This window comes from Neolamprologus brichardi, chromosome 13, assembly GCF_056152115.1.
Source record: "Neolamprologus brichardi isolate AB-2024 chromosome 13, ASM5615211v1, whole genome shotgun sequence".
NCBI lineage: Eukaryota > Metazoa > Chordata > Actinopteri > Cichliformes > Cichlidae > Neolamprologus > Neolamprologus brichardi.
In genome coordinates this window covers 9938715-10050009 of record NC_142116.1, presented here as the reverse complement: position 1 = coordinate 10050009, position 111295 = coordinate 9938715, and the positions used below count along the sequence as shown (strand labels likewise).

The following is a 111295-nucleotide window of genomic DNA, read 5'->3' as shown; positions in this document are numbered from 1 at the left end:
TAAATAGAGGACAGAGCAACCATTAATCACTCCCACCTAAGAGAGGGAGAGAAAGCAGAGCAAAAGAGAGAGAGAGGAACAACACACAAGGAGTAGACATGTAACACATGAAAGTACTCAACTTTCATTGGCTTAATAACTGTTTAAGTATAATTTATTCTGCTCCTTTAAGTATGTCTGTATGTAAAGACATATTTCTGATTATGATTATCAGATAAGAACAAGAGTAGTAGAGAAGTGAAGCGCCCAAACAATAAAGAGTGCAGGCAGGATTCCACAAAAATGTTGAGGAAATAGATATAATTTCCTTCAAGATCCCTATCTCACACTCTACAAATGGGAAGCAATGTTGTTAATGAAGGTAGCATTGGTGAACCAATGAGACCTAGTCATGTTAACAACAGAAAAATAGAATAAGACGATAATGCTGTGGCTATGAAGGCCAGGTTAAAGCAGCAGCTCTGAATGTGTCACATGTAGCTCTCATCACATTTCCTGACTCTTTGTATAACATTACAAAAAGAAACTATGCATGGACTCTAAAACAGTTTTTTTTAAATTAAGCTGTAAACATGTTTTTTTAAATTATGTGAAGTTGGGCATCTATTGGAACTAAGTCTAAAAAGAGACCCACAACCATCTCCTTTGGCTCTTCTGATGGGACACTGAGGCATTCCCAAGCCAGTCTAGATGCTTAATCTCTCCAGTGTGCCTTGGGTCTAACCATGGCCTCCTCCCATGTCCAAAGAGGACATGCCTCAAAACTCCTTTGGGTTGTCCAACTATCTTAACTGGCTCCTTTTCAATAACGAGGAGTAGCAACTCTCTGAATTCCTCATGAATGACCCAGTTCCTAAAGCTATCTGAAAAGGAAAAGCCCAGACACCTTCAGGAGGAAGCTTATTTCCCTCACATGTATCTACCATCTCATTCTTTCAGTCCTCTACCTTGGCTGTGATTTCCACTGTTTGTCCTTCTGTGGTATCTTGCAGGATCCTGGTAGGTGAGGTTTATTAGTGCAATTTGAGTACCTGGTCAGTCTCCCTGGAGTATTTAAGAGCTGACTGTTTCAACTTTTGCTCTTTCTTTATTGACCCAGCAGCAATTTTGGAATGGCCTGTCTACCAGCAGAGTTCTCTGTTGTATGATGGAGGCAATGTACAAAGCATCTGGTACAACTGGTCTGTTGGCCATTCTTGCTCATGCTGTTGCTGAGAAGAGCAAAATAATAATATACAAAGAGCTGAAAGAGTAACAAGTGTTAAAAGCAGGGGAAAGTGTCCATTGCAGACCAGTACAGCATCCACACTGATGCTAATGATGCACCAGACAACAGCAAGACCATACAGTATTTGAACTCCAGTTGAACAGCAGCAACTAATTCCAAATCTAGAGTTCACCATTTTATAAGTGAGTCATGGCCTCTAACTTGGAGGTGCTAATCCCCCACAGAGGTCCTGATATCTTCAATAAATAAAGAATAACTATACTTTTTAAATTATATTTTTGTAGGAAACAAACCCTAGATGCCAATAGAAGTGCTTTCAATGCCCACCAGGGGGCTGCAGCTCCCACTTTGGGAATCACTGCAACAGGGGGTTGAGAGAACTCATTGGTACGCCCCTGAAATCAGACTTTATGCTGGTGTCAGGGGGACGAAATTTAAACTTTGAATTGGTGCAATGATTAGTTGAACGTGTGCTGTAAACTAATTAAAGAAATACTTGTTTTGCCTCTGGGATATCTGTAAATAGTTTGCATTGCTGCGGCAGCAGCCACGGGGCGGGATAAAACTTCAGCAGAGTGCGCCAGAAGAAAAAAAAAGCTCCTTTGACGTCAGCAACGGTAGGTTTCAGTAGTCCAAGATGGCGGCGGAGAGCGGGTTGGTTAACAGAACTCACTTGGAGAACAACTACAGCCACGGACTCGATGGCAAAGGTAAAGTATTTTTATTTGTGCGAAAAGACGTGTGACAGCGAGCTGATGGGGAGAGTGAAGCCGGGACCGCGTTTACAAGTTAAAGTGTTTATGTTTTGGTGGTCTTTGTCCCAGTCAGGGGGCTTTACCGTTAGCCAGACGTTTCTGTTTTCAGTTGGAGAGACCTGTGGTGTCCTGCCAAATGCCCCGGCCAGAATGTGTCTAGTGTAGCTCGCAAACAGAGCCAACTTGGTTTAAATTTCGAATTTTACTTGAGTTGAAATGAGTCTTATCGGGTTTTGAGTCCTCGCTGTTAAAGTGTGGGTTTTTTCTTAAGTAACTTGGGGAGAAAAAGCAGCTGTAGAAAATTGATTCCGACCCGGATACAAAATTTAAACGCGACACCTGTCTGCTCGTTTGTCCGGCCGTCACTTTCACCTGGTTTCAGGAAGGACCCACGGCTTGTCCGCGCTTTTTTTTTTGTTTTGTTTTTTTTAAACTTTCCACATCCTGCATGCTCACTTTGAACTGTCTTAAAGTGCTTTCATTCTTAAGTTTGAAACCAATGTCCTTAAACCGGATTGTAGGCAATACAAATCGAGTAACGTCGTGCTAATCTCATCCCACTAATGACTGGGATATTTTTACATACCCTATAAGTAGTCTGCTCACTTTGTTAGCAGACCTAAACAAGGTAATTGCCAATCAGATCTGCATTTGCTTGTGTTTTTTTTTTTTTTTAGCAGAAAATAAAAATATCATAGCCGTGAGCCTGTGAAGATAATGTAGATCATTTGTCTCCTTTTTCATTTAGTTTTTTTGTATTGAATTTTATGTATTTTGTATATTCCTTGGCAGAGTTACATTAGCCTATTGCCATTGAGTGTAGTTGTGATGTAATACAAAGCTCTGACTTATTAACTAATTTTAACACAAACGCGAGAATTTAACGTTTCTTTGTGATAAAGCTTCTTAAGCCTCCTTTTCATCCCAGTGGGCAACTTCTATACCGTGCTGAGGAAAGTGGTTTTGCCATTTGTGTTTTTATTTTCCCTCCCCACACATTTGTTACACAGACAACCTGAGTAAATACAATATTCAGTTTTTAAATGAGGATGTAATTTATTAATGGAAAAAGGGTTAGCTACCTGGCCCTGTGTGGAAAAAGTAAGTAGCCTCCCTTATAAAATATGACTAAACACATTTTTTGTGACCTTTCACTAGTCACACCCAGCCCTGATTACTGCCAGACCTGTTGAATAAATAAATTATGCAAACTGAACCTGTCTGACAAAGTGAAGTCGGCTAAAACGTCTTAAAAAGTAACACATCAAGGCAAACTCTACTGAAACTCATCATCATCATTGACATCTATCAGTCTGGAAAGGATTACAAGGCTTTGAAACTCCAGTAAATCACTGTAAGAGCCATTATCAACAAATGGAGTAAACTTGGAGCAGTGGCGAGCTTTCCCAGGAGTGGCCTTTGGGAAAGTATTCTGTGTTCTGATGAGACAAAAATTTAAACTTTTTGGAAGTCAGGATCTGGCCAACTTGCTCTAATTGATGGAACCATAAATTCTACTCTCTACCACGAAATCCTGAAGGAGACTATGTGACTAGCAAGTTCAACCGCACTCACATTATGCAGCAGTACAATGATCTGAAACACACCAGAATAGTCCAATTCTGAATAGTTTAAAAATAATTGTTTTGGAGTGGCCTAGTCAAGTCCAGTCTTAAATCCAATTGAAAGGCTTTGGCATGACCTTAAACAGGTTGTTCAATCTCAAACCCTCCTGTGTGGCAGAATTAAAGCACTTGTGAAAAAAGAGTGGGCAAAAATTCCTCCACAGTGAAGTAAGACTCATTGTTATAAGCCCTGTGTGTGGCACAACCAGGTGTTAGGTTAGGGACCAGTTACTTGTTCACACAGGGTCAGGTGTTTTGGGGCTAATTTTCCCTTAATAAATTAAATCATTTAAAATTAATATCTTTGTCTAATATTAAAATTTGTTTGTTTTTAGTTATAAATCAGAAAGGGGCAAATACTTTTTCACAGTACAGTATATTTGTCTGCTAAAACTACATAGCCTACTACCTCAATCTCTTATAGCATAACTTTTTAGTAGATTTCATTTTAGGATATGAAAGCTTTTGTCACCCAGGAAAGGGATTGTGACCTTCCCATAAAAGGAAAAATCCACAGGACTATGATAAAAATACTTTTTTAATCAGTTTAAAAGTTGGGTTTAGATTACTTAACCTTAAAATACACGTTTGGTTATCAAATAACCATAAATAACATGAAAAAACATTTTGTTAAGTAAGATAACTGTATACATCAATAGATAACCCCTGAGAGAGCTAGATGTCATATAAATAGTCTAAACCTGCAAAAATAAATAAGGCAACTAAAGCTATATTCCTTTACAGGTAGAAAGAGAGGTGTGGAAGGATTGATTTCAACATGCAGCAAATTTTACAGGAAATCTGCCTTTTTTTCTTTTTTTCTTTTTTTTTTAAAGATCATGCCAGGCTAAACCAGCAGTTTGCATAGAGACAATTTTCATTTTACCTCATTAAGACTGTGGTCAGGCAACAAGATATCCTTTTCATGTTTAACCCTGTTAAACAGACGGTTTGATAAAAGATTGTAATGGCTTTTACCTGCAACAGTTCCTTCAGTAATACAGTGAACAGATGTGGTGTGCTATATCTTTGCTACCAGCTGTGTGTAACAGAAAGGAGAGGCTGCAGCTTCACCATAAACCATCATATAATAGCTATTGGTCTAAATTAGACTGTTAACTTGCCCATGATACTTTTCACTAGGGCTGGGCGATATATCGAGTTTTTAAAAAATAAAATAAAATAAACAAATATCGATATATTTTTATACGCGATATAAGATGTGACAATATCTTTTATATCGATATGGTCTATGTTACGTTATAATTATAGTTGTGGAGCCGCAAGTTTGCCTCTCTTTCGTCCACTTTTGTCTTTACGCAACGTTACTCGGCCTCGCCTCTCTTTCACTGAACACAACTCCCCCTCCTCCCCCATCGCTTCACCTGCAGGCAGCGACAAGATGGACACTGCAAATCTCCGTTAACAAGTTACTGCGCATCACCCCGTGCGTGGGGCTGGACGGCGTCAACGTGTTAACGAGCTAACCACGCTAACCCCATGCACGGCCTGAAATCCTTTCATTCTCTCAAAAATCGACAGCGCGCCTTATGCATGAATTCTGGTTGTGCTTGATGACCGCGAACCGATTTTATGTGGAACACGGCGCTCAGCAATCTGTCAAAAAATGTTTTAGTACGACTTTGGTAAGCTACGGAGCTGCACCGGCTTGATGGATTGTCGGAGCATTACGGCTACCGAGGAGCCTCGCGGAGTGATACGTACTGTACGGTATTGTGCGTGTATAAGGACCATAAATGGCACCTGTTAAGAGACACGGTTACGAAGCAGATTTCAAACTCCAGGCTGTCAGTCACGAACTTGGGAACAGAGCAGCTGTGAAATCTGCCCTTGTTATTATGCTCAGTGTCTTTTAGTTTACATTTTGACTGCACAATTGTGAGCTCTTTGTTATGCACAAAAACAACATAGTTTTCTTTTATTTATGGAGCATTATTATTTAATAAATGCTCATAATTTATTTTTGAGTAGTTTTTTTCATGTACATCTACGCTGTATGTTAATAAAAGTGCCTGTGTGACATCTGGGACACAGCTTTGACTAAGAACTCTCTTTTTGTTCTTACCTCATGGCTTTAAAAAAATATCGAGATATATATCTTATATCGCCATCCAGCTAAAAATATCGAGATATGAATTTTGGGTCAGCCCTACTTCTCACTGTTTTACTGAGCTGTGGTCATAATGGTTATGTTGAAACCTACAGTTAATGTTAAATGTTAAAAGCCTGTCACATCTTTCCCGTCTATGTTGTGATAACTTCAACTTGTTTTACAAATGTAGAAAATGGTCTGTTGTCAGCAGTTTAATGCAGCGTACATTTGTTAAACCAAGTCAAAATATTTGACTGAATACTAAAGGGTTGCTGCTGTGACAGTCAGGAATCCTTATCGTGATAACCCTTATGTCTAGTTTGGAACACACCAGCTGACTCTGTGGCAACAACAACATTCACTCCGGCTGCTCTTAATCTGCACTTTGTCCTCGCAGACTCCACATTGGTCTGCTTGCTGCAACTCAACATTTCCCCTTGTTGACTCGTGTCCAGAGAGGCCAAGTCAGGTTGTCTTTTAGTGTTGGAGTGCAGGGAATTTAGCATAGCTGCATCTTAATAGCCTACAGTGAACTACTCCTCCTTTATGCATTGAATAAAAAACTATCACCTGTATATTCTGGATGTGCTACGGCTGGAAGGAGGAGTTTTAACCGGGCTTGTGACTAGCTGGTGTTACTAATCTGTGGTTACAGCAATAGATTTTTGCTTGAAATTTTCTCCTTTTCCCCCCCAACACTTTAAATGCCAGTTTTCTCTCTTGTGACTCAACTAGAAATGTTATTTGTTAATTGTTTAATCATGCTTGAATAACTGGATATGATGTTTTCTTTTTATAATACAGTTTTACTCCCAAAGGCCATTTTCTTTGTAATTTCTGCACTCCTACACAGACATTGCCTGTTTAAAGTAGGAAACATTCCATATTTAGACAGCTGCTTAAGTTACTGGACTGTAGCTTTATCAAAGTCTGCCTCAGATGTAGTGCAGGAGTCGAGGGGAGGGGGTGAGGGCAGGGAAGCTCATTTGGGATATGCTGCTGAGATGTAGGCTACCTTGCATACTATTCTTGCACTTGATAGTTAAAGATAACTGTGTAATGCTTCGGAAACCTTACTGCAGTAACCTGATGTTCACCTCTACAAATGACAACATCTTGTACTATACTATTGTTTCCTTTACATTTCTTGTTAATCCTACAGCCATTATTCAGATTTTGACAGCATAACTACAGATCACTGCAGGCACACAATGCACAAGTATTAGTTCTAGCAGCAGTATTGGTCAGTTGCAGACTTGCATTGTGTACATAGATTGAGCACAGAGGAATAAATTGCCCTCTAGCATCCTGATTGTGTTTACATATTGCTCCAGTGCCGATTAGAGCTGACTACACCACAAGCAGCACTGGTTTGCATGGTTGTTTTACACTTTGCTTGTTTACATCTTTCTGTTACAGAAATCGAGATGTTTCAATCCATCCCGAGTAGCATTGGAGCATTTCAAACAATAGTTAACTGATGTGGATTGTTTCACATTAACACTTACACTTATTAAGAAAATAAGAAGAATTTTTCTTCTAACGTCATCTAACAAGGGATCTAGTGTTTAAATGGCTTTTCAACTAGTCATGCATATGTCTAGGATTTGTGTGCTGCTTTATGCTTGTGTGATGCAAATTCCTCATCATCAATTGCGTGTCAGGGAATTGTGTAGGCCAGTTAACATCTGCTCTGTGCCATCATAAGATAACAAGTTAAGGAGGCTAATTTTAGGCCTGTCCTCGTTTTCTGGAAGCGGAGGAGCAGGGCAGTGCATTTGCTAATATATCATGAAGTGTTGTAGTGAGTGCACATATCAGCAGAGCTAATGGGCTTTTACTGTCTGTTATGCTTTCTTGCATACTCGGCCTGTATTGTTTTTGTTTTGCAACATAGGCCCCTCACAGTCTTAGCAGAATAGTGTCTTTGTGTAGGTCTCTGCAGTCTGTGCCACTTCATTCTGCTAAGTGTTGCTTTGGTCTTGATGGAAACCTGCAGTGCCACGGACTAAGGAAATGCTCAGGGCTAATTTGTGTGCAGAGGAGATTACTGTAACTGCCCTGTGCTTACAACACCGCTGTGGGCCGTTTGCATCTCCAAGAGGGTCTTTGGGTGTCCTATTTACAGTTGTTCTCTTAAGAAATATCACCTGATGTTCTCAAAAGCTTAAACTGTTAGACAGCTGTAATTAATCTTCTGGTTATTTAAAAAAAAAAATTGATGGTTTGCTTCTCCTTTGTGAGAAAACATCGAAAAACAGTGTTGTTGAACCCTGAAAACCTAGCGTGAGGTTTCAAAATATTAGACTAATGGTAAAGTCCAAAGATCCACATTATTAGTAGAAGTAGAATATTACAGAAAGAAAAGAAGCAAGACATCATAGATGAGGAGCTTAGAAGTCCAAGTATCACACCATTAGAAAAGTTTGACCCATCACCACAGAACTTTCTACAACCTTATATATTTCAGAAATTTTTCCTTTTCTTTCCTTTGGTACATATAGAAATTTATTATAGAAGTAAAGAATTAAGTAGACAAATGTAACAGGAAAAAGGTTCAGTTAAGTAAGGCAGGACACATTCTTTGCTTCAACGATATTTAGTCAATCACGCTTGCATGCAAAGCCACTCCCAAATCCAATTTTGAGCTAGGAAAAACTTGGTTATAAAACTTATTTTGAACATTTAAAATGTATATGAAGTTAAGCTTAAACCCTAAGTCCACACTTAATGGGTGTCTCTCACAGGAAATACTGCTCCTTAGTTGCTTTAAAAGTTCTGCAAGAAGTTGAGGCGTTATTTCTATTATTTGTGTATTTCACAATCTAACATAACCGCCCAAATGGCTGCCGATCTGAGCTAGTTTTTAGTACGCTCTTAAACAAAGAATAATCACCTTTGTTGCTTTCCACCATTGCTTTCCTTGCTGCAGCTGCTTATATTCTCTAGAGCACGCCAACTGTTCTGTGCTGGCTGTATTCACTGCTGTGCTGCCAGCAGTGAACACAACTGTCGCAACTGAAGCCCTCTGTTAGCTGATGTTCTGGTCATATGCTCTGAATATTTCCTGATTGGCTTTGTTTCCCTGAGAAAAGACCTGTAACCAAAGTCATTTTCAAAAATATGAATTTCCTTTTTTTAATTTTTTTTTTTTATATGTATATTTTCACATTTGAAGAACAGCAAATAATTCAATTTTGTCATTTTTCTTGATTTAAAAAAAAATAAAAATCTTTTGTGTACATTAGGGCTGCCACAAACGATTATTTTGATAGTCGACTAGTCACCGATTATTTTTGCGATTAGTCGACTAATCAGATCATGCATCCATTGGACGTAAAACGTACAGCTTATTGCACCAGCATTCATCTGCTTTTATATAGCTATCATTAGCTTACAGCTTTAAGTGTTTAAGGTATGTGCTAACTAAAAATAAAGACAAGATGATAGTTTATTAAATATGAAATTTGCAGATTGTTTCGGTGAAGTTTAATAAACTCCTTGCTATCTAAAATATAACAGGACACCGGAGTATATTCTCGAGCATCTCACACTTCTGATAATCAGTTGTCTGCTTGACGTTTATTCAGCTGTGTAAAAACTATAACTTTAATCTCAGCCAAACCGATCTACTCAGGAACAAATAAAATACTAAAAAAAAGCCAAACAATAACATTTTTAAGTTATCTAAGTGACTTACATATGTTTAACCTGAGTAGCGAAAGATGGCGGTGGGTTTGAAAATGATTTGTCCGGAGTCCGGTGTTCTCACGGGCTCTAGCGAGTCTTGCCCCCAGCTAGCTATCGAGCTAGTGGGTAACACACGTCTCCGAAAACGTCGGAACGCTTTTGAAAATATGTGGTGTTTTGATAAACTGAGCAGATATTTGAGGTTTACACAGCTACATTCTCGCCTGAAAATATGTTAAACGTTTATTTTGTGACCCAGAGAGAGTAATATTAAAACTAACTATGTGCCGCCATTGTTGGAAACTGAGCTGGGCTGCGCTATGAATTCTGGGACAGAGCTACTTCTTCTTCTTCGGGGTTTAACGGCAGCTGGCATCCTTGTACATGCAGTGCTGCCATCTTCTGTTTCAGTCCATTATTACACTCTTAAAATCCTACTACTTATTCCTGCGTCTTTTGTGATCTTACAAAGCTTCAAAGGACGCGTCAACTATTAAATCAGTCGTCAACGATTTTGATAGTCGACGTAATCGTGACTAGTCGACTAATCGTGGCAGCCCTAGTGTACATGCTCTACCGGTACTTGCACAACTTTTTTTTTTTTTTCTTCTTTAGGATTTCCACTTTATCTAAAAACATGCTCAGTTTCCATAAGAGGCCACGCACTCACAAAACAGACTATTAATTTCAAGACTTGACTTTCTTGTTTAGTTAAAATGTTCGACTGAAATTTGTGTTATACATAAGTGATAGCGCTTCTTTTTAAAATAACTTTCTTGTAAAATGACTAATGGCACAGCTTGTGGTCATGAATAGAAGAAGTTGTGTATAATTCCTCCATTTGTTTTTCAGTTAAACACACTAGTAATGCATAACCTTCCACTTTCATAATTGTGATGTCTTATCTTTTATTGTCAGTTTTGTTACTCCTGATAAATGCTTAGTATCTTGATGGTCTCTATGAAGCAGGAGCTCATAGTTATAAAATTTTTTTGTAAATATCAGGACTTTGATGGAGGTCATGTACTTATCAAGAATGCCAAGCAAATTAGAAGCGACTGGTCACGTTGCTTTCCTGACAGCCCATTTGAATCTTGTGACAGACGTGACTGAGACAACTTGGTATGAATGGCTTGTAACCCAACCTGTTTCATAGGCTGTCAATAATTTATATTTAAGTACACAGTGAACTGTATACTTAAATAGTGTCATTTTAGCCTTTACCTGTGAACATTCTGAATCTTTTTAAAAGAAAAAATGATACAATGTTTTTGTTTTAAAAGATGATTTTGTATGTCATTCACAGATGCAAGAAGCCATTCATCTGTAAATAATAGATTTTGGAGCTCATCAAACTCATGTTTACTGCCTTTATGCCAATGATACAGGAAGAAATCAGTTTTTAAGGAAAGGGATTTAACCCTTTAAAACCGGTGGGAGCGGCAAGCTCTGTTTTGAGTAACTATTTTTAAATCCCGGTAGCTCTGCAACCACTTAAGCTAGCGCAGTAATTTGTTTTGCATATGAAACCGGAGGAGTTGTACTTACATCTTATGCCATCAGCTTGTCCTAGGTCACAGTTTCGTTCCACATATAGCTTTGCAAAAACTGCATAAAAAGCACTTGCAGCAACAAAAACATAATATTCCAGAAACACGCTTTGCCGATCAGATCAGCTGTTCATAACACTTCCTACGTTGGAATAGACGTCAGCGCGAACTTTTGCATGTCCGCCATTACCTGCCCGAAACCGGAAGTGACGTCATTTTCGCGGAAATGTAGTTTTTTGTTTGTTTGTTTTTTACCATCAGGGCCTCATGAGCCTATACTGGTGTTTTTAAAAGTTATCTTTGACTTTATGACTTTCTGTGTCGTTTCTGGGATGCTTAGGACTCATATTGCACTGCTGGAAATAGTTTATTTTGATGCATATGCTGTTTTTTTTGCAAATTTGCAGTATAATATTTATTTTCGTTTTTCCTTCAGTATATAAAAATTGGTGTATTTCAAAAATAAAACTATGAAGACACTCAAAATAAATTTCCTGTGGTAGGAAACTTTTTTGTGCAACTTTTTTGTATTTACAGTTTTGAGGGATAAGCCTCTTAAATTTCTCTAACTAGAAATATATGTTAAAAAAGCAAAAACGATTTTCAATTTTTTTGTAGTTTATTGCACTTTTTTTGCAATTTATGTAATTACTATGCACTTAATGCATACATATTATTAAAATCTGGGCTATAATGGTTGTATTGATGTATAGCAACTTGAAATGCTCCCAAAAATGGCACTACAGCATGTAAAAATATAATATAAGCTCTGGCGGACTTGGTTCTATGGTAGGTCTTAAAGGGTTAAGAGTTAGCAGTAAATATTTACAGAAATCTTGGGGAAAAGGCTGAGAAGAACACTAAAAGCACTCTCCTGCTGACTTACTTTACTTGTCCTTTTTTTCCTGGCCCTTTGTGATTTTCAACACATAGCTATTTTAGAGCTTGACCTAGATGAAGGGAACCAGAGTGGATAGCAGTATTTAGCCCAATACACAAAGCTGGAAAGAGTCCCGTCTTTAGTTTGATCCATGTGGCATTTCTTTTTTTTCTCTCTAGCTTTACAGAACAGTAGTCTAAAGGAAGTTATTATGTTAAAAGTTTTTCCTTAGAAATAAGGAAGTAAGCTTTTCCTTAGAAAATAAGCTGGCCGCAAAAGTCCCGTTTCTCACTTTCTTTTATCATCTAGCATGGTGTTATGTAACCACTTTCATTTTAGCTTTTTATCTCCACTTGGTCTTAGGCTCTAAAGGTGTCAATGGATTCAAAGATTGCACCATTTCCCAACGCAAGGCTCCAAAACCTGAAGCGAAATCTGAAGATGACAATGATTTGTTTCCCAGAACCATGGATTTGGGCGAAAATATCAGTCCCACCCCCGAACCAAAGGAAGGGAGTCAAGAAAAAGATGTGAAGGTTTGATGTGTTTTCTACCATATTAGTCTATTAATGAGATTTAGGATATGTAAATATAACAATACTTTTATAAATGTTTGAAGTAAGCAACACTTATGAGAATAATGTGACCAACTGAATTCTTTGAGGGTCACTACAAAAATCACCTGAACCTCCCCGACAAACCTGACTGTTTGCAAACTTGTGTCTTCAGCCTGTGGAAGAGAAAAAAGTGGCCAGGCCCATCCAGATTGTCCAGGCAAATGAGCACAACTTTGAGCTGAACGCCACAGCACTGGAGGAAGTCTTGCTGCAGAAACATGTGAAGGACCTGAACGTGGTTGTTGTGTCTGTGGCTGGAGCCTTTAGGAAGGGAAAGTCCTTCCTGCTGGATTTCATGCTGCGCTACATGCACAACCGGGTGAGACGACCGCTGTATTTACACTTTCTGTAGTAGGGATTTAAAAAAACATTTTTTTTAAGGTACAAATATTAGTTGCATTACATTTTCCAAATATTTAAAGAAATGTCGACCAACATGCATTTCTGAGCTGTCTCTTTCTGTCTGAGGTTTGCATCTTTTTCTCTCGGCCCGTGTGGCTGTTCTGGCTTCCTCCCACAGTCCAGAGACATGGAAGTAATTCTAAGCTGGCCATAGAGTATGAGAACATGAATGAATGTGTCTTTCTGTATTAGTCCTGGACATACACTGGAGACCTGTTCAGGCTGTAACCCACCCCTTTCCCTATGACTTCTGGGATAAGCTCATTAAAGTACACTGTGTCACACCTGTTGTTGTTAAAGAATCATTCTTTAATCATATTGGTACAACCCGGAGCATTAAAGATATTCTTTAGATATAAATAAAGACAGTCAAATTGATGTCTCCTTATATATAAAATGTACTACTTTAATTTGTACACAGTTTCACTGAGCTGAGATATACATTAGTGCTAATAGAACCCAAGATGTGTTTACATGAGCTGTTTACATGAGCTAAGTAAACATAAGAGTTTATCCTTACTCAAAGGGTGACTATTGAGTAACATTTTCAGTCGGTAGAGATTGTGAAATTGGGTAGACATGAACAAGGACAGCAGAGGACACTTCAACTAGTATTTGCATGCACAGGTGACGAGCAAAGACAAGTGCTTCCAGTTTTGATTTTGTACTGAGATACTTGCTGAACCAGGAGAGTAAGATTTGCAGTGAGGTCCACACGGCCCACGTGAGCACAGTATCTTGTTTATTTCCTATAGAAGTGTAAACGGCGAGTCTTTGAGCCCCTCTAACAGCAGTTGGATACACAGAAGCAGTCAGGATCACCTTACACTTACACCTTACACACACGTGAACACATACCAGGAAATACAAAAGGGTGTTGCAAGTATGGTATTTCTCAAAGTTGTTGGGCATGAACATGGGCATTCATGAAGTTATTGATAATTAATTCAAGTTTATTCATGACTTAATGTTACCACTAGACTTAATAAGTGTGTGCAGCTTTTTTTTTTGTTCCTTTTTATTACAGGAAGTATTGTCTGCAGGTATTTATTATCTGTCATCGCATCACACTTGGACACAGCACAGATATGTACTAATGGGGAATCAGTACTCTGATGTACTCTGACCTCTAAATCACACATTTGCTTTGAAGCTGCATTTCCTATTTGTGGTCAGTGGGATAAACATTCATTGTCACAAAGAGTTACCATTAATTGATGTTTGTGCTCACAATCACAACAGTTGACTGGAAAAAATGTATTATACTATATTATATTATATTATGTGAAATTCTACATTAAGAAATCATTTTTTATTCATCTGTTTGTTCAACTTGTGTTGATATCTCTTTGAACAATGTTTAGTTGAAACGTGTTGCTGTAATCATCATAGATGCTATAAAACGTGTTGATGGTGATTAACCTTTGGTTGCTTTTCCTTCATTTGGCATACTGCATTAGTCTTACATGTAACGTTTCTGGAATGGTGCAACACACTGCACTGACAAAAGACCTCGGGATCGGCCCCATTGGGCAGTGTATCTGTGCAATTTTCACTTTTATCTTTCATCCTCTCCCAGTCTTAGACAGGAATTCACATGGATGTAGATGACAAACAACCTTGGTTTTCATGTCCCTCTGTTCCCTTCTGTCTCATCTTGAATCTTTCCTTTTCAGGATAAAGACTCATGGATAGGAGGTAATGATGAGCCCCTGACTGGGTTCACCTGGAGAGGGGGGTGTGAGAGGGAAACCACAGGAATTCAGGTCTGGAGTGAAGTGTTTGTGGTGGAGAAGCCTGATGGCGACAAGGTAGATACAACACCTCCACTCATTGCCAGACACATTTATCATGAACAGTTATTTTAATCTTTTGTTAATGAATTTTCAAACATTTCGACACAAACTTGTGCTGAATGTGTTTTGAACTCGTTTAATCTCATCCCGACAGGTTGCTGTGCTCCTTGTTGACACACAAGGAGCATTTGACAGTCAGTCTACCATAAAGGACAGTGCTACAGTTTTTGCCCTCAGCACAATGACCAGCTCTGTTCAGGTGATACTCAAAGCATGTCTTTTCTTTAAATATAATATATTTGCATATTTATTTTTAACATATTAAGATGCAAGCCTTGCATTACATTTAAGTTTTGTTGGGGTTTTTTTTTTCTCGTTCTTTCAGGTGTACAATCTCTCTTCAAACATACAAGAGGATGACCTGCAGCACCTCCAGGTTTGTGTCATTTTGTTTCTTCTCTCACCAAAAAGTACCATCAGAATATTCAGTTCTTTCATCGTCATTTATTTTTCCTTTCATATGAAGCTCTTCACAGAATATGGCCGTCTTGCAATGGAAGAGGTGTCTGAGAAACCTTTCCAGGTACTGGCTTTTTCTGTTCCCTGTGTGTTTGTTGCAATTCACGGTGTACATTGTTTGAGGTTTGAGTCAGTCCTTTCACTGAAAACAAATGTAGTGTGGACAAGTAAAAGTAAAAAAAAAAAAAAAGAATAAAAATAGCCTAGTTTATTTCAGTTACTGTTGTTTTGTTTATTTTTTTCATAAAATCAAAGACATTCTCTGAGTATCTGTACTGTTGGTTTTCTCTTTTAGTCTCTAATGTTCCTCATTCGGGATTGGTGTTTTCCTTACGAATTCTGTTATGGAATGAAAGGAGGCAATGAATTTCTGGATAAAAGATTGCAGGTGAGAATTACATTTCAACGCAGATTCAGAAAGTAAACGGGGAAAAAATTGTGAGAGAATACAGGCTTCTAGACAGAAGAAACCTACCATACCATACTCTGATGTTCACACATTGATTATTGCTTCCTGCAGCACAAATAATTTTAACAATGTTCCTGTTATGGATGGCGCATCACTTCTTGAAAAACACAAAAAGTCAGTAACAAGCTCACATTTTCACTGTGTGTGTTGATGCAGGTTAAACATAATCAACATGAAGAGTTGCAGAATGTGAGAAATCATATCCAGCACTGTTTCTCCAACATCAACTGCTTCCTGCTGCCACATCCTGGCCTGAAGGTGGCTACTAACCCAAAATTTGACGGCAGGCTGAGAGGTGAGAACAAGGCAACAGTAGTAATGTAGACTAATGGCTAAAGACGTGGTAGGTGCTGGTTGTACGCAAAGCCTGCTCAAAACATTGCAGATTGGTGCCTATATGTTGTAGCTGTGACCTGAGCCAGTTTCAACTCTGCTGTCACTCCCTTTCCTTCAAAAATGATAGCTGTCCTAACCCTTGCTAATACTGATAAAAAGAGAATTACAACATGTCTTCAGAGTGCCAAGTTTTACTTCTAGGATTATGTTGCCAAAGCTCTTTGGGCTGAAATTACACAACTTTCCATGTTTTAGACATCGATGAAGAGTTCAAAAAAGAGTTGGCCCAGCTCGTGCCTCTTCTTCTGGCGCCGAGTCAGCTGGTAGAGAAAGAGATCGGAGGCAACAAGGTCACCTGCAAAGATCTTCTGGAGTACTTCAAGGTGGTGCAAAATTTTAAATGAATACCAGTGTATGACCAAAATATGACCTATTGTTGTTAAGATAAGATTACATTTAAAAAAAAAGACAGAGGTCTCAGTGTATACAGGATTACAGCTGCTTGCACAACTGATTCCAGTGCTTTTCATACTGACCTCCTGCACTACAAATACAAAGCTTCAAATTGTACACCCTTCTGCCTTTTTTTGATAAATCACAAAAGCTTGAGAGTGAATAAACGACACAGCTATCCAGAGCTTTTGGTAAACTGTGGTCTCACTGACAAAAGTATTCAGTTCTTTGTCATCAGATTACATTTCTCCAACTTTCCAAAATAAGTGTGCCCAGTCATACTTGCATTAAATTTTATTTAGGGGTTTTTGCAGTATGAAATCATTTTTAAAGATAACATCAGCCTTTTACTTGGAGTACTTGTTAAGTCACCTACCTGCCAGAGTGTTAACTAAATAAACACTTTTGTGATGGTGTGCCTTATTTTTCTTTCCTGCAGGCTTACATAAAGATCTACCAGGGAGAGGAGCTGCCTCACCCAAAGACCATGCTGCAGGTCAGTAATTGGGAATCTTTTAAGTCATTTCATTTTGATTAGGGTTGTGTTCAATCTTTTTGTCTTTTCATTTTTTGATAGGCAACAGCAGAGGCCAACAACCTGACAGCTGTGGCAGGAGCCAAAGACCTGTACAGCAAGAAAATGGAGCAGGTAAGGACCGGTTTATCTCTGACATTCATCGTGAATGAACTCTAAAAGGTGCCCAAGTCCAGGGAGCAAATTAGGGAATATCACTGCCTGATTAATCGACCTGCGCTTCCTACCTGATAATCACCTGGCATTTTGGGCAATAAGTTTCAGGCTACATTTTCCAGCCTGACAATAGTCCCTGAGACACTGCCAGTGCAGTAAGAGTGTACCTGGATAGAAAAAATCCTCACAGTGAAAAATAAAGTTAACTTAAGTCCATTAGAATTGTACAAACTCTGCTTTTGCCTTATCAGTGCATTTCTATGTACGTTCGACCATGTTTCAGTAAATCACTGCAGCGTCCTTTTTTCTTTTTCTTTTCACAGTGCTGTACTTTGAGTGCTGGTAATTCTGATCGATCTAATTTTCATAGTATCGCAGTCAAGTATTTGCATGGATGCATTAAGTACATGAAAACGATCTTGCTGACTAGTTTTACATGACTGACTTAGGAAAATACAGTAAATATTTTCCTGTGTAAAAGTAATAAGGTACCAACAAACCAACAGAATGACTTAGAATTTCATACTACTTAGGAATAAAAATTTAGAAGGAAAGACTTTCTCCTGATATCATCTCCCCCTCCCTACAGGTCTGCGGTGGGGACAAGCCTTACGTCGCCCCGGCTGACCTGAAGCGCTGCCACGAGGAGATCCGCGATTACTCTGTGTCTTACTTCCGCTCTGTGAAGAAAATGGGGGGCAAGGAGTTTTGCCAGCGCTACCAGAATCAGCTGGAGTCAGAGCTGGAGGAAACCTACACCAACCTCTCCAAGCAGAACGAAGGCAAAAACATCTTCTACGCAGCACGCACCCCTGCCACGCTTTTCGCTCTCATGTTCATCACCTATGTGGTGTCTGGAGTGACGGGTTTCATCGGCCTGAGCACCTTAGCCACACTGGCTAACCTGGTCATGGGCGTGGCGCTGCTGTCGCTCTGTGCCTGGGGTTACGTGAAGTACTCAGGAGAGTTTCGGGAGGTGGGAACGATTATAGATGAGGTGGCAGAAGCACTCTGGGTGCAGGTGGGTAGACGGTGTGAGAGGAGGGGAAAAAGTGTGTGTGTCTGTCTGTGTGTGACTTCAATAGACTGGCTTGGTTTTCATCTCCTAATTTTTTATGGTGTGTGTGGTTTGTTTGTTTTTTTGTTTTGTTTTTTGATATTGTGGCATTCCTTTAAGTCCAAAAATCAGTAATAGTTCAGTGCCTTTATATACTGAAAACTAGCCAATAAGAAGAAGGAAATCACAGTGCAGAAGCACCAAAGATCAGTTTGATGCAATAGAGGTTTGTCCTTTTTACATTTAAACTGAAACGTACAATTATGAACCTTATCGATGCATGAGTGTTCATCAAGCATAATGATCAGCCAGTCGTAACTCAAGAGATAGATTGACAACCATTTGATCTATTAAACTATATCTCTGTTCACTGCGTCACACAGCAGCAGCAAAGCAACTGTTACTAATGGGAGAAATAACAAGGCTAACAGCGAAGAGTGAGTAGTTTGTTTTTCACAAAGACAACATTTTTGATTTGAGCTTCTTGTTAGACACTTGTCGAAGCGCTTTTTGCTTGTAAAGTAGCCAAAAAAAACCCTTGCAAACTCCAAGAAAGGCTTTTGTGGGGCACTACACTAAAGCAGGGACACATATATATTCTACGTCCACAAACTTCATCATCAGACGGTTAGCACGAGGGTCCGTGCTGACCTCTGCGTGCCTGCTGGTTTTTGTGACCATACGAATGGGCTCTCCCATTGAGAATTTACACATCATCACATTACATTTACATTCTGTCAACCAGGAATGACAAGTATAATCTAGGCTTAAATGTGAGAAACTAGTGAAGGGAAATGACAGTAGCTTGCAGCCTAATCTGATGCTGAGATGAAGTGAGAGTAGTTTGAATAATTCAGGTGAATAATTGGTTATGGTCCATCCTGGGCCAGTTAATTATTATCCTTCTAATAATATCCACAGAGTATAAATCTGATGGATTTGTGTATTTGTTCTTACTGTTTTGTGTATTTAGTTTAAGTTGAAGCTTAATGTAAAAGTCATTAAGTTAACAGCTTATTTTTCTCCAGGTTTATTATATCTGTGCACATCTGGTTTATTTTCTTCCTTCCATGCTTCTCTTCCTCTTTGTCTTCTAGCCTTTTTTTCTGTCCTCTTATCCTGTTATCCTTATATTCACTTCACCTTACAGAACTCCAGTGAAACCCAGCCAGCACATCCTTCACCCTCGTTTTGTTTGCCTTTTTTTTTTTTTTTTTTTTTTTTGTGAAAATGTGACTTCTGGATAAAAATCAAAGCTGTAATTTTTTTTTTTTTTTTAATGTTTTATCACTGGTTAAACAACCTTCCTGTCTCTGTTTGTGCCTCTCCTGCTGTTTAGAGGATGGTAAGAAAGGTGAGCGATGTTGATTCCAGTTTTTGTCTGCCTGCATCATATCATTTCCTTCTCTGTTCTGATTTTATTTATCATTTTATTTATTTTTCCATCACTTCTTTCCCACGGCCTCTTCCAGTATCAGTGCCTGGTTCTCCTCTGTTTAACTCCCCCGTTCCTCCCTGCTTTCCTCTCAGGTCATTTCCAAACTTTTGGAGCCCGTCAGGAGCTGCCTGGCGTGGCCTATTTCTTTCCTCCCTTCCCTCCCGTCAAAAGCAACACTGGAATTGAAAGCTCTGTCTCCTCTCAACGACAACTACAAGAAGACCAACTAACTGCTGGTCAGCTGGTGGATTTGCAGACTCGTAGACATGTATATCTTGTATCAAAACCTTCAGTTTGCTGGCCTCTTGATTTTTAATTTTCAGTCTGTTGATGCTGGATTTTTGTACTGGGTGTGAGCACGGAGCACGTCTGGGACACGGAGGCTGCACAAACGGTTTACAATTTTATTCTGTGTGGATAGAAACAAAGGTTTTCTTTTTCCTTGGCTTTGTTGTCACGCGTCTTAAGAGTTTTCAGTTGTTTCCCTGGTCAGCACTTTGAAAAATACATCCTTTTTTTGTTTTCGTTCCTTGCTTTTCTTGTGTGCTTTTTTGTTCCTTGCTTTTCTTCCCTAACCTACTTTATTTCAGTTTCTGTCTCCTTTATCGACTATTTGTAACTGATAATCAGTTTGATCATCCGTTCATGCAGATCCTTTTTTTTTTCTCCTCCTGCAGGTTCTGAAGCCAGTTACAGAGCAATACATGGGGGATAACATGAGACAGACAGTGATGAACTCGATTAGAGCCAGCTTGACAGAACAAGGCTCGCAGCAAACAAGGTTAAAGACTGATTGATGCTCTTCCTCCTCAACTCTACCTGTTATCGTCATCATCATCCTCCACTGACTTGGCGTGTTCAGTCCTAGAACTGTGAAACTAGTTCAACACCAAAGCTGACCCACTTTTTTTGTTTTTCCTGCCAAATGTCCTTCATCACATAGCTGCCCCCCTCTTTATTTGCCTGTCAAGGACTTGAGGCCCTCTGCCTGCTCTGCTCTTCATCGCCCCCCAGTGCCTCAGCTCAGATATTGCATGTTGACTGAGCAGAGTCCAGCCTTCTGCCAAAACACCTGACAAATCTTCTCCAGTGTGCCATGCTGCATTGTGATGCATACTGAAGGCTGACACACGCGTGCACACAGATTGATGGTGGTAGTGAACTGCACTCGTATCATGATTAAGCTGTAATTCAAGGAAAACTGACACAGCTGTGGGCAGCTGTTAACAGCATTGGATGCAAACTGAATTCATTTCGTCTTACAGGCCAGCTCAGTTTACTTCCTCTTCTGCCTGGTAATAGCTTGTCCTGCAAGAACAGACAACTAATAGACTTAAAAAGCTCATGAAGATGTGACGCTCAAGTTTCTCTTGATTCTACTGAAGTGAAAGTAAATTAAAATCTGAGTCGGGGGCAATTTAAAGACATTTATCTACCACTGAAAATGTGACTTCTGGATAAAAATCAAAGCTGTAATTCTTTTTTCTCTCTCTCTTCTGTCTGCCTCCTTTATTAGTTTTCTGCACTACATTTGGAAGACAAGTTAATCAGGTAACATTTGTATAATCCACATCTGGGCTCCCATCTTTGCGCTTGTTTCATATTCCATTATTATCTCTTGAGTCTCAATCCTCTTGTTCTTTACGCGTTATATCTGGACTTCTTGTAACAGACCTGATAGAATTTGGCCCACTGCATGCTGTTAAGAGGAGCCGTGTTGTATCATGAGGAGCTTTTAGAGTCCAGCTATAGTGAGGTAGTTCAGTTTAAGTCACACTAGTGCTGATTGTTTGCAGTTTTAGGACCTACAGGCTGTAAGTTTGACTGTTGCTTTGGGAGCCCCAGCTCAGATGTTTTGTACATTATTTACAGTAAATTTGATGCTTTTGTTTTTTTATAAACCTAATTAAAGGATTAAGTTTGAGGAGCTATGTTTGTCCACTTTCTTGCTGAAAGTTGGATGAGAAGATGCGCGTAAAGCAACACTCAGCTGCTGGTTAGTTTAGCACAAAGACATGATTCAAATGAAACCAGTACCAGTGAAGCTAAGCTGGTCAGCTTTTACTTTAACTGACACAAGTGAGTGCTGCAGGTCTCGTCTTCTCAGCTCGCTCCCCAAACTCCTTACCTGACACTTTACCTGCCTTTTTGTTGAGGCAGCTGTCAGAGCTTCGATCTCCAGAATGAAATGAATAAAATGTGACTGTTAAATGATCTAAATAAATCTACCCAGTCGGTTTAACTCGTCACACCTGTCTTTTTCACATCGATTCCATCCACTGCTCACCTTAAGCACCAGTCTTGTACTGTACAGTCTTTTGTTTTTTTTGGTTTTTTTATGTGTTCAAACTACAAATCGGGCATGTACGTTGGATTAAATATTTAAATAAACTTTGTGTACATTTTATAGCGAATCAGTTGAAAATGGTTATTTTTTTTTGTTTTCCTCTCTTGTTGATCAACTTACCAGTCTGTGGTTTAAGAATGATAAGTTGCTGCTGTAGGTTTAGTTTCTCCTCGTGAGGATCGACGTTAGCGGAAACGCGTGAATAGATCTGACAGGAAAAGCTTTTGATTGTGATGAGCGGGCAGGAGAAGGTGTCTGTCTCTTTTAAAGATATCTCTGGTAATTTATTTTTGAATAAGATGTTTACCTTAAGAATAAATCATCAACACAACTCTTTTGGCTCCTTTTTTGTCTTTTATTCCTTGATGGAAGCATTTAAAGGACCAGCAAGCAACACATGTATGTCGTGTATATGAAGCGTTGTCTTAACTGGGAAATGTGAAAATTTTCTGCAGACTAACCAAACCTTTAATCCAAAATCTGATCATCACACAAGTGTAACAAAAAAAGTTTCTTTGCATTCATTTAATTTGTGTTTGTGATGAATGCAATAGGTTTGGATTTATTCATTTTGCCTTAGCTTCATTCTGTTGAATGAAGCCAAAAGGATTAAAAAGATTCCACAGTGTTTATATATGTAAATATCTGTATTTACATATATAAACATACAGGGTTTAACAAATGTGTAAGATCACCTGTTCAAAAACATTTTCGGAATCTGTCAAAACCCTGTTTAACCTGAAGTCATGTTTTTATATACTCGAGCTGGCACACTGGAAATCTGAGGTCAAATTAATAAGGTGAACAGTTCAACTGTTCAGGAATGCAAGTAAACTAATTTGGCATCTTTAAAAAAAAAAAATAAAAAAAACCTTTAGCCTTTTTGTGGATGCAAATTTGAATAACAATTATATTTTAGGGATAAAAATATCAGTTTATTAATTACAGGATTCTAGTAATTAACAGTGCTGTTGATTTAGGGCAGCTGTGACATAAACCTGGTGGACTAATAAAGCACATGGTATACATGCTCTATACATAGTAATAGTAATAGTTCATGTGTTTTTGTTTTTTTTTTTGGTAACACTGCTTTTGATACTAGTGATTTAGAATTGTAAATCTCCAGAGTTTGAAAAGAATATACATTCATTTTCTCTCCTAAATAATACACTTAAAATAGTTTTTATCCTGTAGGATTATCGTATATTTCTATATATCTTGATGTGAAGCATGCTGTCTTCCTATATTTAGAGAAGGTGAAATTAAAGATGGAATAAATGTTCAGATTGACTAAACTCAGTGAAGATGGAAAAAGATCTATTGAAGAAATATATCCTTACTGAGACATCTCATGTTATATATTGAACAGTGCAAAGCAAACCATTACTGACTCCTAATTTTAGGGTTTTAAAGCAAGTAACTGTTAACTTGAAAGCATACTAGGACCAAATTTATTTTTTCAAGGGTGAAAGGTTTCAGCCTGGTTTTTTCTGGAGGTCTCTTCCAGTTGAAAGGAAGTTCTTCCTCCCCACCGTCACCGAGTGCTTGCTCACTGGAGACCTTTCCGCTTTAATTTTGCAGGGTCCTTACCGTACAATATAAATCCTGTCTGTGAATCCCCGGAAGAAAAGCTAAAACTAACAGGGATCTGACTAAAGACTGAAGAATATAAATCACCCTGAGACAGCTGCTGGTATGAACTGGCACTACATGAATAAGACTGAACTGAATGGGCTTGGCACTGCTTATATATGGAAAACAATTACACCACAGTCCCCAGGTTTGTTGTTTTTGTTTGAATTTACATAGAGTATTTTTATAGTATGGATTTCTTTTTCCTTTTTTTTTTAGTTATACCAACAGTTTCTTCAGCACTGAAATGTTCCGACGAGACGTGAAGTGCTGCATTTCCAAAACCGACCAACAAGAGGAGCCAAAGTCTTAAAAATACACAGACTTTATAGTGAAATACAACATTTTAATGGCCTGTGACAGACTCTTACCCAAATTCAACTATAGACTAACACAGACTATAGAAAGCCAGACCAGAGTGCTTATAAACAAGCAGGCTGTTAGTATTCATATGAATCCTGTGTACAATTAAAGCAGACTTCTTAGAAAATAAAGCCCTACAAGGCCACCAAAATGCAACAAATATGACCAATTTTTACCTCCTATTGAGATATGAACGGCTCCCCAAAATAAGCTAAAAACTACATTTGCTATAAAACGTACAGAACATTTAAAAGAGAAACTACGCCATTTTTAAAGTCCCAATCTCGCTCACAATGCCATGTAACGTGACTGACGGCTGCATGTTTTGCATGTTCATGATGCATTTATTCACAAAGTCTCATTTTTATCAGGTGGACACAGCAATTTAAGAAAAAAAACGTGTGACATCTGGATGAGTCAAAATGAAGTGAGAGAGACAACAATAATAATAATAATAATAATAATATGAAACTACAAACGCTCGCTAAAGAAGCGTTTAGCTAGAAGATTCAGCAGGAGAAAAAAAAAAGTTATTTATAACCTCCGCTTTAGCATTCAGTCCATCTTTACATTCTTTGAGTTTTGACGTCTTTGTTGAGTAAAAAAAACTGAGCAGAGAGGAGTGAAGCAGTTCCTTAACCGTGCGATGGGTCAAGATTTCCCTTCAGAGTTCAAGATTTTCCCATGTTGTCTTCATTTATTTGGCTTGATCCGCGTTAAAGACTGCAACGGTCTGGAGTGATTAACAGTCGCGCTTCATGTCTGATGTGTAAACGTTTTCAATTTACTGAATGAGCCACAGAGCACCATCTAAAAACCTCATTAACGACAGATTTGTTCTTTAAAAATGATTCCCCGAAGTAACTTATTTTAAAACATTTTAATCCTGTTTTTTTTTTTTTAAATAACAATTGATCAATGAGTCTGTGCTGTAAAGACTTTGTGCTCTTCTATAACAAATACACTAAAACTAAAAGTTTTGGTTTTGATTTGCACTCGAACTATTGATCTGATCAGTGGTTACCAATTAGAAAATGTCCTCAAAAACAGGAGAAACAAAGGTTTGCACACTGTGCTGCTGAAAAAAAAAAATCCCATTTCAGCTCCTGTTGAATGGATGAGTCTCAACTGTACACATGTCGAAAACTGAGGTCCTCTAGCCTGCTGTGCAGTCTCCTCTCTGTTACTGAAAGCTGCTCCCATACAGGATCATGACAGGGAAGGTGTTGGAGGAAAGAATGGTCCACCTAAATCTACTTGAGGTTCTACTGCAGGTTTTAGATCGCAGCCCGGAAACCGAAGGAGACAGCAGCTCCCAGTGCCAAGCCGAGGGACAAGAAGAAGGCCATGATGGCCCCCGCCGTCTCTGCCTCATGCTGCGACACCTTCCTGTAAGGTGACAGAGGGATAAAATCGGTTAAGAATGAGTCGTTACAGAACACAAAGTGGAGTGTCAGTTCTGCTTTGGTGCTTTTTGAGAAATGGTTCACAAGCTGGGAGTACCATCCTCATTCAGGTTTGACAGGGTTTCTAGTAGCTGATGGCTTGGGCATAAATTGAAGGTTGAATCAGGTAGCTGGGCTCTGATGAACACTGGCACTGAAGCATTCTGGGATTTTGAGGTTGGAGGTAATGACTCAACAGCTGGTGAAGTCTTAACGGTGAGTTTATCTTATAGATAGAATATGGAGAGGGGATTGTCTGGCTGGTTAGACTACCTTCAATGAAGGTAGCAATAACTTGCTACTTTCGTTTCATAAAAAACAAAAAGGTACTGTTTGAATTCGGAAGGCCTATTAGCACACAGCTTATAGTGCAGGGGCGTAATATATAGACAAAGAACAAGAAGGGGCATGTATGGAGGCACGGTCCCACTCCTGAAATTCAGATTATTATCTCCACAAACACATTTGAGAACTGAAAGTTATGTAGTGTTGGAGGGAAACAATCCACAGAGGCCAAAGGTTGTTTGTTTTCCAGTCTATTTATATCCCAAATTAACATGCGAGTCTATGGGGATGGGTTAGATTTATGAAGCCGGCCTCAAATGGTCATCAGAGGAAATGCAGATTTGGAAACTTGAGCACTGGCGTCATTTTCAGCCCTGCTCACAGCCACTGATGTCTGCAGTAGTGTGGTGCCAGATTTGTTGCTGCTTTAGATAGAAAAACATATGACCGGTTCTACGTTAGGCATCCATTTTTAATATTTTCTCTCTTCAATTACATGTTATGTTTGTTTTGGGGATATCATTAAAGTAAAAGCATGCTGCAGTTACCTCAGTGTGGACACAGAGTTAAAACAACCAGCAGCTTTCAATGGAATTCATTTGATTTTTACATTTGATCAAATTTGTATGTGGTTCGCAGTTTTAACTGAAGTTAGAAGTGGGAACTATTTAATGATTTATTCACTGACTTGGCTTCTGTAGCTCTCAAAAGCCAAGTCAGTAGATGTGTACGAATTAACAGTTTTTATATTGTTTTGATTTCATTTAGCCCTGAGAGGTCCTGTTAGGAACAAGGTTTTAGGACAGGCAGGAAATATTCCTCCCCCCGCCCCGATGGGTTTGTGATTTGTAGGTGAGCAGTCCTTACTTGGGTCCAAAGCACATGCAGAGGCTGGCCAGGTATCCGTTGGAAAAGGAGAAAAAAATCATGAAGATGATGTACCAGGCATCATGGCTGAACCACACGGTTTGGGAAATCACACGAGGCTGGACATTACAGAGCATGAAGAGGGGGATGAAGACGACCCGCAGGCCCACGAGGACAGGAAGCCAGATGCTGTCCTTGCCCGGCTGGAGAAAGAGAAACACAAAGAGTATTGATTGTTCGTCAGACTAAAAAAATATTTGAAGAGATCTGTTTGGTCTCCAGAAACAAGCATTAGATAAGACACAATGCAAAAGAAGGCGTGGATGCAATAAGTAATGAGATATAGATAAATTACAAAACAAGATTTTATAAGATAAAAACTTTAGTTGATTAAACACAGCACATAACAAAACAACTTAAATATTGTGAAATAGCTCAAAAAATAATGTGAAATATGACAAAATGTCTCTATAACATGAAAAAAAAAAAAAAAAATCACACCAACCAGAAAAAGATAAAAATAAACTAATGCCCAGTTCAGGCCTTCTCTCACAGTCCAAAGATTTTTTCTTTTGAATAAATATAAATCCAAAATAAAATAATGTGTTTATCATGTATTAACTCAATATATAGTAAAGCCCTTCAACAGAAGAGCATTTTCCCCTAAAAGATTAAATATGTAATATGTTAAATATAGAAATCTTCTAGAGCAGTGGTTCTTAAACGTTTTTGTTATGAGCCCAAAAACACAGAATCAGCATTCTAGAGAAATTAGTGTAATTTTTCCCCCCTATGTCAGCGATATAAAATAATATCATGTAACGTCAACGTGCTCTCGATTTTTTTGACTTTTCAAAAGGCTCGAGCAGCAAACACAGATGTGGAATCACAAAGAGAGGAAAACCGTCGCCAGTCTTTCATCTGACGATTTAAAAAAGAAAAGAAAAGAAAGAAACACATCACATGGTGGTGAATCAGCTGACAAGCGTTATCTGCAGCGAGAAGCTGCATTCCTGCCAGGTCAGAGGACGTCAGCAGATTGTACTGGGCTTGATGATTAAATTAGATGAGTTCCTCTGCCGCACAGGAAATCTGACCTTCTCGGTAATTTGTTTTTCTGGACGAGGTTTCAAAAGGTTTGAATAAATGTTTTTACCAGAAAGGAAGCTATGATTCTAAAAACAAACATCAGCATGACGCTGAGAAGCGGTGAACAGGACGCACTTCTTTCTTTTTTTTGTTGTTGTTTTTTTTAAATATGCAAGTGCCAGTGTGTAGGATTTTCATCATTATCAAATGACTGGATTATGTGTTTAATATCTTAATCTTTTTTTTATTTATGTTTTGCCTTCCTTAGTAAAATCATTCGTTTGGATGGCCCTGTCACACGCTTGTGATTGGTTATCAGCTGCAAACACCGCCTCCTTCAAGTCAATGCACTCGTAGCTATGCTGGGCTGACTGGGCCTAGAGACCAGTTTGCGACCCCCTGGCAACCAGCGGTCGCTTGGGAAAAACGTGTATTGTCTGACCAGTTGGCAAGAGGTTACTAGAGATTGATGACAAATGACAACAGCATAAAGAAGTGATGGAAGAAACACCCACCAACCATGGCGCATATATTGATATAGCATGGTTTGTTCACCAGAGGGCGCTCTGCAGCTTCCCCGTTTGCAACACAAAAATGCCACAAACAGGCGATCCAAGCAGAGCTGGTAACACCACATGAGGAAAACAAGATCGTTTCCAAGTATATTATCATATCATCTGCATAAGTTTTCAGAAATAACTACATAACAAATGGGAAATCACTTAATGTTTTGTGTATTTGAAAGAAAAAAAAAAGAATATCTGATTTTTAAATCACCAAATATCAGTATCGATCCTAAAAGTCTTAAAAGGCTCTGGTTGGCAGGTGAAATGGGTTGGAAAGAGGCTGCTGCACCAAAGGCCTCCTTGTAATCGCTTTGATTGCTAGCAGATTGCAGCGGCTGACAATAGTTTGCATGGAAGACACCGACTGTTAATCTCTGAGCTGCAGTGAAACTTGCAGAGAACATCTGCTTTTAGAGTAAAAGCTGTGCCTTACCACTGCAACCAACATAACTGGTCAGTGGGATATAATCAAGCTGATAAAAACCTTGTCAGACTGAACACTTAAGTTGGAGTAAGAGAAGCCAGATGAGAAAGACGGAGATCCTGGGCGTGCTTAACTTGCTTTGTAGTGCCGGCTTTAGATTAGGAGGAGACTCCCCAGTCTGGGCGAGGCACACTGGGGCCTAACAGGATCGAGGTAACCGTCTCCGGACTCAAGAACATTTTAAAAAAACAGCTCAGGATGAATCAATTGTAAAATTCTCAGCCGATACTCAGATTTTAAACTTTGAATTATGAGTTTGACGACACTAAGCTTTTTGTTTTGTTGTGAAATCTTCTGCATAAAAATGACCTATTTTAAAGCCATGTAGCTCTTTATTACATACTTTTGGAATATTTAGCAGAACTGATGTAACAAACCAGATGTCACTTAATTTTCAGTTTAATATCAGCTAAAATATTTATGCATCTCTGTTGCAAACCTAAAACAGTCTATTAAAGCTTGTAGGAGAATAAATGTTATCCAAAAATTATTTCACAATGGAAACAGACACCCGAGGGCTTTCTGCCTTTCTAATATCTACCCAGGACCCATTGTTCATCCAGATGTGAGGGAAAGATTAGCAAACCCTGAAAAACACCAGTCACTTTTTTTTGATCCCTAAAATCCCTTTACACGCACAACACATATGTGCACGCACACACAGTCACTCTTTCCTCCAATACAAACCTCTGATCTCAGCAGAAAAGCTCGTCCCTGAATGGGCAAACATTTTTTGCAGAGGCTTCTTTAATGTTGTTTGTAAATGCATTTAAATGAGTCAAGAATACTTGCTCATCTGGTTCAAGCACTGGTCACTGGCATTGCTGCATATTTGTACAAGTTAAAACACGCTTAAGTAGTGTATTATATACTTTCAATGTGTGAGTTTTTGATGGATAAAGGCTTGTTAACTTGGCCGTGCAGCTAATTTGGACCGAGCTCACAAACAAACAAACCTGAAACTCACCTGAAACCTGAAAAATTGGCTCCACAGCAAACAAGTTTCAACTCAGTGGGGCTTTTTTTTTTTTTAGCTTCATGATGTGGCCTCACTGGTAATTTTGGTAAGAAATCTCATTTGTGATTTACTGACCCACATACAGATGGCCGTCAGACTCCTGCCAGCCCAGTCCATCACGTTGAAAAGGAGGAAACACGACACGGGGATGAAGTACTTTTCTGAAAAGAGATCAAAACAAACCAACTGTAGTCAAGAGCAACAAGACTGCAGAGATGCTTTCCTCAAATAAAAATAAACAGGAATCCATTAAACCTCTGCTGGTTTAAGAGGAGGAGGTGAAGTTTGCTTTCACTTTTACGGAGGGACCAAAGTAATCCAGAGAACACCAAAGTAATTTCTAAAACTGATCTGGTGACACTTTAAACCTTATAGAAAAATGATGTTTAAATGGAAGTAATTTCTGGAATTTTACAGGCTGCTCTGGAGTTCATAAATGAAGTCTTGCCCATAATATTTTCAGATGAAACTATGCAGATGAGCACAAATGTCAGGTTTAGTGACTGTACAACACTTAAATCTGAATTCTGGAAACACTGATTTCTAAAAACACAGCTCATGTGTGAAAACAGAGAAAATGAGCAGCAATTTCATAGCACGTTGAACTAAAAGCCTTTCAAAACACAGACATTTGGAATCCACATCAACCAGCAGGCACCCCCTAGTTTTTAAAATCATAAATAGTAAAGTTGTGCCAATATTTTTAAACCCTACAACTTTCCTGCCCTTTAAAAGCAAGACGACACAACTGTGTCCTAATTATTTTACAACTAAACTTACCGAACTTCTAAACAATACTTTTCATTGAAATTAAAAAAAAAAATAGATGAGGTGGTGAGGGACACGGGGTCTTTTGGTTGGGAGATAGGACCTGATCAGTTTTTGTAATCTTCTTGTCATGATTATTTCATTTTTATAAGAACTGGAAGGCGAATGAAATTCAATAACTTGTCCAGGCCTTAAAAATTCCCCATATTATGATTGAAGGTTAATGGGTAAGCAAATGATTCCCAGTTCAATCCTGGAAGGAGACAAATCCTTCTGGGGAAGCGTGTCCAACAAAAAATCCACTGTAACGACCACTTTCAGAGAAGCAGGTGAGAGAAGTTTCCATTACTGCTGGAGTTTAGGAGTTAAAGATTCTTAGCAGTCATCAAACTCCAATATCAGATTTTCAGAATTCCTGGCTCACCGATTACTGTAACAGTAACTGTTTGTATGAAAGGGACCTGCAGACTCACCCCAGGCACTTTCACCAGCAACTGTCGACTTGACATCGACGGTTACGGCTGGAAAAACTCCAATGGTGACAGTGAAGATGAAGCACACAGACAGAGCCATCACCCAAATCTGATTAGGGAGAACAAGAAGAGCTTTATCAATATTATGTAACCAGTCTGTCACACAGGTAGAAAATGCTTGCATGGAACAGATAATGTCTGACTTGTAATGACATTGCTGGCTGCACAGCTTCAGTAGTAACTAGTTAATGTGATAGAAGCTTCTGCAACTCAATACACGATATTTATGATTTGAAAAAAAAGACTCAAAAGTTTTGCCGGTATCAAAACCGGAGTTTTTTGCCTTATGTCTTGAAGCTCTCATCTCACCTGCTTGAAGATGTTAAACACAGACGAGGTGGGTTTGGTCTCATCTTCCATGAGATTCACCACCGGCCGCTTTTCAGCTTCACTTTCTGAGGGGAAAAAAAACCCAAACTATTTATTGGTCAAGCAGCACCTGGAGTTTAGAGCATCATTACTATATTTGAGTGGGTGTACACACAAGATCCCCATTGTTACATCTTATATGACAAAAGGGTTCCCATTAGGTACTCCTACTCACTATAAAATTACACTGACTCAAGAAAATAATCTTTCATATCAAAGCAAACGCAGTAAGAACTCCCGAAACAAGATGACTTCCCATTTATTTTCTCTAAAACCTCCAGAGCTGCAGGAATCCACCTCCACCGTGGATTCCTGCAGCTCTGTTCACCCGCTTTAATGCTAATCATGCAGCCTCATCATCATACGTGCAGCTGTGCAGAAGTGAGGAGGGAGTTTATTTTCACTTCTAGCATTAAAAAGTGGGCAAAGGTAGGCACACATCAGCTGAATGTTTAAAGGTTTTAAAGGTTTTCAGCTGATAAGCATCATTTGCCTGGCTCTTTATAAAGAAGCGAAAACAGAGCAGTTTTCTAAACTGTCTTTATGTGTTTAAACAGTTAACAGGAAGTTGGGGTGGGGGGTGAGGGGGCTCTTAGGAATAGTGGCTGCCACGCCTGTAATTACACTGGCAGAAAGACTTGTATGAAGCAAGCAGATTGAAGCCTTGGATGGAGATAAAGCCCTCCAGTCTGAATCCCATTTACCAGTCACATGCAATCTTTTTAAATAATGTCTTTGTCTAATCTAACAAGAGAAACAAAAGTAGAATTTCCAAAGGGTTTCATCGTAGGAAACAGGCGAGGATGCAGCTTACTGAGTGCTGCCAACAGCACACGTGAGCTACAGATTGCACTTAATAGAAAACAGGTTTGTGGAATCTGCAGGTTTTGAGATTCTGGATCAGTTTAGATTTCAGCAGAATGTTGTTAAAACCGAGAACAAAACACAGAGTGCAGCAAAAGTCACAATGACACGGGAAAGAACTACCGTTTAGATCAGCGGTCCCCAACCCCCGGGCCTCGGACCGGTACCGGTCCGTGAGTCGTTTGGTACCAGGCCGCGAGAGTTGAGGCTCAGGTGTGAAATGTATGGTTTTTAGGGTTTTTATCGGTTTTCAGCGTTATTTTGTTATCATTTTTATCATTAACTCTGTTTTCCTGGGTCTTTTCACATGTGTTATGAATAAATCTTCTTTTTTTCGGTACCGGTACTAGTTTTATTTTGTTGTATTTATCTGCGACACCTTAAAGGCCGGTCCGTGAAAATATTGTCGGGCATAAACCGGTCCGTGGCGCAAAAAAGGTTGGAGACCGCTGGTTAAGATGGAAAAATACAAAACAGATGACAGAATTTCGAGAATCTGATCTAGGAGGGTACACATGTTGAACTTTATTGCTCTCCATGTGATGTCAGTTCTTGAGAATTTGCACAACCAGAATCAAAGTCTGAGTTACAACAGCGTTATGCTTTTTGCATCTGTAACATCCAAGAGGCAGAAATTTGTGACTGCGCAGCCTCTACGGTACAAGCGGACTATAACGTAACATAACATGAAAAGTTGTGTCCTAGCTTTAACCCCCTGACTAAAACATCTGCATTAGCTTCATTGCTGCTTCTTTTTTGCACACGTCTAAAAGTTTCACACTGTTGTCTTTTTTTATAATGAGCAGGCCGGTAAGCACCTTTTTTGAGCAAGTCCATCTTGTTCTCCTCATCGGCTGATGGTGCAGATCTACTGGTCTCCATGTAGTACTGGAAGAACTCCTGTTAACAAAAACCATAATTAAGTGATTCCACTAAACCAGCAGGACAAAGATAAGCAGCTTGTTCCCAGAGAAACTGAATTTTATTTGCCATCAATCAAAATGGCTCAAAGACATTTCACTCAAGTCTGCGAGTGTTTTCCAAAAAAGAATAAATAAATAAATGTGACACATTTGGCCTTTTCAAACAAATACCTTGTGAATAAAAAGCACTAGAAAGGAAGAAAACCAGGAAAAAAATATAAGTTCTATTTATAGATTGAGGCCTTACCATCTTGGGGAGAATGAGGTAGGACATTATAGCCAGAAGAATCACAATACAGGCTGTGATGAAGTAACCAAAAGCACTGTCCTGCAGTTCTGACCCACCTGAAGACAATCACACAGAGTCATTAGTGTGTTTTGTTATTATTGGATAATTTCATGAAAAATGAATCAGTTCCTCCCTCCCAAGTCCCTCAGAATCAGCTGATTTATTTCTCTAATAACTTAAGAACACTTAATAAAGCCATAGAAACTTTTACATTCTCGTTATGAACATTGTCAGAGTTACAGACCCCTGAAGTCCACAAGGGCTGAAATCTTGTGCCTTTAATTTCACATCATTTTTCCAGCCCTCATACCTTCTAAAGGACAGGACAGAGTCAGGGGACATTAATAGGGCTGAAGAACACATTTACTCACTCAAGCATCACAGACCGAAGCCACTGGTACCGTGGCTTCACAAGTGCTTTACTCTGTCAATCGCCACGTTGGGGGAGGAGCATGAACTGTGGGGTAAATTGACCCTTGATAGGGTACCGCAAAGCAAACTGGTTTCGGGTGAAGACAAAATGTGGTGATCCTGTATAAACTAAGTTACCTCACTTGGAGAAGGGATAAGGGGGAAACCACTCTGCAACCCTGGCCTTGTTGGCAAGTGCCTGCTCAAATAAACCACATGGGCTCACCACCTGCAAGAGGAGCTGTAGTGGTCTGGTGTTTTGTGGCAGTCTGTTTGTTTTTTGGGGGCAATTCAGTGTAGTAGACATCTTGGGGTAAGTTACAGAAGATAAAAATTTTCGTGGCTTCATTTAAAGTTGATGAACATAAAAAGTAAGCCGATTCAGAGGAGGGTCAGAACTTTTTCAGAATATAAGAAATGACCCCCGTATATTGTTTAATCCCAGAGTTGTTTTGTGTGAGACTTACTGGCCAGAGCGCAGATCATGGAGAAGGCAGCGAAGGTGCCGGCCAGGCCCTGTCCGCTCATGATGGGAGTGGTGTAAGAGGCAGGTAGAATCCCAGCCAGCCCGAACAGACTGCTCTGAAGAATCGCCCCAAACGCTGGAGAGGGGTGAAAAAAAGAGAAAAGCACATTTGAGGAATTACAGAGTGACTGTGACACAGAAACACAAAAAAATGATCCACATCTACACAGTTATAGCCAACAAGCATGTCAGAGAGAAACAACATCCTTCTATCATTTTAATTGTCTCCCCTAAAAAAGGTTTTTTGTCAGTACAGACTTTCCAGACAAATTCCTTCCGCATTACAACATGTTACAAACGAGTTAGTAGCTGCACAAATCTCGAAACGTGTGAAACTGAGAGGAATGTGCCGACGCAGATATCAAAGCCTCAAAGTCACCGTGTCCTCCCCTCTAAAGCAAACACGATGGGCTGTTCCACATGCGAATCTGGGGGTCAGGACTGGCCCACTGGGGATAAGGAGGGGGGTAAGTTTATTCCTGCTGCTCTGTGACTTATTGTAAACAAGCAAACACTGTGAGAGCGCAGCTTGTGTATCTTTCTCTGTGTGAATTTTCCCAACATGTTCAGGGGACGATTTTTATCAAAGAAAGATCCACAGAAATAATCAGTTATACGACTTCAACATGGAAATAAGGCCATGAATTAAATTCTTATTCTAATACAGATATCTTCATGAAGCTTATAATTGTTAGTTTTCTGTTTCTGGGCTCTTAAATTTATGATTTTGTTGCTAATGCAGGATAATTCTTTGCAGATGTGCAGCAAGCTGTGTATCTTCATTTGCCTTTGGCGTGTGCAGAAATCAGAAAACTCTCTCCCCACATTTTCTGTTTAACTGAACTACTTCTGTGTCATTTTTCCCCTTTTTGTACCCCTGGTGTGTGATTTTAAATGAATTTGTTGGTCACATCCTCATGTTTTGGCTGCTGTACCCCCCTTACCCCCAGATCCCCATTCTTGTTGTTGCTATTTAGATGTAGTTTGAATCAACATACAGTTTTCAAACTTCCGTCATCTGACAAAGAGGTCATCTAAATCAGCGGTCCCCAACCTTTTTTCCGCCACGGACCGGTTTATGCCCGACAATATTTTCACGGACCGGCCTTTAAGGTGTCGCGGATAAATACAACAAAATAAAACTAGTACCGGTACCGAAAAAAAGAAGATTTATTCATAACACACGTGAAAAGACCCAGGAAAACCGAGTTAACGATAAAAACTATAACAAAATAACGCTGAAAACCCTGAAAACTATACATTTCACACCCGAGCCTCAACTCTCGCGGCCCGCTACCAAAAGACTCCGGTCCGTGGCCCGGGGGTTGGGGACCGCTGATCTAAATAACTGTGGCTGTGGATAATTAATGAAATTGAATGTCCTCTGTACCAATGTTTAAATTTTAATCAGTTTGTCACCTGAAAAAGTTGATTTTCTGGCTCATTTTGATTTGAGTGACGGTGAAATGACTATTTTTTTCTTTTTAAATTCTACTTGTGGTTTTTGGTTTTTCCTTGTATTACATTATTGACAATGACGAATCTTCACCAGTAGTTCTATGGCCTCGAGCAAGCCTTAGAGCGTTGCATTGAGACCGACACAAATCAGGGATTTTGGGGGTGAACAGGGACACTAATATGAGCGGACAGACGAAATGTTTTGGGACTGAAAAGTGGTGTGATCCCAGAAGCTTGCTGAGGTAATTTGTCCTTGTTTTTGTCTTTTGAATCTAGATTGAATCAATATATGCTTTTTTTATTCCTCCATCAGCTGGCAAAGAGGTCATGTAATTGACTGGATGTGGACATTTAATGGATCCTGACTGTCCTCTGCACCACTTACAGGACACGAAGCTGAACATTTATCTAACATCCATTTCAACTCCACTGCCCCAAGCAGAGATGTAGAAAAACTTCATGCCACACTACCTGCACTCATTTTAAGCTCTCTATTGTTTCTTTTTATCTAGTATTATTTAAATTTAGATTTACTGAATTACATTTTTCACTTTATTCTTCTTCAACAAAGTCATTTAACATTTTCTCCACATTTTACAAACAAAAAGTTTACATGGCCTACAGGTGAATGCACACAATCAAAGCACCAACACTGCTCTTGTTATCAAGTAGTAGTTTAGGCTTTTTTCATTTTGATCTCCCACAGATTTCTTTTAAATACACTGAAGTTTTCTTTCTGAGTAACAGACTTTTACTGAAGAACTGTGCATTTTTTTAAGCACTAGACACTCACAGTTGATGCAGACAATTTTGACCATGGTCAGGACAAAGAAGGGAAGAGGAGCCAGTTCTACTTTAACAACCACCGCTGTCACCAGAAAAACCACCAGGATGACCGTCAAGCTGCCCGAGATTCTCAATTTCTGAGGAATCCTGAAACAAAGAAAAAACACATTTAAAAACGCCCATACTGAAAGCACACAAGCGTCACTCAGTTACTGCTCTTCAAAGAAATGCAAATGTCAAGAAAGCGGAAGCGCTTGAGTCAGTTACAGTGACTAAGCCCTTTTTTTTTCCATCTTAAGCTCATTTTTGTGTCTTTCTGAAAGAACAGCAGTACACAGAAATGACACATAAAGCAAAAACTAAGTGGTAAAAATGCTGAGAAATGAAACCGAGGAAGAGAGGGAGACAGGGAAACCAAAGTACAGCAAACCAGGAAGAGGTAAAGAAGATACATGACGTAGGGAACATAAATAACATTCCTGAGTAAGCAGTGCAGGAGAAGGGTTCATTGTGGTCAAGGGCCACCCGGGATTTTTCTCAATCCTACTCTAATTAAACCAAACACACTAAGCATAAGCTCATACAACAGGATCACGTTACTCACAGTGGCACGGGGTGACTGAAGGTTAAGGGCAGGAAAAGTTTACACTGTCTTGTGTACACAATCTTATCCAAATTAATTAAAAAAAAAACAGCTATGGTAAAATTACTTCAGATTACAGAAAAATATGGTGTATAACTGAGTTATTACACCAGGGGATTTATATTATACGGAACTTGTGTAAGTAATGAAGATGATTAGAAATTAGAGGAATTAAAAGTTTGAGCCTGATTGATCACATGTGGAGGTCTCCTAATGTACTTGCTCCATTGAGGCTAACTGTTTAGACAGCTTGCCTTGTGAGTGATTGGTTACTGTCGTTATGACGATTGTATCAGCAATCTTATGTTCCCAGAGATTAGACATAAGCGCTGTGAACCACTGAAGAAAAATGTAAATTCTGCCTCAGAAAAATGCTGTATTAAATATATTAGCTACTGGTGTACTCTCTGGAGATTGTCAATATTTATAACTATTAAAAACATTTTTTTTTAAAAAGGGTTCATCACAATTAAAGCAAAAGGGCAAAAATGTTTGAAAAACATGAAATATACTAATTAAAAATGTCTCAGTGCCATAAAATGAGACAAAAGATACTAAACTGAAACCGAAATCTAGTGCTGTTATTTCATTATAATGCAATACTGTGGCTGAGGTGGTTCAGGCATCTGACAAGGATGCCTCCTGGGTGAGGTGTTCCGGGCATGTCCCACCGGGAGGAGGCCCCGGGGCAGACCCAGGACACGCTGGAGAGATTATATCTCTCGGCTGGCCTGGGAACGCCTTGGTGTTCCCCCGGATAAGCTGGAGGAGGTGGCTGGGGAGAGGGAGGTCTGGGCCTCTCTGCTTAGGCTGCTGCCCCCGCGACCCGGCCTCGGATAAAGCGGATGAAGATGGATGGATGGATGGATGGCAATACTGTGGCCACTTAACCCCAACTCGTGTTCCCTCAGATCTTTTCTCACTTCTTGCTTCAGTAGAAATATTTACAGTTTGCCTTTTAATGAGTCGAGCTTTTTATTTAGACTGACGGTAGTTCGATACCTTTGGTGTATGAAGGAGTTGAGACAGGTGAAGATGAGCAGAGGCACCATGGCGCACAGCGTCATCACGTTGTTGAACTTGGACTCCAGCACATTGCGAGAGTCTCCGGCCGTTACGTTGGCCGTCTGATTGGAGGAGTGCACAGTGGGGACGTCCTTCAGTCTGCTGGTGAAGTACTGAAGAAAACAAAGGGAAGAACACACATTTACCACAAGTGTTCTCCTGCAATTCATCATTCACATGAATGTAATTTACAGAAAAAACTGAACTATGGGTGCACTGTTTATTGTAGGACTCCTGAAACAGACTGAAGGTAAAATTTTGAGTCAAACTAAGCTGAATAAACATGTTTTTTTACACTCAAACAGTTTCCTGATGGTGTCAAGCAGAGCTGAGCAATCTCATTTTAATTTCAACTGAAACCTTGATGTGTGACAGCCACTAACATTAAGTCTATTAAAAAAAGAAGGGTACACCAGCTTATGTTTTGCCAACCTTCCCATTAGTGAAGCCTAAGCTTTCAAAGAACTACTTGTTAACCACAAAAGGCACCACCAGGGCTCTTCCTTTTATTTGCATCTGTCCTGATCTAGAGATAAACCATATTTGCCTGCAGACGCTCTCGCAGTTACAAGATTAAAATTGTACTTTACCATTGTTGCCGTCATGAAGAAATTCCATGGCAAGAGGGTTCCCAAGCCCAGGATAAAGAAAATGAGCCATACTGAATTGTATCTGGGAAAGAAGCAAAAGGAAGTTCGCATTAAGGCACATCAATCAAGCCATTCATCTTAGTATCAACAAACAAAACGCAACAATATATACACTGGGACTCAACCAAATTTCAGTCAGAGAATATTAATGCGAAGATAAAACCCAACAAAGGCACAGCTTAAATCGTTGAAAAATTTTCCTCTTACTTGTCCCGAGGCGCATTGATGGCCGTCATGGTTCTCGATGGACAATCTTGGGGTTCGTGTTCAGTGTTGGATTAGTGCAGCACCAGGTCTGCAATGTGCAGATGACAAATGGAAGGTTACACAAGTAAAATTCTCCGACGTGTTATTATCAGCAACAATTTGTTTCTTTCTGTATTTACATATTCACATGTAATAGAGTGAGCACCGAGTCTTGTGGATGCCTCAATATCCTCCACTTTCTTTCACACGATGCATTGTTTAACCTGGTTAAAATGTATACATTTCTCACCTCTCCTCTCAACTGCGCTTGCAGCTTTGTTATACATTTTAGAAGCAATGCATAGCCTGCGATATCAAGTATTGACACGTGTTTTTTTTCCACTGGTAACTTTATTTATATACTGGTTAAACTCGTCCTGTAAATGAATTGCCTTACAAACTCGGAGTAGGATGAGCTATTTCTAAAAGAAACAATTGGAGCTTCTGCCAGGAGGAGGTCAGAACAAGCTGGCACAAGCAGGCCAACAGCTACTCACTCCCAACTAGGGCACTAACTAAAAGAGCAACTGAGCTTATTACGCTGCTGCTTCATTTTTTGGATTCTTCACCTACTCCACGTGACGACCTTTTTATAGTTCAGAAACCCCCGTTTTTAGTTTCCAAACAACCTCAGACTGAAAATCTAATTAATACACAAATTTCAATAAAAGCTTAATTTCATTTTCTAATTTATGCAACGTGAACAACCCCTCAGTCATTCCATTGTGTTTACAACACAAACTAACCGCAGCAGCAAAGAGCAGCTTAACACTTCGGCAACAATAAGCCAGAGGCATCTTCCCACAAAGTTTTAAAATTCAAAAGTTCACAGCACAACTCCTCTTAAACACAACAAGTACAGGAACAAACTGCAAATAAACTTACTCTGAGAGGCGTTCAAACACAGACGGAGGCTCTCGCTTTCCACTGATCAGATCACCAAAGGGCTGAATGAGCTCTGCATGCCTCGCTTATACTATACAGATGTTTTGTCTTGTGACCAGCCCCCTTTGCATCTAAGTGCCCATCCCTCCTTCTTCCCTTTACCTCGAACATCTTGTTCTCCTGGAGCCCTTCCTACACATTTTTACATTCGGAGCACACAATACTCTTGTCATACAGACTTCTACCTTACATAGCCGAGCAAAACCAAAAAACCCCAAAAAGAGTGATTAATTAAATCAATCCACCAAGTGTCCCCTCTGCGTGATCCTATTTTCCCAATCTATCCATCCGCATGTTCCCATTTTATCCTTCCCTTTCATCCCCATGTGTCCTACTGTCTGGTAATTTCTCATCTCATTTCATCCACTTTTCCTCCTCAGCAGTTCTTTTATTATCAAGTTCACATTTTCTTGACCTGCTCCATCTATCACTTCCCTATCCCAATCCACTTTGCTCTCACTGCCTCTTATTGACTTATCCAGAACTATTTGTGCTCCCCCAACTCCTTTCAAACCTTTCTGTCTTGAATCTGATGGAAGACATGTGCTCAGATATCTGTGTGACACGCATCCAAACAGAAAACTAGAAAACACTGACTCCTTTAAAAAAAAAAAACAAAGCAATTTGGCATCAAGTCAATCTAAACAACATAAAGCAAAGTTTAAGCTAACAAACTGCACTATTCAACTTTAATGGGCTCATTTTAAAACGGTATCCTGTGGACTTGACGTATTCACAGTGGGTGCACGTCTTTGCCTCTAACATGGAGGGGAAACCTTTTTCGGCGAGAGGAAGTGTTACCCTAATCTGTAAGGGGGGATCAGTATTTATAGTGAAATTAAACACTGATATGGTGGTATGGTTCACAGCCACACTCTCTTGCATCAAAAAGTCACTTTGTTTTGTTTGCATGAAATAGTGATTGGCTGATATGGCATTTTTATTATTAGTAGCAATCAGAAAGATTGATGAGCAATATTTGAAACAGATACAGTTTGGTAGTTTTGATTAAAAAGCCACACTTTAAAATGAAACTAAACTTTCCTTCAAATACCCGTGAAGGATCACACACACCAAAAGCGCAGTCGGATCTGCTTGCACAAGCCGTGCCTTGGTGTAGCACCGGCTGGTCGTGCACCTCTCCTATTCGACCCAGATGGATCAGCTGTGACAGCGAAAAGAAAAAAAAAAAACACTGACAGGTCTGTGGTGATACCACAATCTCGCAAAACATGACCAATGTGGCAACTACAAGGGGGCCCATAAGCTGTTGAAAATAGCGTGAGCAAGGCCACTGCAAAATGTTGCACTTTTTGAGCATTAACGTAACCGGGAGGCAAGAAATGAAGATCACATGACTGCATTTGTAACATTTGCAGAGATGTTTACTTCAGTAACATATGCTAACCTAACACTGAATCCCAGCTCTGCTAGCTCACACTGCTGCAGACCACAGTGATGAGAGGTGAGCGATAAGTCAGCCGAATGATGTGCAGACTCTGCCTTCTCTCACGAGCAACAGGTGACTGGCTGATGAGCCAAATAACACAGTACATCATGGCAAAGGCTACAAGAGAGGACACAGCCGACAAGTATTTATTGTTGAAAATTCGGCATTAAATTCAATCTGCAATGAGCGATTGGTAGCAGGAGTATTTAATGCATATTTCAGTCTCCTGCCTTTCGTCAAGATAAAGATGACATGAAATCTGCACAGACGGAAAGACGAATAAGCTTGGCGAGCGAAGGATGTCCTCCTCTCACATAAGATAATTTGTGGAACTAGACACTCCTCAGAAAATAACGCTACAGTCATAAAGGGTCACCCCATCCCTTATCACATAAGAAATTGTCTGAAGCTGACGCACAAACAAAGAGCGTCTGTTTACATGGCTAAAACTGTTCTCTCTCACAGTCAGACAAACAATATGTAACTGTTCAACGAACAATCTGAGCTGCATAAAAGGTCAAAAAAAGACAGTGAGATTTTCTGAGACACAAGTGAAAAAAGGGAAATGTTTAAAATACTTCAAATTTAACCAAAATCATCAACAGAATGTGAAGTTAATCACATCAAGGAAACATATGTACACAATTTGACTTAGCTACAGTTGAATTAACTGCCTTTCCAAAGTGTACTAGAAGCTCTGTAGTGCTGCTGAGAGAACTTATGAATCCATGACCAGCCAGATCTAACTTGCTGGTCATGAGCGAGCTATGAGTGAGGACAGAGGGTCCTCTATATGCACTCACAGGTTAGCTAATCGTAGAAACATGGGACTGAACAAGCAGAATCCAACTGTGAGAAGCCCCTGTCAGTGAGACGGGTCTATATGGATTGTTAAGAGGGGCAGAGGACCAGCAGACAAATACTGCAACAACATCCTCTCACACTAGAAAAACCTTTGTTACATTTGTTACATTTGTTACACTGTGCGCAAAGTTAAGGTTGCAATTTGCAAACTGAACGATGTGATTAAGAGTTTCAGCTTTCCACTAAACACAGACACTATTCTTTTAAAAAAATAGAGTTTGACCTTGCCCATTAAAGGTTTTCACCAACTTCTGAATATTTCCCTACTTCTTTTTTCTTCCTCCCATTTAATCAACTAGGAAATTATGTATCAAAGCACGATTCCTGTTACGAAGGTCTTTGGCAGCCAAGTTTGACCTTTCGGGAAATTATTTTCGTGTTTCTGTTCACATGTGCCCATCCTGTCTCTGTGCTGCCTTCCTCCAGGTACTCAGACTTCCTCCCACAATCGGAAGAGATGTTTGTTAGCTTAATTGATGAAAGTGAGTGTGTGTGTTTTGGTGTGTCTCAGTGTGATGGGTCTTACAATCTTTAATGGGATGAGCAGCTAAGAAAACAGATGTATGGATCCACAGGAGCACATATTGTCTGAGCTTTATTTATCCATGTTTCCCCACACCTTTGTCAAAACTGAGAGAACTGTGACTCAACATTTTGTAACTTTCCAAAACCACTAATCTGACATTGATGCTCTTTTCACACAGTGACTAACCGGCTGCAGCCGTGCAGAAGTAAGAAAGGACCAGGATTAAACTTCTTTCTCCTGAGAATCACACCACTAAATCAGTATTTTAAACATCTCTCTTCTCTAGATAGACTGACATTTATCAGTCTATCAGAGCAGCTTATTGAGGCTTGACGTTGACCATAGCCATACACTACAGTGTGCTTAAAATTCACCAGCTTTGCCTTGTCCCAGATTCCTGTAAAGTATGCCTCTCTCAACCGAACATGCCATCAAAACGAGCCAGTTGGCATAAGCTGCCTGGTGCTGAAATGGTGCCCAGCAAACACACACTCACTCACACAGGCACTTTGCAGTCTGTAGAGTGGTGCACTTTAACACTTTCAATGGCTAGCCTCTCAACGATGTCCAAGTCCAACAATCAGCACTCCAGTTAACAAAGATTTAACAGCACTGGAGGTAATTTATTGTTTCCCCCTCTAGGAGAAGTAGGGCAATTCAGACCAGCCCAAAAATTTATGTGAAAAATCTGGTCACGCCACAATGACGCTACAATAAAGTGGGCTTCTCATCCCGTATTCACCTCATTTTATACTTGATGAAATTGAAAAGCCATTTTTGTTCTTCTCACATTTGTGTCATTAATCCAACTACAAAGATTTTACACAGTGTAAAAATGATCTTCAAACTTAAATATTGCAAGACCCATGTTGTTTTTGTGTTGGAGCACAAACATAAATCCACAACCTCGTCACAACCTCAACCAAATCTGAGCCAAAGCTCATTTAGAGGAACGAATGAGAAAGCCCCTTAATTTAGATGTGACAGACAATCCCACCATCAGCAAAAGATTGATGTAACCACTGTGACGTCGCCCAGTGATTAGTGAAGCCTCAGTCTTAGCTGTCGCCATCTCAGTGTTCTGCAACCAGATGTAAGGAGCGACGGTCGGATGTGAGTTTTATGCTCTACATCAGCGGCCCCCAACCCCTGGTCGTTTGGTACCAGGCCGCGTGAGTTGAGGCTCGGGTGTGAAATTTATGGTTTTCAAGGGTTTTATCGTTAACTCGGTTTCCCTGGGTCTTTTCCCATGTTGTAGTTGTGCGTCTTATTTTGAAAGAAATATCTACGCGTTACCATAGTGACCAGAAAGCATTAAGGGGCAGAGAGGAGGATGTTACTCTCAATGTTGTTGGCGCATTTCAGGAAGACGCTGCTAATAAAGTTACACAATTACACAGTGAATTCACGTTTATTATTATATTTACAAAATACCACAGTTTTTGTCTTGGTCGTATCATTTTATTTTGTTGTATTTATCCGCAACACCTTAAAGACCGGTCTGTGAAAATATCGTCTGACATTAAACTGGTCCGTGGTGCAAAAAAGGTTGATGACCGCTGCTCTACATCTACTGGGTAACCAGTTGTGACTGGCAAATTGTTAGTCAGCGGGCTATCCTCTTTTCTGACTACAAGTTCGATGATCAAGTCAAGGACTAAACAGCCCACGGACTTCTACACAAATCAGGCTATCTAAAACCACAGGGGTCGTTCTCCTGGTGGACGTTACAAAGAATGCATGTTTCAAGCAGTGTCTTTTATTCTGATTACAATTAAATCTTGAACAGTTCACATTACTAAGGTAAAAATGGATTCAAAATTAGTAATGTATGTACTGAGAACATAAAACTTGTGACTATGTACCTATGTGTATACTGCATTAAAGCAGAGACAAAGAAACTCTATTGGCATCCTTTTTTATAGCAAGTCAAAGCTTGCTATAAAATATCTTATATTGTATAGGCTTAAAAGTTAAAGAGGTTCTGAATGCAGTTTTCTCATTAAGTTAAAACCAAGCAAAACAGCACACATGAGGAGTCATGTGCTTTGGGCATGATCTAAACTTTACCATCCACACTGAGAAGTTTAACCCTCTCAAGGCAGGCGTTGCCGATTTGCAACAGTTAAAAACTAACAACCTGATTACCTCACGTACATATTTTATGAGTTTTTTTTTACTCAGAAGTACCACTGCAGGACTTGGTTGTGCATTAGCAACAAAAAGTTTAATTTGAGCCTGAGAGGGTTAAAAAGCAGTCGTTGAACGCAACATTCTCCATACAAATGTGTGTCCTGCGGGGACTGGTGGAACAATAGAGGCTGATTCTGAGAACACAGATGGTATGACCATCCACCTCATTGTGATCTCTCAGCAGTTATTGCTGGCATGTGAAAAAGAGTGGCACGTGTTATGGAAGTAATGCATGTCTATGTGGCGTGTTGGCCTGAATTTAGAGACAAGGACAGTGACAAGGGGTTTGGTGTATGGGAAAGTGAGCTTTTCAAACTGGGGTACAGTGGAGGGTAAGAAGTTATAGTTAAAATGCCACTTACATCAGAGCTAAACATGGATGGAAAAGGTTAGAAGTTCCTCTTTCTCACCGGTATACCTCTATAACAGAGACGCCTTTATCACCAGGCTGAGTTACAGAATAGTTTGATGCTGGTCATGTGATGAGGTGTGTGAAGAATAAACTCTCTCTTCGAGGTCATGTCCCAGTGCTAATGGGAGCCAAACCTTTTTCAAGTCACAGCATTTTGACTTAGTAATATTAAACTGCAACTGGACTGGAACTGGATTGTTTTTCTAGGAATTAACCAGAGGAAATGGATATGATGGTGCTGTTTATTTTAGCACGACTGCTGAAGACTGGATAGTTTTATACTGGCGATCTTGAAGAGACATGTCATGCTCAAGTTTGTGAACCCTCCCAACCCTGTGAATTAAAGAACAGTCTGAGCAATAAGCTATCAGAACTTTTTCTGCAATTTGTACTGTTGAAATTAGACTTCTCTTTCTTAAATTGAGCTATTTTAGGGATTCAATAGTAGTTAAACTTCTTAACACTCACAGACAACGGAGCTTCATTGGTCAGGCCCACTTAAGGTCAAAGTGGGCTGTATGTGGCCCACGATGTAAGAGGATTTTGACATCAGTAGCATCAGCGTGTGCCATTAAATGATCAGTGTGTGCAACCAGGAGGACGGAGGGGTGTTGTTGGAAAACAAGCAATATGTAGCCGTGATTGGATAGCTTTTCAGGTCCGAAATTTCTCGAAGACAGAGCATGGAAACTACCACAATAGTGGTTTTGTTCTACAGCACTTATCATCAAGCTTTCCAATACATCCCCTCCAACGGCGTGGGATTCCCCATCAGTATGTATGTACAACTCTCTATTCTAGCGCCACAACTGCATGCCACCACTGCAACACAAATAAACTACCCATTATATAAAGCCCTAAAAATATTAACCTAAAAATCTGAATGTTTTTGGAATCCTCTCTAAGAAAAAAAAAAAAGGAATTTTTGCAATGTTAACCCTCTGAGTCGTCATTGTGACTCGCTCCAAACTAGCTCTGAACCCAAACCTGAACATTCCAAGAAAGTAAGTTGGAATGATTTCCACAGGAGAACTTTTCTGAACTTCAATATGAGCAATTAAGGCAACAACAATAACAGTAAAGGATAGTGTTGATTGGCATATGACGGGTTGGCAAATACAACAGTTACCTAGGCAACTGTTACCTGCAACACCCACTAGCAACTGACCGTCAGCTACAAAGGGATGTGTGCTGAGTGAATCAGTTCCTGTGTGGACACTCCTTTAACTTTAACTGGCACTTCCAGTCTCCTGTTTTTGCTACCAGCTGGCTTTTGGCCCAGGTTGCTACTTTGGCCGCCCTTTAGGCCATTCAGCACCTTCCCACAAAGAATCTCACACAGTTGGATGTACTCCAATTCAACCTCAGGGACTGCTTGCTCTGCTCTGGTAATCTGCTGTGCACTTGAGGGCCAAATTAACCACAACCTGCAGGAGGTGAAAAGCTGGTTCATGTGCCGCTACGCTGAGCTCACCGAGGCAGCAGAGCAGAACAAAGACTACAAGCCGGCTGCTCCAGAGTTGGAGTTCATAAGCACTCACAAGAGGCACATAGATATACAGCTGTTATTTTCACAATTTAGTTAGCAAATATAATGTTTGCAAAGTAAAACTTCTGTGTTTATTTGTGCTTAATTGAAATCTGCGCCTGACATCTTCATGTCTTTGACTGTAATATTTAACATAGAGAGGGAGAAAGGGCGAGAGCAGGATGAAGACAGCAAAGAGACGGAGCAAAAATAAACAGGTAAGACAGGACATGTAGTAAAATTCACTAAAAATTATAAAGCTGTGTTGTCCCGTTATCGATTGTGGATCCCCCACTTGCTCTTATAATTATTATAAGGTTATATTTTTGTCATTTTTTTAATTTCTAGTTGAGTGCGGAGGACAGAGAGAGGACAAAGGAGAAAGAATGAGGCAGCAGATGGTGAAGTTAGCTGGAAAAACAATACTTATGTTTCACAAAGTAGTTTTTCGTGTATTTCATGGATGCTTTGCGTGCTTTCCAGTAGCACTTAAAAAAAATGCCAGTGGATATGCTAAACAAAGCATATTAATATGAATGGTAGTTTATTCAGGATTCATACCACCCTAAACATGGCTCAAACAGGATGGTATTTGGTCAATAACAAAAATACAACTCAATACTTTGTAACATAACCTTTGTTGGCAATAACAGAGGTCAAACGTTTACTATAGGTCTTTACCAGGTTTGCACACACAGTAGCTGGTATTTTGGCCCATTCCTCCATGCAGATCTTCTCAAGAGCAGTGATGTTTTGGGGCTGTCGCCGAGCAACACGGACTTTCAACTCCCGCCACAGATTTTCTATGGGGTTGAGGTCTGGAGACTGGCTAGGCCACTCCAGGACTTTCAAATGCTTCTTACGGAGCCACTCCTTTGTTGCCCGGGCGGTGTGTTTTGGATCATTGTCATGTTGGAAGACCCAGCCTCGTTTCATCTTCAAAGTTCTCACTGATGGAAGGAGGTTTTGGCTCAAAATCTCACGATACTTGGCCCCATTCATTCTGTCCTTAACACGGATCAGTCGTCCTGTCCCCTTGGCAGAAAAACAGCCCCATAGAATGATGTTTCCACCCCCATGCTTCACAGTAGGTATGGTGTTCTTGGGATGCAACTCAGTTCTTCTTCCTCCAAACACGACGAGTTGAGTTTATACCAAAAAGTTCTACTTTGGTTTCATCTGACCACATGACATTCTCCCAATCCTCTGCTGTATCATCCATGTGCTCTCTGGCAAACTTCAGACGGGCCTGGACATGCACTGGCTTCAGCAGCGGAACACGTCTGGCACTGCGGGATTTGATTCCCTGCCGTTGTAGTGTGTTACTGATGGTGACCTTTGTTACTTTGGTCCCAGCTCTCTGCAGGTCATTCACCAGGTCCCCCCGTGTGGTTCTGGGATCTTTGCTCACCGTTCTCATGATCATTTTGACCCCACGGGATGAGATCTTGCGTGGAGCCCCAGATCGAGGGAGATTATCAGTGGTCTTGTATGTCTTCCATTTTCTGATGATTGCTCCCACAGTTGATTTTTTCAAACCAAGCTGCTTGCCTATTGTAGATTCACTCTTCCCAGTCTGGTGCAGGTCTACAATTCTTTTCCTGGTGTCCTTCGAAAGCTCTTTGGTCTTGGCCATGGCGGAGTTTGGAGTCTGACTGGTTGAGGCTGTGGACAGGTGTCTTTTATACAGATGATGAGGTCAAACAGGTGCCATTCATACAGGTAACGAGTGGGGGACAGAAAAGCTTCTTACAGAAGACGTTACAGGTCTGTGAGAGCCAGGGATTTTCCTTGTTTGAGGTGACCAAATACTTATTTTCCACCCTGATTTACAAATAAATTCTTTACAAATCCTACCATGTGAATTCATGGATTTTTTTTTCACATTCTGTCTCTCACAGTTGAAGTGTACCTCTGGTGCAAATTACTGACCTCTGTCATCATTTTAAGTGGGGGAACTTGCACAATCGGTGGCTGACTAAATACTTTTTTGCCCCACTGTATGTTGCTACAGTGATGTGCAAAGATCTTTAGCCACCCCTCATTTCTTTACATTGTGCTATCAAGGAGCTAGAAATTTGTCATTTATTTAGTCCAGTCCTGTACTTGACCGTTTTCAGACCAACCTGTTTTTTTGTGTGTGTATCAAAAGAATTATTCAAGCATAAAAGGCACCTAATTAGAGGTGTGTCTATGTGTCTACACATATGACAAAACCTAGTTTAAATTATGTGTCTAGTCCCTTTGTTACACATTTCAATAAATCGAATGCATCCATTTCTCACGTTCCTATTCCTAATAGGATAAAGAACTGAATAAAGATTTTGAGGGATGGCACAAGACTTTTACATGTACTTTATCTCTTAACGTATTTTAGGTTCACATGCTCATACATGTTCTTGCACACCCTCCTACCTCATTGCAAACTAAGTACAGTAAACTGTAACAATATCTTCACACTGCTTTCCAATTTTCACTGGGCCGTGCATCAGTATAGCAACCACCAGCCCTGGCAGCAAATTTATGCTGCATAAAAGTTCAGTTTTTCATCACGTCAAAGTTGCTATTTGGTGTCAACGTCAGTCAGTGGACATCACCAAACGCCGTGCCTGTACAGGCCTTTTATTCAGTCAGTGATAAAAATAGATAAATACAAACAATGACTGTGACAGCTCATATTCAAGGAATATCCTGAGACGTTGGCAAATACCTTAATCTCATCGCGTGTACAAAAAAGGGATTTGAGTTGTCACGTTCACAGCAAGCAGACCTGCACAACAATTCAATACACAATGAAAGCAGATCAATGAAGGTAATTCAACAAACCTCTAACATCACTGGAGCTGGGAGTGGAAATACAATTGAAACACAATATCTGGCTTATTACTCATAACTCCATCTATTTATAAAAAGTGAAAAACAACAGGAAGCTCTCTCTAAAGCAAACATGTAATCTTTATTTAGAAACAAACTACTACCTACTGCAATCATGCTGTCTAGATTTTCCCCTTTTTAGATTTTATCTACAAAAGCAATCCAGTGACTTACATAGATTGCTGTCTCACACTGGGAATAATTATTTGCATGGGCAAATAAGAGCAGGAATCAATGACACAGGGAGACTTCAGTGAGGTACTGAGAGTGTCAGGATTATAAATCCTTAGAATTTACAAAGAAATCCAATTCACACCAGAAGAAAGGGTGTTAAAAGGTCTCCAGATCTGTTGTCTTCACTGTGACCTGCTGTCTTTACACTCATTTTCCTTTCCCGCCACTCTAGCGGGAGCAGGAACAAAGCCTTTCTCCAGCTGCCCGTCTTTTCAGTTGGTTCAGGTGGTTTGGATGAATAGCAGACTGGCAACAGCAGCTCCATGACTGCACTACAGTCGGCACAGTTGAGTTGAAATACAAGGCGGTGAGTCAGTTTAGCCTAATCACTTCCTTCACATTAGCCAAAAATGATCTATACTATATTCTGTAACCAAGAAGACTGGTTAAAGCTCAGGAAACAGGTGAAAACTTAACTCCCACTCTTACTAGGCACCTTGTGGTGGGTCACAGCACTATCAGCTGTTCACTGGGGGGGGGGGGGGGGGGGGGGGGGGGGGGGGGAGTTGCCATTCTGGCGAACTCTTCTCCCTGTTCAGGGGTCACAGAGTCACAAATAGACACAGATTCATGTGACCTGAAGCCAGGCCAGGAACGACACTCAGTAAGGGAGAGAGCCTGCAACAGAACTATCCCCTATAAATCATCTAAGTATCACAAAACCACAAGAGAAAGAGCCCCACAGGATGCCTACTCCCCTGTTCAAACCACACTTATGGTTTCAGATTACAAGTGGCAGGCTTAAGCGGTGAATGCATTCATTTCATCTGCTCATCAATTCATTTCATTAGCTCCTGTGTGATACCATCACGCACGTTGTACCATTCAAGAGCCCATTACAGCTGCCAACACACACATACTACACACGTGCTCCTACACAACCACGTGTCCAACGACTGATCACAAGGTTATCTAAAAATGTAGCACTGCTATATTCAATTCTTTCATTCGATAAGAGTTTCATTAGATTCTTTTCTTTTTTTTTATCACAAAATTCGGGAAGAAGATGCAGCAGTGGTTTAGATGTGTCACTCTCGTGATGAGAGAAACAAAAAAGCGGCGAAATGCGAAGCGCAGGAATGAAAAAATGCGTTAAGAAACAGCGTTTTCTAGCACCAAAATGTTTCCATTAGTCAGCCCTCTTCTCTAGCTGGACCGTCTGGGTCTAATTGCCGGGATAGAGCGCGAAAACGTGGCGCTAAATTTAATTTAAATCAACAAAGGACACACGCGGTCACGGAGTAACGAAAGCCCCGGTCAGTCTGCCTCTATTTTTCTACCTCTTTAGATTATTTTAGATATAAAAACGAACCTCGGCCTCGTAACTTTAACATAACAGCACAAATCAGCATCCGATACAACAGCAACGTTATTTTTCAATAAATTTGCCTTTTTTACGCTTAATCTGAAGGCGGTTTCAAACTACTGCCGCATTTATGTGGCGATTCTTGATGGTAAAGGTAAAATAAGCGTCTGTGAGTACACACTAGCGCTCAATGACTGCAGTGTGATGTCTTACCTTACCGGAGTCGGTGGAGTTTATTGTCCCGTCCACGTCTACACAACCCAAATGAACACAGACACGCCTTCGTGGCATGATCATCACCCAATCGCATCATTCATCACAAGTTTAGAACAACAAAAGGCGCACAGGGGACGAAAATAAGCCTGTTATTGGGTGGTAGCCCGCCAGGGTATAAAAACAAATATCTAAAATTAATAAATGAGCCCAAACACAACACGAAAGGATCCTTTTGTCACAGTCTGTGAGTTTGCTCCGAGCCTTACGTTTTCTGCATTGTTTTTAATTTGTAGTTCAGGCTTATTCATTTTAGACTGTTTCATCGAGCTTTTTCGTTTCAGCACTATCCGCAGGGGCGGATCTAGAAGGGTGGCATGGGGTGGCATGTGCCACACGTGCCACCCCATGCCACGTTTTTTGTGTGATTTCAGATCCGTTTTGTTAATACAGTATGTCAGTGAAAAATAACTAAATTCAGACTCGTGAGGTTGTGCTGAAAAGAACGATACCAAGCAAGGCAAGGAAGAAAAATACAATGAAACAATTTGAACATGAAACACAAATATGTCAAAAATGTCCAGTTATATTTTAGATCATCAGAGGGTTAACCCAACAAATCATGAAAAATTAGGTTTAAATTTTGTGTTCATGACAGTGCAGATTTGTGGCATATTGTGTAAATTTAAGTATGTAACAATCTGATTTTTTTCTAACTAAAAACAGTGTGAAACTTAAGTTAGACTTGTGTTTGTAAATGAACCGCCCCCTGCTGTGTACCTTTCTGGATTTTATACATATTAATTATACAGGCTATACAGTACATAAAATCAAAATTCACACGTTTTATGTAACTGAAATGTAATTATCTGGGCTACAGAAAAAAAATTAGTTATAGACTATATTTATATGAAACGTGTATACTTACTACATTTGAATCATTTTAACCATATCTAACCACAGTGTTGGGAAGGTTACTTTTAAAATGTATTCCATTACAGAATACAGAATACATGCCCCAAAATGTATTCTGTAACGTATTCCATTACGTTACTCAATGACAGTAACGTATTCTGAATACTTTGGATTACTTAATATATTATCATGCTGTTTACAACTACATGAATGTACTATTGCGGTGATTTTTTACTGTTACTGAAGGTCCGCGGCTCTTAACCGTAGTAAAGGGACCTCTGGCTAATATGTCGGGTTCGTAGCCGAAAACTAGCTTTACTTTGTTGTCTGGGTCAACTTTGCTAGCGAGAGACAGAGAGAGGCGTTGAAAGGCTGCTCCAACGGAGCTTATTGTTTTTGGAGGAAAACACGAACACGGTGTACAGTCGAGTCTTAATAGCTTACTTACAATTGGGCTCGTCAGGCACTCTTCTTAGCTGCAGTGGTTATTATTATATTTACATGCTTCCAGCTCCTGTTTCTGCTCGATGACAGCTCGTACTTTTCCTTTTTCTCCCTCCCTCGCTTACAGACACATAACGTGTATGGCAGTCCATTCTCCCTGCAGCACGGACTACACTGCCCATGATGCTACATTCGTTAGAGCTATACCGGTAGCATTCTGCCTATTAGCTTAGCACAACAACAACAAAAAGGCCTCTCTCAACCAGGAAACACGCAGAGAGAGAGCGTCGCCCTGTAACCATGGCAACCGTAACGCTGCCGCCTGGAACAACAGAACGTAGCTGTCAAACTAAACCCAAACAGTCCTGACCTGCCACAATATGAAACAGGGAAGTACCGCCGTGTAATCCATTTATTTCAACAAAGTAACTGTATTCTAAATACCACCTTTTTAAACGGTAACTGTAACGGAATACAGTTACTCATATTTTGTATTTTAAATACGTAACGGCGGTACATGTATTCCGTTACTCCCCAACACTGTCTAACCATCTGCATATGTGTTTGGGGAAAAAAGGCTTTCTTCCCTGTTTACCTCTTGTGGATTTGAAGCCCTTCCTGTGTTCTTCGTCAGTGTGTCTAGTTTAGTTGAGTGGATCTTGCTTTATTTTGGCTTACTGCATAATAAAAGGTCATTTCTTTCCTATTTTTTTGTTAAACACTTCCCGTTTACACTTACTACAATGATTTGACATGCTCATCTACAACTAGATACAACCTTGCAGCTCAAGATTATTAATATATAACATAATAAACAAACAACAAACTGCTGTGTAGTAGATGGCCGTTATATTAGCTTTTACTCAATACGCATATTTTGACACTAGTCAGCTGTATTTTTTTCATAAACAATGAATAAAAAAAATTACTCATAACAAAGTGTTTCTACACTGTAATTCTATTTAAAAGGAAAAAACTGAAAGAATACAATTTATGGAAACACACTATAAAATGTTATGGCTCGGCAAGTCAACTGCACTTTCAAAATCGTCCCTGAATGGCATGCCATGAAGCCTAACCAGTGACAAGGCGGAGGAAGCTTGAGTATTCGATGTGGGACGACAATAAAATGTCATCAGCCACCCAAGACTTTCTGGATGTGTAATGCCACTGTCTGTGACTGTTTTTGAAACATCTCTGATGAGTAATCATATCACTACTGATGTGACCAGCACAACCAGAAATGTGGCAATAATATTACTTTAAAGAAGCAGCTTGTGGTACAAATGAAACCAAGTAATGCAAAAGTACTTGCCACAGCACAGCATGGTTTTTCTTTGTTTTTGCTACAAGAATTCAGAACTTCAAAATAACAACGAAAAAAACTAAGTAAGCAAAAATACCACCAACTAAATATATTCTATAACAAAGCAACCACCTTTTGCTTTGATAACACCTTTGCACAGGCAGCGTCATAAGCAAGTCTTGAGGGAGTTTCCACATTTGCTGAGCAATAAGCACGAAGCAAAGTTTCTGCAAGGCACCATTACATAGATTGGAAGTGATGCAAACAGAGATGAATCCATGTTTCAGTGATGTTTCAACTTTGGTCATGAAAACCCATCAGCTGTGATTCTCCCATAGAGGAAGAAAAGGAATTTAATGTGTCTTCTACTTGAAGCCTGAGAAGCAATGATTCAGAATTCAATCACAAAGTTCGGCAATCCTAATGAATGTATTCTTTGATCCTATTCTCTGATGTAGATGGAAATCAGTACATAAGGCAAAAACAGAGTTTGTACAGTTATGATTTTTGAAAGAGTTTGAAAGTCAATATTTGGTATGAGCACCTTTACTCTTCAGCACTGCCATTCTCTTAGACAAGCTTTCTAGTAATTTCTTAAAGTAGTCTTCGGGAATACTTCTCCAGGCTTCTTGAAGGACAATTAAAGCTTTTCTTTGAATGCTGGCTGCTTTTTGCTCCGTTTTCTATCAAGATGATCCCACACTGCTTCAGTAATGTCGAGTTTTGGGCTCTGCCAATCCATGACATGACATGCAGAAAAATACACCTTCTGCCAAAAAGACACTTTTCAGATGGTATCAGTGGTTTAAAAGCTAACCCTTCTTTCTGCTTTCCCAGCTCCATCAGTTTTGACAAGATCCCCAACACAACAGGCTGAAATGCAGCCCCACACCATGACAGAGCCTCCACCATATTTTACAGATGCTATAAACACTCATTGTTGCACCTCTCCTCACCTCCTCCATTCATACTGACAATGATTCCAACCAGAATTTTTCAATTTGGATTCATCACTCCAAAAGACCTGTTTTCAGTCACTGTCGCTGATTTTCAGTCCAGCCATTGAGTAATTTGGCATTCCTCAGTCTTTTCTCCCTGTTTCCCTTCCTCATTAATGGCTTCTTGACAGCCAATGAGACCATTTCCGATAAGGCAAACAGTAAATGGATCAACTGAAGGGCCAGAAGCATCTCTCAGGTCATGCGTCAGGTCTCTCCTAGACTGTTACCTATAACAGACGTTCCCAAAGTGTGGGGCCCGCCCCCTAGGGGGGGCGCAGAGCCATTGCAGGGGGGGCGCGGCATGAAAAGGGAAAAAAAACCCAACAACAACGTTTGGACACTGCTAGCACGGGCGCCCACACAAACGCAAAGCAGGAGATGAAGCATAGCTGAATATGTTTCCAAACCAACTTCATTCTAAGCCAAAGACTAGAAAATATGGTGAAGCATATCTTCCCTTTGGTTTCACCTGCACAAGTGCCAAGGTAGGTCTCCCTGCAGGATTGGTTTTCCCTTTGTTGGGAGCAGCGCTGGGCTGTTTAAATCATGGACAAACAGTATCCCACATTCTTGATTTGTAGTTCACAAACACTTGTTGTAATGACTGACTACTCCTGACATTTTGGAGATGTGAGCTCTTTATACAGTAAAGTTACAGCGGGATACAAATAACATCAGGCTGATCCTGCCACAATTTGTTCCCCCGGTTCAAATCATGGACAAACAGCATCCTACAGTTATTTATGTTTTTGAACCCATTTTGCAGAGTGATTCGAAACGCTGTTTACGTGTGGATGAAACAGCTGCGTTTTCAAAAATACCCGTGTAGGTGTGGACGTAGCGTAAAAGACTTAGTAGTTTATTTTCTTACTACCTGTAATTTATTGCAGATTACTTGTATTTGCTTAATTGTTTACTAAATGTTTGAGGTGTGAAATAAACCGCAATGGAGCAAAATATGGGTGTGTGTGGTTGGAGGATGTGTTCGTGAGTGCGTGCGTGCGTGCGCGCGCGCGAGGGGGGGCGCGAACATTTTTCTTGTAAAACAAGGGGGGAATGAATGCATGAAATTCAGCAACTTAATTTGTTCTTGTTGAGATGACATCATACAATCTAGTAAGAGCGGTTAGTTGCCTGGATCCAGCCACTCTTACTGGATTGTATCATGTCATCTCAACAAGAACAAATTAAGTTGCTGAATTTCATGCAGATGCTACATGATTTAATTACGTTCACCATAGACACATGGAATTATTTAGTTCAAATTACAAGTTTGGATCTTATGCATGTAACAACCACCCAATTTCATTTTTGTGAGTCGACTCACGAAATTCACAAGATCACATTAGATGTCAAACCACAGGAAAATCAGTGGGGTTACAAGAGGCAGACAACCACACCACGTATATTTCTTAACCACGCGGTTACTATTTCTTATGGTTTAACTTGTCAAGGACAACAACATAAAGCATCATCAAGCATAGCTTTCCTACTTTTGTTACGTCTGCATTGACAGATTAATGCCATGGTGGTTCGTGCTGTTGCCTCAGAGCAAGAAGATCCTGGGTTCAAATCCACAATGTGGCGAAGTTTGCAGTGGGTTCTCTCTGCGTACTCTGGTTTCCTCCACAGCTAAAAGTCATGCAGTTGTAAGGGTAACTGGTTATTCTAAATTGCCCAAAGGTGTTAAAGTGCAAATGATTGTTTGTCTCTGTATGATAGACTGGCAACCTGTCCAGGATGTACCCTGTCCCTCTTGCCCTATCACTTCCACAGCCCAGATAAAGATAAGAAGATGGGTGGATTGGAAGTTGCTGTAAATCCATTGATTTTTTTTGTTTGTTGAACATTACTTAATATGAATACAACATGTACTACAGACATAAGTTACATTTCATTCATTCAACAAGATTATCATTGGTGTAACAAACAAATATTTCACTAGTTCATGTAACAAGACTGATTTTTGATGTGCCAAAGTGTTTAAACAATATAAGATGGATTTAAATAAATTTAATTAGACTAACTTGTACAAACATGTTGATTGAACAAAAGTCAAATTAATTGAATGTTAATGTTAATATTATGTTAAACCTACACACATATATCGTGTTGGCACAACACAATCAAGATGGATTAATATAACATGATTTGTTTAGATGGAATATAAGTGGCAAGATAAAATTACGTTCATCCAATGAATTATTTTTTTGAGTGTGTATTTCCAAAGCAGCACAATACAAATAGTTACCAGTAATTAATTTGGTGTTAAATATGGAGGGAGTTGTTTTAATTAAAAATGTACAATCAATTATTTACCACGCATTACTAATATTCACACAAACCTACAGTTTTTTCGAATGCAAAGACATTAGGCACAGGAATTTGCCCTGAAGGCCAAAGCTGACTAAGTTTAACAGTCTGAGGCATATAGAGAAGGGCAAATCACCCACAGACAAGATTAGAAAGCCTATTTAGTATTCCTAAAGAGCTGTATTTGTGTAAAACAAAAAAACTGCTGAAAACATTTTTTTTCCTTGTACCAGAAGAACTGAGTCCAGTTTTTGTCGTAATCAAAAGCTGGAAACAGATGGAATCGGTTATTGTTGTTGTGCAACACTTTGGCCTTCTGTATCTCCAAATAAAATACAAACATCTTACAGAATCTTTTAGAGTACAGCTTGTCTCAAGAGTGTGCAAAAAGAGACACCAGCATATAATTTCATCATAAAACGTGGGCCGTTGTTTGTGGACATTTTTGTGTCGAGTCTGGATACACTTAACCCTGTTTACTCATATAGTTGTGGTAGGTACACAGTCATCCACACCCTGTCTCCCCTCCGTCTAAAAAAAGCTTGCGGCGGTTTCGGACAGAAACCATCTGTGACGGAGAACAAGTCTGTCTGCTTCCCTGCAAACCCAAACCCAGTGAACGACGAGCTGAGCAAAGAGGACTGAGGGTCCACTGTCTCTCTCTCTCTGCTGGTGTGAAGACACAAAACTGCACAGCATTTCCATCACTGGCCTTTCAAATGTATTTTTGTAACTATATATGTCTGTGGCTTGTTTATTGGCTTGTGTAGCCAAAGAGGAAAGTCGGTTAGCAGCTTGTCAGTGCTGTAAGGCACAAACTTAACTGGGTTTTTCCATGAAGAGGACTGAGACTGCCAGGGAGAAGGAAAATAAAAGAAAGGAAAAAAAGAGAATGTGGCTTCTATGAGAGACTTCTTTCATGAGGCAATGTTGAGCATGTATGAGAGATATCTGACGGGTAATGTGGGAAAGATAAATGCAGGTGACGACCAGAAAACTGGGGCAGAAAAAGCAGCAACTGTAACCCAACGGGTGTGCGTGTTTGTGGTCTTTGGCGAAAACTGACTCCTTTGGAGCGCCTGTGTGACATCTGGCAGAGGCGGTTTTAGCCTGCACAAGCTGAACATGCAGCCAAAGCAACCTTTCATATTGTCAATGAGAGCCTGAAAAAACAATCAATGGCCTTCTTCTTTTTGTTGTGTCGCTGTCAGATGAAATGCTTAACCCCTTCACTTCCCGCTGACCCACAAACAGCTTCCTTGTTTTGCCATTTTTAGAACAAAAGTTAAGCAAATAAACATCACACGTCTAATTCGAGAACATCTTGTGAAGTTTGTGGCATAAGAGGTGCACACAGAGAGAGGAGGAGGGCATGACATGAATAGGCTGGAAGTGGCTTTCTGACCACATACTGAGATTTAAGAAGACAGTGGTAAAGAAAGGAATTCCAATGGATGGCCTCTAAACCCCCGAATGGCTTGGGAAGCAGGGTGAAGTAAGCTCTCTACCGGAGGATGAGGATTTTAAGACCTGGCTCCATTTTTAGGGTTTAAAACTTGGGCTGAAGCGATAAAGACAAACAAACAAAGAAAAACTCCTCACAAAGGTATGTGAGAGTGGAATCCCTGTTTTCATTACCTCAGAAGACCCTTCAAACTCCCAACTGAGTGTGAGTCATTGCAAGGGTCACGCGCTACTATGAAATCCCTGTCACAATGGACCATCAGCAAATCTGCTACTGCACAGACAAGGAATTCCCCTCAATCCGGAGGTGCGTTGAGGGACAGGATTTTAAAACAGTCCATTATGGGATTTACATCCAAATCCAGAAAATTTTAAACTGGCATTAGTCCCAAATTGTGCAACTTGAAGAGTTGCTGCTCACATTCTTCTGTGTGACCATGAAATAAAACAGAACCCATCAGACTTTAATTTGCTGAATTCCCTTAAATCACTTCTTCATATATCACTAACTTGGTATGTATAAGTGTTGATAAAAGCTTATCTAAGCGTATCATAAAAATGATCTTTTCCATCAATCACTGAGCTCATTTTTCATTTCAGGATGGACAAACAGGTGTGCACATTTATACGAAACTGAAGACAGAAAACAGAAGTTATCTATGTCAGTTCGAGCAGGTCTTAACCTTCCACTGAATGCTGTTAAAATGTATGAATTACATGATGTTAAAACAAAGAAATGCTTCATTTTACAAGGTGTGTTTGTTCTGTACACAGAAATTTTGAGTCCATCCATGTGCAATGAACACACACGGAGAAGGCAGCGGGGAGAAGTCGGGGGGTTAGGTGCCTTACTTAAGAGCACTTGACACGTAGATTTAGATTTACTGAGATAGCGGGCACCCACCCACAAATTTCTCACACCACTCTCAGTCACAGTTGCCCTCAAAAAACAGTTGCGAACAGTTGCGAGTCTGTTCTGCACACGCGGAGGCGGAGGCTGTGTGAGTGTGCATTCTTGTCATTTCTACATTTCTGTTATCCTTAAAATTAATTTGTGTTGTAGCAGATTTGTTCTGACGACAGGACAGAGACCAGTTCTCTGGTAAGAGCTGCTGTTATCCCAGGAAATAAAGTGGTACTAAAAAAAGCCCAGAAATATGGAAACTGGAACCAACAAACAATTAATTGCTTTATTCCACAGTTCATAACAAATGGCAAGTGCTTCTCAGGCATAAAAGGTCAACATTTAATACATTGAAATGTTTGCAGTGCATTTCAATCTAGGGTTTTAATCCCAATGTGGTGTAAGGAAGGTGTCAGCAACCTGCAGCTCTGAACCCAGATTCTTAACGTGGCTTTGACAGAAAAATATGAACAAAAGTTTTTTGTTTGTTTTTTTAAAGATTTGTCTGATTTCATCCTTAAGACTGAGAATTCTAAATTAACTGAAGAAATGCTTCATTTTACAAGGGGGTGGGGGTCTAGGTGCCTTACTTGAGAGAAATTGGCCCCTTTTTTTAGACTCTTAACCAGTCTGTTGTAGGGCTAACACACCATTGAGTCTCACACCTACATCCAATTTGGAATCACCACGTAACCTAACATCTAACATCCATGTCACTGGACTTCTGCAGGAAGCCAGAGTAAGATGCAAACTCTGCATGGTCCAGGACCTTCTTGCAATGAAGCAGCAGGGCTAACCAGTGCACCACCATGCAGCCCCTAAGCACAAACCAACATTCAAGAATATTAAACAGGAAATCAAATCTCAAAGCATCACGAGTCCCAGGTACCTCTTCAAGCCACGAGTTGCATTCACGTATTATCATCATCGTTCAGATGAGAATTGCAGAAAGACAGAAAGGTGTAATCGGTGACCAACCAAACACAAGGCAAGAACTGCGTGACACACAAACCAACCTATTAAAAACATCCACATTTTCCCTCACTCATTCTAGAACTGAATCCACACAAGCACTATCATAAAAAGCCTTCCCACAAAGCTCTATATTGGCTAATAAGAAGCACTAAAAACATGCTCTGTGCATCCCTGATTAAAGCTCCTCCAGCAAGTCTTCTCTGTCCTTCTGATGCAATCTAGGAATGGATTTCATTCAACATGACACACTGAAATTGCTTTACATGTCACAGGCAAGAAGACAGAGGGAACAAGGAGGCACAAATTAGAGATGACGAAAGCGCTCTGCCTCTATGTCAAAACTATGTCTGAATATCTATCTATCTATCTATCTATCTATCTAAAAGGTCAGTCAATTGTAAGTGAGCTAAAAGTGTGTTTTCATGTAGAGAAAAGGAGAAACTGCACAGAAAAACCCCCCACTTAAAAACATAAAATCCCTGTTTTTATGTGGGCACTAGCTAACTCAATCTGTGATGTCACAACATGTGTTTTTCATAACTGCTTAACAAGGTTAGTGTCTTTGAAATTGTTGAATCCAAAGTCTCCATGCCCAGTTTTACTATGAACTAACTGCACAGACATTCACCGCGACACACACAACAAATATTAAACTGCAGTAAATTTGAGCAATCTCACGATTCTGCACATGAGCTGAACTGCAGCTGAAGTCCATGACTGCATGCTTGTAAACGTATATGTGTTTGCATGCAGCCGCCTGTGTTTTCTTTGAGTATCTACTTACATAACATCATCTGTGAAAACAGCTCAGGAAATCTGAATTCCCCACTGACAGACAGCTGTTACAAGACTTTAGGTCCGGAGTACATTTGGCTATCAGATCATGACCATCTATAGATCTACTCTTCTCCTTGATGTTGTTTGCCACTCTTCTTAATGTCATCAGTTTTCGCCCAGGCACTGCTTTACATCTTATCAGGAGCTTACAGCCATCCTGTTGGTCTGTCCCCATAAGGGAAAATAATCAAGCAGAGGTAACCTGACGCAAAGGCTTTATTTTTTTAACATTTTGGAGGTCTGTTTTCTGTGGTGTGGTTGCCCATTTGAAACCCAGTACTCAATTGTTCTTGATTTCCCAGTCTTATTTAACCTTGACTGTTTTCATCTCCCTCCACTTCACACACAGGCCATCTGTTGAAACCATAATGGACACAAAGGCACACTCAAGGCTGTAATTGCTTAAGAAATGTGTTTAGTGAAATTATATTTTCACAGTGACACAGCACATAATTTCAGACTGTCAGAGTCAGGTGATGAGGCTCTCTACAGTCACTTTTTTAAAAAAATTGCAGTTCTTCAGTTTCACCCTGGATTTCAAAGGATTAGTAATGGAGTCAGATATTTATTTAAACTATGGAAATTTTCTGCATAGTTTATCCAGAACATTAACAATGAATTGCAGTTCATGTTCTGCATGAAAATACAGAGGTTTTTCTGTGCTCGGTCTTAGGAATTCATATAAAAATGTTGTTTTCACTCACTGGGCCCACGTCCTCATTTTTGGTTTGTCAGCGTCTTAGTAGGTAAAGTTGAATGGCTTGGACATGAATTGAGCTGCGCTTTGGGGAAAGCCTCCAAGGGGAATGGCTCCCGGGCCTGGCAGAGCCCCATGTACTAAAGAGAAGTGAAGAAGTTAAAGAATTGAAAAGAGGAGGGAGGGTGGGGCACGTAAACGAGAATGAACAGCTTGTAGAGCTTGGGGAACTTATATAGATGAGAACTGGAAGGAGGGTGTTGGAGGCAGCTGCTAAAGGTCATTTTTAATTGTCAAAAAAGTAAAATTAAAATTGCTGGTTAAAATAAGCCTGTGTGTGTACGCAATGACTGCAGAGCTCCAGTTAGCTAAAAAACTGGATGCACTTCCAAAAGTATGAGTATTTTCCTTAGTCTCCTGACTAGTCGTGGTGTTGTAGAGCTTTATATTCTACTTCCATCTGAGAATAGTTTGTTTGAGGTGAAGCATCTACAAAGATGTCCAAACAGAGTGGAAGTGTGTAGGATGTGTGGGCAGGATTGGTAGAAAAGTAAAGGGACACCTTTGTGGTCAGGCTTTATTCTACGTGGCCATCCTTCCACCTTTCCCAACCTCTCAGTCCTTACCAACTACACTGTAAAATGTAATATTGTGTTTAATTAAAAATATTAAATAGGCTGAACTCAGTTTTTATCAATTTGTTATTAGAACTCAATTTAAATAAGTTACAAGTACTTTTTATGCAAAAACGCTGATAAACTCAGTTTATTTGAGTTGTCTTAACTTAGAAAAACTAAGTAAGCTGGAAGTTTTGCTTCTCAGTGCGGAAGGATGAAAGATGTGTTTTGAAAATGCCACGTCACTACCGTCCTCCTCCCTCTCGGATTAGTCCGCATGTTCATGGTGCCAGCATTTGTTATGGAATATGTTGAGCAAACCTGGAAAAGCGTCAGCTCAAAAGGTTATTGTTGTCATTGCTGTGAATCTTTACCTGATACACTGACTTGGTGAGTAAATGTTTACTCTTATTCAAACTGATTTTGTGGCTTGTCTTAGTTTAGCACCAGGTTTATAATCTTGCTAGCTAGTTAGTGTTAGCCTAGCGTTGCTGCTGCCGCTGGGCTCATGTTGCTTAAAAATTAACACCACAGCCTTAAAAACCTTACATAACACTATGTCAGTGAAATTTTCTGTTGATTGTTTGAAATAAAAAAGTGAGATAAGAGCCCAGACAAAATTCTTCGGGAGGTGCAGCCGTTAGGGGTGGGGTGTGGGGGGTATTTTCAATCCATAGCCATAACTAACTACCTAACTAACTAATTATATAGATCATGTTTAACCTGAGTAGCACAAGACTTCAGGGGGGGTTGAAAACAATATGCCAGGAGTTAGCTGTGCTCGGGGACTCTATCGAGCCTTGACCTCCCGGTCAGCTATCGCTGGTGGATAACAGAGCTCTCTGAATACGTGGAAGCATTTTTGCAAATATGTGATATTTTGATAAATTAAGTAGATATTTGAGCATTACATAGCTACATTCTCGGCTGAAAATATCTTAAAAGGTTATTTTGTGACCCAGAAAGGGTAGTCTGGGGAAAAGGAAGGCCTCGGTTGTCAGAGCCTGTGTACTTGTAAGCACGGCAATGGCGGAGGAGCGCGGCTAAAAAACGTATTACTTTTTCTGGGTCACAAAATAAACTTTTAAGATATTTTCAGGCGAGAATATAGCTGTGTAAAGTTCAAATATCTGTTCGATTTATCAAGACATCACATATTTGCAAAAATGCTCCAACGTTTTCAGAGACGTCCATTTTTTCATGCTTTGCGGCAGCTTTTGAACATCTGTGGCATCTATTAATGTCAAATTTAGACTTTATTTAACAACATAAGCAAACTCTATGTTACAATAATTGCACAGCCATTAAGGATCAAATCGGTTTCTGAAAAATGTTCTGCTTTTTCTCCCTCTGCTTGCTTCTTACTGTCTTTGAGGTTCGGGACCAGCACTCCTGTTGTTGGACAGAAATACATCAACTCAGCGGCAAGTATTTTGGTTTTCCAATATATTAACAATTAGTCAGTTATATTTATATTAATCAGGCTGAACTTTAATCATACTTTAGATCAGCCTGCTTTACTTATTGTTTTATTTGTGCTTTGGTTTGGGGAAGTTGTTTCTGTACTGATCTTTTCCTGTCTTCTGTTATTAGACTTGAGATATGTCTGCACTATGCTGTTGCTGGTGACTCCAGTTAATTCTACAAGACATGCTGTGTAAGTAAACAAACAACAACAGTTTGTCTGCATTTCTTGAAAGATCACATCCCCCAAACTTAGTTTAGAGGGTCTACACTGTAAATAGTGAAGTCTGCAAGTTTTCTAACAGCAAAATTTGTTTTGTTCCCAAATCATTTTGCACATCATTAGAATGAAAGTTATTGGCCATGTTTGCATAGCCCTTTTTAAAATGATGCTTTCATGACATTATTGTGTGTTGGGTGGTGGTCAGGGCTATCCAGACTGACAGTGGGACATTGAATGTCACCTCTCCGGTGGGGAGGGAGCCTGAAATTGTCTAAATTGGAGTCTGTTTTATACCAAATGCAGAAAAAAATGTTTTAAGAAAGCAATTAAGTTCATGTTCCAAAAAATATGATTGTTTGCTTGCAGGACACCAGGAGAGATGAGTCCTCCGTCACAGATGGTGTGGTCAGTGAAGATGGTTGCCTGCAGGTTCAAGCTCATTGCATCTTCAACCCACATCCACGGCCACTGTACTTAAGGGAAGTTAAAGACTTTCTTCTGCACCTACATTTGGATCACCTCGATCCATGATAGTCATTCAGGCAGTAATGCCTGGACTGGAAACAAGCCATCCTTAAAATAATACAACATTCCAGCTCATGTGTTGGAATGCAAAACAAATGTGTTGTTTAAATCAGAGACTGCACTTGTGACAGAACAACAAATATTTTATTTTGATTATATAAGTAATGTAAGTACAAAACAAACTTGTGGTAGGCCTAAACTTATTTTCAGAATAATTACATCTGAGACTTTGTTTCATTGTAAGATTATAACAGTGATGGCAATATAATTGTTTGTTGTTCAGCAGAACAGTGTCCAGTATGTTGGCTGTTATACTTTGTTGTGTTTGAAAATAAAAGTTGGGCTCATTTTAACATCATTACAAAAAGTGTTGTTAATTATTTTTAATCATATTCAGGTTACCACAAATTGTTTTTTCATTTAGTTGAACTTGAAATGTTTGTCAGTAAGTAAACAATTAGTATTGTACAGTCAGAAATATCAAGTTATTCTTAATACTGCAGACTTGCAATGTATAAGTTGTCCTAACAGTCACCTTAAGTAAGCTTTACTTAGTTTTTTTGAGGCAACGAGTTTCCTTAATTTTTTTGGGTTCTGGGAACTAACAAGGCTGTACAGTGTACTCAAAATGAGTAAGTTGCCCTAACTTGGTCATCTTAAGTAAACTTGATCCAATTTTTTTGAGTTCTGGGAACAAATGAGCTTGTACAGAGCACTCAAAATAAATAAGTTGTCCTAATTTAGTCATTTTTAGCTGAGCTTTACTCAATTTTTTTGAGGCAACGAGTTTCCTCAATTTTTTTGAGTTCTGGGAACTAATTCGATTTTACACTGTATCCAGCATAGAGACAGTTACAACCGTGGGCCTAAAGAACCATATCTCTGGTTGCTTTCTTTCAAAGTTTTATGTCATAATCACTGATCACATGAGTGCTCCTTGATGGCAAGAAGAGTCTGGATGGTCAGAGGAGTCATCAAAAAAGCAAAGCTATACAACAGCGCTGTATAAAATGATAAAAAACTGATTTATTCTGTTTTATGGAAAAAAAAAACAAGACTTTGGTGATATTGTTCACTGACCCTTTTTGAAATAAGTTTAAACTTGAAATTTTATTTATGATAAAATAAATGATAAATGATTATAATAAGAATTACAGGGTTTTGGGCACGCGCTTTTCAACTTTTGAACAGGGGCATTTAAGAAAGACAGCCACTAGCTTAAAGAGAGGCAGAAGGACACTGTAACAGCTTGTTTCACACTGAGGATGAACTATAGGCTGGCCTTTATTTGCTCGTTAAGCTTACTGCTGACACCAGATCCCTCAGCTGCGTGTGGACCACATAGCAGTGTGACACTTGATGATTAAGTGTGAGGCATCTGCCACATGCATGACCAAACAGTGACTGTGAGATGTGTCATGGGCACCATCATCAATGCATCTCACACACAGATGTGGGAAAGGTTTAATTCTACAGTTTTTATTATACACAATACACAATTACACAATATTATATTGTGTTTGTTTACATGACACCTCTACTCTCCTTTAGCTTTAAGTTGCACTGCTGAGACTTGGACCACAAGTGGCATGACATCATCACACAGATGATCATGCAACAGACCCCGACATCTGTCAACAATATCATTATTTGGAGGCGGAGATAGCATTTTGCAAAAGCATTGTTTGATAAAGGTGTGATATGCTTTTAAATGTTTAAGGAGGATTTAAGATCTCAGTAAATCAGAGATAAAAGACTAAATGATGCCTCAAGGATTTTAATTTTTTTCAAAAGGTTTTTTAAAAAACTGAATATGAAACAAAAACAAACAAACAACGTAACAGTATCTAGAATCTAACAACATTCATTTTTGTAAAGAAAATAAAGATAAACATATTCTCTTATTATACTGACCTTGGATTTATCTATTGTTTAGGATGTTTTAATAGACGGACTTATAGACATTACCCAAAGGAGGTGAAAGTCTTTTACCTGCCAGCTCCCAGCTAAAAAACTATGTCATGTCTGATTGCACTGACATGAGAACACTCCGAGTAATGGGGCACAGAATTCCTACCTTGCAGATATGCTGCCTCCAGCATGCTCACTCTAAACCAGGGAATACACGCAAGAGTGAGAATACTACTGATGCAGCTAGTTTCCTGCTGCGTGCTACATATGAGGAAGGACGAAAAAGGACACTGACTCTTCAAACATAAATAAACAGCTACAGACTGGAGAACACTCTTTATATAATGTAAAGATACCAAAACACAGGAAAGCCTGCTTTGCCCTCTTATGCTTGCAACCTTGTCGCACTGGTGTGCAATGAGCTTGTGGTTGTCTTGCAGTCTAGCCTGGTTGCAAAATGTTTTCAGAATTAAGGAAACCATAAACCTCAAAAGACGCATACTGTGTGCTGTATGCGTGTATCACAAAATGACATGCATATATCAGTCTGCAGATTTAGATATGTTGGGCAACAACATTATTCACATGACTTGAATGTTTTTTGAGTAGACCCAAGTCGTCTAGTAAGTCATACATTTTTATCAATAGCCTCAGAAGTGTTTCTCTTTCTTCTAAATCTTAAACTTTGTATTTCCCTTATCTTTGGGTAAAGCTTTGTAGTCCAGATCAAAGAAACTGGGCTTAATTTCAGTGCAAGTGAGAAGAGAAATTACAGTCAGCCTTGTGCTGTAATCTATTTAGTTTTCGCTCTTGGCTCACTCTTTGTGTGTGGTCTTGACTCTTGCTCATTCTCCACAAATGTCCCAATTATACCACAGTATCAAAATCAGCCCTGTCCTTTTCTTTCGTCTTTTCTTTTGAGGAAAAGCAGCAGCAGAAAGCTGTGATCCTGGTGTAACGGAAACCAGATACACAGGACTCTGTGCAGTCCAGCGAACACTCAACATGGCATATCAGAATAAATACCTCGTACCAACTGTCAACCTTGGTGGTGAAGAGGTGATGATTTAGGCTTGTTTTGCAGCCACAGTCACTGAATCAATCGTGAACTCCTCTGTAAACCGAAGTAATGTAGAGTCAAAAAGCGAAAACATAAAGCTTGGTCGAAACTGCGTCGTGTAACAAAACAATGATCCTAAGCACACTAGCAGATACTTAACTATGCTACTATAGCTCAAGGCAAATATATCCTCGGTCGCATAGGAATCACATGTATGACTCGCGGTGCAGTTATATGTCACTTCTACTTAACATTAAATTTGATTCACAGGTTTGTTTGTTTTTTACCCGGGTGCAGAGCATCCAGTGGAAACTTTCTTTTCACGTGCCAGCATGTTTAAACGTTGAGAGTGGCTAATATGTGTCATAAAAATGCACGAGGCTGCTGGCTGCATGCCTCCTACAAAATAAAATACATGCAGGCAGAATCAGGATATCTCTTCACATTTTTTGTAAAATTGTTCTTCACGAATCTGATATAAGATCGGATTAGGAATGTCTGATAATTATCTGAATTTCTGTTAGTGTTTTCTCAAAGTGTGTAAAAAGCCTTTTGCTCTGTTGCTTACAGGCAGTTTACTTCGTGGACACTGAAAACAACAAATTTGAAGCTGCCTGTTAGCTGAAAGATTTAAATGGCAAACATATGTTTCTGATTATTTCGAGGAGTTTCCCTGAACTCTCATCATGGGTATGTTATGTAATCATAATGTCTATCTTCACATGAAAAAACATGAAGCAACTACCTCATTCTTATGAAATCTACTTTGCTTGACCAGCAACGAAGACAAATAGGCGTGAACCTTATCTGACAAAAACCAAACTGACCTCAGTTTGCTCAGCTAAACTCAACAAACTTCTGTGTTTATGTAAAATATGCCTTATTCAACTTGTGAAAACAAACCTGAGATTATTTACTGATGGAACTTAATCAGACCACATTCCTGGGTATTTTCTGCAAAAATACGCTCAGGTTATTTGTAATCTCAGACTTCTTTATTTTTAGTGACTGTAGAAGCCCTCTCAGTTTAGTTCAGACACCCTTTTGTTTCTGTAGTAAGTTAATCATAATATCCATCATGGAAGTCTGTATACATACTAACAGCTTTGTGAAGTTGTAGTTACATGTTAACCAGTGCTTAACTAGTGATACACTGTTATCAATGCAGATGTTTAAAATAACCAGCTGACTGCAGTTTCACTTTTTCTGTTTCTTGCTTTTGTTTTTGTTGGTATTCACTTTGTGCTAATGAACTAAATAAACCTTCGTTAGATGAGCACAACTAATTGTTTAAAGTCTTTCAGCACTTAATCATGCTTATTTTGAACATTTCACAAAGACAAAACTGCCCTAAAACATTTCAACAAACAACTGCTCTTGCTAATGGTAAAACAACACTGCAGAAAGCAGTGTCACCTGAGTATGTTAGCACACAAACTAGCACTACTTACAGTAGACTGTATGTGAGATGCACAAGGTCAGCAACAATACTGCGGTTTCGGGTGTTTAAATGATCCATGGGTTCAAAGTGCGCAAAGAAAATATGCCCCACACCCTTACACTACCAGCACTAGCCTGAACCTTTGTAACATGCCAAGATGGATCCATGCTTTCATGTTGCTTACACTAAATTCTGACTCAGCCGAATGTCGCAGCAGAAACTGGGACTCGTTAGATCAACATCCTATTGTCTAATTTGTCTAATCTGTTTCAGAGATGCTCTTCTGCAGATCAGCAGCTTCTAAAATACTCAGACCAACAACCATGCTACATTCACAGTCACTTAAATCCCCATTCTTGCTCATTCAGCAGATCTTGACCATGTCTACATGCCTAAATGCATTAAGTTGAACAAGTCTCCCTAACAAAATGACCATAAAGTGTACATTAAACAATAAGTAGACATCTGAAGCGGTTTGTGCCACCAAAGATGAAGAAAGGTTTGGAGGTAACCAAAGACACGGGGATCCTCCTCTGGGCCATGTCAAAGCAAGACAGGATTTCCTTTCCTTTGCATTTATTTAAACTGTTGTTTTCATGAAACTGTGAAGGACATTTCCTTCTATTTCACCAGTTAAATACATAAACAGATTGGTTTGTCTCTACAAAAGAAAGTCAGTTGTGTTTAAGACCTTGATTCAGTTTTGGTTAGTCCACTGCATCATGTTACCCTGCTGCATACTCACACTATGTGCTGTTCCACCCCCGTCTGACTTTCTAATTATAGCTGCATAATTGTCTCAGGGCATAACGTCCTGGTAGGAGATTAAAAAAATGAGAGCTGCAGAAAAGGACAGTAAACTGGGCTCAGTTAATAAGGTGCTGAAGGCTGGTTACAGAGCTAGTAGGGAGTTCAGCATCTTGCTCAAACTCACAATGATCCTCGGCTTCTGCAGTCTGTAATCTAATCACTTCTATCTATGTGCCTCTGTTACAAGAACAAGAGAAAACAATCAGGATGTCACATAGTTTTATTGTTTTCCTAATGAATAGGGAACTTAATAGATTTTGCAAACAAAGGCCCATTAACTAGTAAAGTTCTACTCACTGGGGTGTTGCTAAAGTGGGGACGTGGGGGTGGTTTCATTTTCCCCTGAAATTAGATTGACATCCCCTCCCAGTTTCCCCCAGAATTGTTTTAAATCAGTGCAAGTGGGAAAAACTACAGGAGGGACGAGGAGGTCTGGATCCAGTGATCGGGTTTCCTGCTTAAAGTACCACTCCCTAAACTCCATTACATTTCAAATATCAGCCTAAAACTCTGTTCTTTATTTCTACAACAAAACATGCTTACAGTTGCAACCAGACTGCACTTTGTTGAATCTTGGCCGCTATATTCTTATAGGTCAGCTGTATCTCCGAATGCATGGCTACATTATGGAAACCGGTAATGTTTTTAAACCTCCGAAGGAGGAGGAACAGGAATAGCTGACACCCGATGATGTTTTAGTGACGTTTATGGTTTTGTATGGTTTGGGGTTTTTAATAATCAGCATATAGGAAATGTAGTTCTCCTTTAATTGGCAAGTCTATAAAATAACTGAACATTAGGAGCAGCATGAGTTCACAAAGCTCTGCGGTCATCTTGCCTTTATCTTTTGTCAAGTTCAAATCCAAATATTTTCAGTTTCAGTGAGATAAGACTGAGAACAAATCAATTCTTCTAATGATCAACTACATTTTTGATGACTGTTTTCGAACTGAGAACATCAGCTCCAGTGAGGATGTAACCTGCTCCTCTTTACATGCACAGCTGTGTTCACTGCAGGAGAAAACCAACAGACCATCTTATCACTGAGAGAATAGCAGCTTTCTCAAGGCCACAGGAGCGCTGATATGCAAGCAGCTTTAAAGGTGCAACGCACTCCACCAACATTATAGCAAGCACACAGAGGACAGTCTGAAATGGTGTGTGAGCACTGAAAACACAGTGCCAAATGTTCACATGATGCAGTAGTGTTTTTAGATCAGTGGGGTCTATTCTCGGAGCTCTTTCATGTTATCTCCTGCTGCATAGAGTGTGTGTGTGAGTATTTGAAAGGAGGGATCTCCATTCTCACACTGCCGCCTGCTGTGGCGCCTCAACTCAAACCGTGCACAAGTCTCAACCTCTGGCCTGCAGCAACGTTGAGTCCAAACGAGTCATCTTTCAACTTCCTCTGCAGCTATTGCAACAAGAACGCGAGGTTCGTGTGGACTTTTCCACAGCTCTTCCTGAGTCTCACGTCAAAATTCGAGTACAGCTCTCTGCCCTCAATCACGCGTCATCTGGCGCACTCTCAGCACCATGCGCAGCATTTGACCTTGTCACCGGTTCTGCTGGAGTTTCACCAGCTCGTCCCAAACAGACAGGAACACAGACTTACCTGATGCAACCAGCCTGCGATAACCTCACATTCGAGCAGCACGGAGCTTTGTGGGGAACAGCGGCGACGCGTTCATTCGTCTGTTTTCTCTCGTCTCATTCAGCCGCGAAATTAGACCCTCGGTGTTCGTGCAGCTGGCACACATAGATGGGCTACTGACTGCAGGGTGGGGGTGGCAGGCGAAAGGGATTTCTGTGACTGGTCTAGATTTCGTCAAATAGCAGGCCAGCTGGTTACTTTGGGTTTTTACAAATAAGCCACCAGATTATAATCCTTTTAAAACTACAACCAGAGCTTAATACTGGGTCAGAGAGAGAGAGGACACAGTTACCTATATCTAAGTATTCGTCCGTGCATTTTGGCACCACAGTCTGTCTCGCACTGTTGTGGACCAGCAGCCACCTACTCTTCTTCAGAACTATAAAAAACATAACAGTCGCATAAGAGTGTTTATGCACTATTAATTTATTTTCCCCAAATAAAACTGCATGGAAATGACAGTGCTAGCTGGGAGAAAAAAACATTTTTAAGGGAAGTCATGGGGAAGTGGTCAGATTGGATAGTGTGTGCACAAAGCTCAGCGTTTAAATGCATCCTCCCAGGTCCCATCTTCTACATATACTGCAGCTGTCTGTGTTTAAAACTAAACATGGCTCAAATCGTTGTAAAGACTTGGAAACTAATTAGATACACTATCAGTGAATATTTCTCAGGCATGTTCTGGATGAACATTTCGTGACTTGGTGGATTTTTCATCGGGGAGTGCTGATAAGAAAATGCAACCCATATGGCATTATTTTCATTAAAAACACGGAGAGGTATTTATTGTTACAGAGTAGATCGGTTCGTTGCGAATCTGTAAGAAGTGAGACATTTTTTAATTAAATATTTTTTCAAAAAATAGCTTAAACCCGGTATTTATGAGCGAATTCCGGTGCAGAGATAAGATTTCCCTTTCGGGGATTAACTTGGTGATCGAGAAAGGAGGGTGTAATTTGAGAAATGTTTGCTTGAATTAGTGATGGTATATTCTGAATCTCACCAATAAATTAGAAGGAAATCATATTTATGGTTGGGGTTTTTTTCTCACTTAATGTTGGATAAGAAATGTACGTGCCTTCTGTGGATGCTTTACAGCACAGATGGTTTATTTTGTAACCCCGAATTCCATTTTTTATTCATGTTGCTGGTTTGTTATAAATAAGGTAACAGATGACAAACGAGGCTTTGCTTGATCCAGCTCTGTGCAGAGAGCTGGGGCATGTGAGGAAACAGCTTCTACCCCCAGCTGCAGCATCATCATCAGTTATTCTTTCTTCTTTGGAGCTCCTTTCATCTCAAAGGGTCCAGCATCTGATTTATATATTGCGGGATTAGCAAAAGAAGGTAAAAAAAAAAGAAAAAAAAAAAGGGTAAATGTGTCATGTGGCCTGCTTCAAGGTTTTTCCACCAACTGTGTTTGAGTTTATGCCATTTAAAACATCAGAGACCCGCAAAACAAAAACAGAAAGGTCCACCAGTATTCAGATATTTACTCAGTGAACTCACAGAAATATCTGGTGTGCTATTCACGGTGCATTTTCACAAATATGTGAACATGATGCAACTTATTTCTATTTGCCAACACTCTACTTATTAGTGTGACTATGCATGCATGTTTTATTTGACACGTTTGCTGTCCTCCTCCACACCAAACCCAACCTAACAGTGGGCGATCGTGTGTGAGGGAGAGCACATCTCTCCTCATCCACAACTGCATTCCCCTCAAATGTTCGTCCTGTGTGTTTCCTTCATTGGACGGGATGGAGAGTAACTCACTGACCCTGTTATGCGACCCTGGGTTTGTAAAATTCCTGATCATGGCTGAATCTCAGCTCAATTCAAAGTCTTATTACTATACTCAGTGCACAATATTACTTCTCAGACACCCTGCAGACACACACACAAACACACACACTGAGAAAAGCATAACCCTTCTTCTCATGAGCTCAACTGTGAGACACGTCCTGACCCACATAAGGAAAATTCCTCCAATTCCCTTGCGTAAGTTTCACATAATTTAAATCGCAGGAGATTAACCACTTGACTGTTTTTTTTTCTCAGCAAGGTATGGGAGGATTTGATCAAATAACCTTAGTTAGGATCAAACACTGCTGCTTTATAGAGACTATACACTCTTACTTGCTGTAGCTCAGACTGTCTATAATGAAGTAGTGATTGAAGCACATCAAGCCACATAAGGGAACTGTAAACAAATTATCTGGTGAGGTTTGAGCCACTGAGTCCCCATTTGGGCTGGACATGAACAGACATGTGGGAAATAGGTTCCAAGGATCCAGTGGTGTCTGCTGATGATCCCGTGTCTTTGTGGGTGGTTGCATAACCAGATTAGGGCAGTTAGTTTTAGGCTCTGGGGTCACTGAGGCCTGATTATGCTCTTTAGCTTTTTCAATCTGAATCGCCTGAAGCAGCTTCCCAAACACTGAGATTCCTGAATGTGCTGCTGTTCTGTGTGAAACTTTTAGGCCACATGGAAGAGATTCTTGGGAAAGGCCTAAAAAAAAGGCTTAACAAGTTCCTTAATAAGTCATAGATGATGGCGAATGTAGCTTTCCAGCTGCTGTTCTCAAGAGTGAGTGATTAAAATTGAAAAATGAAAGCTCTAGAAAAAATATAAACCATGACAGAAAAAACATTTGAGGAGTAAATACCAAGTTTAATAAAGGTTTTTGAAATCAATGCATGAACAGAGTTCGTTTAGTTGACTAAGATGTGCTACATGTCATGATTAAGCAGGATTGTGAGGCAAGCTTAAATACAACAATTAAAATGTTCAAAAATCAACTACTGGAGGTGGGAAAATATATTTTCTTACACCGGCTGAGAAGTTGGACAGATAAATAAAGGTTCTTGCAGTACCACCTAGTGGTAAATTATTTTCTTCTCAGGCTGAAGTGAAGTGGGCAAACGTTTCAGGGTAAGCTCCATTATTAACCAATCAAAACACACATACACACACTGCACAGCACACTCTCTGTGTTTTAAACTGGGGGTCATATATATCACTCAGTTTAAAAAATAAAGGACTTTTTCTTTGTAACTGAACTGAATTATTTTGTCAGTTTGCACTATGCATGTGCACATCCTGAATTAATCAGTGATAACTTCTCTTGTAAATGTAAAACTAGTTAGCCTAGAAAAATGAGAGCACATGAGTACTAGCTACACTCATGGCTCACTGGATACTTTTTGCGTTTTGTGGTTGTGTGGGAAAATCACAGTAGATCAGCAGTTTCAGCCAGTCTGGCGCCTTGGTCACTTAAACCATCTTTGTTCCTCAGCTTTAACTTCAGCAGGTTGTTTTGATTATATCTTCATGTATAAATGCATTGAGTTGCTGCCATGTGGCTGATTAGATATATGTGTTAATGAGCAGCTGAACAGGTACCTAATGCACAATGATATAATTCACTCCCAAATTTCCCAACCTGCGCTCAGTGTACAAATATTCACTCGCGTGCAGACTGTTTTGATGGTTTTGGATCTATTCCCTGGGTCCTTGTGTTTATCTTCTGATTTCTGTTTACTTTGTTCTGGACTTTGTTATTTTATTGGACTTATTTCAGCATTAATGCTTGTTTTTTTCATCAATCATTCTATCTCTGGTGTCCTGCTTTTGGCTTCTCTTGTCCACATAATTGATGATAATTGCAGCTCTTCTTTTACTTTTTTAAATCTGTTTTTAAAACTGTGTTGTTTTGTCACGTTGACCTCTGTGCTGCATATTTGAATGAATGGTGCTGTAAAAATGACAATGCAGTTTGCCACCGTAAGCAAACACACTTCTAGAGAGAAGCAATCATCTTGAAAATAAACACTCTTATTCATTAGACTGTAGTAGCCCATGATAATTCACCACTACAGCACACTGTGGAGGTTCCATTTCCAAACTGACATCTGAAGATTGTTTACTTTCAGAGTTACATTCAGATACTCTTGAACTCATCTACAGCATGAAGGCAAAACATGTCTCTTGTTTTGACTTTTAAAGCCCTGGATGGAGAAACAACCAGTGAACTTTTACATCCAGAGATTCTCTGCAGGCACATGAGGTCATGTGACCAGAGCCTGCTGGCTGTGCATCACACAGACTCCCCAAGAGCTCTCGCCCAGTATGAAGTTAGTGACAAACTTGTGATGAATGTAAAACATCTAGCTGGTAAAGAAAAGTGTCCCTTTGAGACCAAAAAAAGAAGAACTGAAAAAGAAACAGAGGAACAGAAACAAAAAAAATGAAAAGCTTTGCTATATAGATGCTTTTTAAACTTTTAAGCTGATTCTGAATTTCTTCCGTTAGTAGAAAAAAAAAAACAATTCAGCACTCGTTGTCCATCTTTACATAGAAATATAGCTCAGCGTACGCACTAATGCACTAATCAAGTATAACCAAACCCTTATTATTATTATTATTTTTAGTGATGGGAATAACAGCTGAACACAGAAAAATATGACTCTGCATGTATGCAAATCTTCATTTCTAAAAAAAAAATAAATCAATAGTGATGAATGAATGCTTGAAACTGAGCTACTTTCATCTGTAATAAGAACCTACTGCTTTGAATTAGTTGAAATGTGACCAACTGTGGTCTTTGCAGACCACAGAAGAACATTGTTTATCATACAGACACAAATAATTTTCATTCCATCATTTCTATCTATTTGTTCCTAATGATGTGACAATGCAGCTTTGTTGTGTGTTATTGCTTTTTAAAAATATAAATGTTTTGGGGTTGCAGGTGAATCGTGTCTGCAGCGGTGAAGAGAGAGCTCACTATGAAGCTGTCCATTTATAGGCTCATATATATTCTGACCCTCAGCCTTTGCGATGAGCTCTGGGTTGTGACTGAAAAATTAAATTGTTGATGTATGCAGACATGAGCTCATTGTCAAGAATGTCTAGGCTCTCCCTTACAGATAGAGATGTCTTCACATTGTTTGGGTATCCAACCAGAATGCCTCCTGGACAGCCCTTAAATATGGGCAAGTCCTAGGAGGACTGAACCTGATAGGTTATCACACAAACATGTCATATATGTTTACTGGAGTTTGCATGTTCTCCCAGTGTTTGTGCTGGGATAGGCTCCCGCCTCCCCACGACCCCGAATTGGATAAGTGGAAGAGAACGGACGAATGGATATTGTTTGGCTATTATAATTGCTCTTAACAGTAAATTATTCTTGGTGTACCCAAAGATTACAGGAAGTACGTATGTGAAAAAATGTCAGTGGGATGATTAGTAGGAAAATTACTTTTAATAATAAAGGTTATAATTAATGAATCAAAGAGCAGAAGAGATTTGGTTGATGAAGAGGTCAGCACACGACTCTGAAAGTGTGACAGTGTTTTAAGTTTGCATGACCAGGCGAGCTGCAGCTGTACCAGAGAGCACATCTGCTGAACATCTGCTTACTTGAAAAATAAGAGTGGAAAAGTGCACCGTGTCCCAGTTTGTTCTTTCTGAGCAAAATAAACTGATGATTTAACACCATTCAGATTCTGTTGTATAAAAGCAATTATTACAAACTGGACGTTATCGGCAATGTTATTGCTCAAAGTGGGGATCAGAGGTCATGTCAACAGTAAAGAGAAACATAGTGTGAAGCTCAGAGCCTGCGCTCATCAAACTGTTAAAATACTTTTCCTTCACTTTACTTTTTAGCTGTTTACACTGTTTAAATTTAAAAGAGGTTTGCAGCTTTCTTTTCATGCATCTTGTCACAATGTTATAAACAAACGCTTTTATTTAAAACCCAAGTTAAGAATTCATTTTCTGCTCCACTTTTGTTTTCTATAACACATCTTTCAGTGACATGTGACTTTTATTAAAGAAAATGAATCAGATACATCAGAACATACAGACGATTAATCACAGTGTCACCTGATAGCAGCTATTAAAGAGAAACTACAAAACAACAAAGAGTTAACTTGTATTTTAGGGGAAGTCATCGGACATTTTAAAGTGCTTTATTTAGTTTTGAGATTTAACTGGTGATTCTATACATGCAGCATTAAAATTCAAGTTAATTTAGTTCATGCTTCAATCGATTTCTCAAAATAATAACCTGCTGCTGAGTGCAGAGACTTGTTTTTACAAGGGTGTTGCTCAGAGGAATTAAAAAAATAGGTTTTCAGGCAGTAGATGAACTGGAGGGCTGCACCGAGGACCAGAATAGGATAAATAAAGATTATTTTGAACTGTGAATCATGCAATGCCCAAGAACAAAAACATGGAGCTAAAAATAATTAAATTAGACCCACTTTAAACGTAACTGACACCTTTATAATGGGTCTTCTTGCTCTTTACAGCAAAGTTTGGCGTCTCTTTTGAACATTTTTCAATATTAAATATGAGCCCAGGGGGATGAATGAGTCAATATTTCTGAGTGTGAGTCCCCAGGTGATATTTCAAGTGTGCACTCTGTAGAAACCCTCTGCCACAGATACCACAGCGGTGAGGCCTCTCGCCTGTGTGGCTTCTCATGTGCTTCCTCAGGTGTCCGCTGTGGGTGAAACTTTTGCAACAAAAGGAGCAGCAGAAAGGCTTCTCGCCCGTGTGAATCCTCATATGTATCTTTAAATCCCCTTTGCGGCTGCACTCTTTCCCACACACGTGGCAACGATGCAGTTTCACCCCAGCGTGGCTCGCCATGTGCTCGGTCAGTGCGGTCGTGCTGTTGCACTGCTTGCCGCACATGTGGCAACATTTTGAGCCCTTGTGCGATTTGAGGTGCATGTTAAGGCTTTCGGTGGATTCAAACATCTTTCCACACACGGCACAGATGGCACCTGCGTCTGCTGAATGCACGTGGAAAGCATGATTTATCAGGTGATGGCTGGAGGAAAACGATTTATTGCACAAATGGCAATGATAGTCAGGTGCAGCAGTGTTAAAATGAGGTAACTCAGTGGATTCTCTGAAAGTGCTAAAGGGTGCCTGGGTTTGTTCTGATGAAAAACTAGCAGCAGGTCTTTCGCTTGCCCTTCCGTCCTGGACGCTTTCACTTTGGGCTAGTGTTTGTGAAGAAGATGTCAATGTGAGAGGCAAAATGAACTGAGCAGTTCTGGTTTCCTGCTCCTCCAGAAACTCCTCATCACGTTCACAGTTTTGCACTTCAGGTTGCAGAGACGGTTTCGTGTCCTCTAGCTCATTTTCCTCCCAAACAGAAGAGTGAGGTGGATATGAGGCATCAGCATCATGAAACTCTTCGGCCTGTTTTTCATCTTGCTCCTGACCAGCCCAGAGTTCACTGTCTTCCTCTTTAATATGTCGAGGCTCTGCATTGCCCTTATGGACGCTGATGCTCCGTGTGCGCTCACATGGCTCCTGCTCAGGCGGCGACTCCTCTTTACAAACAGACAACTGAAGAACATCTGAAAAAGAAAATGTAATCTTTCTTTAACTACTTTATTACTATAAACAAGGATTAACAATCATGTTTGTTACTCTCAAAAGGTCCTTTAAAAGCTTTCAGATGATCAAATACAAATGAACTAAAAGCTTATCATTTACTGATAAAAAGCAGATATCAGCAGTTTGCTGGTCTGGAGCATTCAGGTGTGTGTTAACACAATACTACAATCTTCCCAGGAGTGGACGTTCACCCCAACTCACCCCCTGAAGCTGAAAGAAACCCAAGAGCTACATCTCAGGCTCTATAGGACTCTGTTGTTAAAATTGGTAATGTTAAAGTTCATGGCAGTACAATTAGAAAAGTACTGAACAAGTATGGCTGTTTGGAAGGGATGCCAGGAGAAAGCCTCTTCTCTCTAAAAAGAAACAGGGCAGCAGAGCTTAGAGCAAACCCCACGACTTCTGACACAATGTCATGCCGACTGTTGGTGGTGGAGGGGTAATGATTTAAAGCAGCCACAGGTCCTGGGCACCTTGCAAACAAACACTTCTTTGTACTAAAGTATTCTAGAGACAAATGTGTGGCCATCTGTTTGACAGCTGAAGCTTGGCTGAAAATGGGTTATGTAACAGAACGCATTGCCAAGCATAGCAGCAAATCTCCACCAGAATAGCTGAAAAAGAAAAGATTCAAGATGTTGCAGTGGCGCAATCAAAGTCCAGACTTCATCTGACTGAAATGCTGTGGTGGAACCTTAAGAGAGCTGTGTGTAAACAAATGCCCAGAAATCTCAAGATGTAACCCCAGAGATGTATAGTTGTACAGAAAGCGATTATTTCAAGTCACTGCAGCTAAAAATGGTTCCATAACCTACTGAATGATGTGGGTGCAGTGAATCAACTTTTTCACATGAGAGTATGAGGTCTTGAATAATCAGGCCCCAACACAGTGACCACAACACCTCATAGTACCTTATTATTCAAACAGTGCACGTTATTCTCAGACTGCAGGCTTACTTGCACTTCCTAGAGTTTTTAAAAGTAGAATGGGAGGCTGGGCCTTCAACTATCAGGACCATCTGCTGTGGACCCAGCTCCCACTTTGGCTTCAGGAGACCGATACCCTCTTTACTTTTAAGATCACAATAGAAACTTGACATTTTGATAAAAGTTTATAGTTAGTGCTGGATCAGGTGGCCCCAAACCATACCTTAGTTACTACTAAGTAAATATTTAATGCGTAACTATTATTTTTTCACAACATTTCAAAATTCCTCATTCAGGAAAATCAGAAATAATATGAGTTTTAGACTGTCTTCCAGTCAGTTGCTGGAGCACAAATTAAAGTGTTAAATAGAATTAAACACACTTCACAAATTACGTTGCAGAAAATAAACTTCCTCTGCAAGGTTACATTTTAGGTTAATAATTCCAGTCTAGTCGAACACCCACAGATAAGTAAAAAATAAGACCCCACAGACCTCTTTTCTGGTTTGTCATGAACTCCAGCAGCAGACCTCTGAGTCGCTCGATCTCCTGCTGGGAGCTGCTCGCTTCTTCCTCGTATTTTGCTATCGTCCTCTCAAACACCTGAAATATTTCCTCCGCGGCGGCTGTCAGGCGCTCGGTCACGAAGGCCCTGAGAAGAAGCGGTGAAGACATTTTAGGATACGTGTTACTCTAGAAGCACGGGAAGAGGTTTTAAAGACAGCGGGGGTTGCGCTAGCTAGAAGCTACGGAAGCAGAAGTAAACAAAGTACCGAGAGGAAGAGCGCTGACAGCACCCACAAATCAGACAGGTGCTGCCCTCTGGTGGACACCAGCGAAACTGCTCGGAAACCTTTAACTGTGCATGTTCTATGCAAGGTGATTCGACTTGATGATTTTATAAAAATTATAGTTAACTCAATTAACTACCCTCTGCACCATAAAATAAATATTTAGCTTTCAGTTGCAGGAAGTCTTCATTCTCCTGTTGCTGCTTAACTGCTCACCTCAGCATCCAGTGCTTGGCCCGTCTCCTCCAGCACATTTTAGTGCATCATTTGTATTTGTATTCTGCTATTTTATATTATTTTATTATTATTATTATCATTTTGTTGTTTTATTTTACTTCACAAATGTGTTTGATTTGTTGTGTATTTTTTACTTGTGAGCTCCTTTATTTACTTTATTTATTATAAACATAGCTCTTTCATAGTGAGTATTTGTTTTTTTCTTTTTAAGCTATTTTGATTGACTATACTGTATTTAACTGTGGCACTTAATTGGCACTAACACGGACATCTCACATTTTTTAATAAATAAAGTATATCTTTATAAAACTAAAAGAATCAAATAAAAATGTAAGCACTGTCTTTAATATTATTTTTTGTTATTTTTCACATAGAACACAAACCCTCATTCTCATTTACTCAGAAAATAGTTGAAAACTCCTGCTAAAACCAGGCAAAGATCCTGTTTATCCCTCAAGCTGTCGTCCAATATCCCTTATAAATGTAAACCTTGGGTTAACTGGAAATTTTTATTTGCAACTTTACACAAATTTGGTAATCAGTCTTTATGCGGATGATGTGTTACTTTTTCTGGGGTAATTGCATTGATAAACTCTTTTGCAAGAGTATCAGATTATTCAATTAACTGGTCAAAATCTTCAGTCCTTCCGATTAATTGCTCCTTCCATAATTCTTCTTCTACACAACTGCAATCGGGAAAAATAAAATATTTAGGTATTAATGTTTCTCCCAAGCTTGCAGATTTAACTAAATTAAAACATATCCCACTTTTAAAGAAAAGTAAAAGACGATCTGGCTGGATGGAAATGTCTACCCATATCACTCAAGGGAAGGGTTGCTGCTATAAAAATGATGGTCTTACCAAAAATAAATTATTTATTCTCAATGATCCCAACTAAACCACCACAAGATTGGTTCAGATCTCTAGATATATGTCTAAATTCCTTTGGAAAGATAAACCACCACGTATAAGCTTAAAAACACTACAAAAGACCAAGGATAAAGGAGGATTAGATCTACCTAACTTTCAGGCTTCAATTTATCTCAGGATTGCTAAAACATACCTTCTTAGACGAACCTTGGCTAGATGTAGAACAACCACTTTGTAATAATCTAGAGATTTCAGACCTACCATTTATCATCTGACAGCATGGTGGGAGTTTCTAAAATTGACAGAGTCTTTATTAATCCCATACAAACGTACACCTATCTAGAACAACCCTGACATATTACAAAACAATCAATCAAATACTTAGAACATATAGTAGAAGGAACAGAATTTATTCCATTTGACAGACTAGTTACACAATATGGGATCAACAAGGAAAGATTTTTAGAATATCAACAAATTAAATCCATAGTAAAAAAGAAATTTAAACCTGGTCAAGTTGAACTACAAACACCATCAAGTGTGGTACAATTTCTTACTCTTAAAACCCCAAAATTACTTTCCAAAATATACAGATTGCTTTCTGTAACACTTTGTATTCAGTTAATTCAATACAAAATATTACATAGAGTACACTATACAGGTCATCGGATGTTCAAGATGGGCTTTATGTCCTCCAACAGCTGCTCACACTGTCAAACCAATTCACCGGACAATTATATCCACGCTCTTTGGTTCTGTCCACCAGTTCAGAAGTTTTGGCGCGAGATATGTGAAGACGTATCGAAGTGTCTGAAATGTAACATTCCGACTTCCCCTTTAGTGTGTTCGTTGGGCAGCTTAGATTATGTCACTACAGAAAAGAATATAGCCCGTATGGTTTTCACTGCCCTATGGTTTTCACTGCCAAGAAAACAGTCCTCATGACCTGGAAAAATAAAAATAATCTTAATTCTAACCAATATAGAAATTATCTAATAGATTACATTAGTCTTGATACAGCCTCTGTCACCACATCAGATCAATCGCTCTGGGCTCCTTTGATCAGCTCCATCACCTAGTGGAGGTGGGGTGCCATAGTTTGGTCCGACCTTCACTGTTGTGATTGGTGTTGAGGTAGGGACAGGCTTGGGGCGTCGGGGGATTCCCTAGGAGCGTCTTCCTTGGAGGGCTCAACCCAGGGTTGTGGTCATGACCTGTTACGGGTTCTGGTGGCTCTTAGATGATGGTTTCCTCGTGGCTGCATGCAGCGGGGCTGGGGGAGGGTCTGTGCTGATGGATGTGGGTTACTGACCTGGTAGCCTGGCTGCCCCAGAGTGGGTCCGGGGCGGGCGTGGAGTTCTGGGGGTGCTCCGTCTCCAGGCTGGGGCTCTGGCTGGGCCTTGGGGGCTTGGGTCCTGGTTAGTGTGTCGCTGAGGCTGTGTGCGGGTGGGTGCATGGGGGCTCAGCCCTGGTGCGGGGTGCCTCTGGTGCATCAAAGTTGAAAAGCATGAAGCAATAAAATGAAAGTGTATAAAATCAAATGTTTAGTTAGGGAAATGTGCTAAAATATAAATCAAATGCATGTAAGTCAAGTAAATTTCATGTCCCCAGATTCTATTAATTTAGATTTATTGTATCACTTCTTTGTATTTTTGACTGCCACATCATTCTCCTATTTGTTGCTGGTATTTGTCAGCAGGTAGGAACTTGAAAGATTTATGCCAGCCTGACTAGAGGACTCATCCAGTGAGTCTCGATTAATAAATTAATAAATCCACATTGTTGTTTCATTCCATAAACCAAGGTCAGAGTGAAAAACCTTTGTAGCATTAATTTATAACTGACTCCACAGAGTCTGAGTCGTGACCTGGGCCCACTGCTCCCACACTGTGCTCTCCTGTCTACCCACTTGACCATCTGTCCCACACTGAGCTCAAAGGAAACAAAAGGGACATGATGTAAGCTGTACCTGGCACCGCTGATGTCCATCTGCAGCAGGTAAACTGTTAGACTTGTCTAAAAATACTAGGCAAATTGCAGACATACTTTTATATTGTTTTATTTTAGGTTTCTTTTCATTGCTGAGCCTTTGTCAAGGAAACAGTTTCAACCAAATGTAAATAGCTGACTTCATATAAAGGTTTTTATATCTAGTTTACCTTACATGAAACATGGCTCCAGTAATGCTCCAGGGATATTGGCCTTGCATGCATTATGATCACCAGCAGAGGGAGCTGAATAATCAGAAAAACATCTCATATGCAGTACAACAAGACTGCGCGTAAGTGTGTTTTAATTTAGTTTTAATGAAAAGCTTGCTAGTGTTTCTATTTATTTCACTCCTTGACTAGCAGGACTGAAGTCTGCAGAATATTTGCTTACAGTCAGATTCTGAAAACTTTAAAAGCTCAATACTGCACGTGTTTTTATTTGACTTATTCCACTGTGGTTTGAAGCTGCAGCTGCAGAGGTCCTTGTGGGTTTTCAATCCAAACTTCTGTATCTTAATTGCGATTTCAGACTCATGCACAGAGTGTACCGCTAGCTCAAACAGCCTTCATGTCTAATATGTAAGTTCATGTATTCGATCACAGATTAAAGACGAGAGATTATCAGCTCAATGACTTGCACTCTCTGGTGAAATGTGATCGGTCATGATTTATTTTATGGCCACTGTGGCATAATGTGGGATAATCTGCAAATAAAGTTGTTATGTTATTACAATTAAACACCAACAATGATAATAATAAGTTTAATAAAGTGCTTCCCATTAAACTCATAATTATTTAGACACGTACTTTATGCACCCAGCGCAAGTATTTCTCCAGCTTTTATTGAGAAAATGAAATTAGTCTTTACCAAAATAGTAATAAGTGTGTTATTAACTGTTAAACTTCCTCATATATTAGCCTCCAGGCAATCAAAACATGCATATATTTATTAAGAGGAAAAATGTAATCTTTTCTAAATCTAAGAATCTACTGGAATTTTTGGAAATTACTTAAAGAACATATTTCTTTCTTTCTTTCTTTCTTTCTTTCTTTCTTTCTTTCTGTTTAAACTTCCATCACGCAAACAAACAAATATAGGAATATTAACATTGTGCGAGCTCAGAAAGTTTGCTATAGGAAAGAATAATAAAGTACTAAATTTAACCATCTCACCATTTTATTGTGAAAGGACTGGGAAGAAGAATTTTTCGCACATGCGTAGAATAAGCCATGTTTCCGGTTCGGGTCAGTTGCTGGTAGTTCCTCCAGTCTAGGTCGGTGAGGAGTGGAGACAGCCAGGGACCGAGCTGAAATGTCGGACAGCGGGAGTCAGGAAGCCCCGAAGACACGGATACCCAAGCCGACGCTTGGCAACAAAGTGACCGTGGTACTCGGCGCTCAGTGGGGCGATGAGGGGAAGGGGAAAGTTGTGGATCTGCTGGCACAGGACGCGGACATGGTGTGCAGATGCCAGGTACGTTAGGTGAGCTCTGTCGTCAGGAGAGAGTCCGCAGGTAACCGCTGCTCGTTAGCTGAAACACCCGCCTCTCTGATGTTCTGCCGCATTCTTTATGAAAACCTACTGTCAGCTTCCGACTTCCAGCCACTCAGTGGGAGCTGTCACGCCACGGAAATATTGCGCGAATCATGCAAATACAAATCTGTACGAACTCGACAGCAATACGTTCAGCTCCTTTTATACAGCACCTCTGTTTCGTGCCGGGCTTCACCCGTACTGTCCCGAACTACAAATACACAACATAACAGGTGCGATTTCACCAATTTCACACCTCGTGAAAGTGGTTAGCACCGGAAAAAGCGGGGTCTTCCTCCCCGTTTTTTCTGTCATCCTCACAAGACCGTGTGAATTGAATCCAACAAGCCAGCGACTATTTCCTGGCTGACGAACACCCCAGACAGGCAGGCTGGCTCTCTGTGTTTTTGCTAAAGTCACCTTGAATTCCTGCTAGCTGCCTAGCTCCCCAAACACCTGTAAAGCTGTGGTGACTTCATGTGCACACGTAAAACAGATACCTAGAGCTGGTTATTTGAAGAGAGAAGGCGCAAGACAGCGGCTATCCTCGGTTTGTGTTTATTCTAGCCGAGCTCTTCATTAATTCTTGTGTCTTGGCGGTATTGGCACAATTAAAGTTATCTTAAGGCATTTTCTTCTTCTTTCTTTTCTTCTTTTAAGCCTTAATTGCTGTTGGCCTCAAAATTGACCGGTGTTGACATTTGACAGCGTTTCAAACGTCACCAAAAATACACAAAAATATAAACTTTAAAAATGTGCAGGTACTACAAACTCTAACACACTGATGCTGTTGCAGTCAAACTAGAGAATCTTGAAACTCTGAAGTTGTATATGCCATGTCTCTGTGTATGTTTTTATGGGACAGTGGTGACATGCGATGTATCTGTGCATCTGCTGGTCTCTAAAGTGTCATGGGGAGGAATTGCTAAACAGTGCAATAGTAAAACAGCGCAGGAGTGATCGTGTGTGGGGGCACAAAAGGAATAGAGGTCATACAGAGGTCAAAGGTTTCCTTGAGAGAGGGTACCTCAGTGCCATGGTGGAAAAGTGGGTAATGGTGTTGCTTCACATAAAGAAGGTTCCTGGTACCAAGCCTGTCTGCGTGCAGTTTGCCTATATGAGTACTCCTTTTCCTTGTACAATCCTATGACACACATTCGTGAATTGATCATAGATGTGAGTTGCAAAAAGTGCTTGAAGTTTACAGTACTGTATGAATATGTGGTTACAGTGTAACTTGCAATTAAACGCACTTTGAGTGGTCAGTAAGGTTATTTTTCTCCAAAAACAAGCGTTGTAAAACCTAAAGAATGCCCCCTTCCTGCTTTCTGAAGCATTAATTAAGGATTACTAATTGATTACTAATAATCAGCATTTGTTGTAGACACTCACTTTACCTCCTAATAAGTGACGCACTTCAATTCTTTTTATATGAAGACTTTATATATACTCCAAAATGCTTTTGTATGTTTTATACAAAAGCATTTTAGAGCCATGTTTATACAAAAGTAGATGGAGAGACTGGTATAAGGACTGTTTTCAATACTTGGATAAAAATCCTTTGCGGTCAATGACTGCCTGAAGTGTAGAACCCATGGGCGTCACCAAATGCTGCGTGTCCTCCCCTGAGATACTCTGCCAGACCTTAACTGCAGCCAGCTTCAGCTGCTGCTTGTTTGTTTGCTCTCTTGGGTTGAGATCAAGTGACTAACTATGCCATTGAAGAATATCCCCTTCTTTTGCCTTGTATGGTTTCTTTTAGAGCATGCTTTATTTACATTGTTCATTTGCTCTGTGAAGCGTTGCCTGGTCAGTTTTGCAACAGGGAGATTTGGGTGAATCTCCATGTTATAAGGAATATTGACGTGACACTTATGGTCCTCTGTAAGCATTACCACGATGGTCACAGAGTGGCACAGCTTGCTTTTAGAGAGATTTTAGTGTTTTAGCTTTTTTAAAATCTGTTAACTGCATAGACAATGGCTAGAGCCACTCATTGGTTCTTTTGACCATCTTTTGAAGCCCGACATGACAATTGAGGCCTGACTGTGACACAGAGGACACTACACACTCATTGGCTAACAACTTGTAGTTGACAAAATCATGAGCCAGTGAGCATACCCTAAGTAGTCCTCCAGACTCTAATAATGACCACAATTTACAAAATGAATTTCACCTTTCATTTAGCAAGACTAAAGACCGAGCCCAGAATCTCAGATAGAATAAAATTAAGCTTGCTAGTGAAATGGTGACAGTACAAAGACTGCAAGGACTTTTGATTTGCATCCACTGTGGTTTCCTCATGCAAAATGAGTGGATTCGACTTTAAAATACCCGGATATGTTATCCCTGGGCTTTTAATATGCCTCTCCTCTTTTTGTCCAGCCTGTATCTGCCCTTAATCTGCTTAAATAAAAAGGTTTCAAACCCTCAGTTAAAAAGAAATGCTTCAAACACTGCTGTTATTGTGGAAAGCAACAGAAAGAAGACTGCTGACGTCTGGCAAGGCTGCATCAGACTGCTTATATTAGGGCTGTGATGTATGTTGTTACGCATCATACAGTGTCTGGATTTGAAATGCAGCAACCTTATGTTTTGGACTGGTTTAGGTATTGCCTTAGCAACTAAACATGCAAACTAGTCAGCTGAGTGTGTTGTGTTTGCAGAACAATGCGCAGTACTTCCTATTTTGGAAGAAAAGGCATCAAACCTTTGCAGATGGCAAACAGGCAGTTTGTCAGCCTGAATCTGTGCATGTAATGCAGTGAGGAGTGGGGAGTGGGGAAGCAAACTAATCACAGTATGTTTTACAAGCCTGCCAGGCTTATGCACCAGGTTTTTTTTTTTTTTTTTCTAGGCAAAAGCTTCAACGGTTAAGTCTGTCTTTGTTAACTGTTTTTGTATGCATTTAAACAAAAAGCAGGTGAAATTAAATACTTTATCGCTCTGTCACAATGAGGTAAAATGTGATTTTGGTACTTCCTCTTCATGCTGTAAGAGGGAAACAAATAAAAACCCCAGTGCCTCCCTCCTCTTTCCAGTAATCCGGCTGTGCCTACGCACAATTAATAACAGCGTCAGGATAGTCCACATCAATTCACTGCAATGTTAATTTATCAGATTGGCTCAGAAACACATTGGTTTAAATTCTTCTTGGCAAGGTGTGAAAATCTGATTCAGAGGTTTGAAACTTGCTTGAGAGAAGTGCTTTAAAAAAAGAAAAGCATCTCACCGTTTTCACCTTGAAGATCTGATGACTAACATATGGTGAATGCATTTATGATGTGTTGTTCTGGCCTCCAGCACTGTAACTTTTTTTTTGAAAATTGGACTCAAGATAGTCCTTTCAGCTCACCCCCTAACTCATGGGTGTCAAATATAAGGCCTGGAGGCCAGGATCGGCCCATTAAAGACCCCAATCTGGCCAGCTGGATGGCTATGGAAAATGTGAAGGAGGGCATAGCAAAGCAGTAATTCTTTACCATGTAGACAAAGTGAGGCAAAATGTTGAAATATCTCTTCTTTGTCTTATATTAAAGTATCTAATTGATTAAATATGCAGTTAAACTTTTTTTTACACTGTCAGAAATTGGAGTTTCACCAGTCCATCCCACATAAGATCAAAGTAAGCTGTTTGTGGCCCTCGATATAAAATAAGTTTGACATCTCTGCTCTAACTCAAGCTCAAACCTGCACTCTTCCAATAAGTAGACTCACAAAGCTCCTACCAAGTGAACTGGCAAAATATTAACCATATCCTCTAATCAGGCAGTGATACCAAAGCAGTTAAAATGCATAATAAACATCTCAAAATTATGATTTAAATCTGTTTGACAGCAGATGGGGTGGATTTCCTGTTAAACTGATAAGCGCTATAAGCAAACCTTGGTCCTAATAAAAAAGCAAAGCTTAATAACACCTTGTGATGTGCACTTGGTTCAGTTTTAATTAAAATTCTAATGTTGGCTTCCAAAATTATAAAACAAGATACTGAGATAAAACAATTACTGCGCCACATTTATTGCTCTCCACTCAAAAAAGTCCAAATTAACCCACAACAGTCTGTGGCTTCTTTCTTTTTTTCAGCTGAAATATAATTAATGTTTACAGAAGTCGATGTAATTATACAGAATTGCTCGATAAGCCTAGAATTACTTTTGGAAAGTGCGTGTATAAACCTGTCAAATAATTTCAACAGGAGCTAAAATAATTGTGGTTTATAATTCTGCTGTAATCAAACAGCCCAGCCTCTTTCACTAATGCAGACGTTCCAGTGAATCTGCCGAGTGCTCGCGAAAACTGGTTGTTCAGGAAACTCCCTTTTCCGTCCAGTTGTCTGTCAGGCGACCTGCACAGACGTGCTTCCCCTCACTGCATTATGATGTTATGACATGTGTGCTTGATGTGTAAGTGAGCGGTGAAGTGCTGCAGCAGGCACCCTTAGTCTTTTTATAAAATCAGCTTTGCCAAGCAGTCCTGCTCGGTGTCCCTTACAGCCCAGACCTAAGATGCTGTTGGTGACAGTTGGGTGTGTGAGTCAGAGGTGTGTAGCAGACAGGGCGTGATACCAGCAAAACAAATTTACAGTAATATATTTCTGTACAAGCTGCTCACACCTTTTAAACGTTTAAACATTTGTTGATGTGGGATTGAAATGACTCAACACGTACTTTAATAGCTGATTATTTAAGTAGCTTTCTAAACAACAGCTCCAGATTGTCATATTTTTATTTATCATTTTGGACGAAGTGTTTTTCACTATTCAGACATTTTACAGTTAAAAGTTTAGAGTGGCTCAATCACCTGATCGGAGATGGGAAACGTACCTGACGCAGAACAAAGGCTGTGAAGCAAGGTCATCAGGTGAAACTGATAATACTTCCTCTCAAGTTTTAAAGCCAATTTTGTCCAGTTTTGTTTACAGTGTAGGTTTAGCTTACAATGGTTTGTATTATAATGATGTACGAGTTCAGCTGGAGACGCGGTTGCCGCACGCCGACTCAGTTTCTATAGAGATGTTTGCAAAAAGAAAAGAAAACAGAGACTGTTGCCCCGTTAGCCCTTCGACTTTGATGCATTTGGTCTTTCAAGACTTAAAAGGATCCGATAAAAATCATCTGTAATGAACTGAAGTCAGACCTTCCTACCAGAAAAAGAGGGGAAATATCAAACCACGGCAGGATTTTTCCTGGCTCAAAACAGGGATTCACATAAGGAGAACTAATCATTAGTTTTTATATGCAGGAAAGCTTCTGCACAGTGACCAGTTAGAGGCAGATGCTGGCGGTCAGTTTGAAGTTAAAGACCCCTGGGCACAACTATGTGGTGGGACCTCAGCAACTTGGTTTGATTCAGCTAATCTCATCGATAACACAGTCAGATCTAGTGCTCACGGATTAATGTTGAAATATTAATAAAGTATAGAGCTCAGAGAGCTTCTTGGGTAAAATACTCTTGCCCAATTAGAAAAGGAACTTTCTTTGTTGAACAAAAAATAAATAATAATGCAGGTAAAATATTCTCTCGATATTCATTGCTTTGGTCGAGAGGTGCAGCAACCCCTGCACTGGTCAGGGCAGCCTGGCTCCTTCATTTAGATCTGACCAAAGTTTCACGTCATAAATTCACAGCATTGCTAGTTTTTCCATTTTCCTCCATCACTTCTGTTTCATTCGTGTTTGCAGTACTGTATCCTTTAGCCAGCTGACTCTGAGAGTTACTACTAGCCTCATCAGTGTGTATGATGAACTACTGTGTTCTACCAATTATATCATTTAAATAGATCTGCGTTTTGGAAATATATAGATTGAGGAAACATTTAAACAAATACAGTTACATTGTTTTTTTTTCATTTGCCCGTTGGATGGGCTCCTAACTGTACATGAGCACGAACCCAGAATGGAGTGGAACAAAGCCTAGGTTTAGCTCATCTGGCCAAAGGATATCTCAGTCTCCTTCTGTGCTTCTTTTTTGTGCCTTTATTTATTAATTTATTAATTTATTTTTGAGTGGAAGGCCAAAACTTTTTAGAGGGGGTTTCTAAATCTTTTTGAAAAACCCTGATCTGTTAAGGTTGCTCGGGGTGTGATCACATCCAGCCTTAGCTTAAACTACCTTCCTGTTTTATGTTTTTTTGTTTGCATCACAAAGAAGAAAAGTAACTGTGAGCATCCCCAACGGCTAGTTAATATCTTATAAACATACATACATGCCCCAAATTCTGGAGTATGGTATTTGATTTGATTTAATGATTGATTCATAAGATGTAGTTAATCTTTTGCAGCATTGTAAGGTAGTACAGAACATGACCTGCAGTTTAGTGTCAGAGTACACTTGAGTAAGGCAAATGGTTGCCAACAAAACATGAGCCTGTTTAGGAGGAAGATCCTGTCCTCACCATGACTCCCTGTTTCTCAGAGACAAAGTGTTAGGTACAACTGATCTGTTTGGCAAAGTTGTTATCTGGCATTAACTGACTGAACAGAACGGAGTTGGTGCTGAACTGTTTTAACTGTTTTGCACGTTACTTGATTCACATGAAAAGTGGCAGCGCTAATAAAAAGTCCCTGTTTTTGTGCTAACACATGGGATTCAGTGTGGTAACGTGAACACAGTTTGGTGAGGCGTCAAAGTTTTTAAAAGAAGTCAAATGTAATAACTATATTTAGTATTTTTTTGAAAAGCAGGATTTGTGGTTGAAGTAGTCCAGTGTTCTCCCAAACTCTCAAAACCTCTATGAAAAGTGTTTTTCTCCAACTGCAGGTACTGTGTCCCATCAAGCATCACTTTTCCTGCTGTGGTATATCACAGTATCTTCTGTGAAAAAAAACAAAATTTATCTGACGGCGATCTGAGATATAAATACTGAGTTGTACCCAGCCTCTGAAAATGTAAATGTCTTTGAATCTACCGAATCCACTGCTGTCTCTGTGTAAAACTCTGTGGGTGACATTTGTAAAAATCAGGTTTATCTTGCAGGTAGGATCTAATAATGAGTTTGATGAAAAGCATCATGTTTATCATCAAGTCTGAGTGTTATTCATAGCAACCTAAATTATCATGATCATACTCAAAAAGTCATTCAGACTCTAAGTTTTTATTGAGTTTTTGGCCACCTGCTGAATGTAAGTTGAATACTTTCTATCAGTTCTAGCGATGTCTGCCTGCTGTTCGGCGTTTGGTATGCCCAGTGGGTTTGAGCAGTTTGGGTTTTTTTTTCCAGTGCTATTAGTTGTAAAAGTAAAAAAAGAAGAGAAAATACAAGTGTGAACATCAAAACCGCTGAACTGAGATCTTTTTGGAAATCGATGCTACCTAAAAGATCAGATGCGCCAGCAGGACATCGACTTACCCAACTTACCATTCTGACATAGCAGTAAAAACAGAGACGTTGAGACATTAAAATCTTATACAATGAGTAGAAGTTTCTGCTTGCTCATTTCTAAGATGCTTATTTTTGCAAAATAAATCTGAGACCAACGAGTGCTTTTCAAAAGTATTTGCATCGCAACATTAATGAGAGGATGGGGCAAAAAATGCATTTTAAACACATTAACCAAATAAAGATCCAAAGATTGGATCTGCTTAAGATCTCTTAAAGCTGAAGACAAATAATCTGTAAATTAATCTTATGTAATTATGTCTTTCAGAAGAAACTAGCAGTAGCGCCTGATGACGTAGGGATTGACTAATTTTTCAGTTAATTCCAATGGCTAAGAGATGCATAGTTGCAAGATTAACCCATGTTTTTCCTTTCACATCAAAGCATTTATCCCAGGTCAGAGTCGCATGATTCATTATTGCCAACAGCAAGGTCAGATTTTTCCTCCGGTCCTTTATCTATTGTCAAAAAGCTACTACAGCTTTAGTTTTGTCTCTTTTTATAATAATAATAATAATAATAATTTCTGTTATTGTTGAAGTATGTTTGCATAGCAGAGACCTTCTATTGTACCCTTAGAGCAGTAATCACACTGCCCCTGCAGTTCCCAAACTAAAGGGCAGTAGGTGACCATCGTAAAAATTTGTGTCTTGTGATGGGTACGAGAAGCCGGTCATGGGACTGCTGGAAGACCGGAGTTCTTCGGGTCTTTGGGGGATGGGGTGAATCGTAAAAGTCATATCTAAAAAGGAGAGGCATCTGCCCCCCATCTGTTTCCCCTCTCCACCTTCAGGGTGCTGCTGTAGCCAGGAATAACTCCATGTGGCCAAAGCACATGCTGAGCCTGATTTATGTCCACAGGCTTCAGCACGATAGCCTAAGTTGAATAGGCACTGTGGGTTGTGAGTAGTGACGCAAGCTGCAGCAGAAAAAATGGATCAGGAGTTTAATTTTTCATCACAGCAAAAGAAAAAGAAATTTAAAAAAAAATGAAGTACTTGCTTAAGTATGTGTTTGTTTCTCCCCTTCTTTTCTGTGTACCTTGTGTTCTTTTGTACCTTAACATCTGACTGATAAACATGAAGAAGAGAGGAGTAAAGCAGGTCAGATTGTGATGTTCTAGTCCAAGAACTCACTGTTCCTTTTCTGGGTTCCCCCATTTTTATCTCTAAAGTCAGATGTGCTAAATCATCTGCAGGCGTCTGTGCTACATCCTATCAGATTAACTCACAGAAGCGTGATTAAATACAACAAGATTAAATGGTCTCTGCTTGTCTGAAATTGTAGTTTCCTTTAGCCAGTGGATGTCTTGTGCTGCAAACAAATTGGTGTACATATATAGTTCAGTACTGAGCGTCTACACACCGATGGCGATACTGCTTTCGCTTCTCAGAACCTGCACTTCCAAGAGTCCACAGCCTGAATGATTAGCTGATTTTGTTCTTGTCATAAATCTGTCATCACTATTGTGATTTATCATCACTATGGGGGTGGAGCAGGTCATCTACTGATCGGAAGGTTGGTGGTTCGATTCCTGGCTTCCCGTGGTCTGCATGCCAAATATCCTTGGGCAAGATATTAACCCCAAATTGCTCTCCGATGCATCCATCGGAGTATGAATGTGTGTGAATGTTACTTAGAAAGCACTTAGAACAATGTGCTTGTGTGAATGGGTGAATGCACAAGTTGTGTAAAGCGCTTTGAGTGCTCAGAAGAGTAGAAAAGTGCTATTTAAGAACCAGTCCATTTACCATTTACTATTATCATAAAAAAACTGATGAGGTTCTGTTTTCTCACCGACTTAGCTGTCAGGTAGATAGCATCGTCTTGTTAAGCGTGAGGAGTTGGCCTTTTATACATGTCAAAGTCAGTTTAAGTGTTGGCGAACGTTGCTGCAAATGTGAACAGTGTTTGTATAAAGATGCACAAAGTCTGATGAGCTATTCTAAGTGTTGTTGCTTTGCCTCACTGGTTAAAGACTTAAAAATTAAAAAATCTGAGTGTGGAGTTGGAAAGAAGTAGCATTAGCATATCCTTTTTTCTTGCTTGTAATCTCTGCTCAACTGTAGAAGATTATTGGGGCCATATGAACTGCTAATAAGGCTCAATAAACAAAAAAGACAGATTATGGTTAATATAGGCACCAATTTTGACAAGAAAAGGACTGAAGAGCTTGTAAAGCCCTATATAAATATAAATAGTATTAGAACCTGTAGACAAATTGCATATTGTTACGCAAATATTATAAACTTCAGTCTAGCTTTTACTTTTGTAATCACAGCTTGTTGTAAGGAGGGGTGCAAGAACTCGTTATTCCTCCAGCTTAGTACCATGTCCTTCAGGCGTAACTACGAATATTCCTTTTGTTTATATTTTTAAAGTGTGTGTTTGTAGTTGTAGAGTCTTGACAGAACATGTCACTGTGTTTGGGTGTGCAGACTAGAGGATTATGAACGCGTTCTTACCACACATTACCAACAGTTCGTTTGACATGCCCTTCCATGCATCTGTCAGTAGGTTTATACTGGGTTGATACCTCTGCTTTCTGACCTCAAAGTAAGCAGAGGTTTCTAAGCAACAGCGCAGAGCAACACATACCCTAACAGGCAGCGCTTCGGGGTTTGTGTATGATGCTTGTTGCTTCTCGCCAAACTATTTGGCTTTTCAAAACAAAGTTGGAGAGCCTCCTCTAGTTGCTGTTTGGCTTTAGTCATCAGTTTCTGTTTTTTTCCCCCTCTCTCCCTGCAGGGCGGCAACAACGCAGGACACACAGTGGTGGTCGACTCAGTCGAGTACGACTTTCACCTCCTACCCAGCGGCATCATCAACCCCAAGGTCACCGCTTTCATTGGTGTGTATCGCATGCAGAAATACACTTACATCGCTGCACGATACACACACAGTTCCTCGCTATTTTCTTCTTGAACTGAGCGCGATCCCTTTTAGTTGGCTGCTCGTCATCGCTCATATAGCCTCCATCCTGACGACTCTTACAGCGAGTGCGATCGGCTTGACTCAGAGCCAGACTGCAGGCTACATCGTATCCACCCATCTGCAGTAATTTCATTAGCTAATGGATCCAACTTCTCCTTTAAGGCTCCCAGTCCCTGTACACATCTGCAGTTGACCACGTACAGTCTATCAATACTTAATACTGTTTCTGCTTTGTTTTTGCTTACGACTGTGGCACTCATGTGTAGAGGCATATTTCTGTTTGTTGTGACATAATTTTGTGAGCACATTCATTCTGACAGTGTCATTAAAAGAGCTTTTTTAATGCTTTTATAGCTAATTTCCTTGTTTCATATATTTAATTTGGTTAAAGTAATTACCTCATTGCCCCCACTTAATGAAGCTCCAGTTAAAAGCTAATTAGAGCCAGCTGTTTGAATATTCCAGTGAGTAAAGAAAGCTCTCCTCTGTCCCTTGGCATTACATTCAGGCACACCTAAGACTGCTTTCACAATGACGGGCGCTGACTTTGGTTTAGATGCAACTTACACACAGTCAAATGAAGCGACTCTGCCCACAAATGGGAACGATAAGCTTGTCTTCCAACTAAGTTAAAACATTTTCAGATGCAGGCTATCCTGTTTGGCCAGTTTTGCATTCAGGTTTGCTTCCACTGTGGTCTGAACAGCAGACAGTATAGAATACAACAGACAAAGCAAATTTGGCGTCACCTATTTGTATTTTGAACCATGATGCGATGAGTAATGGGTAGATCTGACTGAAACAAACACTGGTTGGTGCTCATGCAACAACTGTAACTGTACAAAAGTCTTGATTTGCCAGGACGAGTGTGTTCAAGGTCACAGAAACCTTCGATGCGACTATTCGCTGGAAACAAAAACACTTATCTGTGAAAGTAACTGTCAGCTCTGGCCAGAAATGAGTGACTGGTATCTAAACGCTTTGTGCCCTGGTCAGAGGAGAGATTTAAGAATCAGTAACACATCTGTTAGTGTCTGGGTTTCAGAGGTCACACTCTCTCCCCTCATTTGCCCTTAATTTTCACTCTCTCGGAGCACAAAGCTGCTTGATAGAGGCTGACTGCACAGTAACACCAGCAGGCTGAAGTTAATACAGTGGAGTGCTATAAAGACAGGGTTTAAATTTGATCAGGTTTATTTTAGTTCATCCAGAGTAATAAGCCTGGATTGGCCTCGATATCGCCCCATAGAGCTACTCAGGACATCTCCGATCGACAGCATCACAAATGACAACAGTGTGAAACATAACATGTCAGAAAGTTTGACTTGTCTTTGTAGTAAGTTTTGTTTCTAATATCATTAACGAAGCCTCCGTTCTGTTCAAATGTCCAAAGGCGTGACATTGTGGTGATGATAGAATTTTATACTACCTGTAATTTCTCTATTGTAGGAGAATCCGAACCTTCACTGTGGCATTGAAACCTTTTACTTTCGTATCAAAAGTCACTCTTCTTTCTTTAAACATAATTTTGGGTATTTTTTAAGGGATCGTAAACCAAAATAGGGCGCATGCTGATCGTTTACAGAGAAATAAACTCAGCTTTGACTCTTTTGATTTGAAACCAAGAACTGTAATGTCACATAGCTTTGTTTTTACATCAGGCAATGGTGTGGTGATCCATCTTCCAGGCCTGTTCGAAGAAGCAGAAAAAAATGAACGCAAAGGAAAAAGTGAGTGCTGTACTTCCTTTTTTTTTTCTTTTTCTGAGCAAAACATGGTGTTAGTTATCTGTGTGGAACTCACAGCATATATGCGTGTGTAGGTCTAAAAGGCTGGGAGAAACGGTTGATCATCTCGGACAGAGCACACATTGGTAAGTCCTCACAGATCTGCCCCTGGACTCGTTTACTTTAGAGAGTGTGCGACAGTTTGAATGCATGCAAGAAGAAGTGTGTGTGTGTGGGCGTGTATGTGTGTGTGAATGCGGGAGCTCTGCTTTCTTTGAGGTGTGTGAGTGTGTGTGTGTCCTCTCTCCCTCCTTCGCAGTGTTTGACTTCCACCAAGCGGTTGATGGCGTTCAGGAACAGCAGAGACAAGAGCAAGCAGGCCAGAAGTAAGAAACCTGTTGCTTACAAACGGCTGCAATGTACACACAGCGTGCACACACTTTAAGTTTCAGGTACTCCGTATATTAGCAAACACAGCTTCAAACACTAAAGTTAGTCATTGATTGAATAAATGCCACTCCTTGTGTTCCTTATCTTGGATTGCGTTCTGTTTTCGGTATTCTTCTTTGCACTGAGTCATGCTTTTCTTTCTTTTTGTCATGTGAATCTTAGTTAGGCCTCTGGATAGTTTTGCAGTTTGCTGTCACAGGGTCAGGGTACTATTCCACATGTTTCACGCTAACATCTGCCAGCTGTAGCTGCTGGTGGTGTAACGGATCACGGTTGATCCGAAATCCGAACCGATCCCACTCCACGGTTCGGTACGCACGTGATCCGAAGATTCGAAAAAGAAAAAAAAGTATGTGTATGGTGCGCGTGGTGGGTATGTGGGCCAGCGCTAGCGGTCCAAGTGGCGGAGTAGAGGAGTTTGCGGCATTTGAGCAGCCCTTTGCTGCCCAACCCAACTGGGCTAAAGCTATTACTAAAGCTACTGGGGTGTTTAGCTGCAGACGGGAAGCCGTATTCCGTTGTGCAAAACGAGGGTTTTAAACTATGATAAATGTGCTTGAGCCACGCTATGATATCTCGTTGCGCGTCCACTTCAGTGACAAGATCGTTCCAAGCATGTATGCGCAGGAGAAGTTTAAAGTTATGGCTGAACTGTCCCAGGCATCTTCTGTTGCCCTAACTACAAATGGGTCGACCTCCAGGTCAATGTAAAGCCACGTGACCGTGACCGCTCGTTATATCACAGCGGAGTGGTAGATACAAAGCCCTGTACTGCCCTATAGATTACATTAGATTAGATGAAACTTTATTTATCCCTTGGGTGGGTTCCTTCGGAAAATTCAGTTTCCAGTAGCACAGCACTGACAGAAGTTGCAGAATGTGAGCAGAAATATACCATATATACACATATATAAATACAGAGTATACAAAAGGGATAAATACAATAAATAGGAATAAGAATACACCGTTGGATATTAACAAAAACTATTGCACAGTGAAAAGGCACTACAGCTTACTTGTTCCCCCCTCCTTTGTCCCCGTTTCCCCTCCCTCTCCCCTCCAGCGAGGAGTTAAACAGTTTGATGGCGTGTGGGACAAAGGACTTTTTAAGTCTGCTGGTCCTTGACTTTGGGAGAAGCAACCTGTCACTGAACAGACTCATCTGGTTGTTTATGGCCGTGCTCAGAGGATGCAGAGGATGCCCAGCATGGTCCATAATGTCCATATTGCACCTTAATTTGTTTTTATATAAGTGCGTGGAATGAATCTTCAGTTGAATGGTTTTTAATAGGCAAAAAATACTTAAATAAGTAAATGGCGAGTTGAATTTTTGTCTTTTTTTTTCTATTTTTGCTGATCCGAAAATTGATCCGATCCGTGACTTAAAACCGTGATCCGATCCGAACCGTGAGATTTTTGATCCGTTGCACCACTAGTAGCTGCTGAATGCGGTTGACAATAGTATGACTGTAAATCCAGGTAGAAGAATGTAACGGCAGCTTTGAACATGTTGGATTTCTTCTATAAACATCTTAGTCTCCTTTCTTGTTTGGAAATACACATACACAATCCTCACATACAAACTTGAAGCACTGACATTTTTTGTAATAACACCTAAAACTGCTCCCACCCTCGGCTTTGCAGAGCATCGTGGTGACTCTCGGCTCCATGCACACCTTTCATTTTCTGTGTTCTCATAGTGTAATTTTACACAAGGATCTCTGAACATCCACTCTGTGCGCTCATCACTAAACAGCTGAAAGGCAAAGAGACTAGATGGTGAACATCGTGGAGGATTTAGCAGCCAAAATGCCAGATATTTCCACGAGGAGTTAAAAGCGGATTATTGGACTTAATGTCATCCTGTTGCTGCTCGATGTGTAAATATTCAGCTGTTAAACAAAACAGCTTAAAACATAATATGTTAATGTTGTTTGTAGTCCGCCGGGAGGTTTAAACTGGGTAATTGCTGCCAAAGAGTGTTATAGTACTTTGGAAGATAAACCTCATTCACACAGACCTAGAGACCGGTCGACAACGTCCTCTGGCAAATTCCAGCCGCTAGGGAAAATGTTTCATCGACAACTCGGTTGATCACATCTGCTTTTGTGTGATTTGGTTGCAGAGAAGGAACACACAAAAATCGTCTTGTGATTGCTTTATTCTCCCTGCAGATGCAGTTTTCAGTTTCAGTTTTCTTGCTAATCACAGAATACACATTTTCCTTTAGACCAGTAGTTACCAGGAGGTCACTAACTGGTCTCTAGGCCTGCATGAATGGGGTTTAGCAGTCGATTTCACAGCAGCTGCCAGCAGCCTGTTGGGGAATGCATGATTTTCATTTGTGACCAAAGACCACCAGATGATTTCCCACAGGTCTCTAGGCTTGTGCAGGTGAGGCCTTAATGAAAGCATTTTTAATATTTCTTGCTGATGGTTTCAATAATAGGTTTGAGGGCATTTGCAGTCTACTATTAATTTAATCCTCACAACAAACGGGAGTTTGTCTCGTCTAGTGTGGTTAGTTTGTGTCATTGTGTGACTTTGGCCATTTCATGGGTCAGTACAGACTGAAAGTAGTTTGTTAAATTGTAAAAGTCTCCGAAAATAAACCAGGATTTATTTGCATGAACAAATCTACAGACTCTTCTGTGTGCTCCCTCACCTGCACAGTTAATTTATTTTGTATGAATACCTTTAAACTTTGAGTTATTTTCCAATTTTGGAATTGTCAGAATTAGCTAGAGAAATCCTGTAAAATGTAACAGAACATTAAACTATATTCATATATACAATGCTGTTTTATTCTGTATCTGAAACCATATGGATACATATCACAGAGCCCATTATATTATATATAGTAACTTAAAAAGATAGATATAGCATTTTCTCCTTTACTTATTCACACATAGGCTTATCTTTACTTTGCATGTGTGCACGAACATCTCTCCACAGTGACACTGTGCGTGTAACCTCAGCTTTCCTCTGCCTGGAGGCGTCCTCAGAGAAGTCGGAGGGCAGGCAGAGAGGAGCAGCCCTGCAGCAGGTGTCGTTTCTGTAGCGCGAGACAGAGTAGCACAGCTTCAACAAGTGACTAAGTAAAGCAGCAGGCTCCTGCTGACAGTCTGACTTCTAAACTCTCCACAAGGACACAAGCAATAAAATAGGTAGTAAAACGAGATATTCAATCATCTAATTCAGTACTCGCCCGGGCACTGTGTCATACTGATATGTGTGAGGAATATTATTCTAAGCCTGAGGAACATTCAGAATGCTAATCTAAATTCAGACCCAGCATACTCCTGTTAAAAGCAGCCACGGTCCCAAACTCACAGCCGGCTCACGTGTTTCTGAGAGCGACAGAGTGCATGTGCTTTAATGGCCGAGTCATTATGAGCTTTCAGCAGATTGCGATGTCAGGCTGGTGGATTTCCAGCATCTGCAGGCACGCTGTAGTGTAAGGTCTGCTGAAAGTCAGAGCAGAATACGATCACAGAACCAGGCAACACAATTCAGAGTGCTGGAATATCACAGCAGCCGGTGTTATACTGCTGATCTAACCTCACACATTTAAGTTAGTAACTCTCAATTCCATGTTATAATCAAGATTTGTAATCAAGATTATTCTACCATAAAATTAAAAGTGTCTGTAAAACAGTTCAAGGCTGGGATGTCTGTGCGACTGTGTGTCATAAATTTCATCTCTGACAAATTTAGCAACATTGCAAGTAAAAAAGAAACAAAAACTTTAAGATTTAAATTAATATTTAAAGTTTTCTACAAATATTTGAAAAAAGATGATGCGTCACTCATTCCCAGCTTTGCACTGCTGTAAGATCATTCATGAAATGGACATTAAGTTGCACGCATTTAATTTTCCACTTGTCTAATATTTCTTTTCAAATTTTGTTGCCTCACTTTAAATGTAAAGTCTACTATTCTGCACTGTATTCAAACTTTGGGGGTAAAGCTCAAATTAAATCCAATTTAATTCCACTAAAATATCATGCTTTATATTGCAGTTTTTTTTTATCACAGCTTTTGTAGATTGGGCTCCCTTTGCCATCAGAAGTGACTTAATTGTTGTGGCACAGATTCCACAAGGAACTAGAAACACTCCTGCTGCTCTGTTTGAACTTCAGCAGTGTTGGGAAGGTTACTTTTAAAATGTATTCCATTACAGAATACAGAATACATGCCCCAAAATGTATTCTGTAACGTATTCCGTTACGTTACTCAATGAGAGTAACGTAACGGAATACTTTGGATTACTTAATATATTATCATGCTGTTTACAACTATGTGAATGTACTATTGCTGTGATTTATTACTGTTACTGAAGGTCCACGGCTCCGAACCGTAGTAAAGGGACCTCTGGCTAATACGGTGGGTTCTGTGTCGGGCCCGTAGCCGAAAAATAGCTTTACTTTGTTGTCTGGGTCAACTTTGCTTGCGAGAGACAGAGAGAGGCGTTGAAAGGCTGCTCCAATGGAATTTATTGTTTTTGGAGGAAAACACGAACACGGTGTACTGTCGAGTCTTAATAGCTTACTTACAACTGGGCTCGTCAGGCACTGTTCTTGGCTGCAGTGGTTATTATTCTATTTACATGCTTCCAGCTCCCGTTTCTGCTCGATGACAGCTCGTACTTTTCCTTTTTCTCCCTCCCTCGCTCACAGACACATAACGGGTATGGCAGTCCATTCCCCCTGCAGCACGGACTACACTGCCTATGATGCTACATTCTTTAGAGCTATACCTGTAGCATTCTGCCTATTAGCTTAGCACAAAAACAACAAAAAGGCCTCTCTCACCCAGGAAACACGCAGAGAGAGAGCGTCACCCTGTAACCAGGGCAACCGTAATGGAACAACAGAACGTAGCTGTCAAACAAAACCCAAACAGGCCTGACCGGCCACAATATGAAACAGGGAAGTACCGCCGTGTAATCCATTTATTTCAACAAAGTAACTGTATTCTAAATACCACCTTTTTAAACGGTAACTGTAACGGAATACAGTTACTCATATTTTGTATTTTAAATACGTGACGGCGGTACATGTATTCTGTTACTTCCCAACACTGAACTTCAGCAGGACATCTTGACCATGTCTGCTTGCTGAAATGCACAGAGTTGCTGCCATATAATTGGCTGATTAGATATTTGCATCAGTGAGCGGTTGAACAGAAGTACATAACAGAATAACCAGTGAGTGTAGTGTGTCCGAGTTTGTTCCCAGTTGTACTTAAGAGTTCATCCCTTTTCAAACATCTCTGACAGTTGTATTTAAATAAGTGTTATTAAGATGTCAAATGATGCAATATTTCAGATAAAGCAAAAATGTGTTTAAAAATAAATCAAAAGTTTGTACGACTGGACTTTCCTTCTTACTTTCTTACATCTCTGGCAGAAACAGCTGACTTTTCACTCATGCACATTGGCACATATGGTTACTGGATACTACATGAGTTATATTGGCTGCACTGATGATGAAACGCAATAACTGTAGGGCATATTTATCTATTTCTGTTCTGTAGTTGCATGTAGGGTGTAAATATTCTGCTGTGCCAAGACTTCCTTTTAATAGGGCGTCTCATTAGAGGTACATGATGACATGGTAAGCTTTTGTATGTAGATGTGTATTTAGGTGGGCATGCTGTCTCTGTAGTAATTCTATGGTGATAGCACGTCAGACTATAATACTCTAGTGTGAGAAGATGCTTTCTGTCTGAGTTTATAATATTTTGGAGTCTGTAGAGAAGAAGCAAATGGCTCAGTGACAGTTAAACATCTGCATTTTGTCATTTTTCAGAGAATAAAAGTTTCCACATCACGAGTTCGGACTTGCTAGTCTGTGACTATAACTTGAAACCGTTTTAGTGATATTAAATGAGAGGTGGCAGGTCAAATGTTTTTTATGTTGTGTTGTTTTAGAAACAGCGTAATAAACTTTTGTTCTTGTGAGAACCACTGAGCTGCTCCTTTTTCATTTGTGTGCAACTGTGCATGGCATGAAATGATTTTACAGTTTCAGAGTTCATGTTGTGGAGTAAGACTGCATGTAAATGCTGTTTTTTCTTTTTTCTGTGTTTCCTTCCCTCCTCTCTTGGCCTTGTCCAGCCTCGGGACGACAAAGAAGGGGATTGGTCCGGTGTACTCGGCTAAGGCGGCACGCTCCGGGCTCAGGATATGTGACTTGCTGGCAGACTTCACACAGTTCTCTGAAAGGTCAGTCTCACCAACAACATTATATATGTCACATCTACCTTTCAGAATAGAGTTTTGGAGACTGGAAAGGCCCACAGTCTATAAAGACTCAACATGCAGTGCTCGTTCACCCTGATCACTTTTGCATATCAGCAGCAGGTGTCTGGTTGTCTGGTAACTGTTGCTGTTGTGCCAGTATCACAAAAGAAGCTTTAGACCATAGTTTAGACCATAAATGATATAAAACCTGGATGCAACCACAGTGTTACCCATTGGTTAGTAAAATAGACTGTTTCCACCATCGCCATCTAGTGTTTTGAAACGGCATGTGACCAACCAGTGGGTGAATCTGGCTGTGAAAGCGCAAGCCTGTGAAAGTTGCTACCCTGGAGGATCCTCCTGACTTCTACTTTCCAAAATGAACTCCAGGTTTTATTCAGTGTAATCTTAAACTAGTGATCGAGTCCGTAAAGTTATCAGGAAAGCATTCACAGAGCTCACAGAGGAAGGCAGCTGAGGGTCACTTTCCCACAGACATCCACCAGTGGATTTGCCCCATTAATAAGTAAATGTAAATGAGACATTGAGTCTCAACGGGACTGTCTCTGTAAGTAAGGGTTAAATAAAATATCTTATCTTTACTTTTCAGAAGCTGAAGTTGGTGTGAAGCTGGTTGTTTAGTTTAGTTTCAGGTGGACTGGTTTGCAATTTAAATATGTTGCATTAATAAACAACTGTAGAAGCGAAACAAAGATAAAGTTGAACTGTTTAAACACATTTCATTTCTGCAGTCACCGCTCAGCCTACCCTGACAGCGACGCTGTCACTATGCAAAGGTTTAAGATTACTAATTAATTAAAGGCTGAGTAGTATTTTATATCTTTTGAACCACCGAGCTCAGAAATTTTAACTGGCCGACGAGCCTTTTTTCGGTGCCATAAACTCAGGAACTTTTACTGGAAGCAGATCTAAGCAGGTGTTCAGATGAAATCCAGCTCTGTAAGTTGCTTCGCTTACTCAGAGTTGAAATTCAAGATGGTTCAGCTGTTATGGTTATCTCATGGTGGTTTTGAATACTTACAGGAAGAATTTTACAACTTAGGTTACGGTTATGCAAAGTGATTAATTAAAATAAAGTTTCCAAACAGTTGCTACCTGCTATAGTAACTCATTGTGATTAAGGAAGCAACCCCAAAGTATTCACACAGACCAACAGAAATCTGCTAGTGTTATTTAACTATGATCATTATTCAAGTGAAAAGCACAAGTGGACATGTCACAGTATGGGAGGGGAGTTTTATGGAGGGTAATATCTTTATCTCATATGTATTCTTTTAATAATCATTGGAGGTAGAAAAAAATCAGTTTGATTGCACAGGCAGGTAGGTAACACCATGATAGACATTCGAATTTCTATGCTAAACCCTTCTACTTTCACTGACCTCCTTCAAAGGGTTGATCTCTTCATGAATGTGGCCATTCCTGGTTGTTCCTACTTCCCCACCAGAAAAGGAGGGGGGAAATATGAAAAGTGTTACCAAGGTGCATGAATGATTGAAATAAATCAGAATCATTCTTTGTTGCAGGTATAAAGCTTTGGCCCAGCAGTACCAGTCTATGTACCCCACTCTAAAGATCGACATAGACGGAGAGCTGCTCAAGTTAAAGGTAATAAAACTAAAAGGAAATCTGAAAACATTTAGCTGTGCTCTTTGCAGATCTCCCTCTATTTTATTTATTATTTATGTTGGGTTTTTTGTGGGTTTTTTAATTTTTTTTATTTTAGGACTATGTTGAGCAGATCAAGCCTATGGTAAGAGATGGTGTGCACTACATGTATGAGGCACTTCATGGTCCTCCTAAGAAAATCCTGGTGGAAGGAGCCAATGCAGCGCTGCTGGACATCGACTTTGGTCAGTAAATCAGTGTTTACTTCACTTCTTTGTTTCTTTGTGCTAACCTGTAGTGTCAGTATAAATCTTGTTTCTGATTGCAAAGTGCTGTTTAGTGCACCCACGGTGAGCTGATGACGTTGTCCAAGAAACACTTAAAGCTTTGCGATGCTCTTTGCAAAAGCCTGCATGGAGCTCAGGGTAGGGACGACGGTAAGTTTAATCGTTATTATTGCGCTTTGTGCATCTGGGCTTGGCGTGCACAATCACAAGTTCAAACCACTCACCTGTGCATGAGCACGGAGGCACCCTGAGTCTATCGGTCAGTTGATCAGAATTAGAGGGCCTCTTTAACTGTTCTCATAAGACTTTAAAGTATGACAATTTGATTGTTCCTTTCATTAACCATAATATCTCTCTGTAAGAGCACAAACCTGTCATTGAGAGCAGATTAAATTACAGTCAAAGTTCAACATGATCCAGAGACGACGCCTGTAGTTTCTGTGGTGTCAGAGCGAAACACATCCCCTCTTTCTGACAGATCTACACATGATCAGAACATGACACATGTGTGTCGGCGTTTACATAAAGAGCACTTTGACAGGACACGTTTGATGGTTTAGACACCAAAACTGCTGTTTGATTACACAACAGTCTCTCCTCACAATGGGATTACCTCCATGTCAGCAGCCTCCAGCAACTGGTTTTGTGATCCCAGCACTTATTTGCTTTTAAAAATTTCCAAGCATGTCATTTTCTGATTGATTGTTCTGTTTGTGTCAGTCTGTCTGTATGTTTCCTAAGGTACAACCGCAGGTCTAATCAGACAGAATGACAGACTAGGAAAATTACTTTAAATTTAACTGAGTGTCACGTAGAAGCCATCTGGTTTCTAGTCCAGTCACAGCTTGTTTTGCAGGTTTTGTCACAAATCTCTGGACAGATATGAAAGACTTTGTACAAGTACAAATCAGGACACTTGCTAAAACAAGCCTGCGATGACATCACCTTTTCAGCACTCACACCAGTAAAGGAGATGTGACATGAGAAAGTATGACCCGACTTCACCTCTGGTGTCGTTGCAGGAACGTACCCGTTTGTGACGTCGTCCAACTGCACGGTGGGCGGGGTGTGCACGGGCCTCGGGATGCCGCCTCAGAACGTCGGCGAGGTTTATGGGGTCGTCAAGGCGTACACCACAAGAGTGGGCATCGGTGCTTTCCCCTCAGAGCAGAAGAATGTACGAGCACACACCGATACGAAATATAAACACGATAAAAGTTTGGTTTAGATCGGGTTTTATTTTTAATAAGCACGACTTCATATTTCACATCGAGAATTAAAAGCTGCACGTTACATACACATTAACTGTTTCGTACATACAGTATCTACTGTGTCTGCATGGTTAAAACATGGCCTAATCACTTAATTTGTCTGTGTGAAATATGAGTAGATTTTTAAATAGCACCACCTGGAGGAGTTTTGCCACACTGCCAGCAATAAAGCAGCTGTAGCTTAGAATTCGTTTCAAAGATTTAGAGACAAATTTAGAGTATTTTTGTTTTCTGCGATTGCAAACATTTACAGAAAACCTGCATAAGAACTGATGTTCAAGTTTAGACTCTTGTTTTCATTAGGAGATCGGAGACCTGCTGCAGACTCGAGGGAAGGAGGTCGGCGTGACCACAGGCAGAAAACGACGGTGCGGTTGGCTGGATCTGGTGCTCATCAAATATGCACATATGATTAATGGCTTCACAGCGTGAGTTTTAAATTATTATTTTTTTTATATATTTTAAGAGAAAAGAAGGTATTTTATAGTAGAGTCACAACTCCAGTTAGGATGCTTGGGCACCTTAGGGCAAAGTCGCAACACTTTGGCGAGTTTATGTCACTAAGCTGGTTTTGTGTCCCTACAGAAGGAAGTTTCTGTATCTTTGATTATTGTATCTAAACACTTTAGGACATCATGTAACCTGTTTATATGTTATATGATGTATTTAGAGGAAGAGAAGAAGAGAGGGAACTGCTCTGTTAAAAGCTTACGTGGATATAAGGGAGTTTTTCCTTCCCAGTGTCGCCAAAGCGCTTGGTCATATGGTCGGGATTTCTCTGTTATCTCTGTATTATTGCAGGATCTTGACCTTACTATACAAAGCACCTTGAGGCAACTGTTTTGTGAATTGAATTGAATATTGTGATGTGATGCTAATAAGTTTTAGGAAGACGGTGACTATTATTGATTTTTTGACAGTTTTTCATCCCTTTTGTCACATTTTGTTTAAAGCAGATCTGTTTTATCTGTTTAGTGATTTGCTGTAAAAATATAAAAAGTATCTGTATCCAGTTGTTGTAAAGCTGTCCGTCTTCTCTTTCAGTTTAGCTCTCACCAAACTCGACATACTTGACGTTTTCACCGAGATCAAAGTGGGCATAGGGTACAAAGTCGACAACCAAACTATACCTCACTTTCCAGGTGAGGAAAAATTTGAACATGTGAGCTTTGTTAATGAATTTTGTTTTGCTTGGTAGACTTAAACTGGATCTGGGTAGGTGGAGAATCTTCTGCCTTCATGGGAGATCATCGGGCAGCCTTTTCTCTTCTTCCAGTCTATTTGATCATTTACAGAGAGCTCCGTTTTCAGAGAGAACACATCGATCTGTTGCTGTTGCCCTTCGAGTGATTCCTCCTGTCAAGCTAATGGTGTGATGCTGTTATTGATTTGTGCCAGCCAATCAGGAGGTGCTGCAGCGTGTGGAGGTTCAGTACGAGACCCTGCCCGGCTGGGACAGCGACACTTCGGCCGCTAGAAGCTTCGAGGAGCTGCCCGAGAACGCACAGAAATATGTTCGCTTCATTGAGGAGCATGTGGGAGTGCCTGGTAAGAAGTCACGCATGGAAGTGCAAGAACTGATGAGCAGCTTTTTAAATTGATAGATTTTCAGTATTTCCTCTAAGATGATTGCTTCTTCTGCTTCTCACCTCATCAGTCAAATGGATCGGAGTAGGGAAGTCCCGGGAGTCCATGATCCAGCTCTTCTAGACAAATGGAAAGAAACACAGCCTACCTACCTGTTTTAAACCTCCAAACAAAGACGCCACCGTCATCAGACTGTGCCGGACTGGACTTCTCCAGTCTGTTTGGATTTTTAACAGTTTTAAACTTTATTAAAACAGCATCACAAGGCGCTCTGCTAACATTGCAGCGTTTTGTTTCATATACAACACACTGGGCAATACCAGCTGCCATCAGGTGAGGGCGTGAAGGTACGGTCACGAGACACACGCAGGCACCGGATCGCTCGTTTGGTTGAACACATTGTTTGACTGTATTTTGGTTGATCTATGCTGTGATTTTAACGCGCTGTGTTTTCCCCCTCAGCACTTTAGATGCTTTGGACTGTATGTGCTTTATGTTTTATTCTTCCAGGTGTACGGCGCATCCTCACACGATAAAGGGATCGGTTTATATTTTAAATGTGTCTTTCTGTGTTCTCAGTGTTAAAACTTGCCTTGTCATTCAACTCCAAAAAAACAAAAACAAAAAAAAAAACTAGCTTTTAAATTTTTTCCGTAGCTAGCGGTTGCTTCCACTGATCGCTGTGGGAACGCTCGAGTTTTAAGGATTAATCTCAGCAGGTGAGCTCTCCTCTAACCACTAACAGGCACAGAAATGTTAATGTAACTTAGATTTTTGAAGTAAACAAATCAAATTAGTCTGTCAGCACTTTTCCACGCCTCACATTCTTGTGATTAATGTTTTGTCTTTGCACTGTTAGCACATTGTTCTGGTAACATGGGATGAATGATTCGATGTATGCTGTCTTTTTTTTTTTTTGCCCAGTTTTCTGCAAGACTGTAATTACTAAAGTACCTGAAGCCAAAACATGGAGTTCCACAGTCTTGATTTAGAGTACTGCATTGAATCCCCACCTTAGTGGATGACGACATTGTTTGCATTCACAGTTCTGTGCAATGAAGACATTTTGTGTGTTGGATCAAAAGGTGATCATGAGAAGAGACACAAAAAAGTTTCAGCTTTTATTCAGTATACATTAAATAAACTTTAGATTTCCTGTTTCTTCACTGGTCATGCCTTTACAGGATTTTACTGCACCATCGTGTAGTTGTCAGATTTGTTGGGGTTTTCAGGTTTTTAAGTGCATGGTCATTATGTATCCTGCTGAAGTCCTTTGTTGAGGTGGTGGTGTGCTTTGGATTATTATCTTGCCACATAATAAAGATCCTCCTGATTATTTTGGATGAATTTCTTTGTAAATTGTCAGAGTATGTTTTTGGAGACTTCTTCATTCATTTTGCTGCTGCAGTCATGATCAATGAAAGCGACGGAGCCCAAGCCATGACAGCACCTCCACCGTGCTTTATAAATGAGCTTGTATGTTTAGGATCATGAGCAGATCCATGCTTTTCTGCAGACACTGGCCTTTCTATCTATATGGTAGTAGTTAAGCTTTGTCTCATCAGTCCATAAAGCTGTTCCCTAACTGATGGTGCTCATCTGTACAGTTTTGTAAATTGCAATCCTGTTTTTTGATTTTTGCTGCTG

At 40.0% G+C, this 111295-nt stretch overlaps 4 protein-coding genes across 8 annotated transcripts; 2 read left to right on the top strand and 2 right to left on the bottom strand.

Moving 5' to 3' along the window:
* The first annotated feature begins 1764 nt into the window (after window positions 1-1764).
* Window positions 1765-22292, top strand: LOC102788961 (atlastin-2-like). 2 transcript variants are annotated; one of them, XM_006783651.3, is made up of 15 exons: window positions 1765-1938; window positions 12205-12377; window positions 12571-12777; window positions 14537-14671; window positions 14811-14915; window positions 15042-15092; window positions 15183-15239; window positions 15471-15563; window positions 15801-15939; window positions 16236-16363; window positions 16873-16929; window positions 17011-17082; window positions 17714-18145; window positions 19521-19535; window positions 19712-20282. In XM_006783651.3, exons 1-15 carry the CDS (start codon window positions 1866-1868, stop codon window positions 19847-19849), a joined length of 1875 nt encoding a protein of 624 aa, XP_006783714.2. In that variant the 5' UTR covers window positions 1765-1865; the 3' UTR covers window positions 19850-20282. The 2 variants fall into 2 exon arrangements, with proteins under 2 accessions (XP_006783714.2, XP_087706238.1); XM_087850112.1 differs by lacking the exons at window positions 19521-19535; window positions 19712-20282 and adding an exon at window positions 20297-22292 and having other exon boundaries at window positions 1774-1938.
* A 1631-nt stretch (window positions 22293-23923) lies between these two features.
* On the bottom strand, window positions 23924-72457 carry LOC102778768 (equilibrative nucleoside transporter 1-like). 4 transcript variants are annotated; one of them, XM_087850114.1, is made up of 13 exons: window positions 72314-72457; window positions 39208-39295; window positions 38941-39022; window positions 38288-38463; window positions 36650-36789; window positions 34340-34474; window positions 33420-33517; window positions 33068-33149; window positions 31326-31411; window positions 30957-31065; window positions 29791-29876; window positions 26559-26761; window positions 23924-25350 (listed from the first exon to the last, which is right to left on the bottom strand). In XM_087850114.1, the coding sequence occupies exons 2-13, from the start codon at window positions 39234-39236 to the stop codon at window positions 25239-25241; spliced, it is 1338 nt and encodes a 445-aa protein (XP_087706240.1). In that variant the 5' UTR covers window positions 39237-39295; window positions 72314-72457; the 3' UTR covers window positions 23924-25238. The 4 variants fall into 4 exon arrangements, with proteins under 4 accessions (XP_087706240.1, XP_087706242.1, XP_087706239.1 ...); XM_087850116.1 differs by lacking the exon at window positions 72314-72457 and adding an exon at window positions 51797-52018; XM_087850113.1 differs by lacking the exon at window positions 72314-72457 and adding an exon at window positions 51792-52017.
* A 5716-nt stretch (window positions 72458-78173) lies between these two features.
* On the bottom strand, window positions 78174-81455 carry LOC102788682 (uncharacterized). The gene is made up of 2 exons (XM_006783650.3): window positions 81206-81455; window positions 78174-79744 (listed from the first exon to the last, which is right to left on the bottom strand). The coding sequence occupies exons 1-2, from the start codon at window positions 81384-81386 to the stop codon at window positions 78744-78746; spliced, it is 1182 nt and encodes a 393-aa protein (XP_006783713.2). The 5' UTR covers window positions 81387-81455; the 3' UTR covers window positions 78174-78743.
* A 4377-nt stretch (window positions 81456-85832) lies between these two features.
* Window positions 85833-110984, top strand: adss2 (adenylosuccinate synthase 2). The gene is made up of 13 exons (XM_087850111.1): window positions 85833-86075; window positions 96265-96367; window positions 98112-98180; window positions 98273-98323; window positions 98497-98563; window positions 104749-104856; window positions 106422-106503; window positions 106622-106748; window positions 107813-107967; window positions 108365-108489; window positions 109106-109203; window positions 109460-109609; window positions 109719-110984. The coding sequence occupies exons 1-13, from the start codon at window positions 85914-85916 to the stop codon at window positions 109769-109771; spliced, it is 1350 nt and encodes a 449-aa protein (XP_087706237.1). The 5' UTR covers window positions 85833-85913; the 3' UTR covers window positions 109772-110984.
* The last annotated feature ends 311 nt before the right edge of the window (window positions 110985-111295 follow it).

Bases quoted from the DNA above. Each gene is read 5' to 3' on its own strand.
- LOC102788682 (XM_006783650.3), bottom strand. From the start codon at position 81,386: ATGTCTTCACCGCTTCTTCTCAGGGCCTTCGTGACCGAGCGCCTGACA. The intron at 79,745-81,205 runs GTCTGTGGGGTC...TTTCTTTTTCAG, and splicing joins CATGACAAACCAGAAAAGAG to ATGTTCTTCAGTTGTCTGTT.
- LOC102778768 (XM_087850114.1), bottom strand. From the start codon at position 39,236: ATGACGGCCATCAATGCGCCTCGGGACAA. The intron at 39,023-39,207 runs GTAAGAGGAAAA...CTTCTTTCCCAG, and splicing joins ATCAATGCGCCTCGGGACAA to ATACAATTCAGTATGGCTCA. The intron at 25,351-26,558 runs GTAAGGACTGCT...GTCACCTTACAG, and splicing joins TGCATGTGCTTTGGACCCAA to GAAGGTGTCGCAGCATGAGG.
- LOC102788961 (XM_006783651.3), top strand. From the start codon at position 1,866: ATGGCGGCGGAGAGCGGGTTGGTTAACAGAACTCACTTGGAGAACAAC. The intron at 14,916-15,041 runs GTGATACTCAAA...TCGTTCTTTCAG, and splicing joins CAATGACCAGCTCTGTTCAG to GTGTACAATCTCTCTTCAAA. The intron at 15,564-15,800 runs GTGAGAATTACA...GTGTTGATGCAG, and splicing joins TTCTGGATAAAAGATTGCAG to GTTAAACATAATCAACATGA.
- adss2 (XM_087850111.1), top strand. From the start codon at position 85,914: ATGTCGGACAGCGGGAGTCAGGAAGCCCCGAAGACACGGATACCCAAG. The intron at 86,076-96,264 runs GTACGTTAGGTG...CTCTCCCTGCAG, and splicing joins ACATGGTGTGCAGATGCCAG to GGCGGCAACAACGCAGGACA. The intron at 106,504-106,621 runs GTAATAAAACTA...TTTTTATTTTAG, and splicing joins GAGAGCTGCTCAAGTTAAAG to GACTATGTTGAGCAGATCAA.